The following is a 144,179-nucleotide window of genomic DNA, read 5'->3' as shown; positions in this document are numbered from 1 at the left end:
TTCCCACCAAAATGGTGGGCAGGAAACTTGTATAAGACATAGTTACAAATATTGAGCATTGATATTCTTTATTGTCACCTAGGAAATGTGAATTTACAATATAACATAAATCTGACATTCATATTTAATATAATCCAGCAACTATAGTCTACAAAGTATATTGATTTGATGATTTTAATTTCATAATTTTCAGGGTCATAATCACTTACCATAAAATTTTGTTGAAGGGGTGACCAAGAATACATTATGGGAACTGAGGCAACAGCATTCAGAGTTTTGAGAGGAATAACTTGTTTTGGAAAGTCTAAATCACTGCTGACAGAACACTAAGAGAAAAGATAACTAATAGTAAATTGTTTTCAAATTAGATACAGCAATTGCAAAAAAAACTGATTTTAGCAGAAAATCAGTGTTTTCAAATGATAATTTGAACAATTCTTTAAAAATATTAACATAGGTATACTCAAACAGAACTATTGCTTTCATTCTTACGTGTTTTCATATACATGAAATATCTATATAATTTTTTTGCATGTATAAAAACAGAAGATTTCAATCATCCTCTAAGAAGGCTAGGATAATAAATAGTCATGTAATTTAGAGGTTAATTAAATTGTATATGCTATTTAAATCAATCCTTCTTCTGAGGAAGAGATGCATAGTGAGTGTGAATTTCATACATATCAAGTAGAGGAGCCTTATAGGTAGTCCTTGACTTATGACCATTTGTTTAGTGACTGTTCAAAGCTACAATGGCAATGAAAAACATGATTTACAACCAGTCCTCAAATTTGCAATTGTTACAGCATTCCCATAGTCACATGATCAAAATTAGGTGCTTGGCAACTGGCATGTATTTATGACACCTGTGGCTTTCCTGGATCATATGATCATTATTTGTGACCTTTCTAACTAGTTTCCCACAAACAAAGTCAACAGGGGAAGCTGAATTAATTTAATGACTGTGTGATTCACGTACTTAGTACGGTGATTCACTTAATCACAGCAAAAATGGTCATAAAAGTAGGTGTGTCATTTAACTACTGCTTCACTTAGTAATAAAAGTTTTGGTCTTAATCTGGTTATAAATCAAAGACTACTTATATTTAATATGAAAATGGTTAACTAACTGCCATTAAGGATTGGGAAATTAGTTTTCATCGAGAAAGTTCTTCCAATATTTTTTCCTCACTTCTCTATCATATCAGCCTTCTCCTTTTTATTTGGTTTTGTTTTATATCCAATATTTATAAAAGGAATACTTCTTAAGGCTTCTGTCCTTCTTATATGATGGAGAAGAGAGAAAGGAAGCCAACTGCTTTATTACAATTACCAAGGGAGAAAACTGCCAAGTTGTACAGTAAGAATTCCCAGAAATCAATTCTATTTTTAAAAGTAAAAATGTCGAAGTTTTGTCTTTGCCAGTTTTATTTGAAATTTATTTACTTTTTCCTAGCTAACAGATAGTCACAGTAATATCTACAGATACTCCACACAAACAAAGAGGATAGATGGATAGATTAATGCTGACATGATCAAGGAATGGTGGATGTTAATATTGGTCTCTTACCATAGATAGATCACATTTTAGAGTTCTCTATAGTTACCTCCCACTGCGAGGAAAAGCCTATTTGATTAGTCTGCTACATATAACTAATGGATCTAGTTGGGTCCGGGGAGAACCTGGAATTCTTCCTGAAGCTTTGGTTCACAATCCATCTGAGACCTTAGTAACAATTTGAAATAAGTGAACAATGATAGTCTTAGAGTAGATGGTATCAATGAAGTATCTGACTGATCATAGAGCTCTTACTGGTGTTCAAGAAACTTCAGGAGTTGAAACAATATAAGAGACATCTAAAGTGCCATTGCAGGAAGACAAAAATTAATTTAATTGAGAATAGGTAGGTATCTTAGGTATTATCTTGTAGCAACAAGATGGTGAAGCAAGCTTTCTTTCCCTTGATTATTGCATCTGCAGATAGCCATATTATGGATGACCAGATACCTTCTTGATATGGAGCGGAATGGGAACTCTTGCTGGACTGCTATGATGACTTCTCTAGATATCTGTGAGACATGGTCCTTAATGAAGTGAGTTATGCTGCTTGTGTTTTAGATCCATATCCTTCCTTGTTGGTCAAGGCTTCCCAATAGGTGAGAAGTAGTTAGTTCAAGTAGTGATTACTGCTTCTTTCTTCTATAGAGAATATACAGGCCATCTTCCTTGAAGGAGGCAATGGTCAGTCACTTCTTCAAGAAGTCATCTTGCATTCAACAATGTTGGACATTTTTCATTTATCCTCTTTCTTTTTTTTTAGAAAGGAGGAAAAAATAGCCCCTCAGAGTCACTTCAAACCGTGAAATGCGCAGCAAAAAAAGTAATAATAATAATTGGATTGCATAATCAAGTGCCTAGAAATAATAGAAGTAAGTAGAAACATCAGAAGCTTTGTGCAAAGATGGATGACACAATGGAAGACACAGTTGCTTGTCAATGGTGATAGAATCAGAGAAGTTAACATTAAGAATCTTCCAAGGAGTCTCACTATTGCTACTACTGTTTGTCATTGCACGGATTCCTCTGTCAACAACACTGAATAATTCAGGCCATCAAATATCAAAACCATCTGCCAGGATATCCCAGCTCTTTTACACGGACAATTTGAAACTATATGATAGAATCTGAAATAGAATCGCTGCTCAACGCTGTCTGTCTATATAGCCAAGATACTGAAATGGAGTTCAGTCTGAACAAATGTGCCATGCTTACCATCAAATGAGGAAAAATAGTGAAAACTGAAGGAATCAAGATGCCCTGTGGAAATAACATCAAGAGTCTGGATGAAGATAATCACTATAAATACTTGAGCATCCTTCAAGCTGACATCAAGCACACTGAAGTCAAGAAAAAGATTACAGGTGAATTCATCAAGAGAATCAAGAAGATCTTAAAGTCCAAATTCAGCAGAGGCAATATCATCAAGGCAATCAACACCTGGGCAATTCCAGTCACTAGATACACAGCTAGAATAGTGTACTGGACTCAAGCTGACTAAAGGCCCTGGATAGGAAAACTAGAGAAATAATGATGATGATGAATCATGCCTTCATCCATGCAGCGATGTTGACAGATTCTACTTACCAAGGAAAATGGGTGGGTGTGGAATTTTGCAAATACATAAGACAGTTGAAGGAGAAAAAAGAGCATCAGAAGAGTATCTGAAGGATAGTGAAGAAGCTGCACTGAAGCTAATATATTAGGAAAGCCTACTGAGTATTGGTGAGATCAAACTGGCTTATAAAAAGGAGCAAGAAAGCATGGGAAGACAAAGCGTTACATGGGCAGTATTTTAAAAAATAGCAGGGAAGCAGATAATAACAACACCTGGCTAAGAGCAGGAAAGCTGAAGAAAGAGATAGAGGAGCTAATTCTAGCTACACAAGACTTAAGAACAAATGCATACCAAGACAGAATTAAAAAGATAGCAATCAAGTGCCGCCTGTGCAAAGAAGCTGAAGAAATAATGCATCACCTGGTTTGGTTCTACAAGAAAATTGTACAGACTGACTACAATGACATGACAAGGTAGCAACAATGGTGCATTGGAAGATCTGAAAGAAATATCATTTGCCTGCAAGCAAGAACTGGTGGAACCATAACTAGAGAAAGTAATAGAAAATGAAGAAATGGAGACTTCCGGTTGGTGACCCGCGGCGATATGGCGTTGAGTGAGTAACTGCTGCTCCTCAATACCATCAGTCACCGTGTTTTGGGGACCCCCTGAGGGGCGTGGAGCCCGGAGAGCCCCACGGACGAGAGAGCGAGCCGGGTGAGCGTGAAAGCGGGCACAAAACGCTGATCGCAAGACCGGGCGGCTCTGTCTAACCCAGCACGCGTGAGTCGGCCAAACTAATGGCTGACGCGAAGCTGTGGTAACCAGCAACCAGATGGAAGCAAGGGAGATCGGATGCTGCAGTGTGGATCGATACACACCTTTTCTGCATTGAGGAGAGAGGACATCAGGAAAGGGGTCGGCGAAATCGGGCGGGAGAGCCTTACAGATGAGAAAAGCGGCGATTGAAAGCTTCCTGTGTATTCCGGCAGAGAGAGAGCCCGACAAGCCGGCATCGAAATAAGAAAGAAAATTGTACTGACAGTGTGCGTGCCAGAGAGGATCGGTGAGAAAATTTAAGACCAGCACTTATTTCCTTTTTTTACTGTGAACACAAGCAGACCCAGCGGAGGCTGAAATTGGGTGGATCGAGTTTGGCTTTCTTTTTTGCACTGAACAGGAAGCTCAGCCATTAGAGTGACTTGACGGAGGAATAGCCTGCCCAGTGGTGGACAGTTTGGCAGCAAGAATACGATAGAGTGCTGAACCTGGAGGACTTATAGAAGATCAGAGACTGGGCAAAAAAGACTATATCCCAAAAAGGAATAATAAGTATATATATATATATATATATATATATATATATATATATATATATATATATATATATATATAAAAAAAAAAATTAAATTAACAACAACACTTGAACCTTTAGATAATTTGTCTTCAGTATCCTGATTATTAGATCTGTAAATACTTTGATAAATTGATTTCTTCTTTTTTTTTTTTTTCTTGACTAGATAATATAATACACTCTTAAGTTTTGATATTTTAAATCTTTCTATATATATATTTAATTGTTTAGCATTTATAGTATTTACCAGTATTTTTATAGTATCTAAAATTATAATTATATAATTATAATCGTATTTAAAATTAAGTATTCAAAATTTCTATTTATAGTATTTATAGTATTTTAAGTATTTAAAAAGTATAATATTGAGTCAAATTAATTGCTTTATTGATATATTGATTGTGAACTGCTGATTAATTGATATTTTGATTTGTATAGTACTGAACTGTCTAACTTATATTTACTAAGCCAATTTAACATCAAATATATTTAAATAACATTCTGAGTACAAGATATTGTGAGGAAGAGATTAGAATCATCGTATAGATATTGATATTGACTGCCCACCGGAAAACTAGCTATACCTGTTTACAAATTTAGAAGGGAAAATTAGATATAGTAATATAGATATATAAATATATATTTATATATATATATATATATATAAAAAAAAAAAGATAATAGAGGCGCTAAGTGGCGAATGAGAATTTGGAGTAACATCGACAGGATAATTAAAGAGCAAAAGAAAATCTTAAAAGAAATGACAAGCATGGCATCCACTGTGGGGAAAACAGGAAAAAAGACTCCCTCTAACCCCACTATAGCGACAACCTCTCCAGCGACACAAAAATCAACAGAAAGCCTGGCAATGCAAACTCTGCAAGCATCATTAACCCTAATTCAAGAAACAATGATGGCAATGCAGGAAAAATTATTAAATAACCATGTCGAATTAAAATCAGATATACATGCATTGGACCAGAAAATGAATGATATCCAAACATCAATAGTTAATAATGAACTACGAATCCAAAAAGCCGAAACAAGAATAGACCAAACTGAAAAGAAATTAGACATTGTGGATCAAGCACTAACCAGTCAAAATAAAGAGATAGAAGATACAATAATCCAATTGGAGATGGACCGGGCTTCCTTTTATTTGCGATTTCAGAATGTTGTTGAGGACAAAGAGGAAGACCTAGGAGAAAAAATGGCGGAGCTGATAGCCGATGCACTTCACCAAGACAAACAGGCAATAATTAGGGAGCTGGACGACGTATATAGGGTCCAGACTAACTATGCAAGAAGGAACAAGCTTCCTAGAGAAGTTCATATCCGCTTCGCACGGAAAAAAGTTAAAGATACTCTTTATAATATGGCAAGAGACGAACAGATTACATATCGAGGAAAAGAAATAATAATCCTAAAACAGATACCAAGAAGAGTCCGGGAGATGAGGAAGGGATATAGATTTTTGGCTATACAGTTGAACAAAAGAAAGATATTATTCAGGTGGCTTCTCCCAGAAGGGATGCTAATAACCTGGCAAGGAAGAAAAATTAAAATAGAAAATCTGAGTACAGCACAAGACTTCCTTGACCAGCTAAGAGGCGCGGAAGAAGAGCAGGGGAGTAAGGAAGATCTAGAAATAGCAGCAGTGGAGGAGGAAGCCCTACATCAACAGAACACGAACGAGGCAACTGTAGAGGAGAAGACAGAAGAAGAAGGAGAAGCCAAAGAGAAGAAAGCGAGACCAGTAAGGGCCGTAAGAAATAAACAAGAACCAGTAATCAGATAGGGGTTTAGAGATGAATGGCTTGAAGTTAATATCCGTAAATGTCAATGGACTAAATGATTATAAAAAGAGGAAAAGAATATTAACAAAACTAGGTAAACAAAATGTTGATATAATGTGTTTACAAGAGGTGCACATAAAAAAAGAAGAAAGTAAATGTTTAGAATATAAAAAATTTGGTCAAACATTTGATTCGCTGGCAGAGAAAAAGAAGAGGGGGGTGGCTATCTACGTAAAAAAAGGAATTGAAGCAGAATTGAAATTTAAAGATACAAAGGGTAGGATCCTTATGATTGAAGTTAAGAGAGGGAATTCCAAGGTATTATTAGTGGGCATTTATGCCCCGAATAAAAAACAGGGAGAATTCTTTAAGAAACTGCATGAACAATTAGTGAAAATGGCATATACTGAAATCTGTATGATAGGGGATTTTAACGGCATTGTAGATCCGGAGAAGGACCATAAGAGCAATAAAGTTAAAAAAAATAAAAGGACAAACTTACCGAGAGCATTTTTTGAGTTAGTCGATGAATTAGATCTAATTGATATTTGGCGTACCCTGCACCCAAATGACAGGCAATATACCTTCTTTTCAAATGCACAAAAGTCGTGGTCCAGAATTGACATGGCATGGGCCAGTAGAAATTTGGGGTTGGAAATTGAAACTGCAGTAATTAACCCAAACGATTGGGCTGATCATAATCCATTAGAAATCAGATGGAAGTCTCTCCAGAGAAAATACCAACGGAGGTGGAGGTTTAATGCTAAATTACTGGGCGACAAAGACTGTATACAAAAATTTAAAGAAGAAATAAATTTCTTTTTCAAGGAAAATGAAAACAAAGGCACATCCCGCGCAATAGTTTGGGACACAATGAAGGCCTATCTGAGAGGAGTCGTGATTTCATATATTGCACATAAAAATAAAGAAGAAAGGAAGATCCTGGAAGAGTACTTAAATCATATAGGAGAATCAGAAAGAAAACTCCAAGATAATCCAGAAGATGAAGCAGCCAAAGAAAATTGGATGATGTGGAAGCATAAAGTAAACATCATGGAGCAAGAAGAGTTGGCACAAAGAATGAAAAGAACGAAACAATATCTTTTTGAGAATACCAACAAATCGGGGAGGTGGTTGGCCTATAAATTAAAAAAGGAAAATGAAAGGGGAATAATTCATACTTTAGTAGACTCTAAGGGCAAATTATTGATTACCGAGGAAGAAAAACGGGATAGGGTGAGAGAATATTACGAATCCCTATATAAAGAAGAGGAGATATCGGATGACAAAATAGAACAATACTTGATAAAAGCAGAGCTCCCACAAATAACTGATGATGAGAAAGAAATGCTTAACAGAAAGATCACAATTGAAGAATTAAAAATAGCCCTTTCCAAATTGAAAAATAATAAAGCGCCAGGACCTGACGGATTTCCAGGGGAAATATATAAAAAATTAGAAGAAATACTCCAACCGAAATTAGTAGAAATTTTTAATGATGCACTGTTAGACCACAAAATTCCAGAGTCATGGAAAGAGGCGCATGTCACACTTGTGCCGAAAGAAGGTGCCGACCCAAAACAAATTCAAAATTACAGACCAATCTCGCTCCTAAATACGGACTACAAATTATTCATGGGCATAATGGCCGAAAGAATGAAAAAGATTTTAAATAATTGGATATATAAAGACCAGAATGGATTTTTACCGGGGAGACAAATTAGGGATAATATGAGAATTGTACTAGACACGCTAGAGTATTATGAGGAACACCCTGAAAAACAGATGGCTCTGATTTTTGTCGATGCTCAAAAGGCATTTGACAATCTAAATTGGAAATTCATGAATAAACAAATTGAGATGATGAAATTTGGAACAAATTTTGAAATGATGATTAAATCCATTTATAATAACCAAAAGGCGAGTATCTTGGTGAATGGGGATAGGACTAAAACATTCCAAATTAGTAAGGGAGTAAGGCAAGGTTGTCCCCTATCCCCTTTATTGTTCATTCTGGCCCTAGAAGTTCTTCTAAGGAAAATTAGATTTAACGATGAAATAAAAGGATTGCAGATCAGAAAGGAGATTTACAAGACGCAAGCATTTGCGGATGATGTAGCCCTAATCCTTGAAGACCCTATAGAATCGGGACCTAAAGTATTGGAGGAATTAAGTAAATATGGAGAGGTGGCAGGCTTCATACTGAACAAAACCAAAACCAAAGTATTGATCAAGAACACAACTGAGAGCCAGAAAAACGAGATAGAAGAAGTATTAGGATTACAGGTTGCCAAAAAAATTAAATACCTAGGAATTTGGATTACATCAAGATGTTCGACCTTGAAAGACGATAATTATATTCCCCTAATCAGGAAAATAAAACAAGACCTAGATTGCTGGAAAAAAATAAGACTATCACTTTTGGGCAAGATAGCCACAATTAAGATGAACATCCTCCCCAGAATATTATTTCTATTTCAAAATATACCCATAAATTTAGATAAAAAATTCTTTTTAGAACTAGACAAAATTATTAGAGAATTCATATGGGAGGGGAAAAAACCGAGATTTTCCATTAAAATTTTAAGGGGCAAAAGAGACATAGGTGGATTTGGACTCCCGGACTGGGAAACATACTACAGGTCAGCCAAGCTAGTATGGATAAAAGATTGGATCACCCTGGAAAATAAGAGAATTCTTACCTTAGAAGGCCATGACCTGCAAAAAGGCTGGCACGCCCACATCTGGGAAACGGAGAAGAAAAGGAAGACACATTTTCATAGACACAAAATTAGAGATTCCCTGATACAAACATGGACCCAGATTAGGCAAAAATATTACAAAAAAATCCCAAATTGGCTCTCAACGATGGAGGCCCTGACCCACCCAAATAGGTGGGAGAGGGAGAAAATGGGCAGATATAAAGATATCCTAGACGAAAGAGGGTGGCTTAAACCAAATGATATTTTACGAGAGCAAGGAATAACTTTAGATTGGTGGACTTATGCACAAGTAAAATCCAGATATCAGAAAGACAAAGAACAATATGGTTTAGAACTGGGATCAAACGGACTGGATAAAGTCTTGATGGGAACAAACAAAAAGATTCTGGCAAAATTATACAATTATATATTAAACGGTGACAAGTTCGAAGATGTCACGAAGAATCAAATAATTGCATGGGAGAAAAATATAGGGCGCAATATAAATTTTGGGGAATGGGAGGAGGCATGGAACAGAAATCTTAAATTGACTAGAGCGGTGACATATAAGGAAAACCATTACAAAATGTTTCATAGATGGTACTTAGCCCCGGCCAGACTAGCGAAGATATATCCCAATATACATCCCAATTGTTGGAAATGTGGCCACGGTCAAGGCACCTTCTTTCACATGTGGTGGACATGCCCGGAAGCAAAAGGATACTGGAATAAAATTAGGAGATGGTTATATGAAATAACTGATGAAGATATTGCATTAACACCAGAGATTTTCCTCCTGGGAATAATAAAGAAGCCATATAGAAAGGAAATGATGCATTTAATGATCCATATAATTACAGCCGCTAGATTGGCATACGCACAGTATTGGAAAGAGAAAATTCAACCACCAGAAGAGCTTACAATTAAGAAAATACTTGAGTGCGCAGAGATGTCTAAATTAACCTATGAATTAAATGATGAAAAGTCAGTTTACTATATGGTGTGGGAAAGGTGGTACAAGTGGTTGCATGATAGAATGAAAGAAAGATCTAAAGGTGTATTAAATAATGGTTAAAAGTGAGTTAAAATGTCACCAAGTATTATTTATGGAAATAGTTAAAACACTGCACATCCGATACAAATTGAAAAGCTATATTATGTATATGTTGTTTCATGTTATTGTTTGAATGTTTGTTTGTTTTTTCCTCTTATTTCTCTTTTGTTTTTGTCCTTTGTTTTTTGTTTGTTTTTTTTAAAAGAAAATCTCAATAAAGTTTAATTAAAAAAAAAAAAAAGAAAAGAAAATGAAGAAATGCTCTGGATTTCAAACAGACGGGCACTTGCCACATAATATCCTAAACTTAACAATTGTCAATAAGAATGAAAAAAGTCTTGATAGTGGATGTGGTAGTACCTGGAATCAGCATAAAAGAAGAGAAGGAACTGGAGAAGATAGCAGAATACAATGATCTGCAAATAGAAACAGAACGACTGTGGCAAAAGAAAGCAAAGGTAGTACCAACAGTAATAGGTGCCTTGGGAGGAGCATCACTTGAACATTGACAAATTTATCATCAGCCAATTGAAAAGGCGGCTTTACTCGGAGCAGCTTTCATCCTGTGGTAATATCTGTAACACTATCAAAAATCCACATATGCCTATCCCAGGTCCTTGGGAAGGACTCAATAGGTGAACAAAAATGCCAAATCCAGTCTGAACATCTGGCTGACTGTGCAAAGGATCATAATAAAAATAAATTAATAATAAGTAAACATTTTCAAAGGTCCTGAAAGATTATTTTGATCCTTTTCAGTTAGGATTCAGGTTATACCATTGGTCATAGTATCTTTTAGACCAGCTTAATGGATTTGGCACTGTTGTGGTGTGCTTTCGTTCAGAACTGGTTTCAGTCAATGTCTGAGAGATAGAGAAAGATCTAGGAGATGGAGAAAGATCTAGCCCTAGATTCCTCTTATACAAGATACCCCAGGCTACTTCTATAATGATAATTGGGAATAAACGTGGGAGACAGGGAAGACATTTTACAACCAGCAACTAAAATACACCTCACTCCTCCAAACGAGAGGAAGGGAAGTACAGGGAGCATTTCAAAGAGGACCCTCCTCAGTTTTCCAGAGAATAAAAGAAAAGAAAGGGAGAAATATTTTCAGTCTTGCAAGAATCTGTTAATATAAGCTTATAATTAATAACTACTCTTGGTTGTTGTTCTTGTCTGAACTACCCAACAGGGCTAATGTATCTCAACATACACGCCTATTTTCCTACTCCATGTGAAATATCTGGAAGAGTTCATTTGTTAACATAAAGTGAAATAGCATCAGAATGCTGATCATATTCATGTATGCATCTCCACTCCTAGCCAGAGAAATGATACCATTAAGATGTGTAGATAATGCCAGGATCTTATGAGGATCTGGACAGGAAGAACAGGTTTGACACAACCCTAGCAAAACTGAGCAGCTTTAAGTTTTTGGAACCCTTGGATAGGAAGATTTTTTTATCTTTTAATCTCAGTGAGTTAGTGCATGTGCGCATGTGCGCCCACACACACCTCTCCAAAAGAGCACAATCAGAGACTTCTGGACTCACAGCTCTTGACTGAAGAGCAGTTAACAGCCATGCCTATGACTGGTTCACTGTCATTCATTCTCACATCCCAACTAAATTATTGCAATATAGTCGGGGAGTGGGGGGGCTGCCGCTGAATTACACCCATAAGTTTTGTTTGGTCAGGAATACATTGGCACCCGAAGTTCTAAAACACCAAGGTCCATCCAGGTTACACTATTGTTGCACAAGCTGCACTGGATCCCAGTCTGCTTCAATGTGCAATTCAAGTTTGTCTTGGCATAGACAAGATTAATTGTGAGACCATCTGTTTCTGAGGGTGCCTGCCTGCCCCACCAAATTGGATAAGACAAGTGAATGCCAGGACCTTTCTGTTAAATATTATCCTGCAGGACCAAGTTTATACCTTGTCTGTCGCAGTGCCTGCCCTATGGAACAGCCCATCTCCAAAATCTGGAGGGTGGATGTTCTGATCTCTCTAGCCTTTGGAAAAACTGTGAATATTTGGCTTTTAATGTAGGTGCTGGGTCAGGATATTACATTAGCCCAATATAAGTGTGATTTGTATGGTAAATTTATTATAAATGAGTTGGTTATTGTATTATGATCATTTTAATTCTGCTTTTTGCTTGATTTGTAGTAATTTTATTATATTGGTTTTTGCTGATCATTATCACCTAAAAATAGGCAACCATATACATTTTCTAATTAAATAAACTAATCCCCTTCTTCCATATAATTTTATATAAATTAGTTGTCCAACTCAAAGGAATAAAGTTCCTAAGGACAATTTATAAGTACAGAATGTCATATTGCATAATAAAAAAGCAAATTAGTTTTCCTCCAGTAAAACAGAGACGTGTTGATAACTTTGTAGTTGGGTTTCCACAACACAGGTTAACCAACCTCCCTGGTCCCACGCAATGAGCTCACAGAAGTCATGATGTGTACAGGTTGTATCCGGCGTTGTTTCCATTCTTGATTTAAGATTTCTGTTCTTTCTTGTATCTTCTGACGATTATAATTAAACATGCTCTGGAAATAAATGGTAGAAATAGAACTATACCCACACATATTTTTTTAATTATCAGGACTTCTAAATAATATCCATTTCACTGTTAAAGATTAGTATTTTCACAAAAGCATATCCACTATATGTATCATACATATTTATATACAGTAATATAATTTAATTTTTAAAATATACTAATTTTCAACTCTTACAGCTATCCAATGCAAACAGATTGCAGTTTCTCTGCTACTAACCAAAGAGAAAAAAATATTTCCTGGAATCTCAGTGATGAGACATTTGCTGCCCTCTTTGTAGCCATTCTCTGCAAACATTTCTCCTGTTCTAAGTAGAAATATCAATCTTATTAAGAATTGTGAAGAATGCGTAGTTATAACTTCTCCTACTGTGATCCTGAGTGTGGCTGACAAAATATAGGTAGTCATTGACTTATGGCAACAATTGAGCCTGAAATTTCTATTAGTACCTGAATTTTGATCATATGACCATAGGGATGCTGAAATAGTTGTAGATGTGAAAAATGGTCATAAATCACTTTTTCAGTGTTTTGTAACTTTGAACAGTCACTAAGTCTATTAATATGTAACAACATTCAAATATCTCAAAAATGGCTAATTAAAATCTAAAATTTAACTATTTCAGGCAAAGAAGAGGTCAACCAAGCTATAAAATATTCTATTATATAATATTATCTCCATTACCATACAGCAGAATGCCAACACTATAGGCATAAAATCAAAGAATTACAATGTGATTGAAGGGAGTTGAGGTAAATATTTTGCACAACCCTTAAAAGTATCTTAAGAGTATAATGAATAAGTTAATGGGAATCCATATTACTTAAATTATCTAGAACTGAAATTGAATGAAATCATAAAGTTGGCATCTTTTACTATCATCTTTCTTAGTCTATGTTTCTAGTCTCAGATTTTGACTTTTAGGTACAAATAACTGGGAAGAAAAGAAATAAGCTGTTCATAGAAAAGGTCTTGAAAGTTATTATGTACATGCATAAGTGTTTTTAATTTTGCACTTAATGAATGAAAAACATTGAGCTCGTATATTTATTAGTGAAAAATATCCCTATAGGATGAAATTAAACCAACAATTTAAAAACGTAAATCATTCTACCAAACTACCAATTTGTACTTTTTCAAGCAATCATTTTAATTATAATTTTCAGAATATATTTAAAACTACCGAGTTTCCCCGAAAATACGACATGTCCTGAAAATTAGGCCAAGCATGATTTTTGCGGTGGGCCTAAATATACGCCCTCCCCCGAAAATAAGCTAAAGTGAAGGGGTGGGCGTGGCCAGCACAGAAGGTAGCCCTTCCCTTCCCCCGTCACCTGAGGGCTGCTTAGCCTCTTAATCGGATCAGCTGAGCCGATCCGGCCGCCATTCACAAAACAGCTGATTCGCGGGTGCCGCTCAGGTCGCCACCTCCAGCAAGCGCAGCCAACTGCGGCTGCAAAAGAAGCCGGAGGCCAAGCACACATGCCTCACACCTTCCTTAACTAATGATGACAGTCACAGCAGGCAATTCCGTCCACGGAACAGGAAAGGAAGGCATGGAAATCCATACACCTGGGACATTGGAAGAAGCCCTGCGAGGAGACGCTGCTGCCGATGTGCAGGAAATCTCCCCCCACAACCTGCAAATCATCCTTTCAAAGAGGAGTTTCACCAGGACAAAGAGGTTGTTGGAGACAGCATTTGCGTTGGGTTGGGCTTTCTTCGCAAGCAGGATGATCTGGGGAGTGAGAGATTTAGGAAGCCTGGGCTGGCATGGGACAGTTTCTCCAGCAAAGAATCTGACTTATCCTCAGGGGTGAGCATCTTGTGGGCTGGCCGGAGAGGAAGCACCTTCAATGAATTTTGTTCTGTTTGTCTGTCTCTCTGCAGGCGGCAGTGTTGGCAGCATCTCCTCGCAGGGCTCCTTCTTCCTTCTCTTTGATTGAAGACGCTGCTGACGCTTCTACCTTCAGGATTTTGCCTCTTATCCTGTTCTCAGTCTGTGCTGAGCTTCAGAACAGGGTGAGAGGCAGGAAAATCCCCCCTCCCCATTTTCAAGCCATTCGCAAAAATGCCCCATTCCAAGCCTTCAGCATATTCCAGGATTGCAACATTGAAGGCTTGGAATGGGGTGTTTTTGCAAATGGCTTGAAATTGGAGAGGGGGGCTTTTCCTGCCTCTCACCCTGTTCTGAAGGAAAGGATGGTGTGTGTGTGTGTGTGTGTGTGTGTGTGTGTGTGTGCGCGTGTAAGAGAGAGGGGGGGGTGGAGAGATCCACTCCAAACTCGGCCAGTTACCATATACCAGGACTGGCGGCGGTGTGCTCTCTCTGTCTCTCTCTCACACACAAACACACAAAAACACAGAGGTTCGCAGGAACTCTTGCTCTCCTGGCAACGCTGCTCTCAGCCATCCTGCTGGGCTTCTCCTGCTTAGCGCGGGATGAGTTGGCCGAGGACCACGACCTCAGGAGTGCCTCCCCGGCCCTTTGTCAGTGGACACTGGTGGAGCCAAGCCGCTTCACCTGCTGCCACCTTTGGGCTGCTAAGCACCTTCCTGCAGGTCTACTTGGTGCTTCAGGCTCCAGGCTATGAGATGAGCCCGGTGTTCTTCAGGCCCTGGTGGGCACTATTTCTCATCCTGGCTGTGCGAGACGGCGCAGGCAGCGCAGCTCCACCGGCAGCAGGGGGATGCTCCAGAGCCCCCACGAGGCCAGAGCAGCACAGTCAGCTGTTCAGCAGCCAGCCAGCAGCAAGGCCAGCAAGCAGGACAAGCGGAGGCCAGAGCGCACAGAGAACCCGGGTCATTGCGGCCGCAGACAAGCAGGTGGTGGGATGGAAATGGTGGGACTGGCGGGCTTGCTGCCTCCTGCACTCAAAGATAATAAGACCTGCCCGAAAATAAGGCCAAGCCCTTATTTGGGGGTGGGGGGTTCAAAAGAAAATCCTTCTTATTTTTGGGGAAATGGTATTATTGCATGGTTATTATATTCTGCATATAAATCTGTCCAGATCGCATGTGAATATTAATTTAATTTCTCACCAAATTGATTTCCTGAGCAGAATTAGCAGTCAAATTTTACATGATTTGGAAAGTCAATTCTAGTAGAAGATTTAAGTGACTTGCCTTCAAATTAATCGCCAAACTGAATTTTGCACCTAATTTGACAAGTCTCTGTATCTTAATTACACCATGCTTACAAGTAATGGCACTTGATAACTGTACTAATTTCAGACTCAAAAACTGTTTTAAGTTTATATTTTTTTCTGGCAACAGTCTTCTCACACACAGCTAGCCAATTCAAAAGCTAAAGAAAATTTCAATAGGAGATGGCATGGTTGATTCTATGTAAAGTAAAAAAAATCATATAATAGTCATTCTACTATTAAACTCCAAACTGTATGTTCAAAAAGATTAAAATTATGCATTTTGGGTATATATGCATTATCTTTATGATAACAATTTTTAGAATCTATCTAAGAGACAAAAATATCAAATGGAAAACAGTTAAAATAGCCATACCAGGAACAACTGCTAAGAGAGTCTTATTATTTAATGCTGTTATTATGGGTTTCCTTCAGAATCAGCACATTTTAATTTAAAAAGTAACAAAAAATCCCTAGAAATACTCTTGTATCTTTGGAATTCGAAATAAATTACCTTTACTTCATCTGCTCGCCTGAACCTCTTAAGCTGTCTAAGCCTCATATATTCTGATTTTACACGCTTCCTCCAACAAATTGGTCCCTTCTCAGATTTCTTTCCAGTCTGACCCATAGTTACACCTGAAAAGAACAAAACGTGTATGTGAGATCAAACACAATCGGCATTCTATATTTAAGTATATGTCCTGCCATTGATTATGTAAAAATGTTTATATAAATAAAAAGAAAATTATGCTTATGGACTCACTTGTCAATTGGAAAATTCTTTTCGTTAGAAATTCAAATCATATATTGTTCATATTCCTCCAGCAAAACAGTTACTCCATTCTAATGATGCTGGATTCAAGATGCTATGTTAATAGCAGATAGTTATAATTGCTATTTGTAATTTATAATACTATCAATAAGTGAATCATTTACCTCTTGCTATTAGAAAAGGGTTGATCAAAAGACAGTAAAAAAGTGCAATTTCTAGTCACGAAAAATAATTGAAACATGCCATCAACTATAATTATAGATCATAGGTAGAGGGTGGAAGTAAAAGTAATCATTAGCAGTCATGGACATAAATTCTCACTCTGAGATTACTATTATCTCATGAATAAGGACTCCAATTTTATCTGAATTTCATATTTAGAAGAATCCCACCTCCCCATTGACATTGTCTGAAGTTGTCTGGGAAGATTGCAAATGGTGATCATGTGCCTCCCAGATATTGTAACTGTTATAAATACATGCTGAATTTTGATCATGATCATGTGATTAAAATTCAAGTACTTGAATTTTAACCACATGCCAGTGGGGATGCTGTGACAAGTCATAATTTGAGGCTTGGTTGTAAATCACCATTTTTGATGTCATTGTATCTTTAGTCACTAAATGAATGGTCAAGAAATTAGCATGTGTGTGTGTGTGTGCACACAATATCTCACAGCAACTGACTTTTATCCAGAACTGAGATTCTTCCTACAGCTATGACAGCTAGGATCAATAATTTTGTAACCTCTGAGTGGCAGTAGAGAGCAATTTCTTTTGGAGGCTGACAAGCAATATTATTAAGAGTAAAAAAGATCCTTCATTTTTTAAAAAAGCACTTCATCTTTCAGAATCAGAATCCAGCTGCAAGAGACCTTGGAGGTCTTCTAATCCAACACCCTGCTCAAGCAGGAGACACTATATAATTTGAGACAAGTGCTGTCCAGTCTCTTCTTAAAAACCTCCAGAGATGAACTTCTGAAGGCAAGCTGTTTCAGTAGTTAATTGTTCTCATTGTTAGGAAGTTTCTCCTTAATTCCAGGTTGCTTTTCTCCTTGATTAGCTTCCATCTATTGTTTCTTGTCTTGCCTTCTGGTGCCCTGGAAAATAACTTGACACACACACATCCTTCTTTGTGGCAGTCCGTCAAATACTGGAATACTGCTATCATGTCACCCCTAGTCCTTTTCTCTAGCCTAGCCATACCCAGTTCCTGCAACCATTCTACATGTTTTAATCTCCAGGCCTTTAATCATCCTAGTTGCTCTGCACATTTTCCAAAGCCTCAACATCTTTTTTGTAATGTGACCAAAACTGGATGCCTTATCTTTTTTAAAGGGAAGTTGTCCAGACTATTTAAAAGGTGTTATGGCAAATCCAATATTGTTTTCCTACTGTGGCTGAAGAGGTATCTATAAATAGAATGTAATAGAGCTGTCTCCAGGTTAGGTAGTACTTATTGAGCATAATCTATTTGTTTAATATAAGCTGTTGTTAGTTGCAAAGAGTTTACTTAAGATGAGTGCTCAAAGAAAATTTCTAAAGGTATACCGGTAAGTAAGACAGTCCTTGTTTCAAGAGTCTTCTACTGAAGTAAGCTTCTGACAAGGCCCAAAATTTAAATTATGATACCTCAAATCAGGAGTGTAGTACCTATCTAAGCTAACTTGATTTATTAAAGATATATCTTTCATGACTATATTCATTTAATCAGATGCATGGAGGATGTAACTCTTGTGATGCCTCATGCTAATAGAGACTAAGGAGCAAGCTGTTGCTTGCTTATGTTGCTCAACAGCATTAATGGATAGATGAAGTAGCTGCAGCTGTACTAGGAAGTAACATCAGTAAGCCAAAAAACGTATCATTTTCTAGCAGTGCAAGGTTTGATACACCTGGAAATTATCACAGGGTACTCTTGTAATGAAAAAGATTCTGCTGTAGTAGAAGACAAGAGGATAGTTTAACCAGTCTTTGGTCCTCTTGAGATAGTTTGATAGCTCTTCAGTATCCAGCTTATACTATTATTTTTTGAGATGGGTAGGCATTACTCTTCCATACAATTGGACTGAAATAAAATAAGGAACACCCAAACAAAGTTCCACAGGTATTTCAGGAAAACCCCTTATTTGGACTGTGTCCAAATAAGGACATAGTCCAAATAAGGACACTTCTCCAATATTGCTAATATTCCAAAAGACAATTTAGATGCTGTTTGCCAGAAATACAACAAAAATATGCACAAATAACCTTTTTTAAATTCTGCAAATGAAATTTTCAAACAGTAACTTCAGTTATATTACCCATAAAGTGGGAGATATGTGAATAGTACCATCTACAATTTTAAAAAATTGTAACAATACGGATTGTTACTATTTGGATGTGAAATAGTAATAGGAAAACAGGGGCTGAAGTGAAGGGCTATTCCATCTAAATAGTGGGTGGGAGGGACAGATATGGCAGGCGCAGGGGGCCATATCATGTTCGGGGAGTACGCACGCTGCTTACGGAGCGGCATGCTCCGGCTCTCAAGACGCCTCTTGTATTCCAGGTTGTGCAGAGTCTCAGGGCCTGAACCTTCAGCTGCTGTTGTGTAATGTCAGGTCTGCAACTAATAAAGCCCCCCTCATTCATGATTTAATTCAGGAGGGGGGTGCGGACCTGGCAGGGATTACGGAGACCTGGTTGGGCCAAGAGGGGGGGGTTCCCCTCGTGGAGATGTGCCCACAGGCTTCCGTGCATTTCATCAGCCAAGGGTCCAGGGGAGGGGTGGGGGGGGTAGCGGTGATTATTAAAGAAAGTCTTAGTCCGAGGGAGGCCACTGTTCCTCAGATAGCTGGCTGTGAATCCCTTCTTGTGAAGTGGGGTCATGGGGCGCAGATGGGTTTGTTGACTGCGTACCTGGCTCCCTGCCACGTGACAGCAGCTCTGCCTGAGCTGCTCGACGTAATAGCTGGGGTGGCGGTGAATACCCCCAGGCTTCTGGTCATGAGGGATTTCAACCTGCCATCCGTCGGTGAAACATCAGAAGCAGCTCGGGAGTTCATGGCTTCCATGACGGCCATGGACCTGACCCAGTTAGTTCATGACCCCACCCACATCGGGGGACACAACGCTGGACTTGATTTTTGTCTCTGGTCATGGTTGAATGATCTCACAATACGGGACCTAGTTATTAAGCCCTTGTCATGGACAGATCATTCGCTCCTTCAGCTAGACTTTCGAACCACTTCCCCTCGTCGCAGGGAGACGGAACTGACCAGGTGGTTCCATCCCAGGCGCCTGATGGACCCGAGAGGTTCCTGACGGAGCTTGGGCCATTCCCAGAGACTCTGACTCGCGACTCGGCTGAGGAACTGGTGGCCGCCTGGGATAGGGCAGCCGCTGGAGCCTTGGACCGCGTTGCACCTTTGCGGCTTCTGACTCGGTGCCGATCTCAACTAGCTCCTTGGTTCTCCGAGGAGCTGAGGGAGATGAAGCGCCGGAAAAGAAGCCTAGAGAGCGATTGGAGGTCCAGCCGCACCAAATCTGACCGGACATTAGTGAGGCCTTATATCAAGACCTACCTAGTGGCGATAAGTGGCGAAATCCAACTATTTTTCCACTCTTATTGCATCTGCAGAGAACCGCCCAGCCGCCCTGTTTAGGATGACCCGCTCTCTCCTACGGGTGGGAGCGAGGGAGGATCCCTTGCAGGGTAGAGCTGAGGATTTTGGACAATTCCTGCATGATAAAATCGCTCAGATTCAGGCCGGCCTGGACTCCGATTGGATAGCCTCGGACAGGATGACAGAGGTGAGTCTTGAGAGTGTCACCTGGGAAGAGTTTGACCATATGACTCCTGAGGACGTGGACAGGATTTTGGAGAGGCTTAACGCTACCACATGTTTACTGGACCCGTGTCCCTCCTGGTTGCTGCTGGCCTCCCGGGAGGTTACACGAGGCTGGTTTCAGGAGATTACTAATGCTTCATTGAGTGAGGGTGTCTTCCCATCTGCCCTGAAAGAGGCGGTGGTGAGGCCCCTCCTCAAGAAGCCTTCCCTGGACCCGGCTGTATTAGCTAACTATCGTACTGTCTCCAACCTCCGCTTCGCGGCAAAGGCTGTTGAGAGTGTGGTGGCAGGACAACTTCCTCAATTCCTGGATGAAGCTGTCTATCTAGATCCGTGCCAGTCAGGCTTCAGGGTAGGTTACAGCACGGAAACGGCATTGATCGCATTGGTTGATGATCTCTGGAGGGTCCGGGATAGGGATTGTTCCTCTGTCCTGGTCCTCCTAGATCTCTCAGCGGCTTTTGATACCATCGATCATGGTATCATGTTGCGTCGGCTAGAGGGGGTGGGAGTGGAGGGCACCGTGCTATGGTGGTTCTCCTACTTCCTCTCTGACCATACGTAGTTTGTGTTGATGGGGGGGCAGAGGTCGACCTCAAGGTTCCTCACTTGTGGGGTGCCGCAAGGGTCAGTCCTCTCGCCCCTTCTGTTTAACATTTATGTGAAGCCGCTGGGTGAGATCATCCGTGGTTTGGGGTAAAATGTCAACTGTATGCCGATGACACACAGTTGTACATTTCAACCCCAGGCCACCCCAATGATGCCCTTGACGTGATGTCCCGCTGCCTGGAGGCCGTGCGGATCTGGATGGGGAGGAACAGGTTCAGACTCAACCCCTCCAAGACTGAGTGGCTGTGGCTCCCTACGGCCCGATATAGCCAGCTGAGACCATCGGGAGCTGAGACGCAACTTGGACGTCTGCCTGGACTCACGGCTGTCCTTGGAGGATCATATGACGGCCATCGGCAGGGGGGGGCTTTTATCAGGTTTGCCTGATCTCCCAGTTGCGTCCCTTTCTGGATCGGGACGCCCTGCGCACAGTCACTCACGCCCTCGTCACTTCCCGGCTGGACTATTGTAATGCTCTCTACATGGGGCTCCCCTTGAGGAGCACCTGGAGGCTCCAGCTGGTCCAGAATGCAGCCGCACGAGTAATAATGGGGGCGACTCATTGCTCCCATGTAACACCCACCTTGTGCGAGCTGCACTGGCTCCCGGTGGTCTTCCGGGTGCGCTTCAAGGTGTTGGTTACCACCTTTAAAGCGCTCCATGACTTAGGACCTGGTTACCTACAAGACTGCATTATGCCACCGATTGCCTCCCACAGACCAATATGCTCCCACAGAGAGGGCCTCCTCAGGGTGCCATCAGCCAAACAGTGTAGGCTGGCGAACCCCAGGGGGAGAGCCTTCTCTGTGGGGGCCCCGGCCCTATGGAATGAACTGCCCCCGGACATACGAAGGATCCCCGACCTCCGTGCCTTCCGTCGTGCTCTGAAGACCCTATTATTCCAGCAAGCTGGTCTGACAGGATAAAGGTTTTTTAAATTGGGTTTTGATAGGGGTTTTAAAATGATTTTAGTTGGATGTTTTAAATTTGGCCGAATGATTGAATTATTTTAATAAGCTTTTAATTTCTGTTGTACATTGTTTTTAACCATGGCTGTTCACCGCCCTGAGTCCCTCGGGAGAAGGGCGGTATATAAATATAATAAACTAACTAACTAACTAACTAAATCCAAATGCTCTCTTTTATACAGATGCTGATAAAAAAAGCAGCCAATAATTCAAGTCATCTGAATAGTTTATGCTTCCTTTTGCACAATGGTAGTTTTTCTCTGGAAGTGATACAGAGATGCAAGGTTATGATTAAGAATAAAAACTTAACCTGGAGAGCATGTATTGTAATAGTTAAGCAAGGTAATCATATGGGCACCTCCCTTAACAACTGTCATGTCTTTTAATTCTGGACTTAATTGTGATCTAATATTGAGGACTATCTCAGGGGTGAAATTCAGTCGGTTCTATCTGGCTCGGGTAAATCGGTAGCGGCAGCTGCGGGACGCTCTGCCCACCTGCGCAGACGTCATGACATCGCTTTTTTGCAATGATTTTAAGCCTCTGCACATGCGCAGAAGCCTTTGTGCATGTGCAGATGAAGGCGCAAGTGAGCGAAGCAAGCATGCGCACAGCACGTGCACGTAAATTTCACCCCTGGACTATCTATATTAATATAATAATATTCATCCTTCACAAAGAACTGAATGTGTCTTAGATGTTTTTTTCAAACATCATTCTGCACACTTGTGCTTAATAATATAAGCTTATAAATTACTGTTCATACAATAAACAACTTTAGTGTAAAAGGTAGGTATTTTGCATGTAAGTATCTATCAGCTTTCCTAAGTAGAAATAGAGTACCGTATTTTTCGGACAATAAGATACTCCAAGTTATAAGACGCACCTAGCTTTTTGGGAGGAAAACAAGAAAAAAAAATCTGCCTCTGCCTCCCAGCAATTTGCCTCGTGGCAAACAACGTGGTCAGCTTCAGCACAGTCTGATTTAGCACGAGTGGCTGATTGGCGGTTGGATCTGCCTCCCGGAATACCTATCGGCTGTTCCAGGCTGTGGAGATCACCGCCAGCCATCGGCGCCAGCACCATCCATAACCACTGTCATCTATCGCCCATTTTCAGCTCGTTCCAGGTGGCGGGGCCATCGCCTATCCCCGCTGCCTGAAACGGACCAAAAACAGGACGCAAGGAGGCCAAAAACGGGATGCACAGAGGCCAAAAATGGGGTGCGAGGAGGAGGCAATAGGTGACAGCGACAATGGGCAGGGAAAATGAAATGCTTTAATGGGAAAAATAATCTAGTAATTTTTCAGGAAAAGATTCTGTATACCAAACAAATGAAAAATTTATATACTCCAATGTCAGTTTCACTTACATGTTTTATAGGAAATACGTGGTAAATGAAGGCTCTACAGTTTTTAAGCTACATAGAAAATCTATCCTCTTTTCAGTGTTTTATCAAATGAACTAAAATTAAAATTAGGTACATCTTAAGGGTAAGCTTTCTGTAGTTAGTAATTATGTTCCTCTCTGTGATTGTCTTTCCATTATTTGAAAGTGTAATCACATCTCCACTTGAGTTATACATTTCCAATTCCTTTTAAATATTTTAACAAGTATACAAGGGTAAAATGAAAATATATTTCTACCTCCTTTGATATTTAGGATAAGAATATTTTAATAAATGAAAGAAGAAAATAATTTTCAAGTTGAGTTACGTCTCCACATAATCACCACCATTTATTACGCACTCCTGTCAGCTATGAATAAGCTTTTTAAAATTGCCACAAAAGAACTTAATACTCTGTCTCTTCAGCCAGGTCTTTTGAACTTCTTCATTAAAATTAAACAGCTGCCCATAAAATAATTCTTCAGCTTTGAAAAAAGGTGAAAGATGCATGCTGTCAAGTCTGGAGTGTATGACAAAAGGGTAAGACTGTGAAATCCAACTTCACAATAGTTTCTGTTCAAACAACAGCAATGTCTCTTTAACTGACTACTGATTGTCCCTTAATTAGTTCATCAATCTTTCTCTTATTACATGATTTTGCTATCATAGGCCAACCACTGTCTGAACAGACAAATTAACTCTTCCTGGTTCACTACCTTAATCTTTTTTTGCTCAACAATGTACAGTACTGACTTCAAAACCAGCAGCATCACCATACACCACCTGCTTTAGTGATAAAATTTACTTTTGAAGGTGAATTTTAATCGCAAGGTCTTATTTATAGTAAAAAATTCAATTGATGCGCATTGTTTAAAGCATGCTTATGAATATTCACTTTGGGCTTTTATTTCACAAACTATAGCAGCACAAACTTCATTGCAAATTTTTGATTCCTAATCAAAACGTGTTTATTTTTCTTATCTGAAAGCTCTGAAAGATTCAAAAGTTCAGTAGAGATAATTCGTTTAGACTGGAAGATCTGATTATTAATAAGATAAAAATCTTTGGTGATTTTTATTTTACACTTGCTTAGTTCAACTGTCTGCTTTTAATACCTTTAAATAAGTAGCATAATATTAAGAGAGTGTACAAAAACATATAGCATGTAGAGATTTGACTGATTATGAAAATCTTACAATACATAATTTGGAGCATCTGCTGGGTCTTAAAAATTGTTCAAGTATGACTCAGAACCTGTTAGTCAAATTAAACAAATGATTTAAATCGATCCAGGATTTAAATGGAGTAATAAATATTCAACAATTGGAATTTTAGTGAAATAATTTATACCAAATTTTATATTTAAAGAAAATTTGCATGTTTCATCATTGATATGCTGTCATAGTCCAGGTTGAGAAAGGAAATCCCTGCCTGCAGAGATTGCCACTAACAATGGCTTGTGTTTTTGGGCTCCCCACATCACATTTTCAGCCTCCAAACACTCTGTTTGAGAGCCCAAGGCTGCTGGGATTGTCAAAGCACATTGCTGTTGCTTGCCGCCCAAAAATGCGATGTGTTTGGAGGCTGAAAACGCGACGGGCAGTGCCCAAAATGGCTACCCGAAACAGCTGCTGCCTTCTCTTACCCCTTCCGCACTTTGCCTGCTTTAGTTGCTGGAGCTCCCTCCAACAATCAGCTATGCTTTAGAAGCTGTTTTTTAGCCCCAACCAGCCCCAACCACAAAACCAGCAAGTGAACTAATGTGCCAGGCTAAGGACTAGCCAGATGAATACCTGGTAGGCAGAATTTTTTCCTCCTATTTTCCTCCCAAAAAGCTAAGGTGCGTCTTATACTCCGGTGCATCTTATACTTTGAAAAATATGGTAATTCATTCTTTAAAAATTCTTGGAAAAATTGTTAGAACTGCAATGAACTAGTTGAATCCAGGGTGGATTTATTTAAATCAAGTTGATTTAAATCACAATTTAAATCATGATTTAAATCACTAGTAAAAAGGCTTGATTTAAATCAACTCGATTTAAATCATAATTTTTAAAGAGCAACTGTCATCTCTGCTATTCCTTTGACCCACTGTTGACTCACCGATAGTCCCAGTGTTGCAGAATATACAGCCTTGTGCTACATAACTAAGCTCCATTTCATGCTGAATAAACTAAATTATTTATGTATCTTAAATAGAAAACTATCTTACGATAGATTTTTACCCCAAAAGTTTTTATTAAAATAAATTTGATAAAAATCAAAAAAATCCAATTTAAATTTTAAAAATCTGATTTTTTTGATTTTTTTAAAAAAATCATTGATTTTTATCCACCCTGGTTGAATCATCCTTTTATATTTAGTGGGAATGTTTAAAGTTCAATAACTTTGGAAAATAATTCATACTAAAATGAATAAAATCTTAAAAGTTAAATTCCCATTCAACCTAATATTTTTACTATACTTTACAAAATCATTTATTCCAAAAAGTATGCCAAATTAGCACTGTATATCCTGTATATCCATCCTGCTTACAATCTTTTTGGACTGTTGCCTTCTGGAAGAAGATACAGAACAATTAAAACTCGGACCACACGTTTTCTGAATAGTTTTTATCCCAGAGCTATAATTGCACTCAACAATGAACTAAAGGGCCACCATCAGTGAGCTGTTGGATAGTATTACTTGGTCTGTTGTGTGGATGTTTGGGTGGTTTAGGGGTGGGGAATTGTGGTGGGTGGGAGTGTGGTGGGGATTATGTGTGTGGGAACTGGTCTTTGGGTGTCAAGTAAATTTCATTGTATGTGTATACTGTGTATACACATACAATGACAATAAAGTTTATTTATTTATTTATTTATATACGATACTATACTATATGTATATACTAACTATTGCAAGAATATTATATGCCTTTTGTTGGAATATATATTTGTTCCCTTTTATGGAAGAGATTAATTAAATTTCAGTATGAGAGTATATACTGATGTATAGAACAACTTTGCATCTCAAAAAATGAATCTGACAGAGACTTTAATAAAAACTGGAAACCACTCCTGATGTCAACATAATTCAATACACAAATCTGTACTACAGGAAATCCTCACTTAATGACAATTTGTTTAGCAACTATTCAAAGTTACATCATCTTCATGGTCACATAATAGACACTTGGGAACACTATGGGAAATAGAAGGATTTATATTCTTTGCAGTCATCTGGTAAATTAGCTCTTTGAGGGTTCATCATTAGCTCTCTCAGAGTCATTGAGGCCACTTGGGGGTTTATCTCTATCCTCAGACTCATCTGAATCAGAGTGCAAATGGGTGTGGAAACATCTTAGGACTACAAAAAGAACTTTGTTATAAGCAGGAGATAGGTGATGTCATATCCCTCCCCCTCTCTTAAGAGAGGGGTGTTCAATTTTAACATAGATTACCTCTTTGACCCCTTCCAATGGTTTCCTTTGTCCAGAATGTGAACTTTGCTATCTGCCTGACCTCTGTCTTTTAGATGCAGATGGACTGCTGAATCCTGTCCTGATGGTTTGAATTATACATTTGTGAAATGGTTGTTTTGTTTTCTCAATGTACAGCTCTGCACGTCTCACTGAACTGCACTGCATATATCATGTTGCTCAGTCTATGTCTGGGTGTTTTATCCTTGGGGTGAAGAAGCTTCTGCCTTGATCAAGCACATCAAGGAAGACCTTAGAACCTGTGGCTATGCCAACTAGACCTTCATCAAATCCAGAAAAAGATACCACAGAAGCTCCTCCATAACAGAAAAAGAAAAGAACAAACAAAGCAATGTTGTTATTTCATACCATGCAGTAATAACTGAAAATCTTAGGAGGATTTTCAACTTAACACAACATACCGTATTTTTTGACTATAAGACGCACTGGACCATAAGACGCACATTAGCTTTAGAGGAGGAAAACAAGAAAAAAAAAAGTCTGCCTCTGCCTCCTAGCTTCCATCTGGTATTCATCTGGCAAACAGCAAGGTCAGCTTCACGTGGCTCATTAGGGCTCCGTTCCGTTGCGCCCACCACCGATCAACTGAGCTGAGCTGCTGCCATTGTCAGGAAATGCTGGAACCTTTGCTGCCAAGCAGCTGATGGTGGTTGGATTGGCCTCCTGGAAGGAGCCTGTGGATCAGCCTACTGCTGCTGCCATTTGGGGATCCCCACAGCCTAGAACAGCTGATTGGTGGTATTCCAGGAAGCCGATCCAACCACCGATCAGCTGCCTGGCAGTGAACACTCCAGCGTGCTCGGCGGCGGCAAACAGCAATAACAGTGACAGGCAGCAGCAAACGCCACCACACCAACCCTCCTCCCCCCCGCTGCAATATTTGCTCTATAAGACACACAGACATTTCCACCCATTTTTTGGGGGAGGGGGGAAGTGCATCATAGTGCAAAAAATATGGTACAGGCACACTTTAAACCTAAGAATACATAAAGGCAGAAGTTTCTCCATCCCAAGAATAAAACGCTCAAATATAAATCATTCCATTCTTCACAATTCAGAGCTTCTTGAATGAACAAAATGTTTTCAATGAAGTTGAAATGAAGTTGACTTTTGGAAAAGAATCTTTGGAACAATCACAATGGTTGCATAATCCCACAGTCACAGGATCGCCATTTGCAACCTTCATTCCTGGCTTCCAAGAAACAAAATCAGTAAGGAAGGTGGCAGAAGACTGTAAATGGCAATCATATAATGCTGTGCTTACTGACTCACAAAATTCACTTAATGATAGCAACCAAAATTGCTGCAATTGCCATTATAAGTTGCCATGGTCTCATGACACTACATTTTATGACCATGTCACTTAAGGACAGAGTTCCCAATTACCATAATCAAACAAATATTACCTATATATTAAAAGTTGGGTTTCTGCCTAGAAAAACTCAAAAACAATTTCATAGGATTTCTTGGATATTTTCATTCCAGTCTGATGAAAAACACTAATGAACACAGAATTCAATATTCAAAATTTTACTCATTGTCATGCCATCTAATCTATTAATTTACTCAAGAAATGATCTGAGATAAAGTTAATCTGGAAAAACCTATTTTTGATAAATCCATACCAACTTCATATCATTACGACTTTGTCCTACAAATATCTTACATTTTTGTAAGATATGGTAAGAATTTAGACAGGAATAACATTTTTTAGTTCATTAGAATTGCTGTATTTTCTAAGTATAAGATTCATATTTGATTACATTCCACATTAGTTTTCCTTTAAGAACTTCAGCATTACATAGGTTATATTCAGAGGTTATTTTCCCCTGATAATCCTGCAATTTCCATTTCCTTGATTATACTTTCAGTATTAGTGATTATCTGGTCAAGGATGATTGAACGTGTCACTGCATGCTTCATACCCCCAGTCATCAGTTGTAGTATTATTGCTCTTTCTTTCTGGCTAATTAACTACATCCAAAATATTTAACCACCCTGAAATGTGACTCAAGATAAGACCCCAATATTACATTTCCATTTTCTTGTATTAGCACATAAGCATTTATCTGAAGATTTTCCTTCAGAACTACCTCTAATCCCATGGGATAGTTTAAAGCCCTTCTCATGAAGCTCACCAGTTAAGGCACTTTACTTTTAACAGATAAAAGACATCTCATACCTGCAGTCTATGATCCAGATAATTAAGGCCATGGTCCAAAAATGTATCATCACCACCACCTTATACACAGTCATTCACTTGTAATAATTCTCTCTCTTCTAGTGTTCTTCCACAAACTGGGAAGCTGGATGATAAACTATTCATAACTTTCCTTCCGAGATCTTCTTTGCAGTATTCTTCTGTCCATGTAGTTAATAGTAACCAGTGGATTTGATAGAGTTGAAAATAGTTTTGTTGCACATCTGGCCCCTGCTTTTGCTTCACAGTGGGTACAATCATTCTGTATTTATTGTGATTCCTCATAATAGGCACTCTCTGTCCTTTAGAAAGCTGTATCCCCAATAGCCTTCAATGATACACTGTCCTTGTTGCCTATACTGCATTGCTGTTTATCTTTAAAACTCAAATCTTATCTCATCTCTGAAAAGAGAACAGGAGCAGGAAGATACTTGGGAAAGGGAGACAGGGGTCCGGGCTGATAATTTCAAAGCTAAACAGTGGAAGAGGGTAGGGATTGGAGAAATACTTAGATTGACTAGGCAGGATGTAGACAGATACAGAGATAAAGATTTAAGAGAAGAATATGGGAGGCAAGTTAAAAAAAGAATAAGAATTCAAGTATTAATGCGGGCAAGAGTCGATGGATAGGAGGCAGATAGGAAAAAGAAGAAAGAAAAAATCTTTTTTTTTTCTTTCCTTTTTTTATAATGGTGGCAGGAGGAGAAATTAGAACACAGATAGGAATGTGTTCAATAATAATGGGTTACATCCCGCTTGGATTACTGCAATTCCCTCTACATGGGGCTGTCCTTGAGGTGCACCCGGGGGCTCCAGCTGGTCCAGAATGCAGCCGCACGGGTGGTTACGGGAGCTCCTCGTTACTCCCATGTAATACCTCTCCTGAGCAAGCTGCACTGGTTACCGGTGGTCCACCAGATTCACTTCAAGGTGCTGGTATTGACCTATAAAGCCCTACATGGCTTAGGCCCTGGGTACTTGCAGGACCATCTCCTGCCTGCTTTCCACTGTCCTGTCCGCTCTCACAAAGCCGCTCTCCTCAGGGTACTGTCGACCAGGCAATGCCATCTGGCAACACCCAGGGGTAGGGGGTTCTCTGTGGGCGCCCCTACCCTTTGGAACAAACTACCCACCGAGCTCTTGACAGCCCCGGATCTCCGCTCCTTCCGTCGAGGCCTGAAGACTTGGCTATTCCAACGAATGGGCTGATGTGATTCTTGGGTTTTATTATTTATTGATTTTAATTTGGTTTTAACAGGATTTTATTATTTTATCATTGTATGTTTTTAACCTGTGTTCGCCGCCCTGAGTCCTTCAGGAGAAGGGCGGCATATAAATACTGCCAAATAAAAAAAAAGAGATTGAGGAATTACTTGTATGTGTACCTTTACATGATGAAACAAAAGTAATAATAAAATGGGAAAAATAGAGATTGAATGATGGAATTACTAAGTAAGTTTAAATCAGGGTGGATAAAAATCAATGATTTTTTTTTAAAAAAAATTAAAAATCAGATTTTTTTATTTAAATCGGATTTTTTTTATTTTTATCGAATTTATTTTAATAAAAAACTTTTGGGGTAAAAATCTATCGTAAGATAGTTTTCTGCAACACTGGGACTATCGGTGAGTCAACAGTGGGTCAAAGGAGTAGCAGAGATGACAGTTGCTCTTTAAAAATTATGATTTAAATCGAGTTGATTTAAATCAAGCCTTTTTACTAGTGATTTAAATCATGATTTAAATTGTGATTTAAATCAACTCGATTTAAATCAAATCCACCCTGGTTTAAATAACATTGTGATTGGTAAATGTTGAACAATTAAATAACAAAAAGAACATATTTTAATATAAACGTGTATTAATATTAGAATTATATTTTATACCACCAATAGCCTCTCACCGCCCAGTACGCTCCCATAGAGAGGGGCTTCTCAGGGTGCCGTCAGCCAAACAATGTCGACTGGCGGCCCCCAGGGGGAGAGCCTTTTCTGTGAGGGCACCCACCATCTGGAACGAGCTCCCCCCAGAGATACAGAAGATTCCTGATCTGCGCACTTTCCGCCGTGCCCTCAAAACATTCCTGTTTCAGCAGGCCGGCCTGGCCTAACTTTCCCTTTATATTGCTTTTTGATTTTATTTTAAACTGGGATGTCTTGAATTATCTAGGACCAGAGTGTTTAGTATATTTTAATTGGTTTTTTTTTAATTATTAACGTTTGTATTAAATGTATTTTTATCGTTCGCTGTTCACCGCCCTGAGTCCCTTAGGAATAGGGCGGTATATAAATTTAATAAATAAATAAATAAATAAATATAGATTGGATGAAGAATTAATAAGTTATTTTGTATGTTTAAATAATATCATGATTGGCATTAGAATAGTATATTGAAATAGTATATTGAATAATGAAACAATGAAGGATAGTATTTTAATATAAATAGATTCAATAGATTCAAAGAAATATGGGAAATATTAATAAGAACTAAGTATTAAAAATGGGAAAATTAGAGATTAAATAATGGTATTATTGAGTTTATTTAAATATTATGATTTGCAATGGAATAATAAAGTGAAATAATGAGTAATAAAATGATGAAAGAACATATTTTAATATAAATCGGTGTATTAATAGTGGAATCATATAGATTGGAAGAATGTAAATATGAATAGAATTAATTTGCATGTTTAAATAATATTGTCACTGCGTTATTTTATTTACCAGCTGAGGTCATTATTTCTGGACTATCTGACTTTCCGTACCTTGCCAAGAATTGTTATCAGTATTTTACTACGCATGTCCGCATTCTTTCACTTGCTACACACATTTTTTCCTTTGTTCTCTTGCCAACAAGGTCCGGCTGAGAAATAGCCAGCAAGAATTATTTCAAAAATGTAGCAATTACTTTTCTTAGTTAGTGAGGTGTTTTATTTTCTTTATAACAAATAAATGAGTTTTATTAGAAACTTTTCTTCGCGTTTCTTTTTCAGAATATTGCAACAAGGAATAAGCCTCGATCCATCCTCTAAACCAGGGTGATCTTTCCCAGAGCCAAACATGGGATTAATCAACGCCCTGACATCTGGTAGCAGAGGATGGTTCATTTATGGCTTTTTTCCTTGTTTTGTTATTTCTGATAAGAGCGCATAGGCAATTAGTTTTTAGCTACTGAGGTACACTAATTATCTTTGCTAAGATGCCGAAACAGAAGAAAAAAGGCAAAATGAAACTAAGACCACTCTTCCTAAATGATTTGATTGATCTTTCCAACGAAGAGGTGGCAGACAGGAGATTTTCAGATTTCCAGCCCCTTACTACAGCCACACGCCTGGAACAAGGAGAAGCCGTGGGAGAAGGAACGAAGGGAGATAACACAGAAATTGCTTTTGAAGATAACGTACTGGAATTGAGGTCAGTGACGTCTTCTTCTGATTATGCCAGCTCTCAAACTGTCTCCCCAGAACCTTCTGAATTTGTAACGCTCGATGCAAGGCCAAAGCAAACTGCCGAGCAAAATTACTCCCACGCAGAGAGAGAAACAATTCATTATTCTCCTCGAAGCTCTAAGCTCACCCTGGATGAGCTGGCTATGAAAGCCTTTCATGACCGTATAAAATTCTATGAACAGGAGCTATCCCAGGCAAAAATGGCTATATCTATGCTTGAGCAAGATAAGTGAAATAACTTAAGATTTTCAAAAAGCGCCATATTGCCTTCTTCTCCGGAGCCAAAGACACTCCCCCTGGTGGATCCTGTGTCAGGCCAATTAAGACAGAGAGCACTGCATACGTCACATGAAAGTCTCCCTGATCAAGTTACATATAAACCTGCCACGCAATCATTCCTTGTAACTGCAAAGCTGCCCGAAGCTAAAGGTGCAGCACCATCTGCTGGTGAAAGTAATTTACTACAGGAAGCTGAAATGCCACAAGTGTTTCCACAGGCCCAAACTCAAACAGCCCCTGGTGGTGTTGGTGTCTTTTTAGATGGAACACAATTAAACTTAATGCAGCAAAGGCAAATAATTGCATCTCCAGCAGGTCATGCCAATATTGCAGATCAAGCACAAATGGCAACTGGAATACAACAGATTCCAGTGCAACAGCCACAGCAATTGTGATTTCCCACTCTGTGTATAAGAATTGTATATTTAAATATTGAACAATGATAGTAGTCGAACGAAGGATAGTATTGTAATACAAAGGGAACGTCTTTTAATATAATGGTGACATGAATAAGTTAGAATAAAAACAGAAATAAGAGAAAGGAAAAATATTAGTAGACATATTTTTATAAAATAAGACAAGTGCAAGGATAAGAGGAAGGTTTAGAAACTGAATGGAGGTAGTATTATGTATGTTTAAATAATATGAAATAATGAAAGATTGTAATTTGATATAAATGTGTATTGCTACTAGAAATATATAAGCTGGAGGAATGTGATAACTATGATCAATAATAGTATTTTATCTGTACTGTAATGTATGGCACCCAGGTGTCACACTGTTCACGCAGATATATGTAATATAAAATAAAAAACTTGATTTAAAAAATCTTATCTCATCTGCAAAGATCCTTCAAGCATTTCTAGTTTTCATAAAGTCTTCTTTGTCACTTGCTTCTTATACATTGGACTTGCCTCTTTGATTCTCTTACTAACGTAGACGTATTTCTCTTATGAGCAATTATGGCAATTGCTTCTTTATCTAATAAATTGCTCTTTAGTATAGTTATTTGCTGCTCCCGTCTTTTGACTTTTTCTCAGATATCCCTACAAGCTTTCAAATATATGCCTGGTTGTTTGCAAAAACCCAAAATATGCCATATACATTGCAGCTACATCTTTGTCTTCACTTTTGTTTAAGGCATTTTCTCAAGTTAATCAAGTGTTTGCTGTTGAGCACTGCTGATAAGACCTCCATTAAAGTTCCAAGAGAAGGCCATTTTTTTTTTACTATATCTGAATCTGACAATGTGATTCAGGTGATCTATACTTTTTTAGACAACTTACTGAAGCATCAATTCATTGATAAAACATTGCTAGAAAATTACTGCTAGGAATTAAATGACCATATAATACACAGAAAACACTTTATGTTACGAAAGGATTAACATGATTTCTGTGTTTTTCAAATATATTTGTAATGCAAACACACAATTTTCTTGTAATTTTTTTTAAAAAAATTTCCCAATACAAATTATTTGCATGATAATGAAATCACTGTCTCTATATTCAGTTACATAAGTATGACAAATCCTTAATTTTGTTCTTTCAGGGCAATTAGTGTTAGCTCAGAAATACAGATGTACTAGGCAAAAACCAGAAAACCAAAAAGGGAATATGCCTAAATTTAATTTACACCAACACTATTCATTACACTCCTCACCTTTCTAACTTCCAAATCATCTTTGATTCCATTTCTTCCATACAATTTGTATATTGTTTTTTGTGGGTTACTGTTTAAATTTATACTTCCATACATAGCCACAAAACTCCAAGTAACACTAATACACACTTTCTCATATGTATCTTAATTTTTTTCCATTATTAAATCTATCCTTCACTTCCACAATCATCAATCCAACTCCAAAATACAAGGACATTTTCATTTAGATTTATGACATTCTTCCTTTTTCTCTTAGTTTTATACACTCACATCTATTCCTCTTTCATTTAATTCACTAATTTATTCTATTCTGTCTTTACTCTCTTGTATTCCATGCAATCTTCTACAGAATAGGCAACTAGGTTACCAATCTTAGACACATCCTTTTCATATACAATCTTCATTGGGTATGATTTCAGTGAGCCTTACCTTACCTTACCTTAGTTTGGCCAGTTTACCAGAAGCACCACTCATTCTTACCCCACTCTGCTCATTCTAGTTTAAGCAAGCTTGATTCTCTAATGAAGCAACTTTCTGGAAAGCCAACATTCATACCCCATTACTTTAAAAAGTACAGGCAGGCATGTATGTCAGGAATTTTCAGTTTTTTCATGCCATAGGACTTGCTGGTCTCAGAACCTCTGATCAACTGGCACTGCTTAGTGATAGAAAGTTGGCAATAAAATTTACTTAATATAATTTATGCTAATTTATGTATTAAAATTATCAAAACTGCATAAAACTGCATACATCAGTTATTCCATTTATTCCAAGCATATAAATTTAACTATTTCAATATACAAAAATTAAAACTTAAATTTCACAATTACTCAGGCAATTAATGTTCTGGCCAAATAAATCAGTATTCAGTGATTATTTTACCTCAGAAAAATTATTACAGACACCTGTGGCTACATTCCAGAGATTTTTTTTTAAAGTTGATTTTTCCAAAACCTTATCAAAACTCCTTTTTTACATTATGATGTGATCTGCTTTGGTCATTTACTTCTTCTTTACTGCTCTCTCCATTTGCAAATATATCTGGTATTCACTTAAGTGAATCTACCCACATCACTGCAACTGCTGGATATTGAATTTAGGCAGATAATAAATTGTTTTTAAAATCCATATGGATCTATTTTGTCAATGACAATATTTGTCACTTAGGAAGTCTAAAGATTAATATTTTCTTCTATTTCCATTGCTGATAGATGAAAACAAGCATATTTAAAAAGAACTACAGTAGATTTGAAAACCAAAGCTATTTAACTTATTTTATTTCAATCTATTGTGGTGCTCCTGGACTTTAATGAACTACAACTTCAACTTTAAATAGAATGCCTGGTACTTGTAGTGTAGCTCAGCAATCTTTAGAGATTGCTGGTTCTCTGCTTGGATTTTGGTTTTTGTTTTTTGACAAAGTAACTTTTATGCTTGTCAAGAGTGCTTGTAATGTAGTGAGATAAAACTATGAAAGTAAAAAAAAAAAAAAGCATAAATTTGAAAATTCCTGATGTATGTGACACAGCCTTATCATGAATTAATAATGTTCAAAATTCTTAAGGAAGTATCTTATTTAATTCTGATTATACTGTATCAGTAAATACTGACAATTCACATATGTCTGTACAAAAACAGTAATATGGACCAATTAGTATATTAAAACACATATTATTTATTTGATTATAGTCATCCCACTCCAAACAACAGTATTTACTGATGCTAATGTGAAGGGACACTACAGTAAAGAACTGGTATTTTATTATAAAGTTCTGTTTACATTTTCAAATAATCTGTATATGAAATACACATAGGCCAAAAAGTCTGTCATTATTTTCCTCACTGTAACAAATACAAGGTAATAAACAATTGTCTGAAAAAGAAAGTACACCCACTTTGAGTTCTATGGTTTTATGTATTAGGACCGTGATGCGAACCTATGGCATACGTGCCCGAAGTGGCATGCGGAGCCTTGTTACCTGGCATGTGCGGCGGCACCCATTCCTCTTCCGGGTTTCTGGCGCACATGCACGCGCGACGATCAGCTGATTATTTTTTTTTTTTGCGTGCGGCAAAGAGCACTTCCATTTTCCTGGGTGAGCATGCCAGCCAGCCAGCTGATTGTCACACATGCATGCACTGGAAGATTAGCTGGGTGGCGCGCATGCATGCGTTGGAAACCAGACATTCATTTTTGGGCATGCGCATGTGCCCTGGGCAGCTCCTCTTCCAGGTTGCAGCCCCTTTTCACCACTCAGTGCCGAAAAGGTTCACCATCACTGTATTAGGACATAATAAAAATCATCTGGTCCTTAGCTGTTCTTAAAAGCAGGTAATTACAACCTCAGTTGAACAAAATGAATGACATATTGCACCATGTCATCATTTATTTTACAAAAAGAAAGCCAAAATGAAAAAAGCCAAAAGTTGTGTAAAACTAAATACACCTTGATTCTATAGCCTGTATTAACACTTTAGCAGCAATAACTTGAAGTAATCATTTTCTGCATGACTTTATTAATCTTTTACATTGTTGAAGAATTTTGACCCCTCTTTATAACCTTGCTTTAGTGATTTGTGGGTATTTGTTAATGCTCTCTTGAGGTACCACCACATCATTTCAATCAGATTGAGCTCTGGACTTTGACTGGGCCATTGTAACACTTGATTCTTTTCTTTTTCAGCCATTCTGTTATGGATTTACTGGTGTGCTTGGGAACACTGTTTTATTGCAAGGCCCAATATCAGCCAAGCTTTAGCTGGCAGACAAATGACCTCACATTTGACTCTAGAATATTTTAATAGAGTTAATAGTTAATAGGTCCATTTGATGACTGCAATGTGTCCAGATCTTCTGGCTGCAAAACAAGCCCAAATCATCACTCCTCCACCACTGTGCTTGACACTTGCTATATTTGTGCTGGTAAGTTGTTTAGTTTTTGTCAAACATGGCACTGTGCATTATTGCTAAATATCTTCACTTGTGTCCAAATGACAGCGTTCCAGAAGCCTTGTGGTTTGTTCACATCAACTTTGCAAACCTAAGCCGTATTGCCAAGTTCTTTTAGAAAGAAAAGGCTTTTTCCTGGCAACCCTGCTAAATAAACCATGCTTGTTCAGTCTTTTTCTAATTGTACTGTCATGAAACTTAACATTTAAGAAACTAACTAAGGCTTGTAGTCTGAGATATAACTTTCAGATTTTTTGCAATTTCTCTGAGTCTTGCAGTCTGACCTTATAGTGAATTTGGGACATCCATTCCCAGGAAAGATTGACAATCGTCTTGAATGATTTCCACTTATGAATAAACTTCCTCACTGTAGAATACTGGACTTTATAAATTGTTTGGAAATGTCTTTAAAACCCTTTCCAGATTGATGGGCAGCAACAATTGCTGAACTCAAATCATTGCTCATGTCTTTACTCTTTGGCATTGTGTTAACCTCAAAGCGGAAGACCAGCAAACTCCTAAAACTTTGGCTTTTATAGAGGTAGTTACACTTGCTGATGATCAATTGATGAAGGGCACTTGATTAGCAACACCTGGCTATTATATAGCCTCTTCATACTGATGGAAGCAGTAAAGGTGTACTTAGATTTTCATAGATGGCTTTTCCATTTTGGCTTCCTTTTTGTAAAATAAATGATGGTATAGTGTAATATGTCAAGTGTTGCTGTTCATCTGAGACTGTATTTACCTACCTTTAAGGACCAGATGATTTTCACTATGTTCTACATAAAACCATATAACTCAGAGGGTGTACTTTCTTTTTCACATCACTGTAGACAAGATCTTTTTCAATACAATAATTGCAGAAGGCAACCTACACAATATTGCTTTTAGTCAGGTAAATATAACTTTTAAAGTTCTTGCTCATTTTATTCATAATCATTTAATGATTTTAATCCTTTTACAGCCACAAAATACTACAGAAAAATAACAATTTTCTTTCTTAAAATAAACCTTTGTAAGTTATATGCTATAGTGAACTATATATAGCAGTATCAATTTCATATAGTGAGCAGAGCTGCTAGTGATCATATTAATCAACTGGAAGTTTTTAGATCAATTAAAAAAATCTGTTAATTTAGTGAACAGTTCAATTCAAAATAATCTTATAAATATTTACAAAACTTTAAGTGCCACTTCTTAAATGAGGCTCTGTTTCAGTACAGTATAGAATGTTACTTCCAAAACAGTACATACTGAGACATGTCCAGGGATTATCTGAAATAAAAAATATTTCCATTGATAAAATATTCTTAGCAAAAATCCATTATGGGTTAAAATTGTTCAGGATAATCACTGTTTGCCATATTGTAATCTGCTTACAAAATCTGAGATTTTAATATTAGTGGTTTAAATATTGATATTAAAATCAGAAATGAACTGAAGAAAGATCAGCATTTTATTGTTTTTTTACCAATACTGCTCTAGGGTAGACTTACTCATCCCTATTCAGAAGTCAATCTCTTCCATTCAAACACATTTATTTCCAAATAGGTATATACAGTATCGCCACTGGTATTTTTGCATTTTGGAAATTACAATACTGAAACTTCTTCACTGGGAACTCATCTTCCATTCCATACCCACTTTATTCAGAATAACATAATAAGATTTAGAATACTTAAAGCTCTTCTCTCTAGAACCCTCCTTTGGAAGTAATTTTCCTTTGTTACCATTAAGTGAGAATTATAATGTTTCAATTAAAGTATTTTGAATTCCCAGTAATTTACAAAGAGATCTCCCTTTCAAACAATTACTGCAGCCCAAAATAGAATGCTGTGAAAGAGTATTGTTGGATTTGAGTAGAGGACAGGAATACATTCTTATCTCTAAAAATATAATCAGCTCTGCCCCTTCTTTCTGCAGATGAGCCTCTGACTGTTCATCCATCTACCTGTTCAGTAACATTATTTTGTCTACAGATCTCAAAATACTTAGGTGGCTCAGAAAGCACCAGTGTGAACAAAGGATTATTTTCATTCGGCACTTGTTCTCATCACATCTCGAGAGTTTGCACCTTTTGAAAACATTCTTATAAAAAGCTGGTGCCTTAATTCCCATTAAACTGGACAGAAGGTTCAAACTGATCCTCTCACAATTCTTTAAATTCTTTTAAAATAACTTGTCATACTGGATGCCCATTGCCTAAATAATCACATACTATTTATGACATCCAGCATTTAGAAATATTTAGTTATGTGCTAGGTGCTGAACGAAGAAGTAAAATTACAATTTCTCAATTCCGAGACAATCTCTGCTTCTCCGAAAACACCTTCCCTTTCTCATACATTCACTTCCACCTCGTTATCTAATCTCCCATACGCCCTTCTCAGTCATCACTCCCCATTTATCTTTATTTCTCCGCAGACTTCTTGTACCTTCACAACCTCGCTTACCCTACTAGTACCCCTTCTAATTCAAGCCCTACTGTATTTAACTAGAGGAGGGGCTTTCAAAGACACCTCTCCCAGGCTGCCCTTCGTAGCAAGCCCCACCCCTCGCCCTATAGACAACCCCCACCTTAACTTGCGTGAGTCCCATCCCCCGCCCCCAAGCACGACAAAGAGCCCCTGAGCGGGTGTGTCTTTTCCGTCCTCTGCCCATCGCCCGTCTACTCGCTAACCCACTCCCTGGTAATAGCACCTACTGCCGCCGGTGGCTTCCCGCCCACCGCGCTGCCTTTCACTTTCTGTCCGAGCGCCGGGTTCACTTCACTGATCTTCCCCGTCTTCTTGTCCCCAGCTTCGGACAACAGAGCGCCAAACCCCGCGGCGGCCCAATGGCCACCGCTCTCATTGGAGAAAACCTGCCGTCGTCGGGATTGGATATCTCTCCCCCTCCCCGCCCAGCAGGGCCAGGCAGCTACCAATCGGCGGCAGAAGGAGGCAGTGTCAGCGGCAATTGAGGGGTGGAGAAATCGTTTCTCTCCCCCCCCCTCCTCCCCACGTGCGGGGCGGGAAAGGAGAGGGAAGTTCTTTGTTCTCGCGCTGGCTAGCTAGAAGAGATGGGGAGCTTTCTCCTTCTCTTTTCAAAAACTTAATACCACACACACACCCCTCTTTACCGGCAAGCTCTGTTCCAGTATACTTTGCGGAAAGAGGTGGCCGAAGCATGAAAAGTCTTCCTTCTAGGGTGCGATCGGAGAAAGAAAATTCAAGCCCCGTCTAAACAGAAGGAATAAGTGTCCTAGGGGAGCATTCGCCCAAATCGGCTCTTTAAATCAGGCTACCGTTAACGGTCTCAATAGCTGGAACGCTTTTTTTCCTTTTTTTGCGCGCGCGCGCAAGTGTCAGTGAGCGCGCCTGCTGTGGAACACAAATGAGCGCCTCGAGATCGGGCTCGGTGCCCAGCTCCCGCCGTCTCCTGTTGCAGTCACCGCCTACTCGGAGAGTTGGTGTTTTCTCCAATAACGAAACGGATGTAGGCAAAGCGCTGTGGAGAAGCGAATTTGCCCAAAATATTTCCCTGATTTCGAACAGAATTATATTGCATCATCGAATATTTAACACACACATTAAATCAAGAAATATTTAATAGGTGGATCGTGCTTTTGTTTTCAAATTCAACTGCAAATCATGTTGCATAATAACGTAGACAAAATTGGCAATTATCTTGAACTTAGAATCATATATTTCCCGCGCCTTAGAAACTTAGGCTGCAACTGCTATAAAGGCATTTATAGCGTGAGCCACATTTTTTCATAAAAATAGATAAAATTGTATTGTGGTGCATTCATTAACCTCTCAGCCTCCCATGCTTTCGAGAGAATTGTACTAAAGAGAATGTGATTTGGGCTGATCAGCACTAGTATTTTATCTTGAATACAACAGGTAGTACTCAACGACCACAATTGAGCTCAAACTTTTTGTTCATAACTGAATTTTGCCCCATTTTACTACTTTTTGTGCTAGTTAAGTGAATCACTGTTGTTAAGTTACTAACAGTGTTGTTAAGTTAATATGAATCTGGCTTCCCCAGATTTGCTTGTCAAAAGGTTGCAAAAGGTGATCACATGACCCCAAGATACTGCAACCATCCAAATTTAGATCACATGACTATGGGGATGATGCAATGGTCGTAAGTATGAAAAATATTCATAAGTCACTTTTTCCAGTGCTGTTTTAACTTTGAACAGTCACTAAATGAACTATTGTAAGTCAAAGACCACCTGTATTTTTATTCAGAAGAAAGCCTTACTGGCTTTTTTTGCAGGTCATAAATTTTCAGTTAACCATGATATATCAAATTAATCATTAAAGTCAAATGAAAAATGGGTCTAAGATGAAATATAGAGAAAACTAATTTAATGGCCATAGATTCAGCATCCAAACACTACCTATATACATAATAATAAATTAAAAGAATAGAATAGAATAGAATAGAATAGAATAGAACAGAACAGAACAGAACAGAACAGAACAGAACAGAACAGAACAGAACAGAACAGAACAGAACAGAATAGAATAGAATAGAATTCTTTATTGGCCAAGTGTGATTGGACACACAAGGAATTTGTCTTTGGTGCATATGCTCTCAATGTACATAAAGAAAAATAAAATACATTCATCAAGTATAAGATACAACACTTAGTGATAGTCATAGGTTACTAATAAGCAATCAAGGCATACTAGGAAACAAAACTATAAATTGTAAAGATACAAGCAACATGGTTATAGTCATAAGTGGGAAGAGACAGGAACTAGGAAGGATGAGAAGAATAATAGTAATACAGTATTAGTAAATAATTTGACAGTGTTGTGGGAATTAGTTGTTTAGCAGAGTGATGGCATTTGGGAAAAAACTGACCTTGTGTCTAGTTGTTCTGGTGTGCAGTGCCCTATAGCATTGTTTTGAGGGTAGAGGTTGAAACAATTTATGTCCAGGATGTGAAGGGTCGGTAGATATTTTCACAGCCTTCTTTTTGACTCGTGCAGTATAGAGGTCCGCAATGGAAGGCAGGTTGGTAAAAATTGTTTTTTCTGCAGTTCTAATTATCCATTGAATTCTGTGTCTGTCTTGTTTGATTGCAGAGCCAAACCAGACAGTTATAGAGGTGCAGATGACAGACTCAATAATTCCCCTGTAGAACTGAATCAGCAGCTCTTTGGGCAATTTGAACTTTCTGAGTTGGTGCAGAAAGAACATTCTTTGTTGAAGAAAACATTCGATTACGTTTTTGCCTCACTGGTACAATCCATGACAAAAAATACTAACAATATAAATAGTATAAAGAATAATCTCTATGCAAATAATTGCGTGTGCATGGAGTGATTGTGGTTGTGTTTAAGAATCTGATAGCCCAAGGATAGAAACTATTTTTAAACCTATTTGTTCAGCTGGCTATCCTTTTATTCTTCTGCCCGATGGTAGAAGTGCAAAGAGACACTGACCAGGATGTGAATCATCTCTGAGTATCTTTCTTAGTCTGCTAAAGCAGCAAGACCTGGCAATGTCATCCAGGGGTGTTAGAGGGCAACCAATGGTTTCTTGTGCCGAATTGATCACTCTCTGTAGTGCCTTCCTGTCCGCAACAGTTAAACCAGTGTATCGTACTGTAATGCAGTAGGTGAGGACCCTTTCTATCATGGACTTTCTATTGTGGTCATCATCATTGTTCCACCTGATTTTTTCGCAGGACTCTAAGGAAATGAAGTCTCTGTTGGGCCTTGCCAATCACCAGGGACGTGTTGTTTTTCCAGGTGAGATCTTGACTAATAAGCACTCCCAAGAACTTAAAAGAGGAAACCCTCTCCACACAGCCCCCCTCGATATACAGTGGGGCAGATTCCTCTCTGTGCTTTTGGAAATCTAGCACCATCTCTTTTGTCTTACTAGTATTTAGATGTTAGAGCAACCGGTCTGAAGTCATTCAGTTCCTTGATGGAGAATTTCTTCGGCACTGGGATGATAGGACAGCATTTGAAGCAAGAAGGAACATAGCACATCTCTAGTGATTTATTAAAGATGTGGGTGAAGGCTTCCAGCGGTGACGTCAACGTGTTAGGGACGAAAGGAACGGTGCTCTGTTTCCAAAGCCCCTAATATCCTCGCTGTGGGCGCTGATTTCTGTGCTACCAACCCCGTAGAGGTCGGTAGAAGAAGGGGAAATTTCTGAGGACCTCAGGGAGGGCGGCAATCCCCCCGAAGGTTCAAGATAACTCCTCTAACTCGGAACGAGGAAGAACCAGCCACCCGGCTGGCCAGAAACGCTGACAGCTGTTAAGAGGGAAGTGAAGATTGAAAAAGAAAAGCATCGGTGAAAACAGAAGTGAGGATTAAAGATTGAAAAGGTATATCTGCATTTTCTAACAGTTGGGAGAAGCGGGCGGAAGGAACCCTTGAGTAAAAGAGGAGAAAGAGAAGCGGCGACCGATAAGTGGAGTGAAGGGGAGGAATCCATATTGAAAGTGACAGCGCGTAATCTGGTAGTCAGTGGAATCCGAAAGAATCCAGAGGGAATGCGGTTGAACGAAGTGTGTGCTTGATAACCAGAGCTTTATAACAAAAAGCTGCGAGAGCAAAGGTCTCTGAAAACTTAAAAGACCTAACGGGAGGACTTTTAGAGCCCCAGATATCCATATAAGAAAGGACGGTGAAGCCATATTGAGCAACGGCAGGGAGAACGCAGTCAACTTAGAACTTATAACATTGCTGCCAATACTTACTGGACAATTCAGATAAAGGCTTCCTTATAATTGGATAATAAAGTAACGGGACTATTGGATTGAGTTATTTGGGGAAGCAGACGCTTGATACATTTGGCGCACGATCGGTGTGTATTGGACAAAAAGTAAATACATTGGATTTATAATTTTTGTTTCTGCCACGGCTTATCCCGGTGAGGACTTGAACTGAGGATTACGGAACAAGTGGATAATATATGGATATATTATATTGAAACTATTGACAGTTGAAAGGAAGTGGACTTGAACTATAATTGGATATTTGATATAAAGATTGCCAGAATACAAGATACTACTAAGACCAACTACTAATTACCAACAGTGACTAAGAAGTAATATTTGGTGTATATATACTCACTGCTTTGGAAATCTATACTTATATGACTGCATAACATTACCTTATACTTATATTGTACTCATTAAGTGAATTATTGCCTTATTAATTTGTTTTTATATATTTATATATTTAGAATCAGAGATATAGATTTTATTATAGCTAAATATAATTTCTATTAATTTGTCTTTATATAGTTAGAATCTCAATGATTTGTTAATTTGTCTTAATACAACTAGAATCAGAGATCCGGATTATATTATATAAATTAAAATAAATTGGATAAATTAGATAAGTAAGATAAATATTTAGACAATTGCTTAAGGAACCTACGTTTGACATATGATTGCATGGTATGACCTTATTTATAAGAAGTGTATATTAATAGATTAAGTGATATATTAATTTGATCTATATATAGTTAGTATCAAAGATTTAGTCCATAGTATATTAGATACATTTATATTAACCACATCCCTTTACCTTCTGAGAGAAATCATATAGCACTTACTCCCTACTTACTAATATACCACTTACTCAAATACTTAATACCAGGGAGAATTAGCTGATGGATTGCTAGAACGCTACATTTTTCCCTCGACCCTCCCACTTAGCTTCCCATGCTGATTGATTTATAAGTAAAAGGAGCCTGGAAAAAAGCGAAAAATAAATTTGGGTGAAATTAAATAGACCTAGAAATATTGACCAGTACATGAAAATCTGGGAAAGAATAAAAAAAGAGATAATAATGGCGACCACAAGTATAATGACAACAGCTAAAATAAGTAAGAAAACACCATCGGGCCAAATGATACTTATGACCTCACCAGCTCAACAGAAAGTAATTGAAACCACAGAAAAGGAGAAGATGAGCCCTGCCCTACAGAACATCCACTCCGCATTAGCAATGATCCAGGAAGGCATGAATAGAATGCAGGAAACCATGGCACATAATCATGAAGAGACCAAGAAAAATCATGAAGAATTGAGGTCAGATGTGAGTGAAATTAAAGATAACATCAAAAATATGGATGAGAAGATAGAACAAATTCAGCAAAACATAACAGAAAACGAGCAGAGGATCCAAAAGGTGGAAGAAAGAGTAGAATATGCGACCAACAGAATGGAAAGAATGAAACAAGATCAAGGGGCATTTAATAAGGAAACTGAGGACGCGTTAACCTATCTGGAAATGGAAAAGGCATCATTCTACTTACGGTTTCAAAATGTAGAAGAGCAGAAGGATGAGGATCTAAGTGAAATAATGATTGAGATACTGGCAAAGGCAACCCAGGTGGATAAGGATGAACTGTGAAATGGAATGGATGAAATATATAGGGTGTACACGAACTACACAAGAAGAAACAAATTACCCAAAGAAATTCACATAAGATTCACGAAAAAATCTATTAAGGAAGAGATCTACAGGAAGATGAGGGAAGAGACAATCATGCACAAGGGAAGAGAAATCATAACTCTCAAACAAATACCAAGAAGAACGAGAGATCAAAGAAGAAATTATAATTTCCTGACCACCCAGCTAAATAAATTTAAAATAAAATTCCGCTGGCTACTACCGGAAGGCCTACTTATCTCCTGGGATGAAAGAAAGTACAAGATTGATAATCTGGAAAAGGCTCAAGAACTCTTTGACCAGCACTTTACAATGGAAGAGGAACAGGAGACAAGGAGAGAAGCGGAACCCGGGACACGGCGGATGGAGAAGGAAGAAAAAGATCAGGAAGAGGCAAAAAGATTGGAGAGAGAAAGAATGGAGAGAGAGGGAGCGAGGGAAAAGACTCAAAGAGTTACCAAAAACACAACAAAGTTGAAAATCACAAATAGATAAACTCGATAGAGATGGAAGGAGAAATAAAAATTATATCAATTAATATAAACGGACTCAACTCCCCAAGGAAAAGGAAATATATATTTACAAAATTGCAAAAATTGGACTTAGATGTGATAACTTTACAAGAAGTACACATTAAAAGACAGCAACAAATATTGTTGGAGAATCAAAAATTAGGAAAATTATTCACATCCCTAGGAGATAATAAGAAGAGAGGAGTGGCAACTTATGTCAAAAACCATTTAAAAGCTAAACAGATATATACAGATTCGGAAGGACGTATTTTAATAACTGAAATACAAACAGAAACAAAGAAAATATTGTTAGCTTCTATCTATGCACCTAATGGAAACCAGAGAGAATTTTACAAGAAACTACATGATACAATTAAAGATTTGGAGTATGAAAATATCTGTGTTGTCGGAGACTTCAACACAATCGTGAATATACAAGATGATTATCGAAGTAATAAACAAAGTAAGACTCGAAAAAGAATCTTACCGGATATATTTAAGGATATGACTGAAGAATTGCAATTACATGATGGATGGAGAGAGGCCAACAAACAAACCAAACAATATACTTTCTACTCAAATCCACACCAGTCATGGTCTCGGATTGACATGGCCTGGATGACGCCAAACCTCAGGAAGGATCTACAAGACATCGAAATTATACCGAATACATGGGCCGACCATAATCCTATAAAAATAACATGGAGAGGACAGCGAAAGCAGAAGAGGTGGATGATGGACACTGGAATAATAAAAGATAGAGATTATGTGCAGATGATAGAGAACGAACTTAGAATATTCTATCAAATAAACACAAAGGAGCAGACTTCAGTACAGAATCTGTGGGACACTACTAAGGCCTATATAAGAGGCCTCGCAATAGCATACACAGCAAAAAAAAATAAAGATAAACAACAAAAGAGGAAAAAATTAATGGAAGAACTCAACATATATGAGTCACAATTACAGAAACAGACGACAAAACAACAAGGGAAAAATTGAATCGTACTAAACATGAGTTGAACTTAATTACACAAGCAGAAATCGCACAGAAAATGAAAATGGCCAAGCAGAAATACTTTGAATATGCAAATAAAACAGGTCGTTGGCTGGCATACAGACTGAAGAAAGAGAGGGAAAAAAGAATAATATACCAATTGCAGGATGAAACAGGACAACTATATAGTATGAATTTAGATAAAAAACGTATAGTAAGGGAATTCTATCAAAACCTCTACACACAAGAAGAGACTCAAGACCAAGATATTATGGAATACCTACAAAAAGCAAATATCCAGAAATTAGAGGAATCCCACAGAGAAATACTGAATAAACCAATAACAATGATGGAGTTGATGGAAGCCCGAAAGAAACAGAAGAACAACAAAGTCCCAGGTCCGGATGGAATTCCAACGGAATTTTATAAAAACTGCCAGTCTGCAATAGACGAACTACTACTACAAGTTCTCAATGAGGCACTGCTGGAAGCAGAAACACCCAAATCTTGGGCCGAAACAATTATCTCACTCATCCCCAAAGAAGATACGGATCCGACTAAAGTCCAAAATTATAGACCCATCTCGCTGTTAAATGTAGATTATAAATTATTCACGACAATTATAGCACAGAGGCTGAAAACAATTATACATAATTATATACACCCCGACCAAAATGGTTTTGTCCCAAGGAGACAAATAAAAAACAACATGAGGACAATAATAAACGTTCTCGAATACTATGAGCAAAACATCAATAATCAGGTAGCGCTAATCTTTCTCGAGGCGCAAAAGGCGTTCGACAATTTGAATTGGAAATTCCTTATAGCACAACTGCAGATTAGGAATTTCGGCGACAAATTCCTGAAAATGATTAAGAAAATATATTCTTCCCAGACAGCGAGAATTATAATTAATGGAGATATGACTGAAAAAATAAGCATCCAAAAGGGGGTAAGACAAGGATGCCCAATATCGCCTCTACTGTTTATAATCTCACTGGAAGTCCTTCTAAAGGAAGTAAGAAAGGAAGAAGAAATAAAAGGACTGAAGATAAGGAATGAGGAGTATAAACTACAGGCTTTCGCGGATGATGTGGTCTTCATAGTGGAACAACCGGAAGTAGCGGGAGTCAAATTATTAGAGAAGATAGAGGAATATGGCAAAGTGGCGGGGCTTAAGATCAATAAACAAAAAACCAAAGTCTTGACCAAAAATATGACAACGACACAAGAGGAAAAATTAGAACAAGAATTAGGAATGCAAATTGCGAAGAAAGTAAAATATTTGGGAATCTGGCTTACTACAAAAGCAACTAATATGAGAGAGGACAATTACATTAAATTGATGAAGCAAATTAGAAAAGACTTGGAAAGATGGAATAAGGTACAACTATCATTTCTTGACAGAATAGCGTCTGTAAAGATGAACATATTACCAAGACTCCTATATCTCTTCCAAGTGATACCAATTGGTCCGGGAAAAGATTTCTTTAAGGATCTCAACAAGACAATAATGAAATACATCTGGCAAGGAAAGAAAGCTAGAATTAAAATAAGATGCTTACAGGACACAAAGGAGAAGGGAGGCCTAGGTCTACCAGACTGGGAGCTATATTACAAGGCGGCGGCGTTGAATTGGATCAGAGAATGGATAGAACTATCAAATAGGAGAACACTATACTTGGAGAGATTTGATCTGAGTCGAGGTTGGCATGCCTTTCTGTGGGAAGGCACAGACAAGCAACATCCGTACTTCCAGAGACATGTAATAAGAGGTGCACTATATAAAACATGGCAAGGTATCAGAAGGCAACACTATAGTAAAATCCCACGATGGTTGTCGCCTATGGAGGCGCTAATTTATCCAAACACTATAGAAATAGGAAAGATGCGGAAATATCAAGAATTGTTGAGTAGTGAGGGAGACCTACTTACGAGACAAGAACTGGAAAGACGAGGCATTATGATTGATTGGTGGCCATACCTTCAAATTGAGTCAAAATACACAGCAGACCGGAGACATTATGATTTTCAAAGCCAACCAAGTGAACTAGATAAAATTTTAAAAGGCACAGATGAGAAAATAATGTCTAAAATTTATGGATATTTAATAAGGTATAAATTAGAGGAGGAAACAGTGAAAGAAAACATGGTAAGCTGGGCAAGAAATATAGGTCACAATATAGAGTTGGACAGATGGGACAAGCTATGGGCAGAAAATTATAAGATGACACTGTCGATTCCATACAAAGAAAATTTATACAAGATATTTTATAGATGGCACCTCCCTCCGGCACGTTTGGCTAAAATGTTTCCAAACACATCACCAATGTGTTGGAAGTGCAAGACACAAATGGGGACATATTACCATCTCTGGTGGTCTTGCAGGAAGGCACAACGCTACTGGCAAGAGATTAAGAGAATAATTGAAGAAACAACGAGGCAAAGTGTAGAAATGAAACCAGAATTCTTTCTATTTGGAAAGACTACACCACAGTGTACCAAGGAGATAAAATATCTTACCATCCACATATTGACAGCGGCACGTATAGTGTACGCTCAGAATTGGAAATCCGAGATAATATCAACAGAAGAAAAAATAATAACAAAAATAAATGAATGCGCAGAGATGGATAGGCTCACAAAAGAACTCCAAGATAAAGAGAAATATGACTTTTATTTAGTTTGGCAAAAATGGTACACATGGTTAGAAAGAAGGATAGGGCCAACAACATAGGACATTAGGAGAACATAACTCAAGAATTGTAGAAATAGATACATGAGATGAGCCGTAGGATTGTATAAATAAATGGTTAATACGTTTGTAGAAAGATACTGCTGAACTTCAATGAATATATTAAGGTATAAGCAAGTAAATTTGTAAATAGTATGATTAAGGAAAATTGGTTAAATGGACATTAACCACCGATGCGAAGGTTTTCTAGAAGTCAGTCGATTGACTCTTTGTTAATGTATAAGTGTTTACATGTATTTGTGTTTTACGTTTGTTTATGTTAATAAAATTTAATTAAAAAAAAAAGATGTGGGTGAAGATGGGGGCCAGTTGGTCAGCACAAATGTTTAAGCAAGAAGGAGTTATCTTGTCTGGGCCTGGTGCTTTTCCTGGCTTTTGTCTGTGAAATAGGCCTTGCACCTCATTCCCTGTAAACACCAGAGGTGATGGGCCCAATGGGATGGGCTAGGTTGTGAGAGGCTTAGCTGTTGTTGGTATTTCTGAGATGGGGACTGTAGAGATGGGTGGCAGTAGATATTAGTCGGTAAGTTCTGTTTTTTAGGACTGATCATCTACAGTAAAGGCACTGGCAGTCGAGAAATATTCTGCAGACCCGTACTTGGTAAAATAACAATACATCTTAGAAAATATACTTAGAAGCTATGATGTGTCAATACATACAAATATCAGATTTGTGCAAGCAGATTTGTGCCAAATATGGAAATAAAAGTTGGACTTGAAAAGTAGGAGAGAAAGTATATTCACACTTTTGAAGTTTAATGCTGGGAAAGACTGCTGAGATGCCAAGGATAAGCCAGAAAATGGAACAAATGGATCATGGAACAAATCAATTCACGGTTCTTTCTCAAGAAATGAATAAAGAGACTCAAATCTGTCCCATTTTGGACATATGCAATTACTTAAGTCTCATAAGAGATCCATGATGCTCAGTACATTGGAAGGAAAGAAAAGATAACTAATAGTAAGCTGGATGGGCTTAATTATAGGAATGATAGATGCATTATCGGAAAACTTAAAGAATCAGGCTAGGACAGATCATTATGGAAAAGGTCTATTTATATGATTATGACAAATTTTATGGCACATAATCATAGATTAACACAGTTTACAGGTAGTCCTCACTTAATCACTGGTCACTTAATAACTATTCAAAATTACAACAAACTCCCCAAAAGTTACTTTTGACATATCCACAGAGTTTCAGTGCTTTGTGCACATGTGCACATGAACACACACACATACACAGAGAGTAGTCAAATGATCACATATTAACAACTGCAACAACCTACAATAGAAATTCTGGGCTCAGTTGTAATCTGGAAGACTACAGAGAGATTAAGAGAGAATTATCTCACTGTGGTACTGTTTTTATTTATTTGATGATGTTCTTGGATGCTCAACTCTCAATTATAAACAAAACAATTATACAGTTAATGCAAGCAACTATTATAATAAAACTACTATTATTTTGGGTTTAAAAGTTAATCTAAGAATTTATGGTTCTAGTAGAATTTTCAGAAGAAAATTTGAAGTCAGAAGGATTAGAATTTGCAGATGCTCAGGAAATGAGTTTCTATATTGAAACACAGAAAATGTTGAAACAGAAAATATTGAAATTTACTCAAAATTGTTTAAATAAATGTTTGCTTTCACAAGTACTGTATAAAATACATGGTATAATAAAATCTGTGTAATACATATCTTTAGAAATTTTGACTTACCTGTTTTAGATGTACAATCACCATGTCCAATATTGCTATATGTCCAATTTTTTCAATGTATACTAGGTGAATCTTCAAGACATATCTTAGAGCTTCTCACCACGTGCATGTACCCTGACAATAATTGTTTTCAAGTATAGTCTTCATGAAATTGGTCACACATTTTCCTCTAACCTATATTAAGGCAGGTTAAAGTCATTCTTAAGAGTCACTTTGAAATTGTAATTAATAGTGATCAGGCTAGACACCAGGAGACCATGAGTTCCAGTCCTGTCTTTAGTTCAAAGCCAGTTAGGTGACTGGGTTAGTCACTTTCTTTTAGTCCTAGGAAGGAGGCAGTGGCAAACCACTTCAGAAAATCTTTGCCAAGAAAACTTCAGCTTTTGCTTTGGGCAGCACAAGACACTAATTTTTTCAGAGCAGGTTTTTGCCATGGAGCTATTCAGGTTTGGAGACTTGAATTATTCCAACTAGCAGCTGATTGGCAGGGGAAAATTACGTGGTGAAGCAGAAGTCTCTGCCATTTTGTGATACAAATAGTTCATTCCCATGTATATCATTTGTTCAGGCTGCTTTAAAACACAGATTTAGTTCTAAACTTGTGCTCAAAAGCAGCCCAAATAATAGTTGATAGGTTGATATGCCATAGCTTGCACAGTAGTTTTTGTACTACTTTGAACAGAAGGTTAGCATTCTTCCAGTAAAGCATTAAATCTATATAAATGAGTCATGCTTTAATTGGCAGGTGGTTTTCCCACTGGCTGGTGATGTTGATAAAGTTGGAGGAGAGCAGCAATTACTGCAAAGGAAATGATAATACTGTTCTCTAGATGCAAGCCAAAACAATGAGGCTGGTAATAGGAACACCAGAATCTCTGCTGTTTTTCTGTTAACTCACAAATTCAAACAAAGCACCTTAACCTGTGGGGGAAAAGTCTTGTCTATACAAGCATTTTTATCTGGCTGCATGAGTTTTTAAAGTAAAAAAGTTTGAACTATTTAAACTTCAAAAAATAATAACTTATTAAAGTAGGCCAAATATATATAGTTCATTACTATGACTAATTTTTAAAAAGCATCTCTGTGGGGTACATTTTACTACCAGATGATAAAAATATAATTACATGTAAAATAATATAGTACTATCACATGAATGGAGCACAGTAGTTCACATGTTTAAAGATGCTAGGTTGGAGGTTTACAAGCCTGCATTTGAGACTCAAGTGCTGCTGTGTGGCAGAGTGAGTTCCCATCATTCGCTACAGCTCCTTGACAGGGACATGAAAGGAGCTCCCATGTGCCTGGGCAACAATGTGGGCAACACAGTGCTTAATCTGGAAGTGCTTTAAAAGGTGGCTCCAGCATGACCAGGACAGGGGGAGCACATCAATATTTTTTTTTGTAGCAGAAAAGAATTAATGGGCACAAGTTTTACAAATCAAAATGAAAACAAGGATACATATATGTTAATGTGTTTCAGCTTCCCAGGCTACAGGTGGTTCTCGACTTAACAACTGTTTGTTCAGTGGCCATTCAAAATTATAACAGTTCTGAATGGATTTACAATCCCTGCTCTAAATTCTGATTGTTGCAATGCTCATGATCATGTAATCAAAATTCAAGTACTTCACAGTATGTGCATCCTTAGAACTGGGAACACAACAACTCCTCCACTCCCGCCATGAACTGGAAGGCATTGGTCTGCTAAACCCTCTCTAGTAAAGGCAATCATCTTCAAAGCTACAGAAGAATCTCAGGCTGGACAGAAACAAGATTGCCTCTCTAGCCTTGATGAAGATGCAGGAAAGGGAAAAGGATTTGGACCCAGGTATAGTAGGGCAGGGCAGGGTAAAGGCCCAGACCTCTCAGGAAGATTATGGGGAGAGGAGACTCACACACTGGTGTGCCTAGTCAGTCAAGACTTTTTGGCCTGCTGCAGGTTTTTGCCTGGACATCTGAAGCCTTCTGGGTGTAGTGAGACATGGAGAATGATGAGTGGCAGGGGGAGAATGAGTAGAACTGTGTGCTGGTTGGCCTAGCCAGCCAAGGCTTCCCAACCAACAGATGTTTCTGCATGCCTGTGAGCTCAGGGGTTTCCAAGGCCTCCACACTTTCTGATGCACCTCTGTGTGATCACTTAATGACTGCAAGGGGGAGAGCTGAAATTCTGGTTATTGAGCAAAGCAGTCACAAGGGTATCTCAATTACCACAGTGATTTATAATCAACATTTCAGGTTGTGGTTATAATCATATTGAGGGCAGAGAACTATCTGGACAATTCGAGTGTAAGATTTCTGAAATAGTCATCTTTTCAGTTACATCGCAAGAATTAAAGTATCCAGTAATAGGTGAGCATGGCCATAGAAAAAGAGCATTGTATTCTGGGTAAAAGTAAAAGAAACATTTGCAAAGTTAAACATCAAAAAGGGTATGGGTAAGACATTCTCAGTACTTCCCAAAGTTGAGCTTGACTATTTTATTTATTCACTGAGAACAACTAAAAATGTAATTGTTATCTACAATGATCAAATGCTCTCCTGCCATCCTGGTTTTTTTTTAAGGTTAAGGCTTATGGGATATTATTAGCAATATAATTTAAAAAGCAAATTTAAAATACAAGTAAAGTTAACAAATGCAACATTACTACAAAAACCATGTTTCAACTATTACAAAATCCATCCTGTATCGCCCTCAGAATTCACATGAAAAGATTTCAGGTTATCTTTGAAAGTGTCAACAAATGGATTTTTAACATGTAACAACTGTTAATAGATATTTTAATTTATCCCATGATAAATTAATTTTATCATGGGATAAATTAAAGAATTTTAATTAAATTTTAATAAATTAAAGAATTTTAATTTATCCCATGCATATAAGCAACCTATCTTCTCTTTTTCTCCTATCTGTTCCATCCCAATTTTAATTTAGCATTTAATTTAGCCACCTCATTGCTGTGATTCACAAAAGCTTATGCCCTTGAATAAAATCTATTGCCGTGAAAAGATGCTACAAGACTCCTATTTTTGGCTATCATAGAATACTGATCAATCTCACAACCAGTCCAGCCTTCACTCAAGTGGAGGATCCACCTTATAGGCCAATTTAGATTTATTTCCATTCAATTGAATCTGCTTTTCAGAGACTATCTGGATTTTCGTAGCAATATTTTTCAGAAGTGGTTTGCCTTTGCCACCCTCTTATGACTAAGAGAAAGTGACTAGCTGGCTTTGTGCCTAAGGTAGAGACTCACAGTCTCTGGTTTCTAATCTCATGGTTTCTAATCTCTTAACCACTACACCAAACTAGCTCTATTAATATTGTATTTCTTTTTTTAAAAAACTTGTTTAGCAAAATATGATATGAAACAGTTCACATCAATAAAAAGAAGGCAGAAATGTAAAAATATAAGTCAGGAAATGGAATTTAATTTTGTATTCAGTACAAGCTATTCTGTTCTCTTCTTTTATAGATGAATGCTAGAATCATTTTCCTCTTTGTCCATATAATCTCTACTGTTGGATGTTTTGGGTCATATGAGAACAAGCTCATGCATTTCTTCTTTTTCTACAAATTGGAAACAGCCAGGTTGAACTCCCCATTTGTTTAATGCTACCATATTTTGAATACAAGAATCTTGTTTTACCAATTTAGAGAAATACCTTGTTTTTAGTTGCATCAGCTTGATACTACACTTGAAAAATGACATCATAACACTTGGAACTCATCAACTGCATTTAAAACAGTAATAGTTTAATTTCCTGGCAAAACAATAATATTTAAACAAAATAACCAACAAAGCAGCCATTTGGAAATAGTTTTCTTCATTTGTATTTTAAAGAAAGAATTTTGACAGTGTACATGTGATTATTCAAACAAGTAATGATAAACGGGTCATTCTGATGAGAGTTTAACATAATTTATTCATAATTAATACACAAGGAGAATAACAGAACTACATAGCTTCCTGTTAACATAAATTTAAAGCTTCCCCCCCCCCGTCCATTGATTCTTTTTCTTGTTTCTATTCTTTCACTATTATATCTTTAGCTCAACAGAGTACAATGAAGAAAAACATTTTTCAGATAAAGTATAGTCAGCAAGTATGCTAGTATAGCACAGTGTGTCATAAGGATTTTGTAGATTATATTAGCTAGAGGTATTGGCCTTTTAAGGCAGTGCACAAATATATGGGAAAAACCAAGTTGCAGCATCATTTCTATGGTTCAGATTAGATTTATTTTTTGCCATTGCAGTACAATTAACTAATATCCATAATAGTAACCTGAATACATATTTATATGTAATCATTTTCTGTTCTGCTTGCATTCAGTTTAATATTTGAATTAAATATTTATTTGTCATCTTTACAAAACTTCAGTTTGTGGAGAGGGGAGGGTTGAACTCATTGCAAAATTGATGTGGAGATTTGAGGTGAAGGAAGAAGAGATTCTTGAAGTTAGAGATGCTAAGCAATCAGTATTGTTTCTGTGGGAGCATTTGCAAAGTGCCAGAGGATTCTGGGAGAATGAAGAAGAGCTCACAAGAAACAGAGAAGTGGGACTTCTCAGTGGAACAAGCTAGCAGCCCTTAAGAGCAATAAAATAATGAAGAAAATTGGTATCATCTTGTGTTGCTATGTTTGTATTCCTGTTGGAGGAGGACTCAGATTACACCTACAAGTGCAAACTGATCAAATTGATGGAGGAAAAAGTGGAGCGTCTAGAGACATATTTAATCACTTGGAAACTCTCTGGAAAAAATGAAGCCCTTGAGAAGAAAAGAAGGTATCATGTTGTTCCGAGCACAAAAAAATATGAGAAGACTATCCCTGCCACTGGAGTTTAATAATCAATCAATTTCATACCCTCTCCCAGGAAGAAGACATGCAGGCATCTGAAAAAGGGTCTTCATCAAGTATTCCAGTAACAGGAAGAAGAGTTGCTCAGACTGTCCAAAGAACAGGAGTCCATTAGATCTCCTAATTTTCTAGAGGAAATTGTGTGTTGTACTGATCGGTGTCTTGCTTTTCAGAGAAACAGAATCAGTAGTCTAGAGACCAGACAAATTATCAAGGAAAGTGTGTTGTCTCCCAATGCAAAGATAAAAGATATGACAGAGAGGTTTATCCAACTAATGTAGCATACCAATTATTATCCCTTTCTCCGTTGTCATGTTGGGATACTACAGAAAAGACCCTTAAAAATATCAAGGGACTATGAGGAGATAGGCAGAAAGGCAAAAGACTTAGGAACACAGACAATGTTTTTATACATACTTCCAAAGGACAGTTAACCCCATAAGGAAGCACAGGATTTCAAAGGTTAATTAATTGGCTCAAGGGATGATGCTATTGAGAAAACTTTGGATTGCTGGACAGCCTGAGCTTGGCTGTCTCAGGAATTCTGGGAGTTGAAGTCCACAGGTTGTAAAAGGGCCACAGTTGCCCACCCTAGGTCTACATCAGAGTACCTCAATCTTTTCAGCTTTGCAGACTGGAGGGGAGGAGAAAGGATGGTTTTGTACAAACAGCCAGCAAGTGCCTGGGCACACGTGCAGCTCCATTTACGTGAGCATTGTGCAAGTTTGCCCGCCATTCATGCAAATGGAGTATACATGCACGTGCTCATCCACTGCTCATGCAAGTGGGGATGTACGTGTACACATGTGCACTCGCCTACCATTTCCATGGCCCGGTAGCAAACACCTCTCGGCCCACTAGTGGGCTGCAACCCAGAGGTTGGGAACACCTGGTCTGCATGATAGGCTTTTAGCAAAAGAGGGGCTCAATTCACAAGGAGTAGGAAAAAGTGTTTGGAAGACATCTTGCTCAGGTCATCTGAAGGGCTTAAACTAAAACTGGAGAGGGAAAGAGGAAGGAGGCCAATTTCTAAAACTAAATCCAAAGCATAAACTTAAAAGCTTGCCTCAGAAAAGAGGCCATTGATTTATTCTTCAGAGCACCAGAGGTAGGACAAGAAGCAATAGGAAAGTCAACCTAGAAATAACCTAGAATTTTCTGACAATGAGAACTATTAAGCAGTGGAACAGCTTGCCCATTAATGGAGGTTTTTTTTTAAAAAAAAAGATTTTGACAATCATATGTCCAAGATGATATGAGATTCTTGCCTTGGGTAGAGAGTTGGAATAGGTGACTGGGGGCTCAGTGGCTAAGACACTGAGCTTGTTGATCAGAAAGGTCGGCAGTTCAGCGATTCGAATCCCTAGTACAGGTCTCCTGTGTGTGCAGGGGGTTGGACTAGATGGCATCAAGATCCCTTTCAACTATGTTACTGTTAAATACGTATGATCCTATTGTAGAAAGTTAGCACCCAGCCCTCTCCTAAAAGAATGAAATATTTTAGGAAATATTAAAAAGGCAAAATATTATGTTTCTCCTTTTCTCATTCAGGGAAACATAATATTCAAATACAGTCAATTGATGAAAACAGCTGGGAGTTTTGTTTTATTTTTTTATTTTTAAAATTCAGCTTTGCAGAAAAGAAATCCTTTGCATAATAATAAGTCCATTGATTGGAGGACAGTTTTTATGTAACCACTATAGTTTTATGTAACCACTTTATGTATTCATTAGAACAGTGACAAAAATAGATATTTTGCATCTAGAATAGTGACATTTTTCTTGGCACAATTATTAAGTGAATCATTCTAGTTAAGTTAGTAACCCCGTTGTTAAATTAATCTGACTTCCCCATTGACTTTCCTTGTCAGAAGGTCACAAAAGATGATCACATGAATCTAGGACACAGCAACTGTCATAAATATGAACCAGTTGCCTACTATCCAAATTTTGATCATGTGATCATGCAGTGGTCATTAGTGTGAAAAACGTTCATAAGTCAGTTTTTTCAGTGCTGTTGTAACTTTGAATGATCACTAAATGAACTGTTGTAAATTGATGACTATCTGTAAAGGTTGGAAATCAATAGGATTAGCATCTTCCCATAGCCTCAGATTTTAAGGTTAGGATTTTCAGAAAACAAAAAATGCATATAGATAAAACTGATTCAAGTAGGAACTTTTGATCAAAGAACAATTCCTTGAGTAAATGTGTAATTAGCATTGTGCTATGATTCTTCTTTCATTCTGTAAATTTAACATTAATGTCTTATATCTGATCAATAATGTCCTATATACATGCTCAATTCTTGGATGGATTAAATAGAATTTCTATATCAAAATGATTTTGAACAAAAGCAATAAAAAGCAGACCCATACCATCTTAGGGCCTGCTAGGAAATCTTAAATTCTCCTTGTAGAATTCTAGGTGGGATTCTTTTAAACAATATCTGTGATTTTAGCAGCACTATAAATTTATTTACTCCAGCCTTGATTATTTTTCTTATGCATTTATACTTAAATCAATGAACAGCTTATTTAACTCTTTAATTTTAAAAAGTAATTATATTTATTGTTTCAAGATTGAGCTGTCTCCAAAGGAAGGGGAGCTGATTTCCCCAATCACATCTCTCATGCTCCAGGAAGTACCATTTTAGAATTTTTTCCATATTTAACCCCTTTATTTTTCTGTTATTTGCCATTAGAAAATAAACAACTTAATTCCTATACAGTATGTCTCGCACACAATAACAACCTAATATAAAAGCAAAAAGGTGGAGCCACAAACTGTAAAATTTAGAAAAATCTGTGTCAGAAATTACTAATATCTTCCAGCTTTCATACCATAGGCTCAGAGCTTCCACCACTATTTCAATTTTGGATAATTAATTGTTTGGAAATAATATGTGTAGAGATTGGCTTATTTTCTGTGATGCCAAAGTCTGGTTCTATTTCTTTAATGTCTGGCTGCAATGCACACCATCCAGAGTCATTCTGAGAGTGGGATGGGCAATGGATAACTGATAGATATTCCCTCCCACTCCCCTCCTCTAGGAGTCTGGCTCCACTTATTCACAGAGGCTATTTCAAATCAACCTGGCTAACAAGAGATGATAACAAGGTTTGCTTAGATTTTTTAAAAATAATTCTATTAAGAATTATAAATGAAAAGAATAAAAATCAAAAGGGAGGGAGGGAGGAAGGAAGGAAAGAAGGAAAGAAGGAAAGAAGGAAAGAAGGAAGAAAGAAAGGAAGGAAGGAAGGAAGGAAGGAAGGAAGGAAGGAAGGAAGGAAGGAAGGAAGGGTGAAACAAGGAAAAATAAGAAAAAGGCAAAGAAAAAGAAAAAAGCAACTTGCAAGCTGGTTAAAAACAATTTTAATAGCTTATTACCTAAGTAAAAAAAACATAATCACAATTTTCCTCCTAGCTCATCTCTTAAATAAGGAAAACGAGGTTCAAATGTTAACACATAATGTTTTGTTAGCAAAAGTTCAGCAAAGGCAACCATATACAAGTATGATGGTAGAGAGCAGAAGACTCTTACTTCTTCTTTCTGACCAGGATACTGACATATCTTTCCAGCTTGCCCAATTCTGTACCATCCATCCTACTTACAACTGAAAATTAGTACAAATTTTGGTAACTGCCACAATTATATATATTATGCTGCTTTATTATTTATTTTATGCAGTTTTATTATATTTTATGTTTATTTTTTAGTTTTATTAACTATAGATTTGTGTATTTTTATTGTACATAGCATTTTCAGGATTGAAAACTGCAATCAAATTGTTATTTGATTGAAAAAGGATGAAAGAGATCTGATTTGATTTACATTGGTATCGTATTTTCACTACAAAGATTTGTTTGTTTTCTTTTAAACTCTGGTCTTAATGTTTTAAATTTAAATTTCTTTTTTTGCTAAGAAAACTTTTCTCTATATTTTTGAAGCTAATTTGTTATGGTGCTTTTCCTGTCTTTGAGAGGAGCTATTTATGACTGGCTGTAAAAGTTCCAGCTGTAAAAGTTTACTATTGAAGTACTTTGGACTATATTAAAATATCATCAAAAAGCATACAATATGTCAAGATAAAGCTTATTGGGAAAGCTGGACAGAAAGAATACTTTTCAATTTACAAGTTCAACTTGAAAATTTGGATAAAAGGCTTGATAATGTAACAATGGTTTTATAAGATGGTAACCAGATACAAGTAATAGTACTACAACAAGATTTACAATTAGATGGATTGGAATGTAACTTGCTGCTGGCAGAACTAATGCCTGAGGTTGACTTGGAAAATATAAGTTAGTTAAAGGCTCCGAGAAAGGTATGGATTCTATAACATCAGAGTTGATAGAATTGATCAATAGAAAAACAGAGTTGGAAGGGACCTTGGAGTCTTCTAGTCCAAACCCTACTTAGGCAGGAAATCCTACATCATTTCAGACAAATTGTTATCCAATCTCTTCTTTAAAACTTCCAGTGTTAGAGCATTTACAACTTCTGGAGGCAAGTTGTTCCACTGATTAATTGTTCTAACTGTCAGGAAATTTCTTTTTAGTTCTAGGTTGTGTCTCTTCTTGATTAGTTTCCACCAGGGGTGGGTTCTAACTGGCTTTATTACCGGTTCTCTTTGTGTGTGCGCTTTGCGCGCGATCACCTCTTCGGTCGCGCACTTTGCGCAAGCACATTGTGAATCTGCCCAGCTGAGGTGCGGCAATCTGCTCTGCCGCACCTCTCAGCTAAGCGAAAAAAGAAGAAATATAAGGTCGGGATAACGCGGGGACGGGCAGGAGGGCCCAGCTCCCAAAGAAAGTGAACCAGTTCGATGACGTAATAGCATCACCCCTACTGGCTCGGCCGAACCGGAGCAACCCACCACTGGTTTCCACCCATTGATTCTTGTCCTGCCCTCAGATGCTTTGGGAAATAGCTTGACTCCCTCTTCTTTGTGACAGTCTCTGAGATTTTAGAACACTACTATCATGTTACTCCTACTCCTTTTTTTCATCAAACTAGTCATACCCAATTCCAGCAAACATTCTTTATATGTTTTAGCCTCCAGTCCCCTAATTATCTTTGTTGCTCTTCTCTACACTTTTTCTAGAGTCTCAACATCTTTTTCACATTGCAGCGTCCAAAACCGGATGCAGTATTCCAAGTGTGGCCATAACAAAGCATTATAGAGCATTATAAAGTGATATTAACACTTCATGTGATCTTGATTCTATTCCTTTGTTTATGCAACTGTTTGAAGAATTATCCTTCTTGGTTCAGCTCCAAGTGGGGAAAAAGACACTGGAAACATGGTGGCTGCTTGGAAAGATGGTTTAGTGGTGGACAGGATCACATGGTTTGAGTTCCTGAACAGAAAAGGGCAGAGATGCTGCTAGTCCCTGGGTTTTATGCCCTCTCTGGGCTTTGAGAGGCACAGGAAGAGTATCCTGATTGGTTGTCAGACGCCCAGGGGGTGGGGTCTTAGCTAGCCTTGCTGGCTGATGTAATCTTCCCAGGTGCAATGTGGTGAGTTTCTGTTGCTAGATGGGTCCTATTATGTTGCAGATGATAGTCCATTGACAAAAGGGAGAGGGAATTAGGTTTCTGCCTCTGGCCCATTGACAAAGGGTGGGGGGAGGCAGGAAGGTGAGAGCTGCTTTGTCTTTAAAACATGTTTCTAAATTTTTCATCCAGGGAAATATATTCTGCCTTTTTAATATTTCCTAAAATATTTCATTCTTCTAGGAGGGGGGGTGGGTGCTAACTTCCTACACAAGTATTATGTTATAGTCTATTTTATCAAATGTCTTACTGAAGTCCAAGTAAATTATATCGACAGCATTCCTCTGATCCACTAATTTTGTCTCTTTGTCAAAGAATGCAATATGATTTGTCTGGCATGATCTGTTTTTGACAAACCCATGTTGGCTTTGGTTATTACTTTGTTTGCTTCTTGGTGTTCGCTGATTCGTTGCTTGATTATCTTTTCCAGAATCTTCCCTGGTATTGAGGTCAGGCTGATAGGTCTGTAGTTTCCTGGATCTGTTTCTCCCCCCCACCCCGCTGCCTTGTTTTTTTTAAGATGGGAACTATATCAGCTCTTTTCCAGTCCTGTGGCAATTCCCTGGTGCTCCAGGATAGATTGAGTGATGAACTCAACTTTTGCAAGAAGATTGAGGAAAATTTGTAATAATTTTATTATAATCAATCTGTTTCAGTTTCAGTTTCAGTTTCAGTTTATTTAAATTTATATACCACCCTACTCCCGAAGGACTCAGGGCAGTGAACAGCCATAAATAAAACAAATATAATATAAAATTTAAAAACAAGTTAAAAGACATATTAAATAGATTTGGCCCACTAATTAAAACACCCTTATTTTTAAGAACAGATCCAAATTAAAATTGAACAATTAAAAAGGGTTAGGCCAGCCCTGCTTGATGGAATAAAAAGGTCTTAAGGGCATGGCGGAAAGTGCGCAGATTCGGGATCCTCCATATTTCTGGGGGGAGCTCATTCCAAAGGGCAGGTGCTCCCACAGAGAAGGCTCACCCCCTGGGGGCCACCAGTCAACACTGTTTGGCCGACAGCACTCTGAGAAGCCCCTTTCTGTGGGAGCGTACTGGTCGGTGAGAGGCTACCGGTGGCAGAAGGCGGTCTCGTAGATAGCCAGGTCCTGAGCCATGGAGCGGCCTAAAGGTGGTAACCAGTACCTTGAAGTGCACCCGGAAGACCATCGGGAGCCAGTGCAGTTCGCGCAGGAGAGGTGTTACGTGGGAGCGCCATGTTGCCCCCATAATCACCCACGTGGCCACATTCTGGACCAGTTGGAGCCTCTGGGTACTTCTCAAGGGGAGCCCCATGTAGAGAGCATTGCAGTAGTCCAGGTGGAAAGTGACAAGGGCGTGAGTGACCGTGCATAAGGAGTCCCGATCCAGAAAGGGACACAACTGGCGAATCAGGCGAACCTGATAGAAAGTCCCCCTGGCCACAGCCGTCAGATATTCTTCTAAGGACAGCCGTGTATCCAGGAGGACGCCCAAGTTGCGAGCCCTCTCTGTGGGGGCCAACAACTCGCCCCCAATAGCCAGCGATGGCGCCAGCTGGCTATATCGGGACGCCGGAAACCACAGCCACTCGGTCTTGGATGGGTTGAGCCTGAGTCTGTTTCTCCCCATCCAGATCTGCACGGCCTCCAGGCACTCCAGGCACAATCAGAAAATAAAAGCTAAAATATGTTATTTTTTAACATTTAACCAATCAGTTCACTAATGGGAAAAGATGGCAAGGAAGTAAAAGGCAGTAGAGAGAAAGCAGAACTGCTTAGTTCATTCTTTACATCTGTCTTCATGCAAAAAGAAAAAATATAGCCAAATGTACCAAAAACATAAGCATAAAAGACAGACAGAGATAAAAATTAAAATAAGCAAGAAAATTGCAAGAGAACACCTGTTTGTTCTGGATGATTTCAAATTACCAGGACCTGACTGATTATATCCCAGATTTCTGAAGGACCTGGCAGATGTGATCTCAGAACAATTGAACCATATTTTAGAGCAAAGGGACAACCAGAGGACTAGAAAAGAGTCGATGTGGTTCCCATCTTTTTTTAAAAAGTGGGGGGGAAACAGATTCAGGAAAGTACAAGCCAATCACTCTGACAACAATACCTGGGAAAATCCTGGAAAAGATAATAAAAAAACAGATTTGCGAACACCTAGAAGCAAGCAAAATTATGAACAGAAGCAAACATGGGTTTGTCAAAAACAGATCATGCCAAACAAATCTTATTCTTTGACAAAGTGACTAAATTAGTGGACCAGTGAAATGCTGTGGATACAGTATACCTGGATTTCAGTAACATATTTGACAAAAAGAAACAACAACCTACTTTTTGGTAAGCTAGAAAATTGTGGGATAGACAGCATCACCACAAGATTTATTTTATTTTTAATTTTATTTTATTTGTCAAGAACATATTAGGTAATATATATAAGTATAAAGATGGATTGGGTACATAAAATAGATACAAATAGAGGAAACATTAGGACAGGCACGCTGGTACTCTTATGCATGCCCCTTACAGACCTCTTAGGAATGGGGTGAGGTCAACAATAGACAATCTTAGATTAAAATTTTGGGGGTTTTCGGATGAAACCACAGAGTCAGGTAGTGCATTCCAGGCATTGACCACTCTGTTGCTGAAGTCATATTTTCTGCAATCGAATTTGGAGCTGTTCACTTTAAGTTTGTATCTATTGTGTGCTCGTGTATTGTTGTGGTTGAAGCTGAAGTAGTCATTGACAGGTAGGACATTGTAGCAAATGATTTTATGAGCTATGCTTAGGTCATATCAAAGGTGGCGTAGTTCTAAGTTTTCTAAGCCTAGAATTTCAAGTCTGGTGGTATAAGGTATTTTGTAATTTGTCAGCCAATTTGTAATTGGCTAACAAACCACACTCAACATGTAATCCTTAATGAAACTACATCTACATGGAGGGAAGTAAGCAGTGGAGTGTCCCAAAGTTCTGTCTTAGGCCCATGCTTTTCAATATCTTCATAAATGATTTAGATAAGAGAACAGAAGGAGAATTCATCAAATTTGCAGACAACACTAAACTGGCAGTAGCCAACATACTCTAGCGAACAAAACAAAATTTAATGTAGAGAAAAGTAAGGTTTTACACTTAGGCAAGAAAAACCAAATGCACAAGTACAGATTAAGTAAAATCTGTTTCAAAGAGGGATCATGAAGTCCTACTAGACAACCACTTAAATATGAGGCAGCAGTGAGCAGCAGCAGTAAAAATGCCAATGCAGTCCTAGGTTGCATAAACAGAGGGATAAAATCAAGATCACATCAAGTATTAGTACCACTTTATAAAACCTTAGTAAGACCATACCTGGAATACTGCACCCAGTTTTTGTTACCATATTATAGAAAAGATATAGAGACCCTGGAAATAATGCAGAAAAGAGCAACTTGATGATTGAGGCTTGGAGACTAAAACATATGAAGAACTGTTACAGGAATTGGGTATGTCTAGTTTAGTAAAAAGAAGGACCGGGGTGACATGATAGCAGTGTTCCAATATATGAGGGACTGCCACAAAGAAAAGAGCATCAATCTATTTTCCAAAGCACCAGAAGGCCAGACAAGAAGCAATGGATGGAAACTAATTAAGGAAACAAGCAACCTAGAACTAAGGAGAAATTTCCTGACAGTGAGAATTATTAATCAGTGGGATGGTTTGCCTATAGAAGTTGTGGGTGCTCCAACTGTGGAGGCTTTTAAGAACAATTGGACAGCCACTTGTCTGAAAGAATAGTGTGGGATCTCTTACTTAAGCAGGGGGTTGGACTAGAACACCTCTAAGGTCCCTTCCAATTCTGCTATTCTGTATGTTACAATTCATAGCAAACTTTTTTGTACATTGTGGATTTTCTGCCAGTGAAAAAACTGTTAACAGAGTGTTTTGAAGTTTAATTTTTCTGTTAAATATGTTTTCATACAGTAGATTGATATCAAGCTAAGTGGATTGGGTAAACAGTGTTGTAGAAATTTATAAGTTATGTGCCTGCTTCACAAGTAGGGAGGAGTTCTTTAGACATCAGTAGTCTGAGATTCTCTCCCCAGTTTATTGGTCTACATTCTTCAATATTCAACTCGGAAGGACAATTTATGTATATGTTTGTTTTGTTTTTAATGCACTTTTTGGTATAGTCTTGTTTTATTTTTGTTTTTTTTCTCCTTTTTTGGAGTTTGTATTTTAATGTTTTGAATAAAATAAAAATTAGTTCAAAAAATAAGGATTTAAATATTGATATAAACAGTATGGATATTTTAATTCTCCTTTCCTTGGGTATGTCTTCAGTGGTAATATACAATATTTTATGAGAGCCAAACAAAATAGTAGAAGTATAACGTATCCAGTAAAACATAATTTTAAAAGGATGAAAATCTTTCTAAGTAAACAGGTTAGAAATTGAAAGATTTTGACATTTTGAATAGATCAAAGGAATGTCTTTGCTATCTAGTCTAATTAAATTAATTTTTAATGGAGCACTTATCAGTGAAGCTATGGTATAACTGTAAATGAGGTCAGCGAAAGTAAGGAAGAACTATTGCCATCTAGCAATTGTCACTCTCATACATGATATTGGCCCAGTTTCTACAAACACAATAGCAATTTACATGCAAAACAATGTAAAATTGAAAGTTACACAAATGATGATATTAAGTTTGTATCTTACGTATTATTGAATTGTTAAAATTGCCCTGTAAATAAAGCTCTTATTTAAATGAGGAACATATATCTGCAGATTACTTTCATTTTTTAAAATTGTCCTCCACAGTTTGGATGTTCAATATATTCAGCATGTATTCAGGACAATTCAAAAAGTTGCAGAGAAAAAAGTTAAATGTTATATGTATATTTAACTTCCATGTCCAACAGCTTCATTTCATTTTTGTTATTTTGGGGTTTTTTTCTCCTCATCCACATCATAAAACTGTATTTGAAAGTAAAATAAAAATAATGATTTTATATTGCTAACATAATAAAAAGAATTTTTAAAAAGCAAGGAAAAACATTTATCATTTCTGTAGATGATGTGTATGATTTGAAGACACCACTGTTTCAGAATTCAGCTAACCACTGTTAGCTACTACTAAAGCAATTTGTCATAGTAAATTAATCATTTAAAAAGGTGATAAATATGAACTTAAACTTGGATTAAAATGTTTGTTTCAATCCGAGTCACATTATGTTTAAATTTAAACCAATTTAAACCAAACAGTAAGTAAAAAGTCTTCCATGTATTTGTCATATACACAGTAAATCTAGATCAGCTTTGAAAATTATATATTATAGAAGCCTGACTTTAATCTGCTACTATTCATTTTAATACTCTAGGAAGTATCCCATGATCTGTGAGACATGAACATGTCCATATTTCCATTTTAAACAGAAACCTATATTATTTGCTATAAACTGCCACCAGTTTTTCTTCTATTAAAAAAACTTAGGGAGGGTGAGATTACGGGTAGGAAAGTGTTATTTTGTAGAAATCAATCTAGATATTTCTCATTGGGAATCTCCCACCACTATAGCAACATTGCAAAGAAACTGTAACAATTAGTATTTTACCACAAGAGTGGGTGTATGTTGTTTCATTCTGGTAAAAGCAGAAATGGGGAAAAAATGGTTAGCAGCAGTTCTCAGTTTCTAATTTGGTAAAATCAAACTGAAAGTAGATTAGTTAAAACTGATGAAGAACAGTTCTTTGAAGTATTTCCACTGCTCAGAACTGGTGAGTATGACTAGAAAAATGTAACTCACTAACAGTTTGTCATTTAACAGAAAGACATGAATCATTTGAATGAATTGATTTCTGTCATGGTCTCATCTAAGACTTTTCAAATTGGGTAACCCCATTAAGCTTCTATACCAAGACAAGCAAAAGTTAGACATCAGTAGCCTGAGATTCTCTGCCCAGTTCATTGGTCTACATTTTTCAATTTGTTGCTGAATCTAATGTTAGAATATACATGTTCATGTTGTTCATTGGGAAAAGATATTCTGAAGAATATCTCAATATATTGTACCCAAATAATATTGGGAAAAGAACAGGATTTTTTTCAATTCAAATGAAAAATGTATATATTTATATTAATTGTCTCAGTTATTCATATGATTCTAGGCAATATATGATATATTAAAACAAAACAAGTAGAAAATGGTAAACAAAAGCAAATATATATATATATATATATATATATATATATATATATATATATATATGCACTGAATAAGACAACACTAGAATGAAGAAATAAAATTGTAGTCATCAACATGATGACTAGGGCACGGGGGACTAAGAGGAGGGCTTCCTGATTCAGGAAGTATACAACTGTTGCACAACTTTAACTTTAAGCAAAGACCCATGTAGCCAAGATTGACACATGCTCCTTGAGCAGGACTTGTGAATCCAGAAAGACCTCAAAGGTTCTCTCAGATTGAAAACCAGGTCCATCTGTGACAATTCAAATCCATTCAAGACAAAAGGTAGTAAACTCCTGGGTATAGAGGAGCCCTTCACCCATAACCAATCCATTTTACCAGGGATTAATTGATTCCCTATCCACATCTGCATATCTTCAATCACTGTGAAAGAACATCCCTAGCATCAACTAATTTATCTGGTATGAATATGTAAAACTGGGTATCAGATGCACACTGATAATATCTCATGCTTTGATATTGGATAGTCTCATCCCTGCAGTTTCATGTAGATGTTAAACAGATGTGGAAAAAGCACTAAGTCATGCAGAACTCCCACAGAGGAAGAGCCACAGGATGGACCTCTCATTCCCTACTAACACTTTTTAGGACCGGTGAACTTTTTAGTGAACCAGAACAAAACTGTGTTCTCTACAGTCCCAAAACTGATCAAAATGGACATCAAAAGCCACTGAGAGTGAGGATAGATGCATTAACTCCATCCCACTCTTGCCAGAGATCATCCAAAAAGTAACCAATGCTGTTTTTGTTCCAAATCCAGCCACCTTTCCTAAAAAGGAGATGTGGGATACTAGGCAAAAATTATACAGCATGGTGGATCTAGCAACAGCTTCTTGAGTAGAGAGTATACTGGAGTACCTGGTAAAAAGGTACCAGAAACACACCTTCCCTCACTAGTATCCATGTCACCTTCTGGGCAGCCTTGACCAGTCAGGAGAGGCATTGTCTAATCAGAGGTGGTCATATTTACAACCCTGAGAATATGCCCACTTCAATCAGGATCAAACTGTTCCCAGATAATTGGGAATTCCTTACCTGGGCATATCCACGCATTCAGCATGCTTTGCCTGCAACTGAGAACAGTTTTGAACGGATTTATTTACCAGATGCGCAGATAATCCTCTGTGCAGCCCTGAAGGACCTCCATAGGGCTTGGATAGGCTGGGGAGCAAGGCTTGGATAACCTTAAATAGGTCTACAACATAATACTCTGTGAATGCAATGCAAACAGAGAAATATTGACATTCTGCAAGTCTTACTAATATAAGGTAGGCTTAATAGTGGTTCTAGTTCATGTTATGTTGGATTTGTCTCTTATCTTCCCCAGCAGTGTTCCAGATATCTTTTGATCCTTTTTAACATCTTCAATTCTTTTGCAAACTATGAGAAGTGCTAAATGGGCCAAGAGAGGTTCCAAGGCCCTGACCATCTTCCTAATCTAGGCAGCAGCTGGGGTGAAGGACCATGCAACAGATCCTCAGGCATAACTCCCAATTTCCTTTGAAGCCCCATTGGCTCCATCGATTCGAGGGATGGACCAATCAAATAGGTCCTATTTCTCTAAAATGGGGCAGCATAAGAGAATTTCAAAGCCCAGGGACTGACTAGGGGGACCAAGATTGTTTTCTTTTCACATTGCCATGCTCCAACAAGAAAACCATGCATGATGTATGGCCATTGCATTGGTTTAGGCTGTAGCTTTCATGTTCAGGCACCCAGAGTTTGGCAGGAAGTTGAAAAGAATTTGTATCCTGCATCTGAGAGAGAGATTTTTTACTTTGTAATAGGCTTCTTTGCCCACCTGAAAATATGAATCACCAAATAATTTAGGTACACAAAAACATTCATTAAGGGGGTGTCTTTTTATAGGTACAGAAACAAATTATATATAGATTTGACATATAAATTAGAAAGCAAGTGATTAAACAATAAAAGCGATTGATTACATGTGAAACTTAAGTAAGATAACATAGAAGATAGAACTGAAGCAAGATAGCATTCCACAAAGTGGCAAATATATCATTCTTTCTCAGATGAGTTTATATGGTTCTTAAAACTTGCATGGAGGTTTAAGAAAGTTTGTTTTTTATTTTTTAGTGCTGAAAAAACAAGTTCCCACATACCAAAGTAAATGGCTTTGGTCAAGAAAAAAAATGTTTTCCTGAAGTTAAAAAAGAGGCCTAGAATGCCATGTTAATGAGCTGATATCACCTTTCAAAATGCTAATTATGAGGCCTAAAATTCCAGAGGACAATTCCTCCATTTGGTTCTCAAGCTATTTATATTTTATTATTGTTAGTAAGCAAGTGTACAGTTAGCATTTAAACTACATAGGATTTTAGACCAGATTTTTAAAAGTTGTTGCAGGTTGTGTGGCAGGCAAATAAACAAACAAAACAACCTATTAATTAAGACCATATTGAAGTATAATAAGGAGTACCAATGTAATAATGCCAAATAATAAATATTTCTTTAAAATGTTTACAATTTCTAGTTAGGGTGGCAAATACTTTAATTAACTTTTGTTGTTGTGTAATTAAGCTTTCATGAAACATGCAGACAGCTTTGAGTAATACCATACAAATTCCCTATGCTCTTCTAATAACTGATACAAGGCCAGCCAGTTTGCAATACTATATCTTTTAAAGAAAGGGATTTCATCCTGAAGCAGCTTATTGCGCTGTAAAGTATCATTAAGAAAGCCTTCAAAAGTTAGAGATTTACAATAAATGCAGCCAAATGAGGAATGTCTTTGTTGCAGGATCCAATCTGGGTTAGTCACCGGAATCAGAGGTTTAGTCTTCTGAGCTTTCAGATTTGTGCTGGAGCCCATCCTCTGGGAACTTCTCTGCACATTCCAGTAAAGAGAAGATGATCCCCTGAGGGTTGGCTTCAGCCTGAGTATGAAACTCTGAAGACTAAACCTCTGATCCCGGTGACTAAGCCAGATTGGATCCTGCAACATTATCCTGGGACATGTATATTTGCCTTCATTGGTAATGTAAGATCCCAGAAGTTTCCCTAAGCCACTGAGATGCCAAAGAGAGTGAGACTCGATATGAGGCTTGCAAAAAACATCAGCTTTTATTTATGGCCATTACAAAAAGCTGGGTGACTAAACTATATCCAAAACATACAAACAAAATGCATGTAAGGAATAGCCATCCCCTACAAAAGTGGTTCAGAGTATTACATACATTTTACGCAGATAGAAACAAAGTTTACCCAATCAAAGACAAAGGTTCGTTACTAACGTGATCTTTAAAGCATTCTTTGTTTTGGCCCCAGTCTCTGTCTACCTTATCTATGGAGTGTTCCTATAGTCTTGTGTAGAGGCGGCTCCCCCTCCCCCTTGGCCCCTTTTTTTAATTGGCAGAATGCTTTCAGGATTTATGGGGCAGGAAAACTCCCTACTCTGGTTCCTTTATCTATTGGGCCTGAAATTCCTGGGTAACAATTTATTTTATATTTTCAAAGATATGTCTAGCTTTGAAGCCAAGAATAGAAGCAAGACACAGCAGTGAGATAACAAACTTTGCACTAATGCCAGCCACTATTAAGGTTAGAATTTACTAAGCTAGAATTAGTTCATAACAACTAATTTCTGACAATATGCAATAATATAAGCAGAAGCCAATAACAAAGCTTAATTCCTAATAAATGATTTCTATCAGTATATCATATCAGAGGCAAACAACAAATATTGGTTTAATCAGTAACAATTATATAGTAGCATAAGCAATTCATAATAAAAGCAAATAGACAATATTGATTCATATACTCCTTCAGTAATATCTTTGTTTTTTTATAGTTTACTCTGTGTAACTGTATGATGAGAGCAACTTCCTTGATGTTCTATATGTCTAAATGACTATTTAATCTGTATGGTGAGAGCAAGTGAATTCCTCCTGGCCTTAGGCAAGAAATGGTACAAATTTCTTGCTAGCACTTTGGTAGATTTTTAAAACCATGAAAGGAATAAGTCCATCTATAATCCATCAAGTTTTCTAATAGTTTCAGTGTTATATGTCAAGGCTCAGACAATATTGTTTAAAATTGGGCCTACCCCATTCCTAAGAAGTCCGTAAGGGGGGCATGCATAAGTGTACCAGTGTGCCTACTGTCCCCATTTATTTGTATTCATTTCCTTCATTCATGCTCATGTTCATATTCATACCTGCTAACTTGTAAATGTTTGACAAATAAATAAATAAAATAAAAAATGTAGACGCCATTATGTTTGGCTATTTGCCCTGTGCAGATTTGTGTTTTAATATCCCAAACTCTTTCATAATTAGTTGGATTAATATAAGTATAGCAGAAATACTATTTGTATATTTGAGCAATTGATATCATTTAATAATTATTGGGATAATAGAATGTTCCTACATAATAGTGAAATCAAATATAATAATGTGATTTACCTACCAATTAATACTTACAGAACTGAAAAAAGAGGACATCCCTTATCTCCATGATGGCGAACCTATGGCATGCGTGCCACAAGTGGCACGCAAAGCCATATCTGTGGGCACGCGAGCATTTCCCTAGCTCAATTCCAGCATGCATGTGCGTGCTGGCCAGCTGATTGTCGGGCCTTCTGAGCCCACCAGAAGTTGGGAAACAGCCTCTGGGGGGAGCAGGGGAAGGCCATGTTCACCCTCCCCAGGCTCCTAGAAAACATCTGGAGCCTTGGGAGGGCGAAAAACGGGCTTACCAGGCCCATCATGCCATCGTGTGCCAAAAGTGGGAGGAGCGCAGGGGGGTCACGCACGCATGCACAGGAGGTGGGGCGCATTGAATTATGGGTGTGGGCACGTGCACGTGTGACCCCCGCGCTTCCCCCGCTTTTGACACGCGACGGCAAAAAGATTAGCCATCACTGCCTTATCCCCATAGAGTTTTCAAATAGGATTATATTTTTGCAATGATTATATTTTTCAAGGCAGCACTTTCAATTCCATACCATTTGGGGTAAATAAGAATTTTATTCTCTCAGCCTATTCCACTTTCATTTACAATATAAAAAGACTATAAAAGAAGCAAAAGTCCAAAGTCATGATTGCTTCAAAATAATAAATTCACAAAGATTTTTTAAAAGTTTATCAGGCAAGTTTCAAGAGTCTAACAATCTCTACCAGTGAAGAATCCAGAAATTTTTCCCTTCCACAAGGACAGTGAATTTAGGTAGTCAGCAAAAATCTGGAATCTTGGAATGAAATTTTTAAGTAACAAAAATTTTCCTGGCTGAAATGAATGCCTCTGGTCACTTAGAGGAACTGTAGTCCCCACTGCCTTCTAGAGCCCTCTGTGCTGCTTCTGTAAGGATAAAAAGCATTTGTCAGTTCGTCATTCATTCCGCTCAACAATGGATGCAAATTGTAGTGACATTGCAAATTGCAGCTCCAGCAGTAATAAGTATAAAAGACTTCTCATAAGCAATAGCAGAGGGAATTGAAGCACAGGTACAAAGACACAAAGTAATTGAGTTTATTTAGCAATAAAAGGAGAAATTGTATCCAAACGTGAAATGACCAGGTCCTTGTGAGCTTGAGGTAAAGAATCTTCTCAGCTTCCATAAAGACATCTATAGTATGGCAAAACATACTTAGAGTCACTGAAGATTTTAGCAGTTTTGTCTCTGGTAATACAACAAACATAAATTAAGGCAGTAAATTCAACTGCTCAGGCTCCCAAGGAAGGTGGCAACAGTATTGCCCTGCAGATTAAAAAAGAAAATGCAGCCGTGTAAAATGGACCTTTTTAACTACAAAGCAAAACACCAAAAAAACTTCAAAGATTTTGAAATTTTCTTGTAAAGTTTAAACTATTTAGATTACAATAATCAATGGTGCCATCTGATTACAAACTTGTCAAGTAAAAGAAAGGCATAATTGTAAAACAATGTACCAATAGTTGTGATTAATGCACAAATTTCTTCAACATCCCACATTTCAGTTATCCTTCCCAATTCCTGGAATTCAAAATCAGCTTTCCTGACATGCACAGCCAACAAAAAACAAGAAGTTCTGCATCAAGTAAACACCATGAAAATGTTCAGTAAGCAAAACTTAAGTTTCATTAAGTAATCCTTTTCTTTCCCATATATTCATAGGCAGTGGTGGGATTCAAATAATTTAACAACAGGTTCTATGGGCGTGATTAGGTGGGCATGGCTTGGTGGTCATGTGACTGGATGGATGTGGCTGCTGGGTGGGCATGGCTGGCTGGGTGTCATGTGACTGAGTGGGCATGGCTAACTCTACGTCACTTGGGTGGGTGGTGCCTGTATGGGATTGGGGTCTCCAGGGGTCTAGAGGTCCAGGGGTCTCCGGTGGAGGGGGGAGGAAGAAAGATCCAACGTGTGTATGTGTGTGTGTGTGTGTGTGTGCAATCTTTCCACAGGGGAAGAGAATGTTTTATTAGCACAGGAGTGTCGCTCAGGCATGCCCCTCACCGCCCGTCTCTGCCTGTTCATGGCAGAGCAACTTCTCCCTCACTGGGCGTTAGCCAAGGGGAAACAGTAAAATCAGTTTTTATTCCTTTGCTAAAGCTCCTGTTCCCTTCTTCACGTCTGAAGGCAAGCTGATCCAGCGGTTAATTGTTCTGTTTGAAAATTTCTCCTTAGTTCTAGGTTGCTTCTCTCCTTGATTAGTTTCTATCCATTATTTCTTATCTTGGAAAATAGGTTGACCCCTCTTCTTTGTGGGAGTTTCTTTTCACTAGACTAGACAAACTCAATTCCTGCAATAGTTCTTCATATGTTTTAGTCTCCAAGTCCTCAATCATCTTAGTTGCTCTTTTCTGCATTCTTTCCAGAGTCTCTATATCTTTTCTATAATACAGTGACCAAAACTGGATGCAATATCCTAAGTGTGCTCGTACTAAAGCTTTATAAATTGGTACTAATACTTCACATGATCTTAATTCTATCTCTGTTATGCAGCCTAGAATTGCAATGGCTTTTTTGGCTGCTGCCACATATTGCTTCCTCACCTTTAAGTGATTGTCCACTACAGTGGTGGGTTGCCCCCGGTTTGGACCGGTTCGCAAGAACCGGTAGTAAAACCAGCGGGAGGCTCCGCCCACTGACCCGGATGTCATTAGAAGTGAACTGTGCATGTGCAGAAACTTCTGTGTATGTGCAGAAGAGCGCACACGTGTACGCATGAAGCAAATGCAAGCGCGGGCATGATGCGAACCGATAGTAAAGTTAAGTAGAACCCATCCCTGCTCCACTAGGACTCCATAGTATTGACCAGTAACTCTGCAAAATGATATAAAAGTTGTATGATATTGCTAAATATAATAAAGTTATAAATGATATGCAAATTGTGTGATATTGCTAAATAAAATGATATTGCTAAATGACATGAAAGTTGTGTGATATTGCGAAATAAAATATTGCTAAATGATATAAAAGTTGTGTGCTATTTTAAAAAATGATTTTTTTTTATTCAGGTGAAATACTGCTTGTCCTTTCCCAAAATTGAGAACACCAATATTATTTCTAGATATCTGTGTTCAACCTAGTATGAAGAGCAAAGCAGAATAGATATGGAGATAATGCATTACTGCCATCTGCTGTAATTTCAGTATAACCCTTTTAGCATTATAAGTATTAGCAATGGAGAATTATCTACTTTTCAAAGTGTGAAAATACAGAAACTATTTCTATCGCTTGGAAAAATAAATCTCTCAAATACATTATACAATGTCATAACTTTCACCTTATTTCTTTTCCAAAGCTATAAATTTGTTATCCAGAACATCTTTTCAGAATATACAGGAGAAGAGAAACTGCTTTTCATTAACTTACTTACATTTCCCATCATGCAATTTCTGAAATACAATAGTATTATTTCTTGATTTTGCTATAAAAAACAAGCTAATCCAGTCACCTATTTCTAGTTTCTCATATACACTGAAACCACACACCGATTTTTCTTTTGATTTATTTATTAAAAATTAATCATCATAACTTAATAAAACCACATATTGAGAACTATATATAGAAACTTGGCAAGTCTTTTTTTCTGGCTGGTCCGAAAGTAGTGGGTTACCAGAAATTATTACTGTTAGTTTCACTAACCCTTCTAAGTTCCACCCCACTGCTAACCTTGACTGGTCTTTTGGTTCCCCCCCCCCCATACTTTTTCTGCATCTACTTAGTTTAACCTCTGTTTATTTTCTTGCAATCTGATCTGGAACTAACCTACACAGTTGGGTAAAACCAAATAAGTCAAGTATGTATTTGTCTCACTATATATCTCGGTAGTTATTAATTTGGAACAGATATTTTGATCTATTTTATTTATTTACATATATATTTATGGAATTTCTTTTCTGTCTCAGTCCAGCTGTATATTAGATATTTTACAGTACATTAACTTTTGATACCCAAACTCACAAAGTCAGGGAAAAACCATTGTGAAATACTGCACAGGGTTTTGTTCTCTGCTATTATGCTCGGGAGGATATCAACTGAACATAAAGAGTAAAGAGACTAAAAAGGTAAAAGTAGTTTTGATTAAAGTAATGTATTCTACTTAAATGTTGATGTTTTCCAAAATGTGAATAATATGTGTTTATTATACAAAAATGCCTCCAATCTCCATTTGCCTCTTATAGACACTTTGATATTATGTCAGTTTAAACCAGGGAGTATTATTCATTATTCTTCATTACTGCTAATGCTGTTTATTTTCCAAGTGTGATTATTATGATACAGATTCTTGAAAAGAGATCTACATTGCTTTTGTCACAAACTAATTTTCCCTGCTTTTCTTTAATAAACTCAGTTTATTCTATAAGCAATTATGTTGACCTTATCTGCTAATATTTCTAAAAATATTTTTGCATGGTAATTTATTAAATGAATAGACTACCACCTTGTAATCTAAATTATCTTTTTGTTCTACTGTAATGTAACTAGGTGGAACATAGGAAAGAGTAAGGCTAGCACAGATACTTGACTAACATAGGAACAAAATAACAGATAAATTTTATTAAATAGTTAAAGAGGATTTTTGAAACAGATTCACTGATTTCTACATATTCCCTTTATTCTGCCAATCATCCTAAAATTATTCCTTAACTAGTTTCCCTAACAGGGTGAACTATTCTGAGACTTGGAACCTAAGCTTCCCGCAGCTCTGATATTCAGTCTGTAATTCCCAAAAACCTTAGGGTGCCCGCTGTTACCATCTTTTGATTGTCAATTATGAATCACAAAGATCTATATAAATCATTACTGTTATTTTTATTTATTTATGAAATTTTTATGTTATCTATCTCTCTATAAAATAACTAGGTGGTTTGCAGATTATAAAAAAACAATAGGAAAAATAATGAAAACATTTAAACTATGCAAATTAAAATTTAAAACTGTACAAAACACCAGGACTAAAAGATGGGTAGCATAGGAGTGAAATCTTCTTACCCCATCAACCACCTCCATCTGTGAATGCTCCCTTTAAGGTCCTAGGGCAGTTGGCAAAGTCAAATATTAATACCGTTTTGGAAGACCAAAAAAGTTGGGAGCTGTTCTTGCTTCTGGTGGTATAATGTTCCATAGGAACAGCAGAAAAGACTCTTCTTGACACCACCCACAGAATTTTAACAGGCTTCAGACTATTATCTTAGCTGGAGATTCTGAGCCTAGTAATTTCTTTCTGTGCTGTATTTTGTTGGATGGGATAGGATAGGATAGGATAGGATAGGATAGGATAGGATAGGATAGGATAGGATAGGATAGGATAGGATAGGATAGGATAGGGCAGGACAGGACAGGACAGGACAGGACAGGACAGGACAGGACAGGATAGGATTCTTTATTCGTCAAGTGTGATTAGACACAAGGAATTTATCTCCGGTGCATAAGCTTTCAGTGTACATACAAACAACAAAGTGATAGATCATAGATCATAAATCATAGTTAAAATCATAATTCATAAGATAAAAACAAGTGATAAATCATAAGATACCAATATAAGAAAGTAGTAGGAAAGATGAGATTAGAAAGATGAGGAGATAAGAGATGAGAATGATAATAGCAATATAGCCTACTTACATGATAAATATCTTTAGGTCAAAGATAGTGCTGTGGGAATTAGGTATTCAGCAGAGTGAAACACTATGTGTCTAGCTGTTTTGGCATTCAATGTGCCATAGCGGTGTCCTGAGGGGGAGAAGTTGAAACAGTGATGTGAGGAGTCTGTAGATATTTTCTCGGCCCTTTTTTTGGTCCGTGCAGTTTACAGATCCTCAGTGGAAGGCAGGCTGGTTGCAATTGTTTTTTTTTTTTTTTTCTGCAGTCTTAACTATCTGTTGAAGTCCGTACCTGTCCTGTTTGGTTGCTGTGCCAAACCAATCAGTTATTGAAATACAAATGACAGACTCAATAATTCCTCTGTTGAACTGTATCAGCAGATCCTTAATAACATGAACATATGCTAGAATAAAATGAAATCAAATGTCTAGGACATGATATCTAGTCTTAGTTATATTTTGATTGATCCCTCATTTCATCATGATTTCAATCATTCCTGAAAGCAGGGGAATTCAGAGAACAGCTTCTGATAGTAACAGCTTCTATGCAGATTGCATAGAAAACTATTCCCCAGATCAATTGACCACAAGGCATTTTCTTACTGTCAAGTGAAAATTGCACCAGTAGATTTACAAGGTTCTAAGGATTATTGAGAGAAGCATGGCAATCAGAAATTCTATAAAGGGGGAAACCAATATGCCCCAAAGGTTTATCTACTAAATTTTAACCAGTCACTTTAGTTTTAAAAATACAAAAATTATTTTAAGAAACACTTGACAACAAGTGATGCTCTATTATGATGAAGAGTTCAGTGGGGAAGAAAAGTTTTTATTGTTTTATTTAGTTCTTATTCTTTTTGAATTTATTTTAGAGAAAATTGATATAAAGTATTCTCAATCCGACACAAAGACAATTACAATCTTTAACTAATATTAGCCCTAATAAACAGAATTGTGCTTCCAGAGAAAAGTTACCAAGCAGCAACGTTGATAAAGAAGTTTTCAAATGAAAGCTTGTGTTTTTGTTTTGATGGCTACAAATGTAATGAATTCTCGTACTACATATCCGTTTCAAAGCATGAAGTAATATACTGTACTGGTTAAAGCAAGATCAGAAAAACAGAGGAGGTATATTTGCTGCTCTTTTATCCGATTTCTGCCTTATTTTGTACTTAAATACTCTTCAAAAATTGCGTGCAGACTACTGGTATTTTTTTCTTAAGGACTTAACCACGTTGTTTTTAGAATGTTGGCAATATTTTTAGCAAAATTTATCACAATTTATTACGTGTAAATTCAAGAAATGTAAAGTCTGAAGTAGACCGCCTCTGTCCATTTGGATTTTTGTTTGCCGAAAGCAGCCGTTCATTTGCATAGAATTTACCCAGAAGACCATTCTTTCTCCCTGTCTCTGATAACAGAATTCTTATAAGTCGATTTATGTTTATAACAACTAGGAACCATCATACAACAAATAAAATAAATATTATATCCTGAAAAGGAAAACAACTAGATTAACATCTTCTAAGCATGATCTAAATATATTTGCTGGAAACAGTTTTATATTCAACATGAAGCTAAGCTTATTTTGGCTGGTCCGATTGCAGTGGTGTTTATAATTAATTGATCACAGGCAGTTACAGGTTTCTTTGTTCTTTCTCCACTCCCACTGCTTCACTTGACTGGTCTTTTGATTTTGTACTTTATTTTAATTTTCTCTTCTTTTAAGAATAAAATTTATAGATATAATTCTTTTATTGGCCAAGTGTGATTGGACATACAAGGAATTTGTCTTTGGTGCATATGCTCTCAGTGTACATAAAAGACAAGATATATTTGTCAAGAATCATAAGGTACAACACTTAATGATAGTCATAGAGTACAAATAAGCAATCGAATCATACTAGGAAACCCTCAATATAAATCGTAAGGATACAGCAACAAGTTACAGTCATACAGTCATAAGTAGGAGGAGATTGGTGATAGGAACAATGAGAAGATTAATAGCAATGCAGACTTAGTGAATAGACAGTGTTGAGGAAATTATTTGTTTAGCAGAGTGAAGGCGTTCGGGAAAAAAACTGTTCTTTTTGTATTTCATGTATTTTTGTCCAATATTTTTTCCCTGTTTGACATGTCTACCACATATAATAGTATGAACCAGGTATCCGATGGCATTTCCATCCCGGTCTTATTTTCGGGAAAACATGGTAGTAATAATCTCCATATCAATAATATTTGGATAAATCAGTGCCTCTATTGTCGAGGGCCAGACCGGTATTTTCAAATAGTGTTGTTCTTTAATTTTTTCCCATACTAATAATAGTGCATTCCTTATATAATGTCTTTGGAAATAGCTATGTATTTTGTTTTTTCCATACTATAAAAAAGCATGCCAACCCAGTTGGAGATCATGTCTCTCCAAGGTCAATAGTCTTTTTTGCCTCAATCCAATCCATTCTTTCACCCAAGTATGTATCGAAGCCAGGTAGTACATTTTATTGTATCTTTTGAATGATGGGTAAATGTTATTTATCTCTATGTGTCTACTGATGGCTGATATTTCTGAATGCCAAGCTTTCAAGAATTCCCTAGCATTTTTAGATTTAGCTTGGTCAAGAAGAAACACCATGTTCCTACCAACACTGGCAGGACAAGTTACAGTATATAAAGAAAAACCAAACCTGATACTCCCTAGCACTGATATTACCTAATTGCATGTTGACATTTCTGCAAGCAAATAACCAAGCTGAGAGATTAATATTAGCTAAAGATATTCTCTTCTGATGTTAGAAATATTTTAATGTGCTTAATGCATTGTGTTGAGCAATACTGTGGCTTCTTAGCCTTTGAGTCAGCACAAAGTCAAACATTGTAGTTTTTCATTATTTTAGAGATTAGCATTATATGATTAGTGAAATATGTGAATCAGGTTAGTCAGATCCTACCCTGCAATTAAATATAGTCATTATTGATATTAATATAATTCCAAAGTATATTTTTTCACATGAAGATCACAATTGATTAGCATAAACTTAATTTTTCAGTTTTTAAAAAACATTTCTATTTTATCTTGTGATTTGTGGATTATTAAGAAGTCACAGTGACAATATCTTTCAGTAGTCCTTAGTCACATTTTTCTAGGATGTACAAATCAGTCATGATTGAGTTCAAATTCATATTTTGAAGGTAGCAACATTTATTTGGAATTAAGTTGAGATTTAATCCAATAAAAGCTTTAAGAATAACCTATGATGGCAAGCACTAAACAGATCTCCAGTTTTTCACTGTTTTAACAGAATGAGATGAAAAAGGCAGGAAGGGTTGACACTTTAGACGGCACATTAGGTGACACTTTAGATGGCCTTGTTTTAGCCAGAAACTTTTTCAAGACATATTTTTAAACTCTTCCCCATGTTGACAATGGGCATGAGAGAAGACAAATCCCCCCCCCACACACACACAATGTCCAACAAACAGCTTATTGAATAGCTGGGCAGAACTAATACAAAAATGTTTGCTAGAAATAAAAAACTAAAAACTTTATTAAAGACCAAACTATTTACTATCCTCAGACTACTTGAGTTCTCTGTTGGATTGATTAACAAGATTATTCTGTGAATAATGTGCTATGTGCCATTTATTTGCTGTTTTTTTCATTAAAAAAGGTTTAGGTACATGTATTATCAGAGTGTCTATAGTATAGTATACCATGCAAGTAATACCATGCATCATTGGTACTGTATTATTGTTTTTCTTGTTAATTCGAAGTCGTATCCGACCCATCACGACCCCATGGACAACATTCCTCCAGGCCTTCCTGTCCTCTACCATCCTTTGGAGTCCATTTAAGCTCACGCTTACTGCTTCAATGACTCCATTCAGCCACCTCATTCTCTGCCGTCCCCTTCTTCTTTTGCCCTCAATCTTTCCCAGCATCAGGCTCTTCTCCAGTGAGTCCTTCCTTCACATTAGATGGCCAAAATATTTGAGTTTCATCTTCAGGATCTGGCCTTCTAAAGAGCAGTCAGGGTTGATCCCCTCTAGGACTTACTGATTTGATTGCCTTGCAGTCCAAGGGACTCACAGGAGTCTTCTCTAGCACCATAGTTCAAAGGCCTCAATTCTTTGGTGCTCAGCCTTTCTTATGGTCCAACTTTCACAGCCATACATTGCACCTGGGAAAACCATAGCCTTGACTATCACACTGTATTATATGGTACAGTGATATAGTAAGCAAGCACACTGTCTTAGAATAACAACCAGTGAAGACATTCATTTACATGTCAACCCAAAGACCAACAACTAGCAGGAAGGACATAGACAAACTTTTGTTGCTACTTTTTAAAGAGAAATTGGTAAAACGAAAGGCAATAAATGAGGGCTTTGAGCCAACCAAAGTCAAATGCTATACAGAATTTAGATTAGATAGAAATAAACATTCAGGAAAGAGAAGAATAAGGTACAGATTTGCGGAAAGGCAGAATCTCATAAGAGCAGATCAAATTTAAAAAGATGAACATTCTGAGTTTCTCTTTCAGAACATGACTCCCCAACTTTTCAGTCAGGCACTACTGCAGTTTAGAAATTTACCTTGCTATGTAATTTTTATTCAAGAGTCATATCATTCAGCCTCCTGTTTTTCATGGGAAAGCAAGCAAGCTGCAATGCTGTTAGAGACTGCAAAACCAGGAGATCCACTAAATTTCTAAATTCACTTTGAATCTTTAAAAGGTACCTAATCTGATGCCTTGAAATTCAACGGGGCAACTTGATTGAATCTATAGTCATCCCCTCAAAACTGCTTACAGACCAAGACTACCAAAATCCATCAGCCAAGAATAAAAGAAAGGTTTATCTTCCATGATACCTGAGGTCTGTTGAGTCCTCACAGTAGACAACGGGAGAATGAAATGGGGTGAATTCTATACTGTTATTATATACCAAAGAAACTAGTTTGAGCAGCATTTTGTCAGCAAAATAGCCAATATTATACATTAAACTGCTGTAATAAGAAATATGGTAGCGGACTTCCGCTTTGCTCTCTGTTGCTGCCAGACGGTCCCTCAGGACCGCCAGCCCCGTCGCCTGTAAAGAGCCGCCTTTACATCTGAAAGGCGGCTCGAAAAACTCCATTTCCATAAGGAAATGTGAGACAGAGCAGGTGAGAGCAGGTAGAGCTCTCTGCGAAGCCCCCAGAGTTTTTTTTTTACTCTTGGGGACGAAGCAGATGAGGTTCCCTATTTCCCTCGCTGCCGCTCCGGGCTTCGGGAGACCTCTGCCTTTTTGCAGAGCCAGGCGACGAGAACAAGCCTTTTAAAGAAAATTAACAGATTGTTTAATCAAAGAGGATGAGATCTGGACCTGGGACCCTAAATCACAAGTATTTTCATTGACTTTATAAATGATATTGAAGAAAGGAAAAAAGAAATTTAAAATGGCGACTGCTGAGGCTTGAGAAGGGAAAGCTGAAAGAGAAAGTCCTTCCGTTTCAACAGTTTAACAAACCACACAGTAGCGGAATAAATATTGCTGGCTACAATTGAGAAGAAAAAGTTCTACTTTTATGTTTTTTTCTTCCTGGAGATCTGATATTGATCTTGTTTGGAAAGAAGCTTTCTTTTCTTAAAAAAGAGTTTGTCTGTGTGGAAGGATGGCGTTTAAACTTACAAAGCCAGACAAACAAGCAGCGGGGGGGGATTCCCCCATTTACAAACTACGAGAACAAGTTTCAAACCTACAGACTCAGAAAAATGATTTTAACTTAATTGAATTTCTCTTGGAGGAGATGGTAAGAAGGGATGAGATTGTGAACCAGAATCTTGAAAAATTCAAGCAGGAAATTAAAGAATTGATACAATTAAAGTATGACAATTTGAAACAAAAGATTATAACAGTGACTGATGCCTTTACAGAACTATTTATAAAGATGGATAATAATATTAAGTTATTAGAGTCTAAAATGGTGGAAGTTGATGACAAGATTTATAATTTGGATAACAAAATACAAAAAATTGAAAATGATTTGATAAATATTCAAGACAATAGCTCAGAAGAAAAATTTAAAATGGAAGTTGATCATAAGACTTGCAATGTAGAAAATATAGAACAACGGATTGAAAAAGAAGTTTTAATGATGCAACACAGGTTCACAGAATTTGCGATCAGAATGAGAGGAGTACAGGAAAATAATAGGGATGATTTAAGGAAAATATCTGCTGAAATTCTGGCTGGGATTTTAAAGGTTCATCCTGAAGAAGTATTTTGCAGGATTGATAGAGTCTACAGAGTAAATTATTGGATTGCAAAGCAAAGGCAACTGCCTAGAGATGTGGTGATTTATTTTACAGACAAAGAAATAAGAAATAATATTGTGCAAAAATCTTTTAATTCTACTTTACAACTGTATGGAAGAAAGATTTGGATATATAAAGAGCTACCGCCTAAGATGTTAGTAGATAGAAAGAAATTTGCATTCCTGGTGACTGAGCTTAAAAAACAAAATATTTTATTTATTTATTTATTTGTTTGTTTAAATTTCTATACCGCCCTTCTCCAATATAGGACTCAGGGCGGTGAACAGCCAAAATAAAACAAGACATACATACAAAACATACAAAATCTAAAAACTGATTAAAATAATTAAATCTTTTGGCCGTAATTAAAACAATTCCAATTTAAAATCAGTTTAAAATTTGACTCAAGCCAGCCCAGCTAGTTGAAATAAATGGGTTTTCAGGGCCCGACGAAAAATCCGGAGGTCTATTATTATCCGTAACTCTGGGGGGAGGTTGTTCCAGAGGGTGGGCGCCACCACAGAGAAGGCTCTCCCCCTGGGGGTCGCCAGCCGACATTGTCTGGTGGACGGCACCCTGAGGAGGCCCACTCTGTGTGAGCGCACTGGCCGGTGGGAGGCTATTGGTGGCAGAAGGCGGTCTCATAAGTACTCCGGCCCTAAGCCATGGAGCACTTTAAAGGTGGTCACCAACACCTTGAAGCGCACCCGGAAGACCACCGGGAGCCAGTGCAGCTCACGCAGGAGAGGTGTCACATGGGAGCGCCTCGTCGCCCCCATAATCCCCTGCGCGGCCGCGTTCTGGACCAGCTGGAGCCTCTGGGTGCACCCCAGGGGGAGCCCCATGTAGAGAGCGTTGCAGTAGTCCAGGCGGGAAGTGACGAGTGCCTGAGTGACTGTGCGTAGGGAGTCCCGATCTAGAAAGGGGCGCAACTGGCGTATCAGGCGAACCTGATAGAAAGCCCCCCTGGCCCCGGCCGTCAAATGATCTTCCAAAGACAGCCGTGCATCCAGGAGGACGCCCAAGTTACGAGCCCTCTCCGTGGGGGCGAGAGATTCACCCCCAATAGCCAGCGATGGCATCAGCTGGCTATATCGGGACGCCGGAAGCCACAGCCACTCGGTCTTGGAGGGGTTGAGTCGGAGCCTGTTTATTTAGGTGGGATGTTCCAGTTGGTATAATATTGAGATATCAAGGAGAAAGATATCAATTAAATACTGTTGAAAAAGCGGAAGAATTTTATCATAAGATTTTGAAAATGAGTTCAACATCTTCATGCACAACACAAGATAAGCAGAAGGATTTGGAAATAATGGAAAAACATCGAGCTACAGAGGTCTTTGTAGATGAATCGCCTTTGGATCCTTTAGATGTCTCAGATGGACTACCTATAAATAAGAGAGAAGCGGCGTTGGATTCTAATGTGATGACTCATCAAGTCACAGACAAGCATGGAAATCAATCAGTTGATACACAACTTATAGAAAAGAAACATGAATGGCGATCTAAGCCACAAAAGCAAAACCAACAAGATCAAGTTATAGATCAAAACGAAAACCGAACAGTTGATATACAACTCATAGAAAGGAAATCAGGATGGAGATCAAACCCACAAAAAGTCAAGAAAAAAAGAAATAAGTCTCACAAAAACAAAAATTTTTAAACTAGGCAACAGCGAAGCCAGTTATCTAAAAGATGATTGAATACATGAAAAGACAGTTGAGGCGAAGTATTGGTTAATATTATCTTGAGGAGAGTGACAGACCTCTGCAATGCCGTATTTTTGGGATGTGAAAAGGGCCTTGAATTGTTGGATTGGAATTATCTATTTTGGATTCTTTGATAAATGTATTACTTTTATGCTGAGTTATATGGCAAGAGAGCTACGTTGGAGCACGCAGAAGATCTGGTTGTTACCCCATTATGATGGTTGGAATTAATAATCTTCAAGAAAGCCACTACTACAGATACTATATGGAATACAATTATAATGTCACTCGGGTGGTTGTTTTCTTTTTTATATATACATGAAGATATTTATTATTGATGGGGGCAGATGATAACTGAGGATTCCGAACATTCTGTTGGAATTAGGATGTCATGTTACCCTAATATGGGTGAAGGAGTTATCAATCCAGTGGAAAGACATTAAAGAAGACATTATATGGATTACAAGTTTAAAGTCATTGATCTTATCTATATAATGGAATATTTTTTTTTAGTAGGGTGGGCAGAAGAATAAAGATATTAAGAATTGTTATGTATGGAAATTTTGTAGGGAAGTGGGTGGAGACAGGCTAGTTTATTGACTGTTTAGTTTAAGAAAAGGGATGTTTAAGAGATATATTTATGGGAGTGGAGGAAATGGACAGACTATGAGTTGAATAAATGTTAAATTAGGATTTATTATATAGTTTTATAGTGGAAGGTTGCTTTGAAATGTTATATTAATATACACATAAGATTAAACGTTAAATTAGGATTTATCATATAGACTTAAAGTGGAAGGTTGTTTTGAAATGTTATATTAATATACATAAAAGGTTTGATTTAAAAGATATATGTATGGGGAGGAGAAAAAGAGCAGATTATTGTTAATTTGGGAGTTATAATAATATTACTATGCTAAACCAGAAGTTATTACACAATGTTATAGTAGAATGTTATTTTGAAATGTATAGTAAAAGGGGGATATAATAATATTATTAGAAAGAAAGGGTCAGTATTTGGGGGATGGAGTAAAGGGATGGTAAAGTATTATATAATCTGTTATGAATTTGGATTTTACTTTGAAGAAGTCACAGGGGGAGGGGTGGTGAGGGGGGGTTAGGGAGGAGGGGGGGAGAAAAAAAGGGGGAAAAATGTGTATTTGAAAAACTTTTTCAATAAAAAAAAAGAAATATGGTAGCAATTATTTATTTATTCCAATTTACACATATGTGTAGCAGGTATAAAAAGCCTACAGAACTGCAGCATTCACATATATACTACAGCTGTTCTTCGTAGTTTCGGGGCTGGGACTATCTTACTGTTTTTTTGCATATTGGTTTCCCATCATGCATGTGGGTATGAAACAGAGGATTCATATACAAGTTTATATATGGTTCAAAATACATTTGCCTTGTTGTGTTGGCTGACTGTATTTAAACATATCTATCGTATCATTTTAATAAAAAAAGATTGATGTAGTACAATTTCACTCTATCTTGAAAAATAACGAAATAAAGGACATATAAATAGAAAGTGTCCTTAGATCAAATCCTGACTGGTCCGAGAGTAGTGGATAATTTCAATTTCAATTGATTGTTCACCGTCAGTTACAGATTGATCTCCTTGTTCTCTCTTTCTCCCTTTCCCACTGCTGCCCTTGACTAGTCTTTTGATTTACCACAATTATATCTGTTCAGTTCTCCTGTAACATAGCTTCAAATGCACCAAGGGTGTACTATATATGCTTTTGCCTAAGGTTTAGCTGCCTTTAAATGGTTTAACTTGCTTCAGTTACTGAAAGGTCATAATTTTGTAATTCCAGATAGAAAAAAATAATTTGTAACTTGTAATACTTATGGCACCTATATTTGAGTACAGATTTTATCTTTTATTTAAGTTTTATTTTGTTAATTAAAAGGATTGTGGTTAATACTATTCCTGATTAGCATAGCGTAGTTGAGCAAGAAATAATGAGGGCAGTACCAGCGATAATCAGAGTCAGGCATTTTCAGTTGACTTTAAATGGTTTCAGAAGGGTATTTGTATAGATGCCCTAGGCAACTGTATTGTATGTATGTATATATGTATGCATGTATGTATGTATTGTGTGGAATCAAAATGTAAGACCCAAAGCAAGTAATCAAGGCTCACTTCAGTGTTTTTATTAAAGAGTTCTTACTGGAGGGACTCTGCTCCAAAGGAATTGTGGGAGATACAGCCCTGAGACAAAGAGATATACAAGTTGTCCTCAACTTACAACCACGTGATTCCCTTAACGACTGCAGTGATTCACTGTGGCAAAAAAGGCGACAAAATGGGGCACAACTCACTTAACAATTGTCTTACTTAGCAGCAGAAATTTGGGCTCAGTTGTGGTTGTAAGTTGAAGACTACCTGTAGTATTACAGCATTTTTTGATGATGCTGTCTAATGGAGATTACTATTTCAACCAAAATAAGGTGGTTATGGATAGAAATGACACACTAGATATAGCACTGGAAGAAACTATCAATATTTACAGCTCTGGAATTCAGTCTATTTTTTTTCCACAAAAAATAAAAGGCCTATGAATAATCAAACCTATCAGAAATACAGAATACGACCTTGTTGTGTGTCCAAACCAGATGCAAACCTTAAGAGAAAAATTCAGTTTTCATTTCTCTACCCGTTTGGAAGTGAGGATTTCCAAAATTCTATAGCTAAAGCATGGTGAATATATCCTCAAGTTAAGCTTGATTCCTGATGTTTGCAGTTTTCTTGGCTGCTTTATATGACTTGTTGGAATTTTAGGGATTTTTTTAAAACTTCCGAGTCTAGCTAATAGGCCTGGAGTTCCCAGGCTTGTCCGCATGTAATTAGTACTTAGGGCTTAGTATTATAAATAATCTAAGACTATATACTGCCACCTGCCAATGTAGAGATAGCACTGTAGAGATTTCCCTGAAAAAAAGATATCAGATTGAAATATGAGGAATCACATTGGTCGATACTGTTCTTGAGTCTACAATCAAATTACTTCAAGCTTAGTCAAGCCATACTCTCCTTGTAACAGATATCTAACTTCCACAGAGCACAAGAATGTTCAAAAACCTTAAGTGTTCTTCAGGTTCTCTTGTCTTCAATTCTTAATAATTCTTAACAATTCTTAACAAATGAATTCTTAACAAATTCATTTATATTTATATATTTTATATCAAATAAATATTTATAATATTCAGAATTAATTGGATTCTGTTATGCTTGTATAGAAAAGGGTTGTGAAAAACTGCATTTTTTGGAGATATAAGGATAATTCTTCTTTAAAACATAGATTTCTACAAGGATCTATTTGCAGATGTAATGTTACGAGTGCTAGTGGGAGAAAGTAGGGAAATATATAAATATGACTGTACAACAAAAGTAAAAATTTTCAGATGACAATATCCTTTTGAACTACATAGCTAGTACTTGGAATTTGACAACATAAATGTATTTTCTGTACCATTACCATGATCAAAAGACTTTAATTGCAGCATTAGGAAGACAAAGATATGGTCCCTTCATACAATGGCTTGAGGATCTGATTGCACTTTATATAAGAGAACTGCCTAAAGATGTAAACTTTCTATGGACAAATATAACGAAATTTGGGGTTCATTTATAAAAAAAATATAGGTTAAAAAATGAAAAGTGAAGATAAAACTTAAGGGAATCACTTCACTTTGGTAGAAAATCCTTCAAAGTATTGATATCTGTAGCCTTTGATGCATAGTTGAAGATGGAAAAGGACAATATATTGTCCTTCACTCACTCCAATTTCTGCTTGACTTTCAGCCAGATGTAGATTGCTGAAGAACATAAAAACTTTGATTATGTTGTGATATTTTGGATGATTACATTATAATATGCTGCTTCAGACAATATTTTATCAAGTATGCAAAATTATATTAGAAATGTTTGTTTTTTTAATTTTTAAAAGTGCTTGCTAAAATTTAATTTTCTTTATATTTCCTGTTTTATTTTTTCTAAAAATACATCAGATTACTTATTTTTTATATGAAGATGAGTAGTGAGAGCAATTAACCAGTGGAACGGCTCACCTTCAGAAGTCATCATTGGAGGCTTTTAAGAAAAGACTGGACAGCCATTTGTCTAAAATGGTATAGACCCTCCTGCTTGAACAGGGGTTGAATTAGACCTCCAAAGTCCCTTTCAACTGTGCTATTCTGTTACTCTGTTAAGATTACAAGAATGGAGTTGCTACTGTGACTTAATGCACCATGACAGAACTTTTGATCACAAAATGTTAGGTTTTAAAATCTAACAAGAAAATTCAACAAATATCCAGATTAATGTCTTTTACAGGATGCTAAAGTGTTGATTTATAAAGGTGAAAAAACTAGCCCATAAATATACAATGGAACAGAATGTGCACTGGTTTCCCATATTTTAAATATTTCCTTTTGGATATAGCCTACAATATATGAGTTTCATTCAAACATCTGATAAATTATAATGCAATGGTGCTTTACTGTGATTAAGCAATAATTATGAACAAACATCTTATAACCTTAGAATTGCTTTTATCTTGCAACAATTGTTAGAAATAAATCTCACAAGAAGTATGAATGTACTGTAGGTGATCACTTGTTAAAATAAAGTACAGACACTATTGCCATCTAAAATTTGTTTTGCATAGATACAGAAAGTATAGGACCAGGATAGAAATCAGTTCATATATTGCTATGTGTTTGGCCATGTGCATTTATGTTCAAATCACCTTCTTTCCATTAAGAAATCATGTGGAATTAGAATAAACATTGATTTGGTTGAGAAAGTTTGTTTTCATGTAGAGAGCAAAAAATTGAGAACATGAGTCACAAAATTGTATTTGTCTTAGATCAAAACTGTTAAACTAATAAAATTTCACATCAAAAAATGCAGTGTTAAAATTTGCTTTATAATACAAAAATCTCATACTGCAATGTTTTTCCACCACAACCCCCCTTTGTTCCAGATGCTGCACTGCTCCTCCACTTTCAGTAAATTAGCACTGACTTTTTCTTAAATCTGAAAAATGTTCTATTTAAAGTTCATCTTTTGTTGTGCTTAATTTGGTAGCATGTTCTTCAACAAATTTGCTCAAGCTTTCCAAATCTCTTTCCCCAGTTTCAAATTTAATTGGATTCTTCTTGCTGTTGCTGGGAGCAAAATAGATGGTGGGGAAACCTTCTACTTTATAACTGTCATTTGTGACATCATTAGTAGTTGCATCCATTTTAGCAATTATTATATTTTTCTGATTTTTGTATTTTTTACCCAATTCCATATAGATGGGTTCTAGTTTCTTGCAATGCCCACACCAGGGAGCATAGAACTCTATAAGAACATCTGAATTTGGATCCATTACTATGGATTCAAAAGTTTTACCAACTACAATCTTCACTGGACCTTTGTTATTTTTTGGTATTGGCTGGGATTTCACAATGGGTTTTAGTTTACCTACAAAGGAAATAGAAAAGCATTGTTATACCACACCCATGCTATTCCCACTTGCAAAATTACAGTCCCCACATAAACTGTTCCATGCTAATATTTTAACTGGTTCTTTAAATCAAATACAAAACACTTGTTCCTGATCATCAGACTATACAGGTTCCTCAACTAAAGACCAGTCACTTAGCAATCATTCAAAGTTAGGACACAATCCCCCATTCTACTTATGATCCAGCCTCAAAGTTATGACTCCTGCAGTGTATTCCCCCCCCCAACTGTTTCTCCCCCCCCCATCCTGCCCTGCTGGGTTCCTGCAGGTATTTAACCTGCTTTGCCACCCACTAGTTCCCCACTGCTACCAATCGCTCACTTAGCTTTTACTATAAATCTCCTTCTGGAAATGCCACAGATTGCATTAGGGAAAAATAGCAAATCCGTCCTTTCCTAGGCCAGGTAGCCTGTCCAGGAAACAAGGCCCATTCTGAAGCAGTCTACAAACGTTATCTAGCAACAAAGCCTAGACTGCCAAGCAACGGAGAAGCTTGCTGTTCTTCCACAGTGCCTTTCTTTCTAGCCCATGTGCTCTAAAAGCTGTGAGGGAAATAAAGTTGGGAAGAGCTTTGTTGCACCTTCATTTCCCCTCTTGCAACTTCTGGCCTTCCTTTTTAGCCAGGGCATGCAGAAGTTGCAGGGAGAAAAAAGATGGGAAAATTTTAGTCCCATCTTTGTTTCCTCTGCAGCTTCTAGTATGCAGGTACACAACTGTATACCTAAATTCAAGACCGTTTACCTTTTTTGAATGACAAAACAAATTCTCTAAGTATATCAGAATCAAATTCTTCTGGTTCCATGGCATACTTTTTACCAGCTTCATCAAATATGGCAACATTAACATCTTCTCCACTGTCAACCAATCCCAAATCTTTTATTTCTGAAGAGTAGTCTTCTTCATCAGCAATTGCAAAAGTGTATTCTGGAAAGTCCTTAGCCACCTCTAAAACTTTATTTCGCCAATATTGGGTAGCTGGAAGTACCAAGCAGACCATTTATAGATTAGTATATGAAATTATACTACTGTAAATATTTTAAGAAAATTACTTTATAGTTATACCTACCAACACGATAGTCAAAGCTGAAGTCTACCGTATAATAAACAATTATTAAGGGCTTCTTAGCATATCTCTTAGCATCATTAGCAGTCTTGCGATGACCAACAAGAGGTAGGGCATGTTTCACCACATGGTTTTTCACTTCTGCAACATCAGTAGATTCCTGTTTACAGCAACAAAAACTCTTACTTCATAACTTCATTATTACAAGAGTCTTCATTATGGAGAATATTCATACACAAATCCTAACAGAGGTATTTTATAAATATTTTTATATTTTATGTGGGTTATTGAGATTTATTCATTCACAAAAGCTGAATGAAAAGACATGTTAATTGAAAAATATTCAAAGAAGATTTAGCCCCAAGGGTCCCTTGCTCCTTTCAATCCATAGAAATCTTTCCTTGACCTTGGATTGCCATACAACACTAAGCTTTTAAAAACATCTATCATTATTTATAAATCCTTTTAAACAATCATTTTTTTAGAAAGAGAGTAGTTGGAAAGAGGTTACACCCCATCCCATACAAATATAGTTAAACTTAAATTAGTCAGAAGTATAGTTCAAGAAACAGCTACTGAAAATAAGTGAGCTTTCAATCTTTTCTGAAAGCACATTAAGGAGTTTAATTAAAATTCATGCCAAAATAGAGGATTAAAGGCCATAAAGTATTTTATGATTTGCACTGACCACATTAAATATTCTGGATTTCATGATTTGTGAACGTTTGGGTATGTTTATATGCATGCATGCATACCAGTGTATAACTTCATTTAAGTTGATGATTACAGTTATAAAATCCCATTAGATGTTTGCATCCAGCTTCACAAGTTCAAACACAAGAAGACCAATGTGAAACAGCAAACCTGCATTATTTGCAGGCTTGATCAGCTGAAAGAAATATTTCTAAAGTCCTAAAAAGTAATCTGGAACACAACAAATCATGGAATAAAAAAAAATACTGTAAAAGAAATAAGCCAGATCTGGTTCTAATATGGACTTTTTATAGCTACTTACTTTTATATCCAAAATATGTACTGAGGCCTCATATTTCGACTGAAATTTTTCAGGGTGCATGATCACCAGTTTTCCAGGATCTACTTTCAGAAACTTTGATATTTCACTGCTAAAAGTATGATAGAATTTGTAATCTTCTCTCAAGCTGTTAGCTGAAAAGGAAAACCCAAAGCATTAGGGAAAAATTCTACAGAAAAAATCTGAGATTCCGAGTTTGAAAAATCTGAAAATTTTGTACATTGTTGCTTTATCCCAGGGTTTATTAAAAGATTAAAAGATTGACAAGACACAGAAAGACTACAATAAAACTTTTTTCTACATTTATTTTATTTTAATTTCTGTTCTGCATTAGGTTTACCATTGCAGGTCTGAAGTTCCATATTATGACATCATCAAAGCTTTAATTAGGATAAGTAAAATAATTAAATAAATATTAATAAATAAAATGTAATTAAAATTTAAAATAATTAAAGATAATTGAGAACCAGTTTGATCTGGTTTTTAAGGCACCAAGCTAGAATCCAGGAGATTGCAAATTCTACTCCCACTTTAGGCATGAAAACCAGTTGGATTTCTGTTGCTAAATGAGACATTTGGGGGGGGGGGGGGGTTTACGACATTTTTGCCACAGTTGTAAGTGAATCACTGCAGTTGTGAAGTTAGTAACACGGCTGTTACGTGAATCTGGTTTCCTCATTGACTTTGCTTGTCAGAAAGTCACAAAAAGTGATCACACGATCCCAGGATACTGCAAGTATCATAAATATGAACCAGTTTTCATGCATCTGAATTTTTATCACATGACCATGGGATGCTGCAAACGTCGTAACTGAACAATGGTCATAAATCACTTTTTCCAGTGCTGTTGTAACTTTGAATGGCCACTAAATGAATTGTTGCAAGTTGAGGACTATCTGTAATTGAATGAATAAATAAATCCAGCGATGGGATTCAGCTGGTTTGCACTGGTTCGGGAGAACCAGTAGCTAACTTTCCGAATAGTTCAGCAAACCAGCTGTTGGAAGAAATCTCCTTCCAACAGCCTTTTGTTTTTCCCACCTTATGGGGTTAAATCCTGTCAGGAAGGCAGGTGTGCCTCTTTGTGTTATTTCTAGCCTAATCCTGTCAATCTTTATTGCCCTGGTTCTTGGCAGTATGCCCAGACTTTCTATAGCCTGAGCAGCTTCTCTGGAGTTTTTTCCCTTTGCTGGTACTTTTATTCAGGGCTTGACTTTATTAAAGGGGAAAGATTGTTTTAAGCTTTTTACATTGCTTTAGTGGTGCCTGGCACTGTCCTTTTGGAATGTAATTCCAACACAGCTGAATCCCCTTCCAGCCACTCCCTGTCTCCTCCTTCCCCAATTAAGGGTGGGAGGGGGTGATTGTGGGCCTCTTTCTTATCTGGATCCGTAATCTTCTCTAAATGGAGTGATCTGGCTAGTCTTTGTCTTGTTTGTTTGTTACCAAAAAAAAAAGGGCTTTGGTAGGTCTTCCCTCCCTCCCCCCAGAAGGGAAAGCGATGAGGTAATCTTTTTGGACCGCCACTGCCTGCCTGATCGAGTTAAGCAATGCTGCCTAGAAAAAAAATATTTTTCAAACTATGTCTTTCCCTCTTCCCTCCAATGTGATCTTTCCTTAAATCTGGATGATTTCCTTAGGATATCTTGTGAGATGAGTGAGACCAACTGGTATCTTTAAGTGGTGCAAATGGATCTAAGGATTGCTTCTCTTGGCTGGGAAAGGGTGCTTTGACCATTCACTGAGCACAGGAGTCTCTTGTCTGTGGGAATACTTCAGTCATCCAGGTCATGGTTGTCCCAAAGGTGCTTTTTTCAATAGGCAACTGGACTTTCTTGGTTTCCAGAAAGTCCAGTTGCCTCTTGAAAAAATACCTTTGGGGCAGGAGTCTCTTGCATTGCTTCGGAGTAGCCAAGCCACATGATTGCTCATTGTTAGTAAGATTTTTTAAAAAATAGATAGGGGTGTGGATGCTCCCTCCAATTCGTTTTAGTTTTCTCTCATGATAGTAAAGCTTAGTAATATGGCATCAGGTTTGAAGTTTATTTAGATATCTGTGGCATGTACTAATTTTATTATGATCCTGGCAAGCTTGGGAAGGCAGGGATTTGAACATGGATCCCCTATATACTTTGTTAATTTGTCTCATTAACTCGGCATTTTGTAGCCCAAGTATGCCCACCCACTTACTGGAGAGCTTAAATGACCCTTCTGCTAAAGAGTTTCACTTTATGAGCAAGAGTTGGCTGCTGAGAGTTATCGTTGCAATTTAACTATTTTAATTCCTCAAGGTGCTCTGGCACCCTCCTGATTTGTAACTACAGGTTGCAAGTATTGCTGATGAAAAGGAAGGTATTCGGACAGAATGGTTTAGGTTTCCATGATGGCTGTGACTGTCATTGATCTTCAGTGTATATTCCTCCATTTCTAATCTAATTATTGGTATTTAGGGCAGCTTTTTGCAAGTATTTTGTATTTTTGTACAGATAATCCTTGACTTACAATAGTTCATTTAGTGACCATTCATAGTCACAATGGCACTGAAAAAAGTGATTTATGACCATTTTTCATACTTACGACCATTGCAGCATCCACATGGTCACGTGATCAAAATTCAAATGGTTGACAACGGTCTCATATTTATGATGGTTGTAGTCTCCCAGGGTCATGTGATCCCTTTCTGCAACCTTCTGACAAGCAAAATCAACATGGAGGCCTGATTCCCTTAACAGCTGTGTTACTATTTTAACAACTGCAGTGATTCACTTAACAAATGTGGCAAGAAAAGTTGTGAAATGGGGCAAAATTCACTTAATAAATTTCTACTTAGCAACATAAATTTTGGGCTCAATTCTGGTCATAAGTCGAGGAGAGGAGAGGCCAGGTGTGATAAGGAGTGGCTGGGAGGGAAGGGATGAGGCATGGTTGAGCATGACTGGGTGAGGCAAGGTGCCCGATGTGAGTGATGTTGAGTTGGCCACGCCCACCAAGTCACATGACCATCCAGCCATGCCTACCAGCCGGTCACTACAGCAGAGAACTGGTTGTTAAATTATTTGAATCCCACCACTGAATAAATCCTCATATTTCCCATTCTCTGCATCTGTTTAAATCCACACCTAGTTCTGTGTCTTTCTTGCCTTCTCCTTTATCTCAATTTTTTTCCAATATGTGTACAGTATTATGTTTTTCTTTGAAAAAGACAGGAAAATTATGTTGCCCCATTTTAATAAAGCAGCAACAGGTTATTAACTGAAGTGATAGTCCTTCGAGAATTAATGTGGCACTGCAGTTATAAAAGATGAAGACTGCATGGTATTATTTAATTTTCGTATTTACAGTTTGAAAAATATTTTTCTATTACTTTGCATTCACAGAAATCTTTACAAAGTAATTTCTATGTGCTAACACTGAACAATATTTCCAACCTTTTAATAAAAGAAAAATGTACCTGCATCTTGATAGAGGTGATAGGCTGGGTCTTGACTTTCCTTAAAAACACCAATAATAATAACATCATCTCCATCTTTCAGAAATTCTTGTACTTGTTTAATGGCCTGTATTTGTTTGGATGGAGGGCCACTCTGTTCTATCATGTAATCAACAATCCCTGAAAACAAAAATAGTCTCTTATTATTGTCTAGAAAAGCATCCATTTAGTATTATTTTATGCCTGAAAAAACAAAGTTCACCTTACCATACTTCTCTCTTGGCCCATTGTAGACAAAAGATTTGCCCTTGCGGAAGATCTTAAGAGAAGGGTATCCAGACACATCAAATCTCTTTGCAAGTTCTGTTTCAGCAATAGCATCAACTTTTGCTAGAGGGATAGGAGGAATACGCTTGCTAAGCTCCTTAGCTGCCTTTTCATATTCTGGAGCTAATCTTTTACAATGCCCGCACCTATATCAGAAGAAAGGCAGAAAGAAATTAAAGAGAGAGAAATTCTGTTTAAAAAGTTCCCAAAAGTTTTCTGTGAATTTTTTAACCACAATGACAAGAAAAAAAAAGCATTTCAAGTGAAAGGTTTTCTCTGTTTTTAAAAGGAAAAATGTTGCTGTTATCTTTTTAGGTAAAAGTTATTTAAATGTATATTTTGATATAATAGTGTTGCAAATTATTATTTACATAGCAGTTTGCAATTGGTTGTGGGTATAAATATACACAATATTTATGGAAGTGGTAGGTTGCCTGTTGTTGCCATATTGTTTCACATCTACCCTGAAGAAGCCACAACTTGTGCACTGAAACAGTGCATATTTATATTATACATGGCATCTGATGAAATATGTGTGACCATACATTTATACAACTATACTCCTGAATCAAGGGGTGAACGCTACATGGTTTTTTTCTCCAAATAAGTTAAGTGTTTTGAATATGCAGCAGATTTCTTCTATTTCACATTTTTATTAATTTATCAAAATATAAAATACAAAAAGAAATTCAAAAAAGTAATAGAAAACTAGGAGGAGGAGAGAAAAGAGAAAAAATGATGTAAAGGAAAAGCAAAAAAAAAAAAAAAAAAAAATCACCAACTTCCAACTCTCTTTAAGCACAGTAGAAGATAACATTATAACCTCAACTTTTTACTTATAAGCAACAGTATACGGTAGTGGCCAAAATTGTGGAAACCTTTTGGGGAAAGTATATTTTTGAGGTTTGATGGCTAATAATACCACTTTTTTTTTGGAGTTTCAAGATAATCATATTCCACTGCTGGAATGGCCTGGGAATAGCCCAGACCTTAACCCAATTGAAAATCTATGGAACCAATTAAAGAAACTTGTCAGAAGCGACCCAGCAATAAAACCCAGTTAATAGAAGCAATCATTCAATCTTGGTTTCACATTATAACAGCTGCATAACTAAAAGACTTGGTTCACTGCATGGGATGACATTATAAGGCCTAATTCATGCTACAGGTTACCCAACTAAGTATTCACTGATGTGATAATTTTTGTATATCTCATTTTTTCTACATGTTTCACTTTTCTTCTTTATACTGTAACTGCTATTCTAATAGCAAATCTTTCATAAAAGTTATTGCATTACATTCTTGATTAAATTATCTTTCCATTGACATATAATTTTATGGTACTACTCAGTGGTGGGATTCAATTTTTTTAACAACTGGTTCTGTGGGCATGGCTTAGTTGTGGGTGTGGCTTAGAGAGCATGTGACCGGGTGGGCATGGCTTAGTGGTAATGTGACTGGGTGGGCATGGCTAGCTGGTCACATGACCAGGTGGGTGTGGCTGTGTGCATAGGGACTACTCAGAGGGCTGAAAAAAGTCATTTCTGACAGGTCCTCGCACTTTTGACTGCTCCTCACACTTTTGACCATCCTCACATTTATGCCCGTTGCGGCATTCTTAACAACTGTATCAGTCATTTCACCACTACTTCTCTTCACCACGGTGACAAGATGGGGCGCAAAACGTAAAATGTGAGGACAGTCGTAAGTTCAAGGACTGGTCAAAAGTGTGAGGACCGGTCAAAAATAACTTTTTCAGCCCTCTGAGTAGTCCATATGCACATAGGGACTACTCAGAGGGCTGAAAAAAGTGATTTCTGACAGGTCCTTGCACTTTTGACAGGTCATCATTTATGCCCATTGCAGCATTCTTAATTAAATTAATTAAATAAAAAAGACCTGCTGGAGCAGTCCAAGGCGGGCATTCGGGCCGGCTGCAGGGCAAGGTGATACAACTGGGGTAGATAGGCCACTGCTGCCCAGGTGGGAGGCAGGTGCAGGGCTACAGGGCTAGCTGCAGGATGAAGCGATTGGATGGGGTAGGTCAGGGGTCTGCAATTTTAAACACTCAATCTTAAACACATGTAAGCACTTAAACACAATTTAAACCTGGGTGGGCATTGCCAACTCCATATCACTTACTCCCAACCCAGGTTTTGTGGCTTCCAGTATTTTCTTTTAAACAGGTATCTCTGTGTGTCTCTTTCATCTCTCTCATCTCTTTCTTTCTCCCCCCCTTTCCTTCATCTCTCTTTCTCCCCCCCCCTTTCTCTCCTTCATCTCTCTTTCTCTCCCCCCTTTCTCTCCTTCATCTCTCTTCCTCTCCATCTCTTTCTCCTCTCCTGCCCGGGCGGTGGCGGCAGCGCACCTACCGCACCATAGGGTCGCCCCTCGGCTTGGAGGCGGCACCTTAAGCCTGCGCCCCATTGCGTGTGTGTCCGCCCGGCTGTGCCTGCAGCCGGCTCTTGTTGCTCTTACTGAGCTTCGCAATGGGGCAGACAGCGCCCCTCCTCCTCCTGGAACCCATTACAATGCGGAGCTTCGGCTGCAGCCTGGGCAGCCAGCGTTCCAGGGAGGAGAAAAGTTGTGCGTCTCCCTCAGCGACTGGATGGGCTAGGCTAGGGTAGGCTGGTGCTGCGCGGGTGGGAGGCGGGGCAGGGCGAGGGGAGTGTGAGCCAGCAATTTAACAAATGGTTCAGTGTGCTGTGAGGCCAATAAATTACAAAAAACCACCAAACCGTTTGTTAAATTACTCGCCCGCCACTCGCCCCGCCCTGCCCCCACTATTTATTGGCAACGGGCGGGGCGAGCCAGCAATTTAACAAACGGTTCGCCTAGAACCAGCAGAATCCCACCGGGATTTTTGGTACTACTCCAAAAAAAAGTGGTGTTATTAGCTAGTTTTAGAAAATACACTTTTCCGAAAAGGTTTCCACAATTTTGCCCACTAGCCATTTGGCCATATACTAGCCATTTCTATAACAACAAACCTATCTAATTTGCAAAAATAAAATCAGAATTTCATTTTTTTAAAATTGCAAGCACAAAATCCAGAAGTAATTTCCAAATAGAAACAAAGTTAAATATATTCTCTTCTTTGGATAAAAGAATCAATTTGACCATCTCTGCCTCTTCTTGCTGTAGGGAATAATATATGCTTCCATTTACACATTGCTCTTTATCATAATTTATATTAAGAGAATTCCCTATATTATTTCATTTTTTTAACCCTAAAGAGAGAAAACACTTTCTATTTTTGATATTTCACAAATTTCAAAAATTACTCAAATATTATATATAAAGGGAGAAAAAAACTCTCTTAATTTTAAACCCAGAACCCAAAACTACATTAGAACTTTCATTCAATTATATACATCACACCAATATAAGTGCAATTAACTCCAATTAGCTATTTTACCAGCCCTCTTGGACTCAGGCTGCTCCAGGTGCCTGGTGAGCTTCGCCTTAGTGAAAAAATTGGGGATCCGATTGAAACAACTGAATGTCCCAGGTCCCAGTGGCATTTTGAGAGATGGATGGATCTGTGGCAGGGGCCATCCCAGCAACATTCATCACTGAGCCACTAGAAATGCGGATGGGGGCCCATGTTGAGACTCTAAGATTTGTAATGGCTCGTGGGATGGAACGAGCTTTGGCGCTGGGGTTGGCTTGGTTCAAGAAGTAAAACCCATATGTAAATTGGAGAAGAGGCCTGTTAAAAAATTGATGGACCTGCCTAGTGCGCAACCCAGAGAAAATTCAGGCAACTGTTCCATCAAGATGTGAGACTAGGGTTGCAGCACATGAACAGGAGAAGGACCTTGGCTTTATCCCCAGAGAGGAGTCGGATCTGAGGGAAGTGTTGAGTGAAAAGGGGTCAGATGAGCTTCTGCCTCATTGACCAATGGACTGTGTTATACAGATTTTGCAAAGAGGCAAGCTAACTAAGCCAAAGCTCTACTCACTGACCCTGAGGGAGCTAGATGAATTGCATGCATTTATAATAAGAACCTCACTCCAGTGGTGGGTTGCCCCCAGTTCGCACTGCTTCTATAGAACCAGTAGTAAAACCAGTGGGAGGTTCACCCACCGACTCCGACGTCATCAAAATGTTTCTGTGCATGCGCAGGAGAGAGAGAGAGTGCAAAGGGGGCACACACGCGCGGCCCCGTTGCAAACTGGTAGTAAAGATAAGTAGAACCCACCCCTGCCTCACTTGGGGATTTATCTAGCTGATTGGCCTCGGGTGGCCACCCCTGCCCTATTTAGGGAGAAGAAAGATGGGTTGCTTCACTTGTGCATAGATTATAGGGGGTTAAATGGTGTGTGTGCGGAATATGTTTACCCCTTACCCCTAATGAAAGATATGCTGGCCCACCTGGCTAAGGGCAAGATTTTTACTAAATTGGACCTACGGGACACATACTATCAGGTGAGGATCAATGAAGGATCAATGATCTTCTCGGGAGGTGACACGAGGCTGGTTCCAGGGGATTATAAATGCTTCGTTGGGTGAGGGTGTCTTTCCTGCTGCCTTGAAAGAGGCGGTGGTGAGGCCTCTCCTCAAGAAGCCTTCCCTGGACCCGGCAATGTTGATAAATTATCGTCCGGTCTCCAACCTTCGTTTTGTGGCGAAGGTTGTTGAGAGTGTGGTTGCGCAACAGCTCCCCCAGCACCTGGATGAAACAACGTATCTGGATCCGTTCCAGTCGGGCTTCAGGCCCGGGTACAGCATGGAAACGGCATTGGTCGTGTTGGTTGATGATCTCTGGAGGGCTCGGGACAGGGGGTGCTCCTCTGTCCTGGTCCTGTTAGATCTCTCAGAGGCTTTTGATACCATCGACCATGGTATCATGCTGCACCGGTTGGAAGAGTTAGGGGTGGGAGGCACTGTGTTGTGGTGGTTCTCCTCCTTTCTCTCTGACCGGTCGCAGTCTGTGTTGACAGGGGGACAGAGGTCGACCCCGAGGCCCCTCATATGTGGGGTGCCGCAAGGGTCGGTCCTCTCGCCTGTCCTGTTCAACATTTATGTGAAGCCGCTGGGCGAGATCATCCGTGGTTTCGGGGTGGAGTACCATCAGTACGCTGACGACACCCAGCTGTACATCTCCACCCCGGATCACCCCAACGATGCCCTTGAAGTGATGTCCCAGTGCCTGGAGGCCGTACGGATCTGGATGGGGAGGAACAGGCTCAGGCTCAACCCATCCAAGACCGAGTGGCTGTGGTTTCCGACGTCTCGATATAGTCAGTTGACGCCATCACTGACTATTGGGGGCGAATCATTGGCCCCCACGGAGAGGGCTCGCAACTTGGGCGTCCTCCTGGACTCACGGCTGTCTTTAGAAGAGCACTTGACGGCCGTGACCGGGAGGATTTTTTATCAGGTTCGCCTGATTCGCCAGTTGCGTCCCTTTCTGGATCGGGACTCGTTACGCACGGTCACTCATGCCCTCGTCACCTCCTGCCTGAACTATTGTAATGCTCTCTACATGGGGCTCCCCTTGAGGAGCACCCGGAGGCTCCAACTGGTGCAGAGTGCGGCCGCGCAGGTGGTAATGGGAGCAACATGGCTCTCCCATGTAACACCTCTCCTGCGCGAGCTGCACTGGCTCCCGGTGGTCTTCCGGGTGCGCTTCAAGGTTTTGGTTACCACTTTTAAAGCGCTCCATGGCTTAGGACCTGGTTATTTACGGGACCGCCTACTACCACCAATAGCCTCCCACCGGCCAGTAGGCTCTCATAGAGAGGGACTCCTCCGGGTGCCGTCAGCCAAACAGTATCGACTGGCGGCCCCTAGGGGGAGAGCCTTCTCTATGGGGGCAGCTACCATCTGGAATGAGCTCCCCCCGGAGATACGGAGGATCCCGGATCTGCGCTCCTTCCGCTGTGCTGTGAAGACCTTTTTATTCCATCAGGCGGGCTTGGCCTAATTTGTTCCCTTTTTAAATATGTAAATTTTAATCTGTTTTTAAATTATTGGGGTGTTTTAATCTGTCTGGGCCAAAATGATTTAATTTGATTTTATCTGGTTTTTAAATTTTTTGTATTTATGTATTTTATTGTTGGCTGTTCACCGCCCTGAGTCCTTCGGGAGTAGGGCGGTATACAAATCAAATAAACCTAAACCTAAACCTAAACCTAAACCTAAGGGGATGAGTGGAAGATCACTTTCAACTGTCCATTAGGATACTTCCAATTTAAGGTCCTCCCTTTTGGCCTCTAAGATGCTCCAGTTGTTTTCATGCAACTGATTAATGAGATGATGCACAAGCATCTATACAAAGGGATGCTGGTGTATTTAGATGACATATGGATTTACACAGAGACAAAAGCTGAGCATGTGAAGTTGGCGAGAGTGGTTCTAAAAAAGCTAAAAGCTAAACTGCACGCCAAACTTTCCAAGTGCAAGTTTCACCAGAGCAAAATAGACTATTTGGGCTGCCATATTTCACACAAAGGAGTTGAAGTGGACCCCCAGAAGATCCAGACAGTACTGGATTGGGCTCTGCCCCGCATTAGAAAGTAACTGTAAAGCTTCCTGGCCTTCACCAATTCTACTGGCAATTTATCCCTTCTTTTGCCCAGATTGCACTCCCTATTACTAATCTTTTAAAAACAAAAGAATCCAAATCTAAAACCAGCCAACCTTTAAAATGGACTAAAGGTAGACCTCGACCTACAACAGTTCACTTAGTGACCGTTCAAAGTTACTATTAGATGATACGGGATTGGCATACATCTGTCAGACTTACGAGCAATTTTCTCATGTTGCAATTATACTGGGTAAAATGGTCTTGCAACTTTCCAAGGAGCCTTCTCCCAGGCTACTGAAACATGTGGTCCATTGTTACCTTTGCTTTTTCGATAATCCAAGGGCACGGGAAGCTCTCAGGCAAGTCACCGACCCCAGGAGTATTCCCCTTCCTCCACAATAACAGCCAAGGAGGTGGCAGAACCCAGGAGGAAACAGTTCAGGTTTACAGAGAGCCAGGAACCAATGACCTTTTCCAAATCCTGTCAGGCATGCATGGACAGCTCTACTAGACTGTCAGTAGTCACCTGAACTGCAGGCCCTTTCTATAGCAACTTCTCACCATGTCTTTGAGGATTATGACAGCAGCAAATACAGTCAGGATAGACAAAGAATTGCTTTTGTTTTGCACAGGAACTTCAGGCTCCATTTGACTTTACTGCAACCAGTTTCTCTCAGTAAAAATTATTTTGACTGAATTCAATGGATTCAAGAGTCTCGCTTTCCTGAAGGGGCTGACTGGGCAGGCCTAACAGTACAGCTTAGAAATATTAGCTGTTTTAAGTTTTTTGATGTATAAATCAGCTGTTTTAAAAAAAAAAACTGCAGGATTTTACAATTTAAATGAACTACTTACTGTGAAGTAAGTGATCATGAAAACAGTATCTATGAAGAGCAAACTTGTACTGACTTTTGATGTTCTGCCAAAGGAGGGAAATAGTTATGACATGTATGATAAAATATTCTGCTTTTTCTTACCATGGAGCATAGAATTCAACTAGAATTATGTCTGCTTCATTCACTGTTTCATCAAAGTTCTCTTTTGTTAAAACCAATGTAGCTTCAGGAGGTGGGACCCACTCAGGTTGTGAAACTTCTTTTACTTTAGCCACAATTTCTAAAAATATAATATGAAGAGACTCATTTTTATTTTTAATTAGCAAAATTTGTATCATTTTAACAAGTGTAATTATCACAAAAAGAAAACTGTACACTACAGATAATTTGGAAATGTATCTTATTCCAGAATAGAAAAGTCTGGGGCATTTTAATTAGGTCAGATTTCTAGCTGAAGAAATACTTCAGCAAAGGTGAAACTGACAATGAGAATCAAACTTGTATCTATTTATGAAACTGTTTAGCAATCAGTTTTTGAATCAGGCAAAATGTGAGAGAACTGGCTTTCACCAAGCAGAAATCAAACCATAATAAATATTATTTGGACATTTATTATTGCTATTATCATATTTGCAGTTATCTTTTTGAGATGGTTGGAAAACTGACTCATAGGTCCTGCTCAAATACAAAACACACCATAGGAAAGTAAGCTTACAAATAAATTCTTATCTTGAACCAATATCTCATTCTAGATTTTCAAAATTACAATATAATTATATGGAAAAAATAAAGTACTCTTCCCAGTGACTACTTGGCTGGTACTATAATGGAAAGTTTTCAGCAAATATAGGTTATGCTTTTGTACACATAATGATGAAGCAAAGCGCCTGGGGCATCCTCTTTCCAGGTTTGGTCAAAGAGACAAAAATTTAAAAATTTACTTAGTGCAAATATAGTTTGTATATCTTCTTCTGGGACACTAAAGAAACATGCCTTTACAGGAAAAATGTTCAGATTCCTTCTGCATCTTCTAGCAAATCTACCCCGTAACAAATAAAATAACACACTGCCTTCTTTTAGTTTTTTTAATCAACAAGGAAATCTTGTGTATTTGGAATAAATTGTACTTTGTGCCTAAATGAGTTACTACCTACCAGTTTCTGTTCTTGAACCATCATAATCCACTGGTTGTCCTTTCTTCAGAATTTTGATGGTTGGGTAACCACTAACATCAAAACGACTTGACAAACTAGAGGCTGATGTAGCATCTATTTTGGCAACAGGAATAGGTGGATCATTTTCTTTTAATGTTTTGGCTATTTTTTCATATTCTGGAGCAAACTGCTTACAATGCCCACACCTAAAGAAAATGAGAGAGTAAACTTGATAGGAATTGTTACTTCTACACAAAATTTAGAAATTTTAGATTAAGGACAGAGGCAATTTTATCTTAATACTATGTTTAGCTAGATAGCTCTGATCACATAGAAGAAAAGAATAAGGTTGGTGAGAGATGTAAGTAATTAGAAAAATAAGGATCATTAGTAGATTTCAATGTTGTGGGCCCAACCCAAATGAAACCGTTCGCCCAAATATATGTGACAGTTTTATGTATTTATTTCTATTTTTTATACTTTTTATACATCTATGCAGACTCAGACAATAAATACATAAAACCAAAACCTAACATGTTGTCAATCTGACTTTTGGGAAAGATTTTTTCATAGGACAGGAACCCCCACTAATCTCATCTCTCATAAATTGAAATTCATAACCATTCAAAGAGGAATATGCTATATGTACTGGTTCTAGTTTAATAAGGCAGTTTTTTAAAAAAAACTTCAGAATCAAGTCATTTAGGATTTTAAACACCAAAGTTCATCCTCTGAAATGTACCTAGAGGCCTACTGACTCTCACTCATCCACATGTAGGCCAAGGTATTTTAAACAGCAACATGATATTCACTTAACTACCATATGTAGTTTTGCTAGTGCTGAAAATAGTCATTTCTGACCGGTCCTTACACTTGCTATTGCAGCATCCCTGTGGTTATGTGATCAAAATTCAGACACCTCACAAGCAGCATGTATTTTTGATTGATTCAGCATTCCAAGGTCATGGTGATCATTATTTACAACCATCCCAGGTGGCATCCAACAAGCAAAGTCAATGGGGAAGCCAGATGTGATTCACTTAATAACTGCTGTGATTTTCTTAATCAGAGCAAAACAAGGTTTTAAAATTGGGTGAAACTCACTTAACTATATCACTTAGAAATGTAAGTTCCAATTGCAACTATGGTCTTAAGTGAAGGATTACTAATAAACCTGAATCAGTTTCAAAAGTGAAAATGAAGAAGCAAAAGCATCATGCTTACCAGGGAGCATAAAACTCCAGAAGTACAGTATCTTTGCCTTCAACAAAACTGTCAAAGTTTGCATCATTCAACATTAAAACACCATTTTCTTCTTCTACTTCTGAGTTGTCTTCTTCATCATCATCAGTTTCCTCACTGGTAACAGAATCTAATTTAAAGGAATACAGATTTTTCATATCTGTAAGTTCTGCATTACAGTGCACATGAAATGCACTGCTACTAATTTATTTCAATACTCAAATGTTTAGAATGGATCATTAGAGACTCTGCAAAGAAATATCACACTACCTTTTCCCCAGTGGTGAAATGCAAATTTTTACTACTGGTTCTGTGGGCGTGGTTTGGTAGGCGTTGTGTGCTTTGTGGGCGTGGCTTTGTGGGCATGGCAAGGGAAGGATACTGCAAAATCTCCATTCCCTCTCCACTCCTGGGGGAAGGATATTGCAAAATCTCCATTCCCACCCCACTCTGGGGCCAGCCAGAGGTAATATTTCCTGGTTCTCCGAACTACTCAAAATTTCTGCTACCGGTTCTCCAGGACCTGCCAGAACTTGCTGGATTTCACCCCTGCTTTTCCTCAATCATAGTTCTTCAAAACTTCAAGTATACAGTGGTGCTCTTCATGTATTTTTATACAGCTTCTGAATCCCTAATGCTGAAGAATCTCAGTATTTTCTGATTGTTGCTACCTTAGAACTTATTAAAAATCTGGAAAGCATTAATTTTATCTAACATTTGGCAGATTATGCATTTTTACATGAAGTTTAGTACAAAATAAGTGCAAAATATAACAGTGTTTTGGTGGAGGAAATTATGAAACCAGGGTCACCATACAACAAACTGCAATCAAAAATGTTGGTCACTTTCTAAAGAAGGGAATCTGTCATTTTACATGTTTTAACCAACTTCTTCAGGAACCGTAGATCAACACATTAAGAAGGCTAAATTATTGATGAAATACTTCATTAACAAATATGCCTTCAGATAATGCTATCAGAACAAATTTTCCAAAGATTCACAAATTCAAGCTGGTAAAACAGGGTGTTCAGCCTTTCTAGAAGAATTATGAACTCAGCGAATTTTAAACTAATTTTAAATCCTTCCAAAATAGTTAAAACAGCCTGTTTCAGGCTTAAACAATCTCTTCAAAATTCAAAACCATATTCCACATTTCTAAATCCAATTTATCATTAATATTTGAAAGGAAAAAAACTCCAGTCTATCATAGCCATTACCTATCTTGACAGATAGTTACAAAGTGACATGTTTTTCAGAAGTTCTTAAATAATACTTCACAAATCACAATAAAGAGATTCATTCTGCCTCCTTGAACAGATGAAATTAGACGCAATGTTGGAATGAATTAGGGAAAAAGAAATATTTACTACTTTAAATCAGTATACATTCTATCTCCAATTACAATTTGCCTGAGTAAAGTGAACTAATTACAGGGTTAGACAGATTTAATTACATATAGCTAAATCAACACAGTTTAAAGAAAACAAACACACCATCCCAAGAGATCTAATTTGTATGCCACAGCAAATAACCAGCATATCCTAGCATAAATCTGCTTATCGTATACAGCAGAGAACTTTGTTTCTATAGCATGCAAGAGCTGAGGCAGTTAGGCATGTAGATGTGCGTTCTGTCGTTGTTTTCTCTTTCTACATCACACACTAACACAGAAGGACAGTCATCACTTAGTAATAACTATCTGGCATGCTTTATAACTGCTTTTCCCGCTTGTGGATGTCAATTTGAATTTGAGATCTTTTACATGAAAAAGATATGCTCTCTGCATTTAAAATAAAAAGCTGGTGCTTTTTTCATACTTAAAAAGGATGAAATATTTCATTAGCTGGAAGAGGGAATAACTCAGCCAAGGGATTCTCAGCCTAGAGCAAGGTGATTTGTTTTTTTCTCGACATAACTGCTTACCTCCCTCTTCTTCCTCCTCTTGGCATCTGGCTAGTAAAGCAAGCTGCGCCAATGCTAGGATAAGCGTTAGCAGGCACACTCTTCTGACGTTCATTGCAGCAGCAACGTCCTCTTTCGCATCCAATTCTTCTCGGCAACACGCCTCCCTCTCGCTCTTCCCTTAAGAAAAGAAAGCCTCTTCTTCCCAGAAGGCGAATTTACAGGAAGTCGTGAGCCCTGATTGGCTAGGAAAATAGTGAGACTCCTGAATAGTCGACCAATCCAAGAGCGACGTATGTTGAAAGGAATGAAAGTTGTGTTTGAAGAAGTGACTTTCAGCGGAGGGGGGGGGGCTGTCAATTTCTGAAAGTGGAACGTCCCCGCGCTTGCATCCCCTACAGCGAATCCTCTCTCTGCAAGAAGAAGGCGTGGCGGTACACACAAAAGAAAGCCCAGCGAAGTGTGTCACTGTATGCTCAAAACTACAAAACTCTACTGAGGTGCCTCTCACGGATTGGCTCTCCTGGAAACTACCAATCAAGACTTGCCACTCGTTTGGAAAGGCAAACAAATCCTGGGGTGGAGCAAACGAAAAGCGGACAAAGAAAATGGGGGCGTGGAGATGTGGGGTTCAGTTAGGCTGACGGGGAAGACACTTACCGCTGTTGGATTGGTCTGACTGAGGAACAGAAATGGTCATAGGGCGGGTGAGTCGTGGACGCTTAGGTTGGTCCACGTCAGTTGAGCAAATGGATTGGTTCTAGTTAAATACTTTCTTGAAGTAGTATTAAGGCCTTAAAGTAGTCTTGGTAACAAGAACATATGCGTTAATATGATTAGACAACAGAATAGAGTCGTGTAACTAGCTTTTATTCTTTCACAGGATTATTGCAGAATTTTAGATGGAAAAATACTGTAATATTCAGGATTGAGACATTTGTCTTTTAATACAGATCTCGAGGAAATGCAGAGAATTTGTGTTTGGATAACTATCAACTATTTTGATAACTTATCAAAAGTTAAATGACTATCTTATTGGAACATGTAGGAAGTTAGCACCCAACCCTCTCTTAGAAGAATGAAATATTCTAGGAAATATTAAAAAGGCAGAATATTAAACTTCCCTGGATGAGAAAAGGAGATACATGCTCTTTGAAAGCAGCCCCCAACTTTGTTAATAGCCCCTTAAAGACTGGGCCATCCTATCTACTGGACAAGCTTGGCCATCTTATCTACCACACAAAAGATCTTCACCCTTGGGACATAATAGGATTAACCCTCTACCCATCTCACCACATGGCACCTGAAAAGATTACATCACCCTGCACCCAAGCTCCAAGGCGGGGCCCAAGAGGGTATAAATCTCTCTCTCTCTCATCTATTGTTAGATGGCTAATGTCAAAAGCTTAGGGTACCATAGAATTAAGAAGAAAAACATACAAGTAGTCCTCAATATACAATCATAAACCAGTTCTTAATGGCTTAATGTTGTAATGATCATTAAGAAATCCCACAGTTGCTAGGTGCATCAGTAGTTCACCATGGATGCAGTTTTACCAACAACCAAAACTAAGCTCCAGTTTTTGGCAAAACTATTCTAAAATGTGATCACATGACCCATCGATCCTGCAAACAGCCTTAAATGCCTGAAGTTTGATTCCATGACTATAGAGGAGGCTTGACCATTCAAACTTTGGAACCAGGTTGTACCTATTCCAAGATCGGTCCATTGTAACTTTCAATGCTTGCTAAGTGACCAATCATAAATAAACATTATATCCCATTTTCTTTGTGTTTCTATGTATTTTTGTTATCAGTTTTATATATTTGATATGATCAATTGACTTAATAAAGTTTCTACCATAAGTCAAGGACTACCTGTAAAATGTTTGGAGAATAAAATAGTTCAAGAAGGAGAATAGAGCAAGCACTAAGCAGACTCCTTGGAAAAGTGATTTTTGTAAGTAGAGGACCACCACTGAAAACAAATGCTCCCAAAACACATTGAACACATTGAGTTACACATAAAAATAAACTGGTAGTGAGGAAGAATAATGCAATACATATTAGAATGATTCATAACTGGTTCCATTTAGTGTTTTGCTGCTAAATTTTGTACTCACTGAAATGACTGAATCAAAGACAATTTCTCCCATGGGCAATATGCTAATCTAAATAAGCAATATCAAAGCACTGATTGCTAAAGCTAGCCCATATGTGTGTGAATAGGTTGAGCATCAGACCAAATTGGTAAAAGATCATTTGTGCTACAGAGAGCGTATAAAAATAACTGCAAGCAAGCATCAGGGAATTAAACATCACTTGTGGACACTTTTATAGCGACTGAATTCATTGTATCTTATTTATTTGTATCACACCAGGGGTAGTACTTGACCGGTTCAGACTGGTTCAGGTGAACCGGTAGGGGAGATTTGAATCGGTTTGTTGAACTGGTAAAAATCACCCCTGGTTGGCTCCGCCCACCCCTGCCCGGTTGCCGCTCACCCCTTCTGGCCGCTTGACCCACCTATCCATCCCCGCCCTATATATGTTGCCTTCACTACGTGGCCCAGCTAATCGCCTTACCAGTTGCCTTGCCTGCTCAGCTCATCAAAGGTAAGCAATACATGCTTCCCGCTCGCCCTTCGGCTTGGGTTGAGGGCCGGGGCCCAGGGACATGCCATTCGCTGAGGCCCTGAAGCTGCTGCCCACCTTGACTGGGTTGGGGACTGCGCCATTCACAGGCTCCAGCCTTGCCCTGGAGCTGCCATCCGTTTGCCACTCGCCTCGACCAGGTTGGGGAATGCGCCATTCCCTGGCTCTGGCTTTGCTCCAGATCCTCTGCCCACTTGCTGCCCGCTGCGCACTGTCCCTTTGCCACGTGACACATCCTTACCTTCCTCTTGTGGCTGGCTGCCAGGGAAGGCAAGCCAGGGCTGAGCCACCACCGCTGGGCTCTCCACCAGCCTGCATCTTGTCCCCCTTGTTGCAAGATGCCTGCAGCCACTGCCTCTTTTTTTTTTCAGTGTGGCTGGATCCCCACTGAGGTGCAGGGAATGGGGTGCGCGGGTGTGGCCAGTGCATAGAACAGGGCGCCAGCGTGTTTGAAAAGCAGAGCAGACGGAGGTCGGTAATTTTTTTTCCCTGTAAGAAGCCTGCAGCCGCTGTCTTTTTTTTTGGTGCAAGAAGCATCCAGCTGCACTGAAAAAAAGAGGAGCCACAGGAGGAAGGTAAGCCCAAAGAAAGAGGTGGTCGTGGGGGAGGAAGCGGGGCTAGGGCCGGGGCCTCTGAAGAAGGGGAAACGGGACTGGTGAAGGGAGAGTGGGAGGCCTTTGACAGATTAGGCCAGGCCTGGGTGGAAAATAGGAAGGTAGAAATTCAAAAAAAATTCTTACTGGATTCTGTGGGCGTGGCTTGGGGGGGGTCATTTGACTGAGTGGGCGTGGGTGCAGTGAGATTGAGTTGGTCATGCCCACTCAGTTACAAGACCGCCACCACCAAGCCATGTCCACAGAACCGGTAGGGAAAATATTTGAATGTATTGTATCACACTGTATCACACCTTATTTTTTCAAATAACTCGCACAAATATGGCTAACATACCTTCCTCCTATTTTCTCCACAACAACCCTTTGAGGTGGGTTGAGCTGAAAGAGAGTGACTGGCCAAAAGTCACTCAGCTGGCTTGGCTCTCTATCAGTCCATTGGAATAACCCCTGATCAATTGCCAGATTAAAATGGTTTTATCAAGCTCACCTGAGCAAATTGCAAGTTGTAAACTGTTCAAGTAGTTTTATTCATTTATTTATATTTCCACTTTTATTGTTTTTATAAATAACTCAAGGTGTCAAACATACCAAATAGGCCTTCCTCTTATTTTCCTCACATCAGTAACCCTGTGAGATAGGTTGGGCTGAGAGACTGGTTGGCTCAAAGTCACACTGCTGGTTTTCAAGTCTAAAGCGGGACTAGAACTCATAATGTCCTGGTTTCTAGCTTCGTACCTTAACCAGTAAACAAAGCTGCCTTTTTCAATTGACTAATAATGATTTTGTCAATGCCAATGGTGCTCCAGATGTTTTGGAGTTGCATCCAAGGAGCCAATTAGCAACCTTGGATACTAATCCTTGCTTTCTTTTGCCAGTCATTCTACCTCTGTTTGGAGGTCTTTGCTTTTTGTGATTTTTTAAAAAAATAGTTCGTTCACTTCTGCTCACTCCAGGTATTTCCATGTCCACTATCCAGACTTCGTCTTTATTTGAAATAGAACCTCTCCAAGTATTAAATAGATCCAAGCTATTTGGCTTTCTAGAATCAACCAGAGGCTGCTACTTGCTGAAACACTGATTAAATGTGTTACTTAAATATTATGAAAGCCTTACTTAAATATTATGAAAAAGATAAGAGCTGACACTATGTCCTAAAGGAAACAACAGATTAACAGGCTTCTCCTACTAAAACTAGATACTAGAACAAAAAGCCTTGCAAAATACTTGGATCTTTGATAAACTTATAGCGAGAACAAGACAAGCTATTAAATAAATGGAACTGGTATTTATAATAGAAGCCTAGTTAATTTTCTATTCTTTCTGTGAAATTCTGAGAGCCTCTTACTTTTGGGTAAAGGAACAATTGATACCTGGACATTCGTAATTATAATGGACTATTCGGTTGTCATACAAATGATCACTCAGCATAGATAAATATAGGACATAAAATAAAACCAATGAAAATGCAGAAGAATAAATGCCAACTTGTAGAGCAAAAATCTTCTAAGATAAGGAATTCTATATTACTGATCCAAAGCTATTGCCACTGAATTGCTATTGCTGCTGCTAGGAGTCTTATTGAAAGCAACAATCTTGCTTGAATTCCTGGTGGCATCTAAGGAACACAAAGAAAATAAAGACTGATTATTTAAACTACAGCTACAATAGGTATAATGATATTTTCAGGCTCCAAGAGAGAAAAATCGTTACCACATACATCAATTTCCACAAACACATCTTACTTCCTGGTTATGTGCAGAGAAGCAAATGCAAATAAAAATGCATTTATGTGAATAAAATGAATAAAATCAGGTAAATTCAAAATTACATTGGTGCTTTCTCTTCCTCCCTCCCAGTTTTCTCTGCTCATTGATTGTCAGCTCTTGTCAAAACTTTCAGTGTTCTTTCTAGATGTTTTGGTACACTTTTTCCTTTTTAAGATTCAATTCTTAATCACTGAAAAGAGAGAAATTATCTAGAAAGAGCTGGTAAAGACTTGATATGAGAGAAGAACATCAGGAGAAGAGATTAGACTATGAACCAGTATTTCACAAATGAAGTATATCTAAATGATAAAAAAACTAGAACAAGCAGAATTGTATGCCTCAATAAATATTTATTAAAAATTGGAAAATGGATGAAGAAATTGAAAATAGGTGATGCATAATATGTGGCATATTTGAACAAATGAATCAGGCATGTATAAATCAGGGAATCAGACATGTATAAATAAATTTTAAAGAGAGTTTAATTTTCTTTGATCAGTTGGTTTGCTTCTTTGGTATTGTCTTATCAGTTTTAAATAAGATTGGCATAGAAGTTAATGTCTTTTGTAAAGAAAGCAGTATCAGGAGAGCACCAATGATAGAATTACTATCCTTAGTACTTTCTAGTCTAAGACACAGTAATGTGTGGAATGCATAAATTTCACCCTTCAGACACAGCTGGGGGATGTAGCTCAGTGGTAGAGCGCGCGCTTCGCATGTGTGAGGTCCCGGGTTCAATCCCCGGCATCTCCATTGGCTTTTTGGTTGTTGTTTTTTTGCAATCCAATGAGTGCTTTGAAATATAAAGCTTCAAAGTCTTTCAATGCATTCAAGTTTTTATTTTATCTTCATGTTACGGACTTATTTCAAATACATTGTTTATGTAATTGCAAAAAACTTTGTCCTAATTTATGGGCAAAACAATTTTTCTGATATCTGGAATGTAAACTTAGCGAGATGTTTAAGGAGAAACCTATAAATTGCAATCCTTGCCTTCACTCCTCCCCCACAAAAATTAGAGTTGCATTAACTTGAAATGAAACCGGAGCCTCCCACATGGTTGGTGAGAATTCTACCACCAAACCATCAATGTACTGTATATATGAAATCGTTTTAGTGTTTCTTTTTGGAAAAATTTCTATTCATATTTCAGTAAGATTACCATTATTTTAAGTTATTTGTATATGATTATTCTCAGTTATAAAGTGTATGTTCTTGTAAACATATATAATAGAAATACATAAAAAAGCGAATTAAGATAGAAATGCTTAAGACAAATATTCTTTGGAATATTATTTGTTAATGCTTGAAAATTCATGTTAATGCTTAAATGTATAGAGAAAAATGACAGTCACAACAACTGTAGCTTCTAATCAAATAAAATAAATGTATTAATTTGAATCCACAGGGATTAAAAACGTTGTGATGCAATACAACTGGTAAAAGACATTATATTGTATATAATTCAGCAGGTTTTCAGAATTTCTCTCAGAAGATTTACAATGATAAAGCTGCTATATTCTGGTAGGTTAAAATAAAATCCCAATAATTTTATCATATAATAATGTATTTATTTATAGTGACAATAACTTTAAAAATTGCCAGAGATTTTTAAAGTTAAAAAAAACAAAACCTAATAAGTTGGATGCTGCTGGGCCCTAGAACTGGCTGAGGAGTAGATCAAGTCCTGCAAGTCTGTTGGGTAGCTGAGTGGGAAGTAGACCAAGAGATCTACAAACTGTAAAATCCCTCTGCATGCTGGTAGCTTCTGTCTGGCTTTAGGCTCTTTTGAAGGGCTGGATGAGAAGTAGGCTGAGGCCTAGAAGTTGTAACAACCCCTCTGTGCGCTGGTAGTTTTTGCTGCCCAGCTTTAGGCTCCCTTGGGGGACTGAGTGGTCAGGTAGGATTCAGCCAAAGTGGGGGTAGGAAATGGGTGTGGGAACCCATTGGGATTGGTGGGGGATGGGGGACACTGCAGCATCTCTAAGGTCAGTGAACAACCACAGAGGCACTGCAGCAGCTGTAAATTTGAAACTGGGTCTAGGCAGCTTAGTATAGGGGTGGATTTGTCATAATTTTGAACCAGTGGTGGGATTCAAATAATTTAATAACAGGTTCGGTGGACAATTCAAGACGGTTCACAAGGCAAGAAAAGTCCAGAGTTCAGAAGGCATGATCCAAGTCAAGGCACTGTGTCAATCCAAAGCAAGGCAAGAATTACAACAGCCAGAAAACATACAGCTAGAAAATAAATAAATTGTTCCAAGCATCGTTTCTATCTATCTGCAATGCTAAATAGCCAGCTTTTGGTGCATCTACCAAGAAGAGTCAGCCTTTCTCCTCACAAGTAATCTGACCTTCTCTGCTCCTGCCTTTTTTCCGCCCTACATGTTCTTGAATCAAGTGCAGAAGGCAGTTCTTCCTCATCACTGACCAGCTGCAGCTGCATGCTTTCCCCACCTGAAGCCTCAGGGCTATCTTGCTGCAGCTGTGCCTCAGCCAAATCCCTCTCAGATGGCTGTGCCAACTCTTCTCCTTCCTCCGAGCTGACATCTGGAGAGGTATTTGGGGAAGTGTCCAGGGGAGTCATCACAATAGATCAAAAAGCACATCTAGGAAAATATTACAGCTTTCATGTTTTCAGTTTAGATTGGATACCAAACCATGATGATGTGCTATCAAATTATTTTCAACTCTGAGAAAACACATACTGTACAGTAGTGGCCAAAATTGTGGAAACCTTTTGAGAAAAGTGTATTTTTGAGGTTTGATGGCTAATAACACCACTTTTTTTGGGAGTAGTACCATAAAATTATATATCAATGGAGAGATAATTTAATCAAGAATGTAATGCAACAAAATTTGTTCAATTATCTGGATGCACTACACCATCCCATTCCCACTAAAGATCATCCAAAAGTGCGACCAATGTCATTTCTGTCCCAAATCTAGGCCTGAATCCTGACTGGTAGAGCTTGAGATAATCCGTTTCATCCAGAAACCTCTGGAGCTGCTGTGCAATCACCTTCTCAACCACCTTCCCCAACATGGGTTTGTCAATTTATTTTATTAGTTTTATTGTTTTAAATGTGATATTATATTCTGTAAGCCGCCTTGAGTTGCCATAGGCGAATAGGCAGTAATATAAATTCAATAAATAAATAAATAGGACTATAGGGCAGTAAACTCGCATTGCTTCAAGCCTCCTATTGGCTTGCAAACATCTTTTGCACCATCCCAGTCTCGGTGCATGGAACACTTGAAGGCTGACAAAACTTTGGGCAGCAAAATCATGTTCCTTCAAGCCTCCCATCAGCTTGCAAATGCTCTTTGTGCCAAGACTGGGATGGTGTGAAAGGCATTTGCAAGCTGATGGAATAGCCCCAAAGTCTTGTTGGCTTGCAAGTGCTCTTTGGCCAGATCTGATACAGGCCTTGATTCACAGAGAACAGAGGCCTGTATCAGATTCATGGCAAAGGGCTTTGTAAATGGAGTGGCCTTCCCTCTGTTTGAAAAGCCTTTTACAGCAGATCTAATACAGTACTGTAGTGCGAGATCACACAAAATCAGTAGCATGAGATTTTGTGCTACTGATCTCACGTGATCTCTCACTACTCTAGGCCTCTGTTTTCTGCAAATGCATTGAAGCAGGCAAAGGAACTGATGGAACTGATGGCTTGCTAGATTGTCGCAAGATAAGTGAGCCTCCACAGGTCCAGCGGGGGGGGGGGGGGGGAATAGGTTGGACAAATGTTGCAGCGCCTCTGCTGTCATTTGTAAGTGTGAACGACGCTCATAGTGCTACAACATTCATAACTTTGGGACTGGGTCATAAGTACTTGGGGGGGGGTAGGTTGTAAACTTCGAATGGTTACTAAGTGAAGTGTCGTAACTCGTGAATTACCTGTACTTGATAAGATAGAAAAATGTGGATTAGACAGTATCACTACCTGATGGATTTGTAACTGGCTGATCAATCGTACTCAACGTATAGTCCTCAATGGAACGGCATCTACATGGAGGAAAGTATGCAGTGAGGGTACCTCAAGACTCTGTTTTAGGCCCAGCACTCTTCAACATCTTCATCAATGATTTGGATGATGGGATAGATGGAGAACTCATAAAACTTGCAGATGTCTATGGAGATTCTCAGTCATCCAGGTCATGGTTGTCCCAAAGATGCTTTTTCAAGAGGCAACTGGACTGCCTGGTTTGTCTTTGAAGATGTTTTGCTTCTCATCCAAGAAACTTCTTCAGCCCCGACTGGATGATGGGGAATGAAAGGATTTATACTCCTTGTAGACAGCTGGTCATCTCCATTCTTTTAGCGAGTCATTAAGGTCATCTGGATATTTATGTGTCATCAGTGTCACCTGAGTGGTGGAAATGGGTGTGGAGCCTTCTTGGAACTGTTGAAAGGGCTGTGTTGTAGATTTTTTTTTTTTTAATTTGATTTATATGCCGCCCTTCTCCGGAGACTCAGGGCGGCTTACAATGCGTTAAGCAATAGCCTTCATACTTTTGTATATTTTATACAAAGTCAGCTTATTGCCCCCACAAACTGGGTCCTCATTTCACCTACCTTAGAAAGGATGGAAGGCTGAGTCAACCTTGAGCCTTGGAGAGATTCGAACCAGCAGAAATTGCAGGCAGCTGTGTTAATAACAGGATGCACTAAACCACTGTACTATCAAGGCTCTTATTGTAGATTGTAGATAGATGATGTTGTATCCCTCTTCCTGTGTTGTGGGGGCCCTCTAAACAGAGAGGGCTGTTCAATTTTGAAATAGATGGCCTTTGACCCCTCTTTCAAGCCAGCAGTCCTTTCTGTCTAAAATGTGGTCTTTTCTGTCTTCAAAAGAGTGGCTTGTGTCTTTTAAATGCAGATGGACTGCTGAATCAAGACTAGACATTTGTCTGAAACGCTTTAGGGTTTCCTGTCTGAGCAAGAGGTTGGACTAGAAGACTGCCAAGGTCCCTTCCAACTCTGTTATTCTGTTCTGTTCTAATGTGATTATCTGCCCTCAGCATCCTCCTATACTGCTGCTGCCAAATAAAAATGCTTGCTTTTGCTGGCACCTGGATCGTGCTGTGAATATATATTCTTGGCATAAACTCCCAGTATTCTTTGCTCATCTCTTCCGGAATACCTCACCACAACATGGCAGCATAGCAGGACTTGGCCCCAGAAGGGGAAATTAATTGATCTAACTTATCCTCAGCCAGGAGATCCAACCATGATTTAATAAAATAATAAATCAGAGTTTTCCAATATGTTAAGGAAGAATATTTACCGTTCAATATAATCCATGTTCCAGGCTCATATTTCATATCAGGCAGTGGTGGGATTCAGCCAGTTTGCATTGGTTCGGTAGAACCGGTAGCTAACTTTTTGTTCAGTTCGGCAAATCAGCTGAACTTCGCCATGCCCCGCCCCACATTAGTGGCTAATTTGTGGCTCAGACAGTTCCTCCCCAAGGCAAACCTCCACTTTGTCCAGGACATAATTACCTCCCCTTCCTTGCTCTCTCCATCCTCCCAATATCATAAGCCACCTCATCCACTCCGAGCTGAAAATTCAACTGATCGACTCCAAATTGAATTCTTGGCAAGTTGCAAGGTCAGGAAGAGGAGGAGGGGTGTTGGTGGTAGTGGCATTATTACAGTTTTAGGGAAGCAGGGCTTCCCACCTTTTTCTCCCCATTTCCTTCAAGGGACACGTTCTCCTGGGATTCTTTCCCCACAGCCGGCGCTCACTCAAGCCTGCTGCCACTCTTGAGGGTACCCATACCACAGTAATGCCAGAACGTGCCTGTGCAGGGAGCCCTGCCGAGTCCCAAGTGATTCCGGCTCTAGATTGCTGTGTGCTCGTTAATTGAAGCTCTCCAGTCTTTTGTATGCACTCCTTTCTCTCCCCCCTCCCTGTGGCTTCAGTCTGAGGATTGTGGGAGCATGCCAGGTGGATGATTCTTTGTTGCCTGCTATGGCTATGTCGCTCACTCCTTACGCTTTGCTCATGCAGACGAAGAAGGGGAAGGTGGCTTGTGTCATGTAACGAAGGCCGGGGGAAGGGAGGCTCTCCTCTTGCAGGGCCAGCTGACAAAGGAAATGCTATTCCCCCTCCCCCTTGGGAGGCCAGGCAAGTGAGAAGTCAGGAAGTGAGGTGAGATACCGGGAAGCGAGCAAGTGTTTCTAGTTGCCATTGTGGTCTCTGCTGATCAGGATGTCTAGGAAGGGTAGGATATGAAATGCATTGGCACTTAGCCACTCATAATAGCTGTGACCACAAGGGCAATGGAAGCATAAAGAGAAAGTTAAGAATTTACTTTTGAAATGTCTCTTTATGTCTTATTTTGCCCATTCTTTGATTATGAAATTGCAATCTTGGTTCTTACTTCTAGCCTTAGTTCTCTAGGCACACACAGGAAAATGGAACCTTAAAGTCAATTTGATTCTTAAGAGACTGTTTAGACAAGTTCTCAGTTTTCTTGACAATCTTTTCAGAAGTGGTTTTCTTCTAAGAAACAGTGGCTCACCAAAGCTATTCAGCTGGCATTGTGCCTAAGGCAGGAGTAGAACTCAGAGTCTTCTGGTTTTTAGCTTGATGCCTTGACCACTACACCATACATGGAATTATTCTGACTGTCCTCTTCATGCAATGTAGCTAGCTAAATGTTAGGCTTTTTTGCCCACTCCAGGTACTTCTGTAAATAAACCTTAATACTGTCAAACTTACATTTGCTGAAGTAGTCTTATAAAGTTGGACCCCATCTCCAGGGTCACAAAATGCTGCCTTCAACAATATGAAATAAGACAATAAGTGAGAACAGTGTACATTCTCTAAATTAAGATTCTTTTGACTTTGTGGTATTAGATCCAAATAGTGCAAGAGAAGCTGTGATTACATCAAGTGTGTTATGTGAACTAGTTTCATATTATACTAGTTTCATGAAGTTAGTAGATGGATAGTTCTTCTAGCGTGTGAGATGTTCTTTTCTCAAATTCACTGTACTCATGAAGATGATAGAAGAATGAAAGGGAAGAAAACAGTCATGCCTTAAGTTACTGGTCCTTACAGGAAGTGGTCAATGAAGGTATGTCTTCTTGTCATTTCATTTCTTTGTAAAGCCCAACATTTGAGTAACATGCAGTAACAGGGAGACCCATGAATGGCTCAAGCAAACTGGGAAGAAAAAACTGAACAAAAAGCCAACACTCAATATTGAACACAAAGGCTACCATTTGTCCAGGCTTTTAAAAAATATCTCAATCCAAATAATAATCTGGAATAGGGGAAATAGACTAGGGGCACTAATAGCAGACGTTTCCCTCGATCCTATATAAGAAGTGTTCAGCTATCATGTCAGACATTTTTCTAAGACTTCAGATTTCTCAATGTGTTTCTAATGATTGGAACATTGACTTCAATGTAGAAAAAATGACACTGATGTAGGATACAATGAGAAGTGTGACTGGAAAGAAGGGTGCTCAAATAACTTTCAGTTGCCAGCCTCTTAGAAATTTTAAAAGCTCTACATATATTTGCAAAACAAGATTTTAATACTCTAGAAGCACTTCTCTACTTCAGGAAACATTGAGCAATTATGTAGAATGAAAACATTATTAAATTGACTCAAGGACTTCACATTTCCATTGCTGTATTGCCTTAGCAACTTTCAAATGTGTGGACTTTAATTCTCAGAATTCCCCGGACAACATATCGGGAGTTGAAGTTAGAGTTGCAAAAGACTGCTATATAGTGTTTTTGTTTTAAAACTTCCCAGAAGTATAAAGTTGGGAGAGGCTGTTTAGATCATGAGTTCAATCCAAGAATCCTTTTGTCTGCATGTGTAAATGCTCACAGTGACAATATTCTGTCAGGACTGCTCATTAAACGATGTGGTCATATATGCACAGGCTACTTTCATAATTATTGTTGCAAAATTGTGATTGCCTAAATGCTTAGACGAGGAACTTCAGTTGCACCAACATTGTAGAAGCCAACTATCCAACATACACAGAGTAAATTTTGAATTAACTAATTTACATTCTATACAAACCTGCCTGCTTTTAACAATTTTTCCTTTGATCTAATTCTACTATTCAGTACAGAGGGAAAATGTGCTAACACAGAAGTCCAATTTACAAATGAAGAAAAACCAGTTATAGAAGCTGATGCAAGAATTCAGGAATTCTGCTTTCACTCACTCTACCACTGACAAAAAGTTAAACTTTATAGGATCATGTTTTTATGGAAGGTAATCTTTACAGATTTGATGTTAGAATAATGTTCAATCAGTTGATTTTCTGGATAGTATCTGTGAAAATGGGATGCTGTTTAAGGATAGAAGTATACAATTATATAGGTGTACATAGATTTTTGTAGTCACAAAGAATGTAATTTTTGGCAGCTTCATATATATTACAGTAAACAATATATCACAGTATGGCTATCTTCTTTTTGGCTTCACTTACATTTATCTCCACTTTAAAATGAGGTTCTTAATAGTATTTACAAAGGATTTGCTAATTATTTGAGCAACTGAATAAAATCCAAATTCCACTATGCTTTTTCAATATCCAATTATTTTCCTTCTACTTTATGAATTTGTTGTTTCTAGAATATTTTGCTTCTGTGAAATAAAAGTTATAAAGTCACTAAATAGTTTTCCTTTACAGTGTCTGGTATATAGTATTATTGCTCATATTCTTAAATAGTTCCTTGAAGGGTCTCTGGGCTGATATCGATTTCTCGACTGATATTAAAATACTTCTCTGTTGTTGGAAATGTTTGCCCATTTATACAGATTAATAAAAGGATGTCCCTAAATTGATCTGTTTTTGTTTTCTTATAAGACTAAACACAACATATTTTATAATGGCTTTTCTTCTGTTTTATTTAGTTATGGATTATAAACCATGTTTATATTAGTGCTTTTCTATAATTCAGCCAACTGTGGTTTGGCATGATACATTAACGTGAGCTTTAGAACAAATAACATATTGTTCTTTAAGTCATTGTGATTTGCTGCCTGTAGGAATAGCCCCGCCGATTCCAGCTGCTTGGAACTGGCCAAAAATGTGACGTACGGCGGCAAAAAATGGGGCATGCGGAGGCTGAAAACACAACATGTGGAGGCAGCGATGTGCTGTGGTGATTTGTGCAGCCTGGAACGGGCCTAAAACAGGGCGTGCGAAGGGCAAAAACGCAATGCATGGAGGCCGAAAATGGCCGAAGGATCGGGGTCGGGGCTTCGGCTATATTCAGTGTATAAGTTGCACCGCAATTTTCACCCACTTTTTTGGGGGGGGAAGTGCATCTTATACTCCGAAAAGTATGGTATATAAAATTATTATATGCATTAATAAAGTATTTGTATCACATGGAATGAAGCTGTTAGAAAATTCAGAATTTCTTCAACCTGCATTCTTTGGCCTTAGTTTTCTATATGACTGATTCTTTTTTAATTATCTGGGACCAAACATATATGGGTGTAAGTTATTGTACAACAATGGGACTAGAAAAAAATGCTATTTCAGTTGCAATAGTTAATACAGGATTTTTATATCCTCTTTCTTTCAAAAATATATCCCTTAAACATCAGTAATTTTGCTTGAAATTCAAAACCTGAAGATAAAATTATGCATTCATTAACATGATCAGGGGAATGTTTATAGAATTTGCAAACAGAAGCTTTCTGGGTATGGATACTTATATTATTACTGTTTTAATATTAAAATTATAAATAAAAAAAAAACTACTCCAGAAATGGAAAAAAAAACCAATTGTTTAGTGCATATGATCTGGCTCACCAATTTTTTAATGTACATGTTACTATATTAGGGCCTCTATTCACATTGATCCCAGTCATCACCAAAGAGAAAAGAATTCAGTATGTTAGATTTGTTTTATTTCAGCCATGACAAAATTGTTTTTAATGCAAATGAAAGAAGATACATTTACCATTGTCTAGTCAAAATTTCTGAGCCATCTTTCTACATCATTTTGAGCAGCAATCTCATTGAACAAAACATCTTAATCATGCAATGTAATGTATATTAATATTGCAACAATCCAAGCAAACGATAACATTAAACCAGAAGATCCATGATCTTGAGGATATTCAAGATCTAATTATAATAGCATTTAAAATTAAATACAGTTAAATGGTTAGGATCTAAATAGTAACGTTTATGAGAAATACTGTTATCAGAGTAGGGTTGCCAGGTCTTTCCAAAAAATAGTGGACAAGCGGGGGGGGGGGGGAGGGTTAAGTAGTAAAAAAATAAAAAAAAAATTTAAAATTAAATTATATATTTTCTTACAAACATTTTAACACGTATTAAAATAATCACTTCAAAATTTTACTTAAAATTCAAAACATCAAATATATTATAATATATAAAATATTAAATTACATTTTACTTTGCTGTCGTGTGTATTTTTTATTTGACTGCGCAGCTTTGATCAATTCTTTGTGTTTAAGAAATAATTCTTTAATTTCAGTACAAAGTTGAGAAATATTAAAAAATATACAAAGTTCACTTCGAACTGATGGTACAAGCAGTCGGTTACGTTCGTCAGTCCACAAATTGCCCATGACGCTGAAAATTCATTCAACGTTTGCATTTGATACCGGAATTGATGCACAATACTGGAACAGTTTCAGTAAACTCGGAGCTGGCTCTTTCTTGAAAAAGTACGTCCACTTATCAAGGGATGAATCGCCCTGCAGATGAACATAAACTTCTTCTAAAGCAGAAATTTCATCGAAGACAGTGTTGGGTGGAAGTTCTTCTTGCCATGGTGATAATAACCAGATGTTTGTCATTTCTTCTAAAGTTGGAGGATTATTGTGATCAATTAGATTGAAACAACTTAGCGTCTCATATACTGAATCGGTGAAATTATACCACTTTTCTAGGTACGCAATGGCTCTTTGATACACGTTGATGGCTTCTTTCTTGAACTTTTGCACGGCATTCTTAGGCAAATGTTTTTCACGTAAGGCAAATAAAACTTTCATTCCAAAAAACTGCTCATCGTATTTTTTTTGCAATCAATCACGCAGCTTACACATGATAATGTGAAGATCACATGCAAGAATTTTCTTGCTTTTCAGCTTCAGTAGGGTGTCTTGCATTATTGACATGAAGAAGTGCGTGAAATATAAATACAATTCTGAAATTGTTGGTTCATCATCCTTTGCGAGTTCATTTTCCTGATCCGAAATAAGGTTCCAGATAACCTTATGGCACTCATCAGATCCAAGAGAAATAAAATACGATTTTAGAGGTATCCAGTTTAAAAGAAGTCTTTTGACCGCTTTAAACAAACTTAACCAACATGTTGGAATATGGCGCAAAACTTCATGGAATTCTGACTCGCAAAACTCAAAAAATGATTTCAACTCTTGTTTCTTCGCAGAATTCGAAAATTAGGCAAAAACCTTCAGCACTACATTTTCAGTATCAAAAGATAACTGCTTTAATGCATTTTTTGCACTGTTGTGTAAAATGTGATTATTGAATGAGCAGCTACAATATTGTCATTTTCCAGCAATAATTTTTGGTAAACAGATTTGTTCACTCCATAATTGACCGATGCATTATCTGTTGAGTAAGATGAAACATTATTTCCAATTCGTTATCATTAAGAACTCGACACAGCTGATTTTTTATTGATGTAGAATCTTTGAAAGAATCCTCATAAAAGTCTAAAATTTTCACACACAGTCCTTCACAAGTAAAATATTGTGCAACAACGGGATACATTTGGGATTTCCCTTGTTTGATGCATCAGTGGAGAAAGAAAATGGAATTCCAGTTTTAAGATCATTGAGAACCAACTCAATAGAAAAAGGATACAAAACCTCATTGATAATAGCTGATGATTTGGTTCTTCCACAATACATCTTTTTTACAATTTCTGAATCATCAAAAATTTGCTTCATTAACTTAATATTGCAATCTTGAGCCAGGAAAGAAATATGGTGTTTGATCCCATGGTAAATTTCAGCCATTTCAGCTACAGTCACTTTCTCACTGAAAGAGTAGAGAAAAGTAGCTTCCCAGTCTTTGGTGTATTTGCACACTCCTCTCTTTCGTTTTAAAGAATTCGAAATCTCGCCGCTTTCACTCTCATCACTCGACGCCATTTTAGGTCAGTCAACACAAGCTACAATACATTTTAAAAATGTGAACTGTACATAATTTTATAATATATTTTTATTTTAATCTCATCATTAAGTTTTTCGGAGAATCGAGTTCAATGGATATTCGATCTTTGTCTCATTCTAACTTATGAAAAAAAAGACAAAACGCGATTCTCCTATCCTTATTCTCTTAGACTGTACAGCTTTAGATTATGTACCATTTCATCATAAAGCTTTTGAATAAAAAAATGTCCACTATTTTGTGAAAAAAAAATAGTGAACATAATGTGAAAAAAGTGGACTGTCCGCTCAAATAGTGGACACCTGGCAAGGGTATATCAGAGCAATTTTTAGTTTGATCCATACTGTATACAACAATGCTGTATTGTATAAGTCAATAGTTTCATTAATATATCCCCTACAAGATAGATAACTAAATTCTAAGCATAGCATCCACTTGAGAGAAATTATTTCAAATACATAGTAGAATATATCTTACTATAATTTCCCTCTTCTGTGTTATTGAACTTTCAAAATTAAAAAAGATAAGATCTAAAGGTGCATACTTAAATATTAAGCAAGTTCTTGAGATACAATCTTCAATTATATCTTGCAATCTGAAAATAGAAGCACACCAAAAACAATAGTTATACATTTTAAAAATATATTTGGAGTATATGTATTACTTGGTTTTAAACAATATAAATAAATATAGCAGTTTAATGTATTCAGTAGAAATTCTTCATTTGCTGAACAATATCACACTGCAAATTTACTCTTACTGCTGACAGATGGATAATGATACAAAGACAATCATCATCTCCGTGGTAACAGTGTAAAATATGTCAGAGGAACATGGCACATGGAGCTGCTGCTGCTTTTTTTACAGTCCTGCCTCGGCTTCCTCAGTTGAATACTCTTTGCAAACCCAATATGCCCAGAGTACAAGTCAACTAAGGGCAATTTCAAGGCTGCACACTTAAAGAGAACCAACAAATTAATTGTGTCAATTTCTAAAACTGCTGATTAAATATGATCTTGCCTACAAAACTTAGAAAATACAAGACACAATCTTGAATGTCTCGCAAAAATCCATTGTTTTTCTTGTAGATCACTAGTTAACTTTTTAGAATTTTGGACAAACATCTTTTATTAAAGAACCCTGCTGTGATGGTTGGAATTTGAACCACCATTTTTTATAGAAAAAATCATGCTGTGATGCTTGTTTTCAATATCAATCTATGATTCTATTTTTTTTACCGCATTCTCAGCAGCAATAATTATTGAAATAAATTCCACCCCTGAAATAATGTTGCCATTTAAATACAGGCAATCCTCAACAATTCATTTAGTGACATTCAAAGTTACAACAGCATTGAAAAATGTGACTTATGACCATTTTTCATAGTTAACTTTGCAGCTTCCCCCATGCTCATGTGATCAAAATTCAGATGCTTGGCAACTAGTTCATATTTATGACAGTTGCAGTGCCCCAATGTCATGCAATCACATTTTGAGACCTTCTGACAAGCAAAGTCAATGGGGAAGCTAGATTCACTTAACAACCAGGCTACTAAATTATCAACTGCAGTAATTCACTTAATAGTGGCAAAAAAAAAAATGTGACTCTTGAAATTTTTTTCCATGCCAAACTACTGTCTAATGCTAGTATTTGCAGATATGTGCTCCAGCATGATATGTTTAGCCTTGAGATAAAATGATTGAGTAAATATAACAAGTTGTATCATGCAGAATCAGGCCAAAATGTTAATTGTATTACAGTGTAAAACATGGATAACAAACTCGAGAAGCACATCTGGATACATATCGAAGACAAAGACAGCATTTAAACTATAAGACTGACTTAATGATGCTAATATGTATGATTAAATGGACGCTACAAAATTGTGACTCTGCCCTTTTGGACTTTAGTGAAGTTTTACACAAGCACTAAAGAACAGAGTTCCTATCATGTTCCTTCGCTTGTATTGTCATCATCATTGTAACCATTGTCTATCCACTGCAGGATGAAGGCCTCTTCCTCATGGTTCCAAACAATATGGTCCTGAGCTTTCTTTTGCCAATTGGGCCCGTAATACTTGCTATATACATGGCTATTAAAGTGAAAATTAATCAGTGCCATAACAGAAGAAATATATAGTTCTGCTGCTTTAACTTTACTTTGAAACTAGAAATTTGGCCATAACCATTAGGTAAGCCATCTATAGAAACCTGGGAGTTGGGAGCCGGACTGCAGTTAAAGAATCCATTGGCTAACCCCCGTCCCCTTTCTAAAACTCACTTCCATCCCAGGCAAACCCCCCCCCTCCCCAAGAACCGCAATAAGGAGTAGCGCCGAGTTACAGTATCACAATTCAAGATGTCCTTTAGTCTATAGGGACGACAATTACGATTCATCTTAATGCACACTACCTTTGTTAGTTCAAGATCTGCCCGGCATGCAAAGGAAAGTGCTTCCTTATCATTCTTCTTTTGAGCAGAATTTCAAAAAAAAAAATGTTTTTTCAGCTTCACATTTCAAGATCCTAACTCGCTCTATCTCCTTGCTCGCCTACTCCACAAGCCAAAAAAGACCTACTGCGCGCCCATTCCTTCACAGTCGAAAAATCGCAACGATGCTTTTACAGTAAAGTATTTTAAAGGCCCCACCCAGAGCGCTGCAATTGGAGCTCGAGTTTAGCTAATCGCAATGTAGAAGTGTAATTTGGTTCCGCCGGATTGGTCCGCCGCTCAGGGCTAAAGTACAGGCAGCTCTCATAGCTGCTGCCAATATCTTGAAAGTGATTGATACCAGTTTCTACCTTTCATAGAACTACTTTGGCAAGCGGGCGGGACCAACTGTCCCAATCAGTGCTTCTGGGTGGCCCCAAGCGTGGAAGGTCGCTCCAAAGGAAGACGCTTCTGCAAAGTCGAGGAGGCGGCCACTGTGGTGGTCATGATTGGGTCACTTTGCCGACTACCCGCAGCCTTGCGGCTGGCGGGACGCTCACGACCCTCGGGATATTTTGTGCAGCAGCTGAGTCAGGGGGGACCGAGCTCCAATGGCGAGGGCAGTGGGTCAAAGGAGACGGTGGAGCGGTTGGTGCGCGCACATCCGGTGGTGGTGTTCATGAAGGGGAGCCCGGCCCAGCCCCAGTGCGGCTTCAGCAACGCGGTGGTGCAGATTCTGCGCCTTCATGGTGTTAATGATTATCGTGCCTACGACGTCCTCCAAGATCCCGACCTCCGGCAAGGTAGGCGTCGCCCTTGCTCAGCCCAACTGACTGGGCCCTACAGAGCTCCAAGTCTATTCAGCCATTGGCAGCCCCCTTTTTACCCCCCCCCCCGCAGTTCGTTCATAGTTTATGTGGTTTTTAGGTTAGATGCATAACTTCTATTTTCCTCCAAAGCAATCCCATTTGTTTCTTATGCCTCCGGTCCCATCTTTTGTTTTTTCCTCAGTTACCTTAAGAAGCAAGTTAGACTTACTTGATTGACTGGATAGGCGACACCTATTCTTGCTGGCCACACCAAGAATGTTAAATCGTAAACAGATTTAACCATGCGGGGAATGGGGGTGGTGGTGATCTTGGACAATGGCAGTAATGGTCTCTGTTCATTGGCCCGCCTGTCTTTTCACAAGGGAACATGCTCATTTGTTTGCTTGCCTTCATCATGACTAGGACTATCAAAGAAAAATGCAGACAACTGCTAGGTGAAGGCAAATACATTGCTACTATAGATGTAGTCCACATTTTTGGTGCTTAAATTTGACATTTGGAGCTTTCTAGGCAGTTTGTGGTCTTTGCTGCCTGATTAAAACAATCATCTTTGTTCTCCTTTGTATCTAATTTGACACTCATTCAGAAAATAGAATCACAAAAACAAAATATCATCCATGCAATTTGGCTTACTAAATAAGGACTCAGAAAGTGCATGTTAAATTCAATTTTGGTCTTTCTTAAATAGATCACCTCCTCTCTCACAATTACTTTTTTTATTCAGGATTAAGCAGGCTAGAACAAGTGCCATCTCATATTGCACTGGCTGATTGCCACTGCTACTGTTCTGGTGAGATTGTTAAGATATTTTCTTGCTTTCTGAAGAGAGAGAGAGAGTTTGTTTGCATGGGAGAGTATATATTAACACTGAAGCCTAGCAAGACAGATAACTCTTACCAGGTTTCTCAGGCAATTCCAGTGGTGATTTGATGTGGAATACTATCTATGAAAGGGTAGGTCTGCAACTTGAGAGTCCTCCTTTACTACCTGGAGCATATTATACCTGTTATATTGTACACACCTTTACATTAGGTTTCTATAAGCTGCCAAGCCCAATTTAAAATGTTGTGTAAATTTAAAAGATTCTTTATGATTTTTGCACTATGCTACCTTGAGGACCATATTTGCCCATTTGAATTGGCCTGACCTTGCTGGAAAAAATAGCTATGGCTCCTTGTTTTGAGGGGAAAATACTGAATCATTGCTTTATAATTCCCTGGATTGGCTTTGCATTACTTCTTTAACTATTCTCAAATTTACTTGCCTGAAGATGGAGTTCTTCAAGAAGATGCTTTAGAAACTCTAAACAAGATCCAAATCTGCAAGTGATTTAAGGCATTTCCTTCATTTTCATAAAATTATAAAGATTGGTTTATTTACCGGTATATAATTCAGGCTTACATTAATAAAATATAATTTTACATTAATAAAATAGAAACCTAAAGTCCAATCTGTCCTGTGCTAACTTAAATATGCTTGTTTTTACTCATGTGTATCAAAGAATTCTTGTTTGTTTTTTCCTCTCCGCTTTTTTGCATACTATTCAATCACACACATACATACACATATACAGTGTGTGGGTGTGCGTGTGTGCATGTGCATTATGTATTATGTACAAACAAACACACAAATATCCAGATCTTTATGGTAACTAAGAATTAAATTTACACTGCATTATTCATAACTGATCTGTGAACTTATGGAATAGTACCATGCTTAAGAGGTTTATAGTTAAGAATGCCATAACTTTTCTTGACTTTCTATGCTTTATGAAGTGAGAAAAATTATGTCATATATGCATAACAAGCTACACCACATTGAACTACCTAGGATCTGTTAGAAAGAGATAAGAATGTGGATGAAAATAGATTGGCAAATAGAACTGAAGGCTTCAGCAGGGCACGGTGACAAAAACTACACCCTTTGCAACATTTTTTTAATTAATACATGGTGATAAATTTTATAGCTCCAGTGGGTACCATAATATTTAAGTATTTGAAAATATTCAATATAAAAACTTCTTAGGCTTAATTTTAAGATATAGTAATTTTTGAAAAAGATTTTTTAGACATCACGATTCTTTAAATAATTCTGTAGTTCTTTGACAAAACAACTCTGCTGGAATTTTAATTGAAAGCCAAATATTGTTTCTTAAATTAAGATCAGCTATGAATGTTAATTAGTTTATGCATCAGTAAATAGGGCAAATGGGTATTGTATTGGTTTTTTTAAAAGTGGGAGAGATCATACAAGGAACAAGGGTAGTAGATTACTGTGCTTGAAAGAAATAGTTTGTAGAATCTAAAATAAGAATGTTCTTTTTGGAAAGAGAAATACAGTGAAATATTTTGTTAATCTTACCATTTTTATATTTCTATTAAAACCTAGATTTTTTCATATGCCATTCCCAGTTTTAGAATTTTTTGAGTCTATATATTAAAACAAATGCTAAAAACAAAATGATCGTTAGTGTGTAATGTAGCTGGTTAGAATGGGTACACCTTTGTTCAGATTGTAATTAACTTACTGGTTTAGCCACTTTATAATGCCATCTTTCAGTAAAATAGGTGAAAAACATACTAATTGTTTTGTGAAATTATGTAAGTTATAACAAAAAAGATAATAACCAAGGGGGATAAAAGTGGGCATTCTTATACTGTACATGGAGATCTCTTCTCTTTTTGTTTTCCTACATAAACGTTTCCCTACTAAATAGGGAAATGCTTTGTTATAAATATAGCTTTGTTATAAATGCTTTGTTTTATATCTACACTAATGTCAGCTCCTGTATTCTTACATTAATCCATTACCCTATGCTGCTTCCATTCTAATCTGAAACTATTCCCTTTGCAACATTTTTAAATTAGTACATGGTGATAAATTTTATAGTTCCAGTGAATATGTTATTTAACTTTCTTTTACTTTTTGATTTAGGAATTAAAAATTATTCCAACTGGCCTACTATTCCTCAAGTCTACCTTAATGGTGAATTTGTGGGAGGTTGCGACATACTACTCCAGATGCATCAAAGTGGAGACCTAGTGGAAGAGCTTAAGAAATTAGGAATTCAATCTGCACTTCTGGAATCTGAGAAAGACCATGGCAAAAAATAAAATTACTGTGACTTTGACAAAGACTAATTTGATAATTAGTACCGGAAAAGCCTTCTGTACTTTAGTTTAAAAAAAAAAAAAGGTTTTGAATTAATGTGGTTTATCATTAAGCATTCTGTTGTCTGTTGCACAGTATGATCAACTGATACATGAATATTTTTATTTTTGCCACCCATTTACAATACTATCAAAGTAAAAAAAGTAATTTCCTTCTATTTTGCACTGCTTCATATTTGATTAGTCATTTTTTAGTTGCCTTTCTGCTAAGAATTTATTCCAGAATAGTTGGGATTATTGTCTTTAAAAAAAAAATCTTTATGAAACATTTCCTTGAGTTAATTCTGTGGGCTTTGGGATTTTTAATTGCATTTCTTTCACATTGCAGATGGTCTAACTTTAGAGAAACTCCTGATGATAGTGGTGCTCTTCAAACTTGTTAAACAGTTTTTGACATACACACAGTGATTCTTTGGGAGACTCGGTTGGCTTCTCTCATCTTAATTTTTCTTTATTTTAATCTAATTATTCATATTAATAATATTGACATTGTTTCTATTAAGAGATAATGTACTAAGAGTTGATAGCAATATTTCAATTGAAAACAGGCAATTTGTTAAGATTTTCAAAAGCATCTAAAAAATTAAGAGTGCAGGTTACAGTTGTTCATAAATAGTTGAGTTTAATATTTGCCCCCTCGCTACTTTTATCTGGTAGGTTGATGGTTGTAGGCTCTTTGCCTTGTATTATCTCACTACTATTAAGAGCTATAAATTACCTCTTCATTTTGACAATAAAAAATAATACTTAGGTTTTTAAAATAGCTTTGAATGTTGTATTAATGTGCTGACTATAAGTGGAAAAAGTTAAAGATGTTAAAGATAAAAGTAGGAGAAAGCAACCTCTTTAAACAGCTTCAAAACTTTAAGACTTTGCTAGCTTAGTTTTCACTTTAAGAAAGTGAAGTGGAAAGAGAAAGAAATGTTTAGAATTGTTTTTCATTCCAAGGGAAAAAGCATCCTGGAGACACTAAGTAAACTCAAGATAATGGTATAGGCTTAGCAATTATTTCACTATTCTGATCCTAACTTTCTCTAGTTTGCTTAAACAGTGCTACCTGAAGAATAACTATTATTGAACTCGGCATGATTTTCCTGAGTTAACACGTAAACAAGGATTATGGCTATTAATGCTGCATATTCATTGATGTATTCTTGGGAATAAGAATTAAAAATGTAGCTAATAGTGAGAAATACTTCATTTTTTAAAATTTGGAAAACAGTGTTTGCTAAACACATATCCTTGATAAATATTTGAACTGTCTCTCTTAAATAACTGTGTAGAACTTTTATTGTGATAATCAGCCTGTGTTTATATAATAACACTAGTATATACATTAAAATATTAACTGTTTATTTTGTTAGAAAGTAACAAAACCATTATTTTGTTGCCCAAATGTTTTAATGGGAGTTGGTTATTGTTGACAGGTTTTAAAATAAAAGCTTCTACCCAAAAGATTGCTTCAGATAATCATGTTAAGCTTTACTTTTGTTTATTTTCAGTTTAAAATAAAATAGATGATTCATTTTGGAATTAAAAAGTGTTGTATCTCTGAATTTCTGCATTAGTACAGTACACAAACCACTTGGATACTGGATGCAAAATAGTTTTTAGTTTTAAGATTCTGAAATTGTGACAAAGACACATAGAAACATGTTTTCAAAAGCATCTATTCTCATTTTGCATAAATATTTAGGCTAAAAATATTTTAAGATAACAGTTGGATACAAGGTCTACTGAGTTTTTACTTTACCTAGGTTTATGCACAGCCCTTAAGGTGTCCCACTTTTTGGTGTTCCATAGAAATTAAACATTGTGATTGATAATTTATTACACCTTCTATTATGTTTACTGTAAAGTTTATATATTTGTGAAGCCCCATACAGCTGGACAAGTTCAAGATTGTAGGAACTATACAGACTTAAATATGGTATACTGAATGTTGGTAAAATACAGTCTGCAGCACTGTGGCTCATACAGTCTTGAAAAGTGTAAGTGAATTATCAACCCTCACTCATATTAGCCAGGCCATTAAGGTGGTATCTCCTTGAATAATTTGAAATGTTTCCTCCTAGGTTTCCTATCTGAGCTGAGTTGTTATTTAAAAGGTAAGTTGCCAAGAGCTTAATATCTTTTGACTGTTTATATGTAATATATTTTACACGGATTTCCCAATTTCATCACTGCCTCACAAAGTTTAGATCTGCTGTTTATGGCTATTGCTCAATATTATTTATATAAATATTCTCTCTTGTAGACAATATTATTTATTTGAACATGTTTTATTTATATAATTTGTAACTCACCCAGATCAAGCTTATAATGATCATAAATAAAGATATGAAACTATTCTTTAAAAATCATTTACTATGACGGAGACAATATCTTATTTGACTTTAAGGATGGTCCTGTTTTATCAGGTAATTGGAGCATAAATTAATGTTTACAAAAAGTATAAAGTACCAATTTTATAGAATGTTTAATGCATTCAAATGATTTCAAAAAACAACATAAAGCATCTATCTGATCATGTCCACCATTGTCCACCATCATTCCACCATGATCTCTGGCGGGCCAGGGATGGGGGTTGCTCCTCCATCCTGGTCCTTCTTGACCTCTCAGCGGCGTTCGATACTATCGACCATGGTATCCTGCTGCAGCGGCTCAGGGGGATAGGGTTAGGAGGCACTGTTTTACAGTGGTTCTCTTCCTATCTCTCGGGCCGTCTGTAGTCTGTTTGGGCGGGGGGTCAGGGATCCTCCCAGAGGCCTCTCACTTGTGGGGTGCCTCAGGGCTCGGTTCTCTCTCCTCTGCTCTTTAATATCTATATGAAACCACTGGGTGAGATCATCCGTGGTTTTGGGGTGAGGTATCATCAATATGCTGAAGATACCCAGCTTTACATTTCCACCCCTGACCACCCTAGGGATGCCCTTTCCGTGATGTCCCACTGCCTGGAAGCGGTGCGGGTTTGGATGGGGAGGAACAGGCTTAGACTCAACCCTTCCAAGACTGAGTGGCTGTGGATGCCGGCATCCCGGGATCTGGAGGTTCCATCCTTAATGATCGGAGGTGAAACCTTTGCTCCCTCCGATAGGGTCCGCAACTTGGGTGTCCTCCTGGATTCTCAGCTGTCTTTAGATGACCATCTGACAGCTGTAAACAGGGGGGCCTTCGCACAGGTCCGTCTTGTGCACCAGTTGTGCCCGTTCCTAGACCGGGATGCCCTCGCCACGGTCACTCACGCCCTTGTTACCTCTAGGTTGGACTACTGTAACACCCTCTACATGGGGCTGCCCTTGGGATGTGTCCAGAGGCTTCAGCTAGTCCAAAATGCAGCCGCGCGGGTAGTTACGGGGGCGTCTAGATACTCCCGTGTAACACCTCTCCTGCGTGAGCTGCACTGGTGGCACTCCGGATCTGTTTCAAGGTGCTGGTGCTCACCTATAAAGCCCTTCATGGCTTAGGCCCGGGGTACTTGCAGGACCATCTCCAGCCGTTCTCCCATCGTCCTGTGCGCTCTCACAGTGTCGGCCTCCTCAGGGTGCCGTTGGCCAAACAATGTCGGCTGATGACTCCCAGGGGGAGGGCATTCTCTGGGAGCCCCGACCCTCTGGAATGGATTGCCCACTGAGCTCAGGACAGCCCCCGACCTTCTTTCCTTCCGTCGCGAGCTGAAGACGTGGCTCTACCGCCAATTAAACTGATCCATTTGGGGGTACACTGGTATAATTTTAAATCGTTTTTTAATTGGGTTACTGATTTTAATTCGGTATTGTATTGTGATTTGTATTGAAGTTGTCATTTTGTAAGCCGCCTTGAGTCCCTAGGGAGAAAGGCGGCATATAAATCGCAATAAATAAAAAAATAAATAAAAAAATAATAATAATTCAGCTATGCTACTTATGATCCTAATGGCAATATATAGCTAATGTGACCAATAGTATCAAGAGAAGATGATATGAAAGCCTTTTTATTTATTTATTTTGCATAGCCTCTGATTCCCAAAGACATTTAGCATTTAGAATAGATGTCTTCGGACAGTACTGGCTCTTCGGCTTTGAAACAGAGATGAGCACCGCCTCCTAGAGATGGGAATGACTAACACATATATGCGAGGGGAACCTTTACCTGTAGAATAGAATAGAATTCTTTATTGGCCAAGTGTGATTGGACACACAAGGAATTTGTCTTTGGTGATATGCTCTCAGTGTACATAAAAAATACATTCTTCAAGAATCATAAGATACAACGCTTAGTGATAATCATAGGTTACTAAATAAGCAATCAAATCCTAGGAAACAAAACTATAAATCGTAGAGATACAAGCAACAAGGTTATAGTCATCAGTGGGAGGAGATAGGTAATAGGAAGGATGAGAATAATAATAGTAATACATCTTAATAAATACTTTGACAGTGTTGTGGGAATTAGTTGTTTAGCAGAGTAATTGCATTTGGGAAAAAAGTGCCCTTGTGTCTAGTAGTTCTGGTGTGCAGTGCCCTATAGTGTTGTTTTGAGGGTAGAAATTGAAACAATTTATTTCACAATCAGATTACAATAAACTTTTAAAAAGGTGGCAAGCATACCTTGCAGCTCTTAATGGCTCTTCTAAACAATTGAATGAGTTTCATCAAAATTTCAGGAAGAACCTCATCCAAAAGGTACGCACTACTAGAGGAAACAACTTCTGGAGCCTTGAGAGATGAAATTGTGTAATCAAAGGAAACGAGCATACAAATCTTGTAGGGTTAAATCAGTGTCATTTTTTGTCACTTTTTCAGTTTTCACAGCTTTTCTCAGTTGTGCATGGATAGTTAAGTGATGCCTTTTCCCCAAGGATTTAAGACATGGGTGGACTTATGCTGTCAACCACCAATGGTTCAGTGAACTAGGCATATTCCACACCCATTTTAACACATAGCTTATTTAATCTAAACACAACTAGTTGAACAAAGGAAAGAAGAATCTCCTTTCAAATTATGTTAGGTTTTTTATTTTTTACTTTAAAAATTCATAGTAAAAGGCAAAATACAATTCCAAGTAAATACACTTTTTTTAATGGAAAAAGTATAATCATCTCAAAATTAAAGCTATTGAGTTTGTTAATCTTAAGACTTTTTCATGTTTGAAGCAAAAGATGGGAGTCCTCCAGTCTGTGCACAAAATATTGAATATTATATGATACAGTATCCTCTACTATTGTATCTGACAATAGTCTTGTTTCTGTGGTAAAAACAGTTCAGTGATGCATATATACATACTGTCCAACATGCAAGTCGTGTAAATTGCTTTATTCTTTCTAGGGAATGAAATGATCATATCAAGGATTCAGGTAGATAATCAGAATTTAACAGATGATTTAACAGGTGATCTGAATAACCAGGCTGCTAAAATTGTAACAGTTTACAAGAAGTAAATCCTGAGATAAGATTACAAAAGGTATTTTCTTTCACAAATAAAGCACAAACAACTTTACATTCAATAAGGAAATAAAAAAGTCATGGTAGCCTACAAAACTATCATACTAAGAAAAATACAATGTCCATTATGGGAACATAAAGTACATATAGCTACACATTTGAATTGCATATACAAACTCATACTTTCACCCTTCCTACTCTTCCCTTCAAAACATTGTGAAGCATTTTAGATAATCAAATTTTGCTGATCATTTCAACCCAATTTTATTAATGGCCTTTCCTATATTTCAGTGCTCATATAAGCTTTGATAAATATTTTAAGCAATTATGTAAATTGTATTTATTTTAAATCCTGATCTACTTGTTATATGGAAGTATGTCTAACAAACAGTATGTGACTTGCTTTCAAAAATATTAGGGCTGCTATCTGCCTTAATAGCTACATTAGCTATCTTAAAAGTCCTGTTATTGTACTTTAATGCAATATTGTGCGAAACGGCTGCCTTCACATTTGTATCAATAAAAGTGAAATGGTGCACACACAGCAGGTTTTTCTGATTCCTCTGTACTAGTTTTTGCTATTGCTTTATATCCCATCCCCCCCCCCAGTTTACAAACTTCTTAAAACTTACTGTCCTACAGTTGCTATTTTGGAATTACAAAAATGCCTTGTTTCTAATGTACCCAAAAGTAACACTCTTCAAATAATCATGCTGTGCTTAGTTCAACGGTATATATATAAAATTTAAAGCTATTTTTTAAAAGATGGCATGTATAGTAAGCTGATGTTATCAAAAGTATTAAAAGGAAACCATGAAATTAGAAAAATTGCATAGGATACAGTTTGCTTCACAAAAGAAACTTTCATTGTCGGCAAAACTGACTAGTAACATTTGGAAGGGAATATGCAAATAAAGAAAAATCCAGAATGTATTTTGGTAATAGCTCTTTTATAAGTTCTCTTGGAGTATTACACATGTAATAATGCAGAGTTTCCGAACTTACAGGCTTATACCATGCTTGCCTTTCTGGGAAATGTATAAAGGATGGTGCTTGTATCCTTTCAAGAACAAAATTGGCATCTTCTTCAAGTCTCCCATAGGATCCTATGAAATCATACTTTATAGCACAGGGTTGACACAGGTTGTAAATTGGCATCCAATGTTCATTCATTTTTTCTATTTCTTCATCTATGAGATACCGGACAAATTCAGAAAAGGTGACATCATCACCCAGGGTTTTTCCAGGGTTTTTCCTATACCTTTTGACTATTTCTATACCATATTTTAACTGATATTCTTTAATCTCACCAAATTTATTCCTGTAAGCAGACAAAAGTCTTTCCATTGGGTCTCTGACAAACACAAATTTGAAATAGTGGTTTAATCGATAACGAATCTCATCTGGTTTCATGTCATTTAAAAAAACTAAATCCTTTTTATGATCCATCTTAAGTTTAACATCTACATTCTCCAGCGTGCCATCTAAAACTTTCAAAATTCGTTTCCAGTTGGAGCAAGCCACTTTGGGAACATAACAGTATAAAAAGCGATGTTTATCACTAACCAGGATATGCTTGAGCACTGTCCTCCTCTGGCCTGCTGATAGATCCCAAATGGTGCGAGGCATGTTTTTTTGTCTGCAAATGGTATGGATTGTCCTATTTCGGATGTCCTGCAGCACTTGATAATCCGTATCTCCTCCTGATCTCCTACTGCCAGTTCTCCAAAACATTTCTTTAGCAGAGGGGTGGAGGGGTGGAGGCTTTATCTCAGCCAAAATTCCCTTCTCAATCATGAGGAGTAAGCCACTAGATGCCACAATTACACCAAACATCAACATGGAAGGCAGCAGCATAGAGTTACCAGTACCACGAGAACGATTCTTGACAGACAAGGTCGTCCGACGCACCGAAGACACCCCCATCTCTTTAGTTCTTATCACTAAAGGAACAGGGGCTGTGGAAACATGACCTGGTATCTCAGGTGGTGGCAGCAGAAATTTGAGGCTGACTATGCTATTGCCACTGACGGTGCTTTGGATGGATTGGAGACAAAAGGCCCTGGCTTTGTATCAATAGTGCTGTTGGCAGCAGCCTTAACTAGTCTGGCCCAGTTCAGTTCAACAGATGTCTTCCATGGAGCAGCAGTAGGGCCACAAAGTTGGTGAGCTGGCATATTCCATGAGACAAAAGAAAGAAAATGGGAGATTCCAGGCTTCTTTCTTTGTGCCTGCAGGGCAGCTGCCGAAAAAGATTGGATCGGCTAAATTTTTTGCAAAACCAGGAAGGGCGGCTGCCGGCAGTGACGGCTTGGCAGGGAGGGCCTATTCCTGCAATTGGAGCCTCGTTTACCCCTCCTCTTTCTCTTGTAGCTGCTGCATTTGCAGACTTCCTGGGGAGAATATTCAGAGAATGAGTGAGGAGAGAAAAGACAACTTAAACTCAAGCAACTGCCTCCCTCCTTTCATATGCTTGCCTGCATAATACCTCTGGGCAGCAGAGTGAGATGTCAGTCCCAGTTTATTCTAGCCTTTCCAGAGAAAAGAGAAAGAAAGAGACAAAGATCAAAACAACTGTAATGTAGTCTCAGCACAATATCCACAATTTCTTAAAGATAATTCACAACAGGAAAGTACAGTCATAATTGGGGACAATTTGCATACCAGAAAGTATGCAATACTTTTTTGCAAGGGGAAGGAAGGCAAAAGAGGTCGCTTTTAAATGAGTATTTCTTAATGCAGATAAGTTATCTTCAGCCTAATCTATATGCAAATTCAATCCTAACACCACCCATGCTTTGATAACAACATGCTTATGTGTTTAAAATTGCTTATTGTTATACAAATATAAATATAGTGTTTATATGATGGTAGCTTGCTGCTAATGGGACAGTTAAGTAGGATGTAATTGAATGGATTTCACTGACTTCCAAATAAACATTTGGAAATATACCATTATAATTTATCTAACATAACCAGCAAGCAATGTTCCACATAGGACAAATTAGACAAACTTTGAGCAAAAGAATTAATGAATAATTAAGTTTTAAATTAGGACCAAAACAATATCAGAGCATTTCAACATCCTTCGATACTCCATAGACCTGGGAATGACTGTATCATTAGTCTGCTGATAAGAGCATGGAACAGTGTTCTTGTGGAAGCCTTTTGAACAGTCTGCCTGAATGCTTGTGAAATTCTTTTTCTTGTATCCCTGTTTTGTCAGTTTACCAAAATGGCAGAAATAAAGTGCTAAGTGGCAGAGAGAACAGAAGGAATCAAACACATGGGGAGCAGCTGGATAAAAAAATTACAAAAATAAAAAGCTACAATGGAGAATCTTGGGACTGTAGGCTGCTGATAATAACAGGCATAATAAAACAACAGCTTCAGTTCTTAGCATTTCTATAGTAACATACTTCTGAACAAACTCCATAAATATTTGGAGATAAAATATGCTGGCCACTGCTCAGTGGAAAAAACTATTATAAGAATTTGAATATTTTATATAATTATACTATCATCCAGTCTCTATTGCTGGCTTTCAAAAAAAAATAAAAAATAAGGGGCACAAAAGACTTTCAGCCATCTGGACAGAAAGAAGTTCTGGATTATCTAAGACTATTCCTTATTAACATCCCTGATAACCACGTTGGTCACTGACCTCAAGCCAGACATCCTAGAATGTGAAGTCAAATGGGCCTTAGGAAATCTGAGTAACAACAAAGCTAGTGGTGGTAATAGTATTCCAGCTGAACTATTCAAAATCTTAAAAGATGATGCAGTAAAAGTGCTACACTAAATTTGCCAGCAAATTTGGAAAACCCAACAGTGGCCACAGTATTGGAAAAGGTCAGTTTACATTCCAATTCCAAAGAAAGGCAATGCCAAAGAATGTTCAAATTATTGCAGCTTTGCACTCATTTCACATACTAGTAAGGTTATGCTTAAAATCCTACAAGCTAGGCTTCAGCAGTATGTGGATTGAGAACTACCAGAAGTACAGGCAGGATTTCGAAGAGGCAGAGTAACTAGAGATCAAATTGCCAACATACACTGAATCATGGAGAAAGCTAGGGAGTTCCAGAAAAATATCTACTTCTTCTTCATTCACTATGCTAAAACCTTTGATTGTGTGGATCACAACAAATTGTGGCAAGTTCTCAAAGAGATGGGCGTACCAGACATCTTATTTGTCTCTTGAGAAACCTATATGCGGGTCAAGAAGCAACAGTGAGAACTGGACACGGAACCACTAATTGATTCAAAATTGGGAAAGGAGTTCAGCAAGGCTATATACTATCGCCCTGCCTATTTATCTTATATGCAGAGCACATCATGAGAAAGACGGGGCTAGATGAATCAAAAGCTGGAATTAAGATTGTCGGGAGAAATATCAACTACCTCAGATATATAGATGATACCACTTTAATGGCAGAAAGTGAAGAGGAACTAAAGAGCCTCTTGATGCGGGTGAAGAAGGAGAGTGCAAAAGTTGGCTTGAAACTCAACATTAAAAAAACTAAGATCATGGCATCTGGCCCTCTCAATTCCTGGCAAATAGATGGGGAAGAAATTGAGATAGTGACAGATTTTATTTTCCTGGGCTCCAAGATCACCGCAGATGGGGACTATAGCCAAGAAATTAAAAGATGCTTGTTCCTGGGGAGGAAAGCTATGGCAAATCTAGACAGCATACTAAAAAGCAGAGACATCACCCTGCCCACCCTGCGTATAGTCAAGGCTATGGTTTTCCCAGTTGCAATGTATGGCTGTGAAAGTTGGACCATAAGAAAGGCTAAGCGGTAAAGAATTGAGGCCTTTGGACTATGGTGCTGGAGAGGACTCCTGCGAGTCCCTTGGACTGCAAGGTGATCAAACTGGACGGTCCTAGAGGAGATAACCCTGACTGCTCTTTAGAAGGCCAGATCATGAAGATGAAAGTCAAATACTTTGAGCATCTAATGAGAAGGAAGGACTTACTGGAGAAGAGCCTAATGCTGGGAAAGATGGAGGGCAAAAGAAGAATGGGATGGCAGAGAACGAGGTGGCTGGATGAAGTCACTAAAGCAGTAGGCGTGAGCTTTAATGGACTCCAGAGGATGGTAGAGGACAGGAAGGCCTGGAGGAACATTGTCCATGGGGTTGCAATGGGTCGGACACGACTTCACAATTAACAATAACAACAAAAATTACTTATTCAAGGAATTAAATGAATTTGAAAACCTAGGAACAGGGAAAGGACAGTTATATATGCATTATATTTTTCAGTGATGCAGTGTGTGAAACAATGTGATAAAGTGCATTCCTGAATTGGAATCTGGGAAATAGATTCCTCAAGATAAACAGTATTAAAATGTAGACTTTGATTTAAATGAATATTTAGTTTGATCAAATAGTTGATGGTCTGATGTCAGCTGAAATCTGTAATTAAAAGTAATATTTGAATGTTAAAGAAACAGCTTAAGAATTCTGAAAAGCAACACAAACTACCAAGGTTGTTTAAGATAATAATTTGCTGAAGAATATATTTGTAGAGTTTATCATCATGTTTATAAAAATTAGTCAACTGGGGAAATTGCTTGAGGGAAATCT

General features: G+C 37.8%; 4 protein-coding genes, 2 long non-coding RNA genes and 2 other non-coding genes across 22 annotated transcripts in view; 3 read left to right on the top strand and 5 right to left on the bottom strand.

Moving 5' to 3' along the window:
* EZH2 (enhancer of zeste 2 polycomb repressive complex 2 subunit) overlaps nt 1-40,657 on the bottom strand; it is a 92,718-nt gene extending 52,061 nt beyond the window's left edge. Inside the window, exons 1-4 of one of the 9 annotated variants that reach the window (XM_087892380.1) lie at nt 40,462-40,657; nt 16,265-16,389; nt 12,491-12,592; nt 210-326 (exon numbers count right to left, since the gene is read on the bottom strand). In XM_087892380.1, the coding sequence (XP_087748506.1) occupies nt 210-326; nt 12,491-12,592; nt 16,265-16,389; nt 40,462-40,510 (393 nt within the window). In that variant the 5' untranslated portion in view covers nt 40,511-40,657. Of the gene's footprint in view, nt 1-209; nt 327-12,463; nt 12,593-16,264; nt 16,390-40,040; nt 40,288-40,461 lie in introns of those variants that run through there. The other 8 variants (XM_087892379.1, XM_034416477.3, XM_087892384.1 and 5 more) reach the window with 8 other exon arrangements.
* A 36,198-nt stretch (nt 40,658-76,855) lies between these two features.
* Nucleotides 76,856-90,637, top strand: LOC148114155 (uncharacterized). The gene is made up of 2 exons (XR_015733888.1): nt 76,856-76,931; nt 90,493-90,637. It is a non-coding gene; the product is annotated as an uncharacterized LOC148114155 (long non-coding RNA).
* A 321-nt stretch (nt 90,638-90,958) lies between these two features.
* PDIA4 (protein disulfide isomerase family A member 4) lies at nt 90,959-110,129 on the bottom strand. The gene is made up of 10 exons (XM_034416463.3): nt 109,542-110,129; nt 107,601-107,748; nt 106,377-106,582; nt 105,364-105,502; nt 97,791-97,996; nt 97,545-97,703; nt 94,076-94,227; nt 93,064-93,220; nt 92,739-92,972; nt 90,959-91,954 (listed from the first exon to the last, which is right to left on the bottom strand). The coding sequence occupies exons 1-10, from the start codon at nt 109,633-109,635 to the stop codon at nt 91,539-91,541; spliced, it is 1,911 nt and encodes a 636-aa protein (XP_034272354.1). The 5' UTR covers nt 109,636-110,129; the 3' UTR covers nt 90,959-91,538.
* Nucleotides 110,130-115,236: 5,107 nt separating this feature from the next.
* TRNAA-CGC (transfer RNA alanine (anticodon CGC)) lies at nt 115,237-115,308 on the top strand. Its single transcript has one exon. It is a non-coding gene; the product is annotated as a tRNA-Ala (tRNA).
* Nucleotides 115,309-124,444: 9,136 nt separating this feature from the next.
* On the bottom strand, nt 124,445-129,356 carry LOC132711893 (uncharacterized). The gene is made up of 3 exons (XR_015733887.1): nt 129,144-129,356; nt 127,277-127,327; nt 124,445-126,733 (listed from the first exon to the last, which is right to left on the bottom strand). It is a non-coding gene; the product is annotated as an uncharacterized LOC132711893 (long non-coding RNA).
* Nucleotides 127,418-127,690, bottom strand: LOC117665068 (small Cajal body-specific RNA 13). Its single transcript, XR_004591245.1, has one exon.
* Nucleotides 129,357-129,451: 95 nt separating the features above from the next.
* Nucleotides 129,452-134,701, top strand: GLRX5 (glutaredoxin 5). Its single transcript, XM_034416462.2, has 2 exons — nt 129,452-129,964; nt 132,926-134,701. Exons 1-2 carry the CDS (start codon nt 129,667-129,669, stop codon nt 133,102-133,104), a joined length of 477 nt encoding a protein of 158 aa, XP_034272353.1. The 5' UTR covers nt 129,452-129,666; the 3' UTR covers nt 133,105-134,701.
* A 3,433-nt stretch (nt 134,702-138,134) lies between these two features.
* The window catches only part of CHST14 (carbohydrate sulfotransferase 14), an 8,359-nt gene continuing 2,314 nt past the window's right edge, over nt 138,135-144,179 (bottom strand). For 3 of the 7 annotated variants that reach the window (XM_087892374.1, XM_087892372.1, XM_087892373.1), the window contains exons 3-4: nt 141,062-141,115; nt 138,135-140,977 (exon numbers count right to left, since the gene is read on the bottom strand). In XM_087892374.1, coding sequence (XP_087748500.1) covers nt 139,449-140,510 — 1,062 coding nt within the window. In that variant the 5' untranslated portion in view covers nt 140,511-140,977; nt 141,062-141,115 and the 3' untranslated portion in view covers nt 138,135-139,448. The remainder of the gene's footprint in view (nt 140,978-141,061; nt 141,116-144,179) is intronic. The other 4 variants (XM_034416457.3, XM_034416459.3, XM_034416461.3 and 1 more) reach the window with 2 other exon arrangements.

The sequence above is a fragment of the Pantherophis guttatus genome, chromosome 4 (genome assembly GCF_059756535.1).
Source record: "Pantherophis guttatus breed Tessera chromosome 4, ASM5975653v1, whole genome shotgun sequence".
Taxonomy (NCBI): Eukaryota; Metazoa; Chordata; class Lepidosauria; order Squamata; family Colubridae; genus Pantherophis; species Pantherophis guttatus.
The sequence above is the reverse complement of the archived record's forward strand: the minus strand, read 5'-3'. Positions and strand labels throughout refer to the sequence as shown.

Excerpts from the sequence above, each read along its gene's own strand:
- PDIA4 (XM_034416463.3), bottom strand. The coding sequence starts at position 109,635 with ATGAACGTCAGAAGAGTGTGCCTGCTAACGCTTATCCTAGCATTGGCG. Across the intron at positions 107,749-109,541 it reads AGAGGAGGAAGAAGAGGGAG|ATTCTGTTACCAGTGAGGAA; the intron begins GTAAGCAGTTAT and ends CCTTTAAATTAG. Across the intron at positions 105,503-106,376 it reads TGGTTCAAGAACAGAAACTG|AAATTGTGGCTAAAGTAAAA; the intron begins GTAGGTAGTAAC and ends TTATATTTTTAG.
- GLRX5 (XM_034416462.2), top strand. The coding sequence starts at position 129,667 with ATGATTGGGTCACTTTGCCGACTACCCGCAGCCTTGCGGCTGGCGGGA. Across the intron at positions 129,965-132,925 it reads AGATCCCGACCTCCGGCAAG|GAATTAAAAATTATTCCAAC; the intron begins GTAGGCGTCGCC and ends TTTTTGATTTAG.